General features: G+C 40.0%; 1 protein-coding gene across 3 annotated transcripts; it reads left to right on the top strand.

The window, feature by feature from the left end:
- Positions 1-28055: 28055 nt before the first annotated feature.
- ROCK1 (Rho associated coiled-coil containing protein kinase 1) lies at positions 28056-140570 on the top strand. 3 transcript variants are annotated; one of them, XM_089517151.1, is made up of 33 exons: positions 28056-28223; positions 55974-56055; positions 59377-59477; positions 60074-60211; positions 63105-63280; positions 64329-64413; positions 64642-64786; positions 81891-82029; positions 83042-83133; positions 85486-85645; positions 90075-90141; positions 92009-92097; positions 93260-93308; positions 95129-95264; positions 95868-95959; positions 96082-96328; positions 97937-98043; positions 101315-101465; positions 104441-104601; positions 105663-105847; positions 105993-106062; positions 107095-107189; positions 107979-108144; positions 108784-108877; positions 110684-110772; positions 112303-112491; positions 117314-117479; positions 119603-119673; positions 120594-120682; positions 122204-122282; positions 122389-122650; positions 125917-126121; positions 137573-140570. In XM_089517151.1, the coding sequence occupies exons 1-33, from the start codon at positions 28131-28133 to the stop codon at positions 137574-137576; spliced, it is 4074 nt and encodes a 1357-aa protein (XP_089373277.1). In that variant the 5' UTR covers positions 28056-28130; the 3' UTR covers positions 137577-140570. The 3 variants fall into 3 exon arrangements, 2 of the variants coding, with proteins under 2 accessions (XP_089373277.1, XP_089373278.1); XM_089517152.1 differs by lacking the exon at positions 137573-140570 and having other exon boundaries at positions 125917-126125; XR_016280614.1 differs by lacking the exons at positions 122389-122650; positions 125917-126121; positions 137573-140570 and adding an exon at positions 119060-119108 and having other exon boundaries at positions 28057-28223.
- Positions 140571-144179: the final 3609 nt, after the last annotated feature.

The raw sequence follows: 144179 nt of genomic DNA, 5'->3' as shown, positions 1-144179 counted from the left end.
AGCATCTCATAATATTATTGAGTAGCTTCTCATAGTATTATTTAGCTGGTGTATTCCTCAAGATGTCAGGGTTTTGTTTTTGTTTTTTACTTGATTCATTTACCAAATTGCATGAGGGAAGAACATGGATTTCAGAACATAACATTTTCATCCCAACCTCATTAACCGCATTTCTCAGATACTTTTAGATAGATCTCAATACTTTTCTTCTATAACAACATTTAGGTTCTTAGTCTTCTTCCATATGCAGTATTTCCTGTCATCATTTTGCTCATTGTTTCCTTATTAGTTTTCTCAATCCCTCTCCTTCCACACTTGCTATTATTTCCTCTTATTGTGGTACTTTCCATTTTCACTGTCTTTTTTGACTGATCCCTCAGGCTTATTGAGACCACATAAAACTGCCACAGCAACAATAAAGAAAGTACTGTAGGTAAATATTAATTAATGCATGTCACAACACTACGCCCATGTTTCCTGAAATACAGTGGGTTCTGATATGCCACAAATTAATCAGCATATGCGAAGCCAAAATTGTTGAAATTTTGTCCTTTTCCACTTTTGTTTTCTCTTTGGTTTCATCCTCTGTCAAGGGCATCAAGCTTTCAGGAGAAACCTTCCAACTAGTTAAGTTCCTCCCCAACTTTGCCCCTTCCAGTGATAACAACAACAGTTAATATAGTTGTTGTATTCTGTTGTACTCTGGAGCAGTCATAACTCAGAAGTCACTACAACTGCATATTTCCACTTGTGTTTCACAGTCCAGTGAGCAACTTCTACCAGCTGACCATTACAGCATTTACCATTTCTGAAAACTGGGAAACACGCTACTTTTCACATTTTCCTTCTCTGCTCTCATTCTCCCTGAACAGCTACAGTTTTTACTCTTTTCTTGTGACATGACTCCTTCACCAAAAATGAACACATAGCTCTGTGTTCTTTTTTCCATCCTTGAATGTCATTTCCTTTGTCTTCTAGAATTTTTTGCTCTTTCTCACTGGGCTTTCTCTATTCTGACTCACCTGATCTTTCCTCTTCAGCTTCCCTCCATCCCAGTCTTTCTCATTTTGCCTAGTTACTATTGATTTTCACCTCTTTCTTTCCACATTTCCATTTGTTCTCAGCTTATTTTTATCACTTGCTCTCTATTCCAAGATCTTGGTTTTCTGTTGGCCACTTTGTATTCTTACCTTTTTTCTGTGGTTCTTTACTAATCAAGAGATTTTCTTTCCTTGCAAAGTCTGACAGACTCATTACTCTAATGGATTACTTAACTCATTGACAATATCTTATAGGCAATGACAAAATATAAATGTTAGTTCACCATGACCACCACACCTTCTGCCATGTACCAGGACAGCAGACACTGACTTAAACCTAATTGTTTGTTCCAACCTTCTGCCATCTTTGACATTATGGGGCAATTGAATCAGACTTGGTAGCAGCATAATATTTGGGGCTAGTCCTCTTATCTCCAGTTTTAAACTTCTCTTTTCCCTTTCTGCCATCCAGTAAGAATCTGTCTTTTCCAGAAAGGGGCTGCCTTTCCTTCCTCATTCTTTCTTACAGCCTAGGCTAGATTGGTATGTGAAATACCACAATTCCTGCTAGGTCTGATCTAAGACATTTTGCTGCCTGACAAAGCAGCAAATGGCCCTTAAGCCCCACAGGATAAATAGCACCCAAGCCTAGGCAATTTATTTTGGCACCTTAGACAGAAAGCTCCTCCCTCCCCTGTCCTATCAGTTTTCTGCCTTGTGATAACATCCCAAATCAGTTGCCTGAAGTAGCTGCCTTGTCATGTTTAATGTAGGGTTAGCTCTGCTCTCCAGCTGCCACAGAACAATAGGTACATCAGAATAGAAAATCACTGCACCATCCACATCATACTTAGGTTATAGTGACATAGGTCACTATATCATTCTCAAATATTCCTGGTGAAGGGATAACATTTCTCCAGTTTGATAGGCAGTGTCCCATGAGTGCATATGTAATCAGAAACAATGTGAAGACTACCAACGAAGAGCAGAAACCCAGGACAGCAGACATTGGCTTAAACCTAATTGTTTGTTCCAACTACAGTAAACCCAAAAGGTTTGCTAAGTACAATAACATCCAAAATCTACAAAACAGTGATACCAAAATGCACAAAATACATGATGCAAGCTTTCGAAACTCCACCGGCGGCTTCATCAGGCAAATGTGTTAAAAACCATACAGGATATTTTTTTTAATGACAATGTTTCTCAAAGGCCTGCATTTTCTCAAGATGTTGTTGGTGTTGTTCTGAGTTGAGATGGTGTGGAGAGATATTTGTGCAGCCAGGCACCGCCTCCTTCTGGCCATGTGGCACTGGGAACACAGCATTCCAAAGTCCAGGAGATAAAATTTGAATTCCATTAGCAATACAAAAAGGTAGAACCCAACGGGTTTGCTAAGTGTAAGTTAATACTTAGAAGTGTTGCATAAATTTTGACTTACCATGAAGCAACTGAACCTATGGGTCTGCTTTGGTTTGCACTAAGAGTTGGATTAGGTTGTATTTATTAGGTTATAAAAAGGACAGGCCCAACACCATTGGACCCAGCCTCGATTAAGAAAAAGAGCCCTCCCTCCAGTCCATCTGCCTTGGTCCAGGCCTCAGAGGTAAAGAACTGCTGGACTTGATCCCCTCCTCCCCACCATCCCCCTCTCCTTTTGTGTCGTGTCTTTTTAGATTGTAAGCCTGAGGGCAGGGAACCATCTATTATCCCCTCTGTTGTAAGCCGCCCGGATTCTCAGTGATTGGGCAGCATATAAATAAATCCTATTATTATTATTGGTTGTTGCAATGGTGTTAAGTTTGTGGCTCCTTGGGCAATAGGAAATATTATAGTCTAGACATAGTATGTGAGGGGATAGATATTCAATACTTTACATTTTAAAGGCATTAATATGGTTGATGTAGGATTATTCCCAGAGTACGCTGGCCTGAATCCAATGGTTAGTACTAACTAGAGTAGGCCCATAGAACCAATTGTAAAATTGGGAGCTAATACTTCTGAAATTCCAACTGATTCAATGAGTTTACTCTAGTTGGGTCTGTCAATGTGATTCAGGCTTCCAATGTTGTTATTGTTATTAATTCAATTTATATCTCATCTTCCTCTTATCATGGAATCCAATGGGGATTACAATATGTAAAACAAAGTATGACTAAGGGCTATATCACATCAGCCCCTTTCTCACTACAATCATGGGGGGGTGGGTGGGAACGTACCACTTTTATTGCTGCCATCATCATGTCCAGTTGCGTTCCTGTGACCAGCATCTGCTGCCACCATGGTGCTCCATTCCCATCCTCTTCCTTAAATCCACCCTCCTTACCCAGCATGTTGTTTAATTATTATTTTTTAACGTTCCTAATGCAATTTCAGAGCTCTGCAGTCCTGATTTTACGTTTTAACTTTTTAAAAAAGTTGAGCCTGCAGAGTAATCTAAAGCACTGGAATTGCACAAAAAAAGGGGGAGGGGAATAAAAATAGCAAAGGGGGGAAGGGTGAGAGGAGGGGACAGTGACACCATGTGACTGCCAATAATGGGAGTGCTCCAGGAATGGCTTTTCACGCCTGGTAGACTGTATGATTGTCAGCTCATTCACAGGTTTCCCCCTTGAATGAAAAGTCTTGACCAGGGGACAGGGCAGCTATGGGAGGGAAATGGTGTTGTGCAATCAACATCGCCAGTGCCACTTCCCTCCCAGTGAAATCGCGGCTTAAAAGTCATGTGTGATAAAAACCCTAAAAAAACTAAAAGATTACCAAAGACTTTACATATTGTAATCCACATTGGATAAATAAGTTGTTTTTTTAATGCAGTTTCTCCAGCTAATTGTAAGGTAATTTTAATTTTCTAATTTGCATTCTTATCATTTAGAATAATAGCTACAGGAAAAAACCTGAGTAAGAATACACAATTGCTTTCTTAGAATTTCAGGCATTTGCTACATTTGAGGTCATTGTCTGCATGAGGAGAAATCAGATCTCCACTATTTTGCTGTGCAAGGGAGAATTCGGGTGAGCAAATAGTCCTTCCATGACCAACTCTGTATACAGCACTGGCCAAAGACAGAAGGTGGGTTGTTTTCTCTCTCTTACCTAGTTGGCTTCTAAATAAATAAACAGGGTCACATTTTTAGTCATACTTTATTAATTTATTTAGAAGGCAACTTATTTAAACAGACCACATCCAGGTGTAACAGCTGGAGATGATGGAGGAAGAGGTGGTTAGAAGTGGTATGTGTATATGTGTCAATTTATGGTGACCCCATGAATTTCATAGAGTTTTTTGGGCAAGAAATACTCAGAGGTGGTTTTGCCAGTTCCTTCTTCTGAAATATAGCCTACAGCACCTGGTATTCATTCATGGTCTCTTATCTAAGTACTAACCAGAGCTAACCCTGCTTAACTTTCAAGATCAGAGAGATCTGGTGCTTTTAGGACATTGTCTGATGTTTAAAAAAAACCACCACTAGAAACCTGTGTTTATTAAAAATGCAACGATAGTGACATCTAGTGCTGATCAACCTACATTGCATAAAGAATTTGTGTTGGATTTTGTCAGAAAAGCAGAATGGAGGAAAGTGTCAGGAGAAAAAATGTTTAGTAAAATGCAATTAAAAAAATGAGAAAATAGAATAACCAGTGCTCCATTGCCTTTCAAAAAGATACAATATTTCCAAAGTCATGATACAGTGGAAGTGTCTGGGGAAAAAACAGAGAAACAGATAGCCTATACTAGTTACAAATGTTTAAAAGATTTCATGGGACCTGATCTCTCAACCTTATCCCTGAGCCTAGGTGTCCAGGTATCAGTCTCTAAAGTCTGCATTTCGTATCTGTATTCAGCTGCAAGGCTTTTCTGTTCAGTTTCCACTTCAGTATGCAAATGTTTTTGTTTGTTTTACAACTACATAAAAATTATCATTCTTTTCTGAATGCAGTTTTCCATAATACAAACATTTTATAAATGATTTCCCAAATAGATTATTTTTGCATGCCATTTATTTTTATTTTATTTTTAAAAAAGGAGTTTTATACACACATCTTTAAAACAAGAACTGTGTAGCCAAATTCAGAGAACCATGCAATCCAAAAGATTACTATGTTTTTTGTCTCCACATCTCCCCTGGAAATGAAAATTAGGTTGCTTTGTAAGGATTGAGACCAAATAAAAATCCTATCTTTCCCATATATAAATATTTTAAGTTTCTTTATTTGCAGTATGAATAAGCTGTTTCAGAATTCATCCTATTAAAAGTTCATATTTCAAATGCAATTGAAATTATCTCTCATATTTGGGAGACATCAAAAAGATGCAAAACATACTTTGTGCTAAAATTGCTTTTTCTGGCTTTGATATTTGCAGAGCTTGAAGAAATTGGGTTTTGTTTTTGTTTTTGTTACTACACTTCCCAGAATCCTGAAGTCACTGATCCAATCCCTCCACAATCTTCTTGAGCTCTGATTTTGTTTATATTGTATTATATAAAAAAGTGAAGTGCAAAATAGCTATGATAGGCAGGTGAAGCTTAACTAGGCTTTCCTACCAGATTTCAATATTTCCCCTTGCAGTTCATCAACATCTGGAGGAGCTCACATTTTCCATTCTGTTGTAGACATTTGGCAAAGAAATAAGGAGGTGAGAAAAGGTGATAGGACTGCTCCTGTTGATCAAAACAAAAATAAACTCAGCTGAACAATATTCAGTATCAGTACCTGAGGCCATCATGAAAGGACATTGTGTAGCACAGAAACCTTCTCAATATCCCTATCACCTTCCCTCTGTCGATATTAAGGAGTATTTATAAGAAAGACTCACATCATTTTGTTAAAGGTAAGGCTTTAGTGATAGAATATTCCCTCCCATCTCCAGATGGGCTAAGAAACACCTCTACCTAAAACCACTGTGCCAATCAATATGTATTAATCTTGAGCTAAAGGACATGATTTGACATAATGTAGCTTCCTAGGTTGTGTGATCTTTTTCACATCGAATGTATGCTCTGAGTGCAGTTTGGATACTCCTGTAGGCTAGGTACCTATCACTTGATGAAGTTGACAGTTTGTGCAGAAGAAGGGAAAAGCTTATTTTTCATAATCTTAACTTCCTCAAATTTGTTACTTGAAGTTATGTTATAGTTGTGTTCACTCGCTTACCACAGCTATTAAAAACATGGACCCAATTCATGCATGTGTCACCTCCAAATTATTGTGGCTTAGGGTCTCTTTTGCTCTCATGAATTGTGTTTATTTCACTAGTGACATTTCTCAGAGTGCAATACCATGCACACTTTCATAGGAGTTAATCCTTTTGAACACAATAGGTCTTACTTTTGAGTACACTTGCATAGGATTGTCTCCCACAGTCACATCCAGTAAAGTCAAACAGAGGCTTGATCCCAGACTCTATCTCTTCCCTTTATAAACGGAACTTCTTGGATTCTGAGCAGATTCTGTTGTACATTTCCCATATCCACACTGAAAGGTAGCATGGATTTTCTAAGATCCAAGCAGCTGTGACAAGCAAGTTTCACTTGTTGGATTTCCTATGGTTTTTCTTCTGCTAATTAGCAACTCTCTGGATTGCTTTGAAATCAAGAAAGGAGTGCAGTGAAAGAGATTTTAATTAATACTTTCATCGCTGTAGCTGCAGTGTGAGAGATAGGCATCTGTACCTACCTTTTCCTGCCCTACCCCAGCTGACAACAGCTATGGCAGTTCAGAATCAGATGCAGTCAGCTCTCCATATCCACAAATTCTGCATCCATAGATTCCACCATCCATAACTTGAAAATATTCCCCCTCCAATTTTTTTTTCAAAAAGCAAATCATGATTTTGCCATTTTATACAAGTGATACCATTTTACTATGCCTCTGTATGTAATGGGACTTGAGCATTCATAGATTTTGGTATCCACAAGGGGTCCTTGAACTAAACCACAGCGGATATCAAGGGCCCACTGTATCTGGTCTCCACATTCAGCACTGAAGACACATGTTGTTATTGCATGCCTTCAAGTCGTTTCAATTTATGGCATATCTATCATGGTTTTTTTTTTTCTTGGCAACATTTGTTTAGAGGAGGTTTGCCATTGCGTTCCCTGTGGCTGCGAGCATGTGACTTGCCCAAGGTCACCCAGTGGGTTTCATGGCCGAGCCAGAAATCTAATCCTGATCTTTCATACAAAGTAGTACTTCAGTTTCTCTGTAGTGTACCTTATCACACCTTTAACTCCCTTATCATGCAATTATCTCACCGTATGCCCAACTAGTTTCTTGCTTCTGATAAGACAGTATTAAAGAAGTTTCAGTTTTAAATGGATTGGTCTTTGTGAAATCTAGTGACATTATTCTGCTAACAGAACTGTTTCCATCATCAGAACTGGAAGGTGGTGATGGTGAGGATTCCCCCTTCCCCTTTCTTCCTGCATGCCTTCATAAACTGCTTCAGAGGGTCAGGGTACATTTCAGAGCAGGTTTTTGGAGAGTTATGGTGGACTGCAGAGGAAGTAAAGACGGAGGAAGTCCCACAGCACAAGTGAAATCTGTTTGTGTTTCATCCAATGTTTTTAGTTATATGCTTGTTCAGGTTTTTTTTTCTTTCATTCATTTTCTTTAACCAATTACTATATATATTTATGTATAAGTCTAGAAATTCTAGTAAAAAATGACCCCCCCCCCAAAGCCTGAATCTACTTATCCATGGGTCAGTGTAAGTAATGTACTTTAACTCTTATTTTAAAAAGGAACCATCCACGGGTAAAAGGCAGGAGTATCATTTGTCCTGGAAGCACCAACAACACACATCCCTTCCATCCAGCCTTTAGTGTGAGCACAAACAGTTATGCCTGCTGGAGTTTTATAAGTTCTTTGACAGCATTTACCTTTCCATTATCCTTTATATCATTTGCTATATTCCCCTAAGTTTCACCCTCGAGTTATCCATGGGTCATATCAAAATCCATAATTTTGGCCCCCAAACCTGCCATTGACTTATATATGAGGTTGACTTTAGTCGTGTATATATGGTAGTTGTGCCAGTTTTCTGCCCTTGGGACCCTACAAGGGCCTCATTGATTGCCCCAAAATGGTACAGCAAAACATGTAGAGTTAGATGTCCACTTCTGGTTTTAAAAGTGGGGGCTTTGTCCTATTTAAAAGACTAATTGTTGCTCCCTGTTACTTCCATGGAGAGTAGTTCATAAGCTCCCCTTTTTGCTTGAAAAATTGAGGGAATCTGAGAATGGCTAAAAGGGCTCCAAAACCTGCCTTGGGGGCTGAATGTGGCTCAGGATCTGCATTTAGGCCACCTCAGGGTATCTAATTTGGTCCTCAGTGTCCAGTTTCTGAGGGACATCAACATGTATAATCCAGTCTGGAGCCAGTGTGGTATAGTGGTTTGAGTGCTGTAGAGCTGGAGAAAACAGGGTTCAACTCCTCACTTGACCATGGATTTGACCTGAATGACCTTGTGCAAGCCACACTCTATCAGCTTTAGAAGCTGGCAAAGGCAAACCCCCTCCGAACAAATCTTGCCAAGAAATTCTGTGACAGGTTCACCTTAGGGCTGCCATAAGCTGGAAATGACTTGAAGCCACACAACAGCAGCAAACCATCCAGTCCTCCAGAAGAAACTCTTCTAGAACATGGCCACATAGCCCAAAAACCCCTCTCTTCCCTTGTCTCTTAATTATTTCTGTTTGTACTAAGAAGAAACAAAGGTGAATATGCAACATTAAGAGGCAAAAACTCTCCACCCTGACCTGATGTGCTTTTGCATAATGCACAATGCTTTGCACACCTGAGCAATGTAGCTGCTCTGATTTTGCCTAGTTCTTTAATTAATCCATAATTAAATTGTTTAGCAACAATATAAATAGACAGTGGCTAGATTTTTAATTACAAAGAAAACTTTTTCTATTTTAAAAACTTAAAATATGACAATATTAAGAAGCTGATAGTACAGATGTAGAAATATGATCCAAATGATTGTAAATATGAAGATATGCAACCCAGCTGAATAGCAAGCAAAGACATGAGTCCTAATGAGGAACCCAAAAATGCCCCGCTAGATTTGCAAAGGAAGGACAGAATAACTGGAAAGTCATAATGAAATATTTTAGCCCATAGTTTTGAGAGGTATCAGTGGGAGAGTTAACCACTTGGTTTTCAATAATCTTTTTCACTGAAATTAATCAGTCATAAAAATGCAAAACTTTGGCTGTTTCATGACTTTAATTCTCTTCAGGTTGTCAGAATCAGTGGTTTCCAATTCTGTAAACAGAAAGGCTTGTATGGGGGGGAGGGGGGAATGAGCTAATCAAACCACGCTCCTACACTGATCTACAAGGTCTTATGTGAAGGATGGGAAACCTTTGACCCTTCAGATGTTTGGACTTCAGCTGCCATAATCCCTCTTATAGTGACCATGAAGAATTCTGGGAGCTGCAGTCCAATAATCCACAGTGTCAAAGGTTCTCCTCTGAGTTAAATAATATATACTGGTATCTAAATATCTATATCTGTGTCTCCAAGAAAAGCCACGCACCATTTTTAAAAATCTGGCTGACCTAACCTGACCTCTTGTTCTTTGTGCTACTTCTGAAATTGCTGCACCATGTTCAGCCTGGAAACAAAAAATCCAATCATAGAAAAACTTTGCTTCAAGGTTATTTTTTTAAAAAGCTAAGTTCTTATTTTAAAAATAGAAGCACCAGTTCCTCTGTATGTGTGACATCAAGTATGTTGATGCAGTTTCCAAAGCAATACGAAATGCCTCAGGTCACGTTTCAGTTAGGTCAGCCAAATCCATGATCAAGTGGTACAAAAAGGGGAAAATTATGTTCTGGGTTCTGGAATTAGATCTCTGTTCACATTCTTATTTATGAAAATACTTTTTTCCTTGGAACTATATTTAAGGTTTTACTTTGCTTTGTCTAACTTGCTTTGCTTTGCCTTTTTATACACAACTGCTTTATGCGATGAACAAGGCCGTCTTTAGATCATCTTGGTGGGTACAATCTGACAGGCAGTGGCTTTGGATAAAGATTTGCTACCTCAGCTAAAGCAAGGATAGGTAATGTTGGACTGCAATTCTCATACACCTTACTCAACAGAGCTAATGGTGAGGAATGCTGGGAGCTGTAGCCCAACAACATACGAAATAATAAATGTTTCAATATTTAGATTATTTTAGAAGGAAACCAGACCAGTGGGTCTATTTATCTAAACCTTATTTATCCAAGGACCACTCTGAAACAAGACTATAAGCAACTGCTCCAGGCTGGACAGAGCACCACCTATGTGGGAGTACATGCCTTCAAGTCATCTGCTGACTCATGGAGACCCCATGAATTTCAAAAGGTTTTCTTACAGGAGGAATACCCTGGTGGTTTTGCCAGATCCTTCCTCAAGTTAAATAATAATGCTACAATTAAGCCTTTCATCACATGCATCTAAAAAGCTCCCACACATAAAAATGTTCTTTATGTTGAGAATTACTTAATGGCAGTTCTGGCTATGCCTGCTGTCTGCAATCTCTGCAGCTCATAGTGTTTCTGTAAATCTCACTACCAGTGAGCAAAATATATAATCAAAAACCTAATATCCACAATAATAATATGTAATTATTAGATTAGCCACTCTGTTCTGGGTATTGTTCTATATTTTCCTTGTTAATGTTCCAATGTTAGTTAATAACATATTCTTTGAAAAATCATAATCTAACACACACAGCTTGTATAATAGAGGATTCCCCCATCTTGTTTTACAACTGTCCTGCAACTGCCCTGAAGTCCTTGATTTTGGTGAAGGGTCTGGAAGCCATGCCCTACGAGGAACGACTTAGGGAGCTGGGGATGTTTAGCCTGGAGAAAAGAAGGTTAAAAGGTGATATGATAGCCCTGTTTAAATATTTGAAGGGATGTCATTTTTAGCAGGGAGCAAGCTTGTTTTCTGCTGCTCCAGAGACTAGGACCCGGAACAATGGATGCAAACTACAGGAAAAGAGATTCCACCTTAGGAGGAACTTCCTGACAGTAAGGGCTGTCTGACAGTGGAACACACTCCCTCGGAGTGTAGTGGAATCTCCCTCCTTGGAGGTCTTTAAACAGAGGCTGGATGGCCATCTGTTGGGGATGCTTTGATCTGGATTTCCTGCATGGCAGGGGGTTGGACTGGACAGCCTTTGCAGTCTCTTCCAACTCTATGATTCTATGATTCTATTATTGTTGTTCTTGTGTGCCTTCAAGACATTTCCAGCTTATGGTGACCCTAATGCGAACCTGTCATGGGGTTTTCTTGGCAAGTTTCTTCAGAAAGGGTTTGCCATTGCCATCCTCTGAGGCTGAGAGAGTATGACTTGCCCAAGGTCACCCAATGGGTTTCCATGGCCAAGCTGGGATTCAAACACTGGTCCTCCAGTGTCTTACTCCAACGCTCAAACCACTACACTATATAATAATAATAAGGTAAAATCATTCTCCTTACCACAGCTTTTTTTTTTTTTAAGGAGCATGAGAGCAGAGCTATGAAACTGAAGATGTATTAGCACAATATTTCCCCCTGGGCAGCTGGTGAGGGGGGAAAAGCACTATTAAATTTAGAATTATTAAGCAGAACCAGCATGACTTCTTCAAAGCAAAATTATAGTTATATTGATTTTAGTAATAGTTTTTTAAAATGCTCATTTCATTAAGCAATGTTTACCTCACTTTCCAGCTGAGAAGCATCCCAGAGAGGTTTAGAGACCAATATACAAACAAAACAAAACACAACAACACAATCCCTGCTCTCAGGCTCAGAAACGAAAAGACTTCACACAAAATGAAGAAGGAATGGAGAAAGAAGAGAAAAACAAGCAGATTCAGTATCAGTTTTTAAAACGCTATCATTGTTAGCTGTAGCAGGAACAGCAACAACAAACCTTTCCAGTCCAAGATCAAATTGGCTAACAAAAGGTAAAATAGATATGGTTTTTTAAAAAATCACATCGTACAAAAGTTTAAAAACATAAACTATTAATAGAAGTAAAAGCAGTTCAAAGCACAGCCACTAAAAAGAAAAACAAGTATAAACAGCATAGCACATTATGAAAAGCACTTCTGCTCTGAACAATCACCCCTCAAAGGTTTCCCAGCACAAAAAAAGTCTTTATTTGCCTATGGAAGGATAGGAAGGAGAGCACCAGTTTAACCTCTCCAGGAAGAGTTCCTGAGCCTGGGAACAGCCACTGAGAAGGCCCTCTCCTGTGTTTCCTCCAGATCGGCCTATGAAGGTGGTGGGACAGAAAGATCTCAACACATGGGGAATTCATATGGGAGAATCTAGCATCTATCCTAGCTGGGATAAAAATTATTACAAGACAAGAAAAACCAGAAAGAAGTGATCTATTAGCAGGGCTGATGATATGGCCCATCTCCCTATCTCTCTGCTATTACAGCCTGATGAAGTGACTGCTTCTATGAGACAACTGAATGAGCCTTTTAGGAATCAGAGTTTCAACAAACAAGTAGAAGAAGATAATGTTTCAGGCATTAGATTTAATCATATTGATTAGTCCTGACTAAAGTGGACCCATTGAATCCATTGCTGGATGGTGAGTCACCAGAGAAGTAAATCCCATTGCTTCACTGGGCCTGCTGCAGTTGGAACCAGAGCTAGGATTTAAGCCTTAATATGTATATTTGAATTGCTAAAAACATTTGCTAAGTCCCTTACTAAAGGATCTTGAAAAAACATAGCAGACAAGTGGTAAGTGGGCAAATACTTTTATAAATTGGTAACTGGTAAAAGAAGAAAGGCAAAAAAATAAGAATAAGTGGATAGTTTTGACAGTCATGGAGTGTGTATGTGCATTTGAAATTATAGTCGCCCCTCCTTTCTCACGGACTTGAGGTTGGTGATCTTGAATATTCACGGAGTGGTGATGTCCGTTATTTTCAATGGGGCACGCCCTCACAACGCATGCCCAACATGCACTTGCGGGCACATGCCCCATTCAAGCCTATGAGGCTTGAATATAGGTGAGTCTCTGTTTTCACTGAGGGGGGGGGGAGTGTAGAACAGATCCCCCACGAAAATGGAGGGTTGACTGTATTTATTTAAGACTCATAAATATTCTGATGTTTTGGATAAGCCAAGTTTGGAGACAACATCAAATTATTGGGAATGGGGAATAATTGGAATGGTGTCCATTCAAACAGATTGCTTGAAGAGCACCAAAGGGATTTATCAGAACTGACCAAATTGATTATTAAACTTAATAAAGTAATGTACAAAAGAACACACAATTTCATCCTTACACAGGATGAAATCCTATATAACATTTGAAATTGACACAGCAGACATGTTGAATTAATGAATAATTTATTACGGCACATGGCCAGCACAAAATAATAAAATGTTTACAGAAATTACAACATGTTGAATTAGAATGCTTACATTGTTACTGAAGGAAAAGGAAAATATTAACTATTATATTAACTATTTGTATAATCAGACCTGTCGAACTGCACTGTATACAATCCTAACTCTTAAATGCAGACAGTGCAATCCTGTGTATATTTACATGAAACTAAGTCCTGCTGTGTTCCCAGTTAAGAGTGCAGCCTAAATCTTTTTTAAAAAATATTGATCGGGAGTTGTACCTCATCCTGGGTAAAATCTTGAGAGAGAAAAAAATCAGTGTTTCTAGCAAGCAAGGAAGTATATTTTAGATACATTTGTCAGAGCCCAAATGACATCTGTTTAGAGCTTGTATGCAAGTCAGGAATGCAGCAAGTAAGCCCTGTGGGAATGCTGCTCAAGCCAGAAGTTCTGATATCACACTCAATGGATGAGTGCAATTAATCACTGAGTTATCACCTCAAATACACCCCAAGATTATATTGGCAGACCACAATTCTCACACTATGCAATCATTTTGTGCAAAGAAATAAAAACATCTACAAACTCACACTGACATTTTGTGTATTTTTGCACTGTCATTAACTAGTAGCCTTTTGTGTTACTGAATATAATAGTCTACTCTGGCAAATTCTGTTTTCTATGAAAGGTTTAAGTAAATCCTTTGGACTTAACAGAATGTTGTGCTGAAAAGGCTGCTCCATGAGATGCGGCATTCAAATTGCAATTTTTCTGAATCTCATCACAGAGGGTATTTTATCTTTTTCTGTCAGAGGAAGCACCGAATAGACTAACAAAGAATATCAGTCTAGCATGTCATAACAACACTTACCCTGTGTGATTAATACTACTGTCCAAAGGACAGTATAATTACACTGCTGTGGGATGGGAAAGAACAAATTAGATTTTACATCTTTTTTTAACACAGTTGAAAGTAGTTTTTAAAAAGCTAGAACTGTAATTCCCAACAATACATTATTAAAGTGTACTTTATGTTATTTGAAAATGGTTATTTTCACTAGGGCATTTGGGAAAGATGGCATTGTATAACGATAGATTCATAACATGTGATAAGTATCCTAAATAGTCTTCTACAAAAAGCTTACATTCGTACTTGTTGCCTCAAATAGATTAGGAATTGTGGCTCTAGCTTCATGATCCCTCCTGTACAAAATCTAAACTTGCAGACTGTAGCATGGATCCAATCAAAATAAATATTTTAAGATGCAGTTCTCTGCATGAACAGTTTAAAGTAAGTTAATTACCAATTGGTGTCAATGCAGCTCACCTGTGAAGAGGTGGGAATAGGACTGCAGCTGTAAGAGATGTTAGCATTAAACAGACAGACTTCAGTGGAAATTTAAAGTTTAGGTCCTGTCTGTATTGGTGTGGAGCAGCCTAGAGTATCCTGGTTCCAGAGCTGCCTCAACCATCCCCTGTTGCAAAAGCCTTCTGTCCCAACATCAAGCAGCTGATCAGACATATGTCCTGCTCAGTCACTCAGTGTGTCCAACTCTGCCACTTCACTCTTAGGTCATAATGAGGTGCCCCACCTTGATCATATGGTTGGGTGCCTCATTCTGGCTTCAGAGCAAGCAACTGATGGCAACAGCAGACCACTGGACAGCAGAGTGGGATAAGTTTCAAACAGCCTCCAAGTGTTGGAGCAGAAGATCTAGAACAAATAGTAATTTTAATGCATGTTAAGGGTGCTATCCCCTCATGCTGAACAGCCTTGCCAACATCTGGTCTGCTTGCACCAGAACCAGGGCTTGGGCATGTGCTGTCCAGTCCACCCACTGAAAGGACGAGAGAGGCCATTTTATTTGGCCCGTGCAGAAAGGGCCCTAGATCCACTTACTTGAGCTCAGCTAAACAGAATGGGATTTGCTTTTCAGTACACCTTCAGTAAATTGTGCTGTAACTATCCCATTGCAATGAGAAGATTTAAACATTTATTAACATCCTTAACATTTCCTATATTTCACTTAATTTTTGCTATAGTCTGGTCTCTAACATTAAACTGGTTTTGCAGTGCAAATGATGGATTTACAATGCAAATGTCTGGCACTTGGCTAGTGCTATAATAAAACAGATGACACAACGTTTATTGGTGGGAGCATTTAGGATTGCAGTTCTATAAATGTAATGAACTCACTGGGTAAATATGCAATAGATTGGGTTGTACACACAGGCCTGGTGTTAACCTTTATAAAATACACATCCTGAATCTTTGAATTAAACTGTGCTAAATATTGTAAATTTTTAATTCTGATAATGTCCTGTTGAAAATATTTCACATTTAGGGTTGTGGATATACACACACTCATCATTGCTTTTCCTTAACTGCTAAATTGCTGGGAATTCAAGGATTATATATTCAAAGGACCAAGAAAGTACAAAAACAGCTGATGATGGAAGTAAATCAATGAATTTTTTTTACTTGGATGTAATTCTTATCTGAAAGGTTGTTCCTGCTAGTTGTCACATCCTGTGTTTGCTGTCTTCTTTTTCTTCTTCTTCTTTGTAGTCAGATGTTTGGTAAGAACTTCCTTCACCACTTGGCTTTCTTTATCCTTTAACTTCTCTGTGGTCACTTTATGGGCAGAGTCAGGAAACAATTTTGCAAGCATTTTATGGCTGTGAGCCATGCATGAGTCAACCATTTTATATATTAAGAAGGCTCATTTCTCTCCTTGGAGCAGTGTAAACCTTTTCTAGAGTTACAGCAACCTCCCCCAACCAAGTTCACTCTAGATATGTTGGAGTGTAACTTATAACAGGAAAAGGGATCCTGGAAATTGTAGACTAATATATCTGGAGGGCATCAGGTTGGAGGAGACTGTGTAACACATTGGGTGTTTATAAAGTGTTAACACAAATGTGTCATGAAACTTTTTAGATCCTACTACACGAGATTGGTAACAGGGCCAGATTAAGACATGCTGGGTCCCTAAACTGTGTCAAGTTTAAGAATCCCTGCATTATTACTCCAATATATATATTATCCTCACACATTTGGGGCAGATTTTTTCTGTTAGAGACATAGGCGGGTTACACACCGCCATTAAAGTACGGAGTCAGTCCGTACTAGGGTTAGGAAGGTGCGGTGCTTCCGCACCCCCCTAACCCTAGTATGGACTGAGTCCGTACCAAATGGCGGCCCCTCTTCCACATGGGGGCCGCCATGACGACGTCACGACCGCGCCACCTCTATAATGGGCAGAGCGGACGTGACGTTGCTGGTCCGCACCAGAGCGCTTAGTGTGCCCTTTCCGCGGACCAGGAAGGAGCTCCATTTTGGAGCTCCTTCCTGGTTTGTGGCGCCGCTTTGCTTCGCTGGGCGCAGCCTTCAGACGGCTGCGCCCAGCAAAGCAAGGGAGAAAGGGGCCAAGCGGCCCCTTTCTCCCCCTCCCCGCCACCGCGGGGTGTCCTTGGGGCTTGAAGCCCCAAGGACACCCCTTTTCAGGCTGCGGGGAAGCGGCGTTTTGCCGCTTCCCTGCAGCCTGAAAAACGGCGGATCGGGGCCTCAGCGGCTGCCGTTCTGGCAGCTGAGGCCCCGATACACCGGGGAAAGGGGCGGGTACAGCCCACCCCAAATAGGCGGTCTGTAACCTGCCATAGTGTAATCTGAGGTTGAAACTGTAATTTATTTAGGTTTATTTAGGAAGCTCTTTCCCTTATCAAGGAGGACAAGGAAGAGCCATATGGACAGACTTCAGGCACAGAGCAGGGAACCCTGGGAGTACCACCAGAGGGAACAGCTGTTGCTAAGCCTCGGAGGAGGCGTGTGGTCATGGTGGGAGACTCCTTGCTGAGGGGTACAGAAGCAGTGATTTGTAGGCCTGATAAGATGTCTTGAGAGGTGTGTTGTCTCCCTGGGACAAAGATCCATGATGTGACAGAGAGGCTGACAAGACTGGACAAGCCTACTGAACATTTTCCCTTCCTTTTAATCCATGTAGGAACCAATGACACTGCAAGACACAGCCTTCAGAATATCAGAAGGGATTACGAGGCTCTGGGTAGGAAGCCGAAAGAAATGGATGCACAGATTGTCATTTCGTTTCTTCCAGTTGAAGGGCATGGTCCAGGAAAGGAGAGGAAAAAAAGTAGAAGTAAATAACTGCCTCGAAAGGCCACATGGGGGCTGCGACGTGCAGTTGATGTGGCCCCAATCTAGCTAGGAAAGGGGCAGCATCCCACCACCCCTTAGGGGCTGTATGTACAGCTCCTAAGAATCTCTAGGCCTTCCAGCACAAGTCTATGGTCAACACCTACCAGAAGTTGATCACAGAATCATGCTGGAGGTAGCAGTGCCCTGCACCAGGGTGTCACCTGGTGCGGGGGGGGGCTTGGTGCAGGAGCCAAAAGGACCCATTCCCAACTCCCTGTCCCATGTGGCTCTACTATAAAATAAAGCTGTGCGGGGCAAAGACGGTGTGTGTGTGCCAGCCCTCTCCCTCCCTGCTGCAAACCATGGTGGGTGCTCACTGGGTGTCACCCCTTCTTCAGTGGGATCACCCCCTTCAGTGGTGTCACCCTGTGCAGTCCGCACCCCCACACCCCACAAGTGACACTACTGGCTGGAGGACCTACAAAAGCCTAGAGAAGTGTTTCTTCTAGCAATCTCTAGGTCCTGCAGTGCAACTCTTTGGTCACCTTCTGGTAGAGTTGTGCTGGAGGAGCTAGAGATTCCTAGAAAAACATATCAATCAAATCCACAAATAATCAGATCTGCAAAAGTCAAAGCTGCAAATGTGAAGAGCTGGCTGTAATCCTCCTTATCTGCAGGGAATACGTTTCAAGATCCCCAGTGAATGCAATTGAAACCATGGAGAGCAAAACCACCGGGAGGGGTGGGGGAGGGAGGTACTTGATATTTTTGGACCATGGCTGACCATGGGTAACTGAAACTGTGGAATGCAAAATCACATATAAGGGTGGATTACTGTATTACAATCCTGATTTGACAGCACAGCAATATCTGTCCTTTCTGCTTCCACACAGCCATTTCCCAACCAAGATTTTAGTGAGTGATATATCTAAGTTCTTCTGTGCCTCTGATCCCAGAAGCATCTTGAGAGAGAAATGGGCACCCTGTTTCATGTGGTTGGGGTCATGGCAATATGGGAATAAAGTAAATAAGAACATAAGAGTGAAATATTTCCAAACCTATATTTCTAAACCAGTTTTTCTCTTGGAAAACTTCTGTTTTGTTATGGATACACTTATATAAATAACAATGTCTATGAAGCAACTTTCAATTGTGCAGCATTACTCTTTTTCTCAAACATGGATATCAGTAGTTAAAAGCTTTGACTGTGCAGTTTTGTTCAGAGAGCCATTCAAAATCACATGGCAACACTTTGTACACTTCAAGTGTAGAAGCCTAAAATAATGTTACCTATAATCTTTACAGTTGTAGGAACCATTATAATACCACCGGTGCTGTAATTATATGCATGCTTTCTGGAGGCTTGGTAAATAGAGATAATTAATTCCTTGAAACTTCCAAGTACATCAAGTGTGATAAGCCATGGTGAACCAGAGCTCTACAACATTACAGATGTAGCTAATGACACCCCATTTTCCCAAGAGATAAATAAGCTGAATTGCCTAACCACATGAAGTGGAAAATGAGGAGCAGAGTACTTGTACTGGATATAGTGAGGTGTGGAGAGTTGTTGGAAGGAAAATGAGCAGAGAAAATGATGTCAAATTTCCAGTGGCTCTGCTTCCCAGTTGCAGACACTGGAGACTACAGTTCCCAGTGGCCATGCTTATATAACTTCCCGAAGTTCAGGAAAAGTGATATGCCGGATGGAAGCAATACATGATTTGGGTTTGTTCAAATATCTACCCATGCTACTCATCATTTTAGCATACATAACAGTCATGGGAAGCAGGGACAATGCTTGGTGACAGTAAGCATCTGAGGCCAAAGATGGATGTTTGAAGTTTATCGCATGGGGGAAAAAACGTTTCCCGATGCGTTCTAACGAGCACAAGCGCGGGCGCGCACAGAGCATGATGGGAACCCGATGGGTCCCAGAATGCTAGTTTACCGCACGGCGGAATGCCGCTGCCGCCGGGTGTTCCCATTGGGTTCCCAATGTGTTCCAGGGGGCGCCATTCTGGGAACGCTTTTGAAACTGTTCCCAGAAATGGCACCCTCTGGAACACATTGGGAACCCGATGGGAATGCCCGGCGGCAATGGCGGCATTCCACCGTGTGGTAAACTAGCATTCTGGGACCCATCGGGTTCCCATCACGCTCTGTGTGCGCCCGCGCTCGTGCTCGTTAGAACGCATCGGGGAATGTTTTTCCCCCTATGCGATAAACTTCTTTGTTTTTTTCGCTTTGCCCCCTCCATAGGCTGAGCTTCTTCTTTCCCTGCAGAAGGTGTACAAGAAGTCCCTGGACTTTCTGGGTATCTGCCACCATGGACAAATTCATTCTCTATTCAGTTAACATATCACTAAAAAAAAAAAAAAAGATGACCATAGAAAGGGAGGGAAGATTCTTCTGTCTTGATGGGGCAACATGTAGTGTTGAATCTGAAAATATCTATCCCTTGGAGAAGGTTCATCTGGTCACAATCAACCATCCCTTGATCAGCACAGTATTCCACTCCACACATCTTTGAAGAGATTTTGGAAACGTCATCTGCCAAATGCTGAAGCTAATGCACCAACTAGTAACTATTTATAAAGAACATGTGGCTCTGATTCTGTTCTGTCATTGGTCTGTCAGATGCTTATGTATAAAGCACAGGTTTCAAGCTTTACAGCTCCAAATGGTTTAGGACCTAACTACTTAAAATGCAGCATCCTTCTGTACGATTCTATGAATCCTGCCCTCCATTGTCAAATGTATAGCTGGTGGGAAGGTAAGACAATGCCTTTTCAGTTTTGGTGCTTCCTGCCGTGGGAGGCTCATTTGGCTCCTTCCTTCCTGATGAGGTACTTTCACTGTTGCCTAGAGAAGACTGTCTAGTTTCAGCATGCCTTTCTATGATTAGCTGTTGTCTACTTTGCTTGTCTTAACAATGATTTGTTTGTTGCTGACTCTGTTTTCACACTGCTCAGTTTTGAGTATTTAATTTTTTCACTTAATTTTTATTTAAATTGCTATGTTTGTTTGTAAACCTTTGACTTTTTACATAAGACAGAGTCATGGCAGTTGAAGTGGTATAAATCTGTTTCATTTCTGCAGTGTGTAAGATTTGCAAAGGCAGCCATGAAGGAACTAGATAAGATGCATACGTTTAAAGATATATAATTATGTCTTTGACATGTTTTTGATATCATTAAATATCAAAGTCATAATCCTTTAGGCCACAGAATTTCTAATTTCTATGTAGGGTTTGAAAGCTGGACAGTGAAGAAAGCTTCAGGAAGAAAATCAATATGAAATGTGGTGCTGGAAAAGAGTTCTAGATACCAAGACAAATATATGGGTCCAAGAGCAAAGCAAACTTGAACTCTCTCTAGACTATCAGAATGACCAGGCTGAGGACATTATACTTTGGGCCATATCATGAGACAAAATGATATGGTATAGTTGAAGGCAATAGGAGGACAAACGGACTCCACCAAGGAAGCCTAGTATTTGCAATAACTTGTTATCAAGTCCTTTTGCATTATATCTGATCCAATTTTACTGATGTGCATTTTGACTTTTATTGTAATTCTGGCCCAGTACAGATTAGAAGAAAGGGGCAGGCAGAGGCTACCCCTTTCTCCTCCAGATCGTTACGGCAGCAAACACACCGTTGTAACAACAATCTGCCTGAAAAAGGAGCTCCAAAATGGAGCTCCTTCCTGCAACACCACCAAGGTGCCATTTGTGCTCTGGGGTGTCGCGGTGACTTGTCTTGTGTGCTGTGCCATTAGGACGCACTGCACAAGACACATCACAGATGCGCACACCGTATGGACGGCGCTGCGTCAAGATGGTGCTGACCATACATATTAGGGTTTGGGAGCATGCGGTTGCTGTGTGCTCCTGAACCCTAAAATCGCTGCCGCCATGCCACAAAACTCCTGTTTGTACCGGACCTCTGTTTCAGACAATGCTGTGTGGCATCTTTGGGAACAAAACAATCAAAACACAAGCCAGACATTGTTCAGATAATAAAAACATAGGATGACCTACCTATGTTTGCATAGCTAATATCAGTGCTAATATCAATGGATATGAATTATTGTTCTGCATTGAAATAGGCGGCATTCCTCAACAGGGATGGCAAAACATCTGCCAAATACTCATAGTTAAGAGTGGCTGAGGACCTATCTTTGATCTCTTCTTTATTCACCTCTGTCCCTGAGTCTTCTCTAGAAGAATGGACAGATTGCTCTGGTCAAAGGGATGAATTGATCACTAGCAGAGAGCTTTTGAAATTAGGCTAAGAGTTACACTTTGGGATCACATGTTCTGTATGACCAAGGGTCACATGTTCTGTTCTTTGCTGTTTGTTTTCTCTTTATCTTACTACGTGCCGTCTTAACAATAAAACACTGTTCTATTGTTTGCATTTTACAATTCTTTATGTATTGTACATAGCCCAGAGAACTTTGATTATCGGACAGTCTGAAAGTACAATCAATCAATCAGCTGTTCATTGTCCTCTACAACATCATACCCCAAACATGCATATGGCCCTAGGCTAGAAAAATGCAAGGAAAGTGAGTAGGATTAGTTCTGCATTGTCAGTTATTCTGCGGTATGATGGGTGGGTTCTGCCATAGAAAATGCATGCATGTTTAATGGCCTCTAGACAGTCAGATTACATCGATAGAACAGGAATGATAGGGATGTAATCTTGAACTAACTGATACACTGACTGCACTGTTTCTGCAGAAATCAACAGTTTTATTTCCATCATGTAGAACAGGAGTTACAGAAGTAGTAAGTATGAAAGGACATTTCCAAACAGCATAATTATTTTGTGAACTATCAGCAGTTTCTAGGAGGAAGCAACATATAAGATGTTTAGTTACTGAAAGATATTTATTTATAAAATGTATGTACTGCCTTCCTCCCATTTTTGGCATCCTAATAAGATAAGACAATATCACTGTTTGTGTACCTTCAAGTCACCTATAGACGTATGGCAAACTCAGAAACTTCTTAGGCTCTTCTTAGGCAAAGAAGACTCAGACATGGTTTTTTCAGTTCCTTCCTCTAAAAACAGCTTAATTTATATACCACTTCATACTGAACTAACAGTGTCTAAGTGGTTTACAACTATAAGATAATTGCCCCCAACAATCTGGGTACTTATATTAGTGACCTCGGAAGGAATCAAGCCTGAGTCGAGCTTGAGCCCTTTCGCTGGTATATTGAACTCACAGCCTTATGGCTGTGAGTGAGTGGCTGCAGTACAGGCATTTAACCACTGCACCACTAAAACAGTGGTTCCCAAACTTTGGTCCTCCAGTTGTTTTGCACTTCAGCTCCCAGAATTTCTGACTGTTGGCCAAACTGGAGAGGGCTTCTGGGAGTTGAAGTCCAAAGCACCTGTAGAACCAAAGTTTGGGAAACACTGTTTTAAAATATATTCAACAGCACCTGATATTCATTGGCGGCCTCCCATCCATATACTAACCAGAGCTGACCCTCATTGGCTTCCAAGACCAGACAGACCTGATAATTTTATGATATTTGAGACCCAAAATATCAGTAACACAACAAAAATAGTAGTTAGGATTCAAAAACACCATTGTACACAGTTACATTTTAAAACTTTGTAGAGAAGGGCAATGGTTTAAAAGTGGCAGTTAAAAGCTGCTACTAGGCTATGCAAATTAAGCTATCCATTACAACAGTATATCTCAAGCTATTTCATTGGGCGGGGGGGGGGGGTGTTGGCAGTTTCTTTTCCAATATGCCAGGGATGTTGACGGTTAAAACAGAATTATAGCATTACACTCTGCAGAATGTGAAAGCCCCTTAGGTCCCTAGGCAGACTTCTATGCAGAGTAAGCGACACTTCAGTTTGCCTGGTCCAGGGCATTTAAGCATATATGGCCATTTGTGGTCCTCACATGGTCCTTGGTAAAGGTCTCTCATTTCCTGGGGCTTACTTAGAGGGGATGGTGTCACTAGGGCAATGCAGGGGGTGTGGACCACACCAGGTGACACCCTAAGGGTGAGTGACACCACTGCTCCTCAAACACCTGTTTTTTGACAGAAGGAGGCTGTGGCATTCACCTGTGTCCCAATAAACTACTGAATAGATGGTGTGAGTGGGGTGAGGCTCAGTGGGAGGAGAAAGGAGATACCCCATTTTTTTAAAAAAATAATTTTTTAAATTTTATTTTTCAAATTAAAAAAATACATTTTTCTTTAAAACATCCTATCTTACCAAATTTCCATTTTAACCACAAGAAAACTACATACATGAAAATACATTTAGGCTATGCGTATGCTATTGTAATTTAAAGGTATAATTTAAATTTTACTAGTCATTTCCATCACAACTATTGCCAATACATCCAGGGATTATATGGGAATTACAATTTACGAGTAACTTTAGTACAAAAAACATTACTAAGGATTCTATACGGTGTGGTATGGGAGGAGGTCAGTGAGGAGGTGGCACCATGAGTTACTGCACTGGGTGATACCAGCCCTAGTGATGCCACTGGCTCTACTCCACACATTCTGTGGCTGAGGCTATCAACTTCTCATCTTGGTGGCAGTGGCAGCCACCTATAAAAGTGGCAAAATTGGTCTGAGTGATGGATGGCAAAGGGTGTGCAGTCTTGCATGAGAAGACAATCAGTGAGTATATGTGTCTGTGGAGGGGGTACAAGGAAGAATGTGTGTGAGGACAAAAGATAATGGTTTTCAACTGTAAAAGTGAAGGAGTACATGTGAGGGGGAACAGGTGCACTTTTGTGGTCTTACCCTCTAAGATGGGCCCTAAAGATCCTCTAGCCATCAGTGTAACACTCCCTGGGGAAAAAAATTAAAACCAGAGCATTAAAGATTAAAAAGATTGAATCCCATTTTGAGAGAATGGAAGGATATAAAAAACAAGTAAATAAATAACCCCAAAACTTTTTTGAATTGTGTCCAGGAAAACTCTAAAAGCCAATGGAGATTTGTTACTATAGGTTTGAATCATCGTGTTATGTCAATAACCTGGCTATTGTATTCGCCACCAAATAAAGTATCTGAAGAGAATTGTTTGTCATTACATTATGAAAGCAATGTATTAAATGCAATAATTACATTGACATTGGGAATACTGAGTGTTTTGTCCTTATTAAAATGAACCACTTCAAAGAGAAGTCTTCTACAAACCATATTGTTTGTGTAGGGTGTTGGGTGTAAGGAGACTTAGTGCGTGGAAAGGAGATCTGGATTCATATTCACACTCAAAATAGAATATAGCTCACTGGGGAGTTTATCAGACAAGGGAAATTGGAAGGATAATCCAATGGCAATTGGAACGCAATCATGGGGTTTAACGTTATTGCGTGATAGCCTATTACATGCAAATTCGGGCAATGAGAAGTCAGTCCAAGCACAATCATGGGGTTTCACGTTATTGCATGATAGACTACCACACACAAATACGGGCAATGGCATGCTATTTTGGGGCAATGGGAAACCAGTTCGAATGCAATTTGCATTCACGTAATTTCACTGAACTAGCAAATTCACATGAACGCGTTCTGGCCCCACTTTCTTTTCATTCAAAATTGAAAGAAATTCCTCATGTGTGATAAAGTCCTGGGACTGTAAACCAGTCACTAACTCTTAGCCTCACCAGCTCAGAGGCTTATAATGAGAATAAAATGAAGGTGGGAAGAGGACTGCATACATTTACCTTGAGCCTTGGAAGAAGCAGGGTTAAAAAAGCAATAAAATAATTATGGAGTATTTATTTCAATGGCCTTATGCATTTCTCGGTGGTCTAAACATGTGTGTAGCAGGTTTTCTCTGAAAAGGCTCCAAACTGGAAAACTATAATTAAATCCTATTTTTAAAATATTTTAAAAATATTTTTTGAATATTTTAAAAATAGGGTTTAATTCAAGTTTTCCAGTTTGGAGCCTTTCAGCATGCAGACCCAATCCTGGCATTGAAGTTGTCTTTTCAGAGAAAGCCTTTTATAAATAATATTAATAAAAATAAAAAATAAATAATATTCATAAATATAATTAACATTTATAAAATATTTATTAAAGTATACCTATTTAAATGTGTATTTTTTATGGGAGTGAGAATGGTTTGAGTGGGACGATGACTCTGGAGGCCAAGGTTCAAATCCCCGCTCGGCCATGGAAACCCATTGGGTGACCTTGGGCAAATCACACTCTCTCACCAAGCCCCCTCTGAGCAAATCTTGCCAAAAAAAACCCATGATAGGTTTTATTTTAGGTTGCCACAAGTCAGAAACTACTTGAAAGCATGCAACAACACAAGCATTATTAAAGTAGAGAATGGTGACGGGAATGAAAGACAGTATTTATCATAGTTGCAATCTGCATATACAGTACTATCAGATACTGGCATAAGAGTAGGTTATCAGTTTGAAGGCCTTTATCATGTGGGTCATAGACTCATAGAATCATAGAGTTGTAAGAGACCACAAGGACCATCCAGTCCAACCCCTTGCCATGCAGGAAATCTCAATCAAAACATTGCTGGCAGATGTCCAACCAGCCTCTTTTTAAAGACCTCCAAAGAAGGAGACTCCATTATTCTCCATTGAGGGAGAAGTGTGTCCCACTGTCGAACAGTTCTCACCGTCAGGAGGTTCCTCCTAATGTTGAGGTGGGATCTCTTTTCTTGGAGCTTGCATCCATTGCTCTGGGTCCTAGTCTCTGGAGCAGCATAAAACAAGCTTGTTCCCTCCTCAATATGACATCCCTTCAAATATTTAAACAGGGCTATCATATCACCTCTTAATCTTCTTTTCTCCAGGCTAAACATCCCCAGCTCCCTAAGTCGATTCTCATAGGGCATGGCTTCCAGGCCCTTCACCATTTTAGTCGCTCTCCCTTGGACATGCTCCAGTTTCTCAACATCCATGGTCCCTGATATTGTCAGCCAGTGCCAACTTCCCCATTCTTGCCTTGTCCATCTGAGCATCTTCTGAAGGGCTTGTCTGCAGTCTGGATACATACAGTGGCCATGTGCGTACCTGTGGGTAAATGGTGGATCCATTGCTGGATGGCGAGTCCCAGTGCTTCACTGGGCCTCCTCTAGTTGGTCAAAAGCCAGGAGAGAAGGAAAACAAAGAGTGGATATGCTTTATATCTCTAAGTTCAGATATCAACAAATAATGAGATGCTGCACACATTCTTAAGCAATTTCAAGTGTAATTAAAGAACTGTCAATGGACACTGGAAGGTTTGCTCATCCTATTGGTAGAGAGCAACTCTATGGCCAACTTTAACCCAAAGTCACGCTGATGGATGTAGAGATTCCTAGAGAGAAGACTCTGCTAGGCCTTTGTGGCTCCTCCAGGGCAGTTCTATGGCCAGTGTCTGTCAGACGCTGACCACAGAGTTGCCCTGGAGGACCTAGAGATTCCTAGAGAGGCGTCCTCTCAGGTAAAAACATGTTTTTGTTATTTGCGTTTTTTCCATATCCAGGGGGGTCTTGTGCCCCTAACTCTAGTGAATGTGGAGGGACAAGTGAGTGTACAGTGATTCAGTTTGACTTCATGGCTTCGACGGCCATTTAATGATTCAGCGCTAGGGAATGCTGGGAAGTGTAGTTCGTTGTGGCCACCACCAGCCATTGAGCTAGCTATCATATAGTCTCTATTTCTCCCTCCTTTGGGGAGGGGGCGAGGAGGGGGCGGAGCTCCGCAACGCGCACGCGCCTCCTAGCTGCAACGTGCGCAGCCTGGCCGTTGAGGTCGCGCGCATGCGCGTCCTCCTCCCCTCCCCCGCCGAACAAACCGCTCCGTGTCGCCTGTCGCGCCTCCTCACCTTGACGCGCATGCGCGACCCCGTGCAAACAAACCGCTCCGAGTCGCCGCTCGCGCCCCACCCTGACGCGCATGCGCCCTGAGTCCTTTCCATCTCGGTCTGTTTGAACAGGAAGGCGGACATATTTGTCTCTCTCTCTCTCTCTTACTCTTAGAGGAGACGCGTTTGGAAGGAGATGCTGCTGCTTCGGCCCTTCCGCCCGTGAAGAAGCGAACGCGGGGCCGCGAGAGGAGGAGCGGCGGGAGAAGCAGGGCCTGACGGAGCAGAACGAGGAGGCTCCCTGTCTTTCCCGCGGGGCTTTTCCTTCCGCTAGGCCTCTGGACGGAGCGAGGGCATACATAGCTGGCGCCGAGGAGGACTGGCTTGGCCGGCTGGGAAAATGCGGCCTCGGACCGGGAGGCCGTGCTGGAGACGAGCGGAGGCTGGCGGCGGGGCTGTAACGGCGGCTGCCTAGACACAGGCTCCCTCTGGACGGAGGAGCAGGAGCAGGAGCAGGGAGGGGGAGCGGGGCCGCCCCGCTTCGGGCGCCGAGGGCCTTTCGCTCGAGGATGCGTGGCGGCGGCGGCGGCGGCGGAGAGATCAGGCGGCGGCAGCAGCAGCAGCCCTCGCCCTGAGGAGGAGGAGGAGGAGGAGGAGGAGGAGCGGCACACAGCCCCCTCCCCGGCCCTCCCTTTGGGGCGCCTCTGTGGATTGAAGGCAGCCCCTGCTTCCCTCACAAGCACCATGTCGGCCGGAGAGAGCTTCGAGTCTCGGTTTGACAAAATCGGGACCATGATCAAAGACCCCAAGTCCGAAGTCAACTCGGATTGCTTGCTGGTAAGTGAGAGGGTGGCCTCCCTCGCCCTGGACCCGAGTCTCCTCTGAGGCGGACTGGGAGGGAGAGGGTCGGCAGCACCAGCATCTCTGGGCTGCAGCCTATGCCTTCCTCAGGCGCACTTGGAACACGCGCCTTTGGAGGCCTTTGAGCAGAGGCTGGATGGCCACCTGTCAATGGGATACTTTGGCTGAGAGTTCCTGCATGGCAGGATGAAGGGTTGGGCTGGGGCCCCTGCGGCCTCTTCCAAGGCTGCCATTCTAGGATTCAAAGGCACAGCTGCCAACCGGGACCCTCTTACGTCTTTGAATCTGCAGCACTGTATTGCCCAGTTGTTGATGTTGAAACGCCAGTGTTGTTTTGACGTTGTTTTTAATAATGAACACTCATCCCTCCATATTTGTGGATTTCATTCTTCGCAGATTTGGTTAATATGTTCCCTCTAGGAATATCCAGGTCCTCTGGCAGAACTCTATGGTCAGCTTTAACTAAGAGCTGCACTGAAAGACCCAGAGATTCCCAGAGAGAAGACTCTGCTAGGCCTTTGCAGCTCCTCCAGGGCAGTTCTGTGGCCAGTGTCTGTCGGACGTTGACCACAGAGTTGCCCTGGAGGACCTAGAGATTCCTAGAGAGGCGTCCTCTCTGGTAAAAACGTGGTGTTTTTTGTTGTTTGCAGTTTTTCCATATTCACAGGGGTCTTGTGCCCCTAACTCTAGCACAGGGGTAGGCAATCCTTTTGAGCCGGGGGCCGGGTTGCCGTCCCTCAGACAACTGGGGGGCCGAAGCCAAACAATAAATAATTGAATAATTTTAAAAAATTAAATAAATAAATAAACCGGGACAAATGTAGGACAAAATTTTCAAATGGAGGACACTTTTTAAATAAAAAATGGAGGTCACGCAAAAAAATTTGCTGATTTTTAAAAAAAATGTTAAGATAAATGCATGTTTCTGAGGCTTCTATAGACAATTGCCCCACCATGCCCCTCGCGCAAGACGCCAAAGGCCCCGGCAGCAATCGGCAGCAGGACCAGGCTGGGGCCGGTCGCAAGGCCTTGCTGGGCCGCATCCAGGCCGCAGGTTGCCTACCCCTGCTCTAGCAAATATGGAGGGACAAGTGTATGGTTTTAAATTGCCACGGTTCAATTGAGGGTGGGATTGTGGATATGGGATTGTATGTACGTTTTTGACTCGTAAAGCAGAGGCAGGATATAAATAAAAGTTATTATTATTATTATTATTATTTATTTATTTAGCCTTGTTAGGTCCAAAACATACGCTATGGAAATAATACAGTTTTAACTGCCCTGGCTATAGGAGGAATCCTGGGGATTTTGTAGCTTATTTTGGCACTCTGACAAAGAAGGATGACAGTTCCCATGATTTCTCTAGCATTGAGTCAGGACAGTTAAAGCGGTCTCAAACTAGATTATTTCTACACTGTGTTTTGGGCCTTAGTTTGTAGAATCGGTGTTTTAGGGAGGTCTTGTGGCACCTTTGAGACTGACTGAAAGAAAAGTTGGCAGCAGGAGCTTTCGTAGGCTTCAGTCTGCTCCTTCCTCAGATGCATTTGGATATAATAATATTAATGTAGAGAGATCTTGTAGCACCTTTGAGACTGACTGAAAGAAAGAAGTTGGCAGCAGGAGCTTTGCTAGACTTCAGCCTACCTTCCTTGCATGGCTATATGTTTGAATTCTGCTTATTGGTAAGTGGTTTAAACATTTGGCTACTTCTCCCAGGAGTCTTTTTTTAAGCACCTCTACTGCTATTTGCCTTCCTGCCTAATGGGAGATAGATGTTGGTACGGTTTTTCCAGGGCAGTGGTCCATAAGCTGTGCCCTTTAAGAGATTTTGGACTTCACCTCTCAGAATCCCAGGCCAACATGGCTGAGAATTCTGGGAGCTGAAGTCCAAAATCTCTTAAAGGGCATAATTTGGGGACCACTGATCCAGGGCGATGCTTGAGATGCATTAAGGTCACTCAACTTACACTGTGTCGTGTTTTACATTGCGGAAATGATCCAGTTTGAGACCGCTTTAACTGCCCTGGCTCAGTGCTAGGGGATTCTAGGAACTGGAGTTTTGTGAGACATTTAGCCTGCTCTGGTGCCACAATAAACTACAATTCCCAGGATTCCCTAGCACAGAGCCAGGGCAGTTAAAGAGGTCTCAAACTGGATTTTTACTGCAATGTGTTTTGTACTTTTGTTTGCCTTATTTGATGGGCTGAGAATAAAGTCATTTGAGATATGGTGCTGGAGGAGAGTGCTGAGGATACTGTGGACAGCCAAAAAGAACAACTGGTTCCTAGAAAAAACCAACCAGAAACCTCCCTGGAGGAAAAGGTGACTCAACTGAAGGCTGTTGTACTTCGGACACATCGTGAGATGGAATTACTCACTGGAAAACAACAGTAATGCTAGGAAAGGTGGAGGGAAGTAGAGATGAAGACAACATGCTGGATGGATGGACTCTATTAGGTATGAATCTGCAAGAACTTAGGGGAATAGTGTCTTGGAAATGTCTCATCCACAGAGTTGCCATAAGTCAAGATTGACTCAAAGGTGGTTAACAACAAGGTGCTTGCAGTGGTATTTTGTGTTAATATTTGGAACAGTAACCCAGAAAATCCTGATGGGTAAACTTTTATTTGAGAGACTGATTTCCACCCTCTTATCTTCTTTCTCTCTCACTGAAGATTATGAAAAATATGGGTAACTCACCACTCACATTATGTATTCTCTCTGCAGGGCAGAGGGTGATCAAACAGACTTTATTGTTGTTTTTGTTGTGTGCCTTCAAGTTGTTTCCAGTTTATGGTGACCCTTAGGTGAATCCGTCAAGGGGTTTTCTGTGCAAGATTTGTCTAGAGGAGGCTTGCCATTGCCTTCCCCTGAGGCTGAGAGAGTGTGACCTTCCCAAGGTCACTCAGTGGATTTCATGGATGAGCTGGGAATCAAACCCTGGTCCCACACTCAAACCACTTTGCCCTGCTGGCTCTAAGCAGACTTACAGGGCTGAAATAAAATGAAAAACTCCACTTTCTTTCTATTGGGGTTAAACAAATGCCTTAAACATGGAAAACTGGCAGCAATGATGGTACCAGAATTGTAGACACCATTGGATCTATCAGTTTCAAGTTACTGTTGTTTTAGACTCCAGGTTTATGCATGTTGGGGTCTTATCTTGGAAGCTAAGCAGAGTCAGCCCAGGTTAGTACTTGGATGGGAGACTACCAACAAATACCAGGTACTGTAGGCTGTATTTTAGAGGAAGGAAGTGGCAAAACCACCTCTGAATATTTGTTGTCTAAGAAAACCCTATGAAATTCATGGAGTTGCCATAGATCGACAGGTGACTTGAAAGCATATACTGTACACACACAGAGCAGAAGTGTATGTAGTTGAACTGCACGCATGAGTACATTTAAGAGTTTAGATTCTCCATGTAAATAGACATGAGGGTCTTCAATTAAGCAGTTCCTTATAAAAAAAACTCAAAAGGATAGGACTTTTAAAGCATTCCAACAAAACCTTGTTATTTCAACATGACCCAGAAAGAGTTTTAATTTCACATTAATTTATATAAAGTTTAGTAACTTTAGTTACAAGTTTCTCAGCAGCCTGTAGTCTTGAAGGACTTGTCAGATTAACATCACAGTGGTTCATTTAAGTGTCACAGTGCTTCCAGTCGTGGATTAGAGTTTTAAAGTGTGCCATGGATGCCTTACGTTGGTGAGTTGCTTGGATGTCAGCGGTAGGTGTTTAGCTGTATAAATAAAACTAAGGGGATTAAAATGTGTGTCTCACTTGAGCCCTAAATAAAGATGGGATTTTACTGATGAGTCCTCTTGAGTGAAATGTTTTGCAACTCATCATTATGAAGGTAAGTAGAGTTGGTTTATCTTAAATTTTAAAAGTCAAAGATTGTTGGGGGTCACTGAATGTCTTAAACATAAACTGGAGCAGAAGTAGACACCTGTAAACTCAACGGATACTGAAATAATGGCCTAAAAATCAAGTGGCCCTGCATGTACTAAGCAAATAATTGGATTTTATGGTTTTACAAAAGAATATAGATTTGGTGGCTTAGTGGTTAAGACACTAATTCTGACGATCAGAAGATTGGAAAGTTGGGAGTTCGAGGCCCGAGTGCTGTATGATGGGGTGAGCTCCCATCACTAGTCCCAGCTTCTGCCAACCTAGCAGTTCGAAATGCAAATACAAGTAGATATATAGGTACCACTTCACATGTCCGCTGGGGTAGTCCTCAGACAACACTGGCTCTTTGGCTTAGTAACGGAGGTGAGCACCGTCCCCTACAGTCGGACACGGCTAAACAATCATGTCAAAGGACTACCTTTACCCTTAGGATCTTATTTGCATCTCACTCACATGACCCCTCTAGTCTGTGGCAGTTGCACTTCTGTATTAGTCTAGGCTGTCATTTAGTTGTATTGTCATGAACTGAACTTAATTGTCCTAAAGGCAGTGTGTGATGAACTTTGGATAGGCCTTGTTTAAGTGCCTGATCTTTATTTCAACCTTTCAAATTAGGCTTTATAAATAAATCCTTAGATCTTGTTCATCCCCTGTTTTGCTCCCATAATAAAACAAGTGACAGCTGCAAAATATGTAAATGTGGTGATCTCAAGGCTTTTATTGCAAGGAATATTGGAAGAAGGTGCAATAGGGAGTCTACAAATGCATATGTATAATAAAGTTGTGACTAAGGGGCATACAGTAATACAGATTAAGGGGTGAGCTGGACCTTACCTATATTTTTTTGGTTAGGTAATGAAAACTGGTGGCTGTAGACTTCAGATTTAATTGCTTTAGTTGTGAAGTGGAACCCATAATAACTGAAAATGTTAACTGAGGAGTTTTAGGAAGAAAAAAGCACACCTGATATTTTAATTCTGTCTTTCCTCTCATAAAGGCTCTAGTCCTTTTAAAAATAAGTTAAATCCCCAGCCTTGAGAAAGGTCTCTTCTTGTGAATGGGTGGGACAGGAAAAGGAAATGTGGGGTCTGTTACCTAATAATGACCTCAGTTTCACTGTTGTCTTTGGTCAGCTTCAGAACAACTACACAGCAGACGGTGGTTGTTATAAAAACTCAGTCTGGCATCAGATATTTTTATTTTACACAAACATAGTAGAGCTTTACATAGTTTCATACAGATTTAGTTCTCTCATTCGAAATGCTTGGGGCAAGAATTGTTTTGGATTTTGGGATTATTATTTTTTTAGGGCGGAATATTTGCATATGAATAATGAGTTACCTTGGAGATGGACCCAAGGGTAAACATTAAATTCATTTAGGTTTTGTATACAACTTATACACATAGCCTGAAGGTAATTCCATACACAATATTTTTAATAATTTTGTGAATGAATCACAGTGTGTGTACACTGAACCATCAAAAAGCAAGGGTGTCAATATCTCAGTCACCCATGTGGACAATTTTGGATTTTGGGTTGTCTATGTGGCATGATGTAGCAATTTGATGCACCTGCTATGTGCATCTTTGTGGCTTATACTACTGTCATCTATCTGTAGTAAATATTATTGGTCTGAATATAGAGGCATTTAAGTATTAATCTGCAGAGTGTGGATTCACTTCAGGGGGGAGCACTTCTTAGCATTAACCACAGATTTGTCAGTAATATGTAAGCCTCGCCTTTCTACTGAATATTATTCCACGATGGGCATTGTGTGAGCCATAGTCATTAGAAGAACATGCCTCATATTGAGGCTGTTGACTGGTCTATCTAGCTCAGTGTGGGCTACACTGACAGTAGTACTCAAGGTCACACTGGCTTCTTCATCAGGCAAACAGGAGAAAGAAATTGAAGATGTTAGTCCTATAGGCCTGCATTTTCTGTTTCTGGTCTTGTTTCAGATGGTCTATGGCCCACACAATACCCATCATGGAATAATATTCAGTAGTGACTTTGAAAGCTTGCAACACTTAATTGTGCATTTTGGTTGTCCCAATAAAGGTATTGTTTGGATGTTATTGGATTTGCTATATGGCCAACATAGCTACCCCTAGATGTTTAATAGTACTCAGGGGTTTCAGACAAAGTTTTCTCCCAGCCATACCCAGAGATGACTGGTGATTGAACTTGGAAGCTTTCACATTTGAAGCATCACTGAATTACAGTTGTAAATGGATGAATAAATAATACTTAATACCTTTTCTTCTCTGTTCTTTCCTCATGTTGTTCCACCTTGGTTTCTTTGCTGCTTTTCCTCCCCCTGACCTCCTCTTGTCACTTTGCTTCACCATCCTTTTTAGAACAAAATCAACAGTGCACAAATTTACAAAGCATTTTGTAAAACATATGCCTCTCGCTAAAATATTTTAGTTAAGTTGTCTGTCATGTAGCCATTAATTGAAAATAATACATCCAAGAGAATTCTAAAAACGGATGTTTTCTCTGCATCATAATTTGTAAAGAAATCAGAGTCTGAGTGTACAGTGGTACTGAATCTCCATTTAAACAAATGCTAGATCTGAACCCACCAGGGCAGTAATCTCATCCAATATTGTAGTTAAGCCTATTAGAGACATATCTTTTGATGTGAGATTTCTCTTCTCTGGCTAGGGTCAGACTTAACATTGATTTAAGTATGAAATCACATAATTCCACTGCATATTCCAGCTTCTTCCACATCTTCAAACACCATGCTTGAGTCTTTGTTCATTTGTATATGCCAGTACTGAGGCATCATGCTTGGTTTAGTGCAGACATTTTTCTGGGTCCTTGAGTGATTGTTTTCCTGTCTTGATGATCAGGATAGCCACAGGATTATTTGCTGGTAGTACCTTCTGCTTATGCATTGTAGCTACCAGGCTTGTCCACTTTGTGTGCTTCTACCATTTAGTGTATAAAAAATGGGGTGCTTCTGTGTCTGAAGGAGCCTTGTGTTTCCATCCTGGTTTGTTTCTTATCTTGCAGCTTTGTGTATTTCAAAATCTTCAGTTCCTTCTTGAAGATACCAGTTGTTTTTGCTTGAATAAGCACTTCTGAGGTGTCAGAGCTGAAGGCTGGTTCCCTTTTGGAGAATGTTCTCTCCTCCCACTCTGAACCCAGCTGGACTATGTCATGCAGAGAATATTTGAGATAAGTGGCTCCTGTATAAAAGATAGCCATCAGGTGGGTTAATGAGGTTTCAGGATGGGAGGGGGAAGGGTACCACCATCTCTGACTGACTTGCTCTTCTGATTGAATATCAGGGGCACAGGGTTAGGTTTGGCATGACCTTGTTTTCTTCAGAGGAGGGGGATTACAAAGAGGAATAAAAAGAGGAGGAGAGAAGAAGAAGCACTGCTAGAGAATGAAATGGGCTTCCTTTTCCTATGGCATTTGTGCTGTCCGTGTCTCTTGGGTTTGGCAGGGATGAATGAAGCTTGCCCATGAACTTCAAGAATTCATACTGAGTTGAAGGTTTACTGAAGGCCACTTATGGATTAAGCTGAGAGTGGGTTGTCCACAGAGTGCTTGGCAGAGGCAAAGGAACAAATACAAAGAGATCTTTTCTTGAAAAAATTATAGTGATTTTACCTAATGGAGGTCTAGTCTACTACTTTGTCACTCTGATGAATTGTGGACTCTTAGAGAACTTCTTGGGTTTCGGAGACCTTTGAGGAAGAGGTGGCCTCGGTGATGTGTTGCATGCTGCAAAGCATATGTGAATTCAGACGCCAAATAAGAAGGACTAGAAGGAATGCTGAGTGAGGCCAGAGCTGTTCTAGGTATCTTGGGGCCAGCGTTGCCAATTCCTGGGAATCCAGAGAATTTAATTAATTTCTTTTCGGGGATTTTTAATGAATATTCCGGTAAATATTGGAGAATTTCAGGGATTTTGGACTTTGGTAAAACCTTCCGGGGAATATCTTCGAGGCATGTTGACAACACTGCTTGGGGCCTTCTGATGGCTGAAGAAATGGGTGGGACATGTGAGTTTAGTGTAGCTTATTCAGTCACCCACCTTTTGGGGTTCTACCACGTCTTCCCTGCTTTGGGAAAGCAGTACCTGCCTAGAAATGGGTGTAGGGCACTAGAGGCTAATGCAATGGGGCTAGGAGTAGGCTGGCATTGCTTTCAGGTACAGCATTCCTGCATCTGGAGAGCAACTGTCTGGAGAAGCAGTTTACTGGGGCCAAGAACAGGCAGAGATGAGCTTAGTTCTTGCTGAGCAGCTGATTTTGAGTAACCCCTCCCTGCTTGTGCTGAAAGGTTCCTTTCCTGTCTTTGAAATAATGGTGGGGAAGTTGCAAAGGAGGGAGAGGAACAGCTGATTTTCAAAAGTTATCCATAAAGACTGCTTTGGTGGCTGCTTGGGAGTAGATCTACAGCTTGAAATAACACACATGCACACCCAACAACTGTTTCAAAAACCTTGATTTTGCCATTTTATATAAGGATCACCATTTTACTTCCCCCTTGCATATAATGGGGCTTGAGCACCCATAGATTTTGGTATCCCTTGGTGTCCTGGAACCAAACCCCAGTGGAAAATAAGGGCCTACTGTATATCACCACCTGCTGCTGCTGTATGCCTTCCTGTAATTTCTGATTTAAGGCCACTCTTAGGTGAACCTATCACCGGGCTTTCTTGGAGAGATTTGTTCATAGGCTTTGCCTTCCCTTACCCTGAGGCTGAAAGTATTTGACTTGCCCAAGGTCACCTAGGAGTTATTCTTGGCTGAATAAGAATTTGAACCCTGGTTTCTAGACTCATAGTGCTTAAACCACTACACCATGCTGGCTCTAAACAGACCTGTCTTCCTCATAAAAAGATTTGAGGGTTTTTCTTTTTCTCAGAACTGTAATTTTTTCCCCTAGGTTTTGCTTTAAGTTGGAGGCGTTAATTCTTTCCTTTCAGGACCATGTCCTAGCTGACTATGAAAGCTATTTACTGCTGTTTACATCTTTCTCTCCTTACTGTTTTACTCTGTTCCAAGGGTCCCCAGACATGACGATGGGGAGAGTTCCTAGTTTCCTCCTGGCCTCAAGCTTATCCTTTAAAATGTCTGCTGTGAGAAGCCAATATTTTTGTTTCTTTCAAAAAATAACAACTTAATTAGGAAAATCTAGAGAGATGTGGTGAAAATCAGTAGACAATATAGTCATCTTCTTTCATACAGAAGCCAGAAAACAATTTGTAAGCAGCTCTGGGACCCTTTTTGGCTGAAGAGTTGGGTACAAATGCTCTAAATAACAAACAGATAAACAAATAATCATCTCTAAAAGACTTTGGTATTATCACTCTATGAGTCTGCCAGATGTTACCAGGGATATTAATAATGCAGAAAATCCAATTCAGTAGCTGTATACTTATCAGCAGTGGCTAGGAAAGCTGATGGTGACATAATCTAGCAAACCAATAAAGGCCATTTGCAAACTTTACTGTTGCCAGGAAAACCACTTCTCTAAATTGTAATAATTACAGCAGTGAATTTGCACCATGGGGAAACAGCTGCATCAGGTGCAGGGACAGTATTTTATCCATAGGAAGGGTATCACACTGCACAAAAATCACCAGTGGCTGAAAGGCAGTCATTTTTTTTTTTTAAAAAAGAAGTTTTGAGATTGGATCCATTGAAATCAACAGTGGATATTATCCATCAAGGAGATTTATTGGCCTTCATTGACTTAATGGAGATTTATTTGCATACTGTATCAGCATTAGGGAGGTCCACAGGACAGTCCTTTGTTTATTCTAAGGGCTGAACAGTATCAGTATATAGGATATGTCCTTTGGTGTGTCACCAGTTCACAGCATGATTACAGAGTCCCTAGTAGCTATGCTGTCTGTCTGAGGTCATTGAGATGCCCATCTCCCCTTACCTGGATGTTCCTCCCCTTAGCATGCAGGGTGGGGCAGAGGTGTATATAGCCACCACAGTTTGTTGTCTGTCACATCACAGCTTCATCATGCTGAACCTTTGATCAACATGGACAAGAGAATTTTTCTCTCCTGAGAATATTACAAAAGGTTCCTTCTTTAACTCCAGCAATTTCTTCAGAAGAAAAACATGGGCTTCATGCACCACACTGAGCTCCTGGGTTCAATTATCTTTGTCATCATCTTGGTATACTGGACAGGAGATTCTTCCTGGCAGTAAGAACTGTTTGACTGTGGAACACACTCTCTTGAAGAGTGGTGGAGTCTTCTCTGGAGGTTTTTAAACAGGCTGGATGACTGTCTGTTGGGGATGCTTTGATTGTTTATTTCTACATGGCAGGAGGTTGGATTGGATGGCCCTTGAGGTCTCTTCCAACTCTATGATTCTGTGAAGAGAACTGTTGCAGCCTAAGGTCTAGTCTAGTCGGTTGAATTCGGGGCAGCCCTCCTGACAACAGTATCACTTTGAAAACCTGTTTGAACAGGCCAGGACAAAACAAATCAATAATTTATGTTTCAAGTTTTTCCTTCTCCCAAAAGAGTAATAAAAGACCAGGAATGGAAGCTATCTCTTGAAGAGTGGTCTCAGAAATAACAAACAGAACATTTAACTGTTTGGCTAACTTTATGACAATGTAACCACATATTGATGTACGTTGCCTTACAGTTACAATCTCCTCAACATTTTGCAGTTTACTGCTTAGAAAATAGCCAGTTGTACAGGGGTAAAGTTACCATTTGTAGAGTAGTTTTAAGGAGCACTTCTAAGCAAGGTATATCTAGATTTGGATGGGGAAGACACTCCAAATCTTATTCCTAGTGGCCTCTGAAATTGATATATTCAAATCTAATTCTCCTCCAGTTTTATACGCCAGCCTATTACCATATATTGCTTCTATAAGCCAAGTGTAGTTTCTCTACAATGCCTTTAGGAAGCTGGGTAGAAGCCATACAGTAATGCTTGAACATTGTGGGGGGAGGGACACAAAGTCTCCCCTTTTCTAACCAGGTTTGCTAATAGGGACGCAATTTTCTGTAACTGGAGTCATGTGGGTTGCATTCGTGCTATTAAAAAAAACTTTTATTTATATCCCACTTATTTGTAAGAATCAATCAAAACGGCTTCCAACAATTAAAATAATACAGATATACAGAAATAGTAATAATACAAATATATACAATTCCCCACCCCCTTTAAAAAAGAATTAAACCATTCTGGGATTAAAATTCAAGACATTAATATCAACATATTTATATTAAAATAGCACAATAGCATAGCGCAAAAGCAGTGAGCAAAAACTCATCATATCTAGGATTGTACAAATACACAAATGCTCCACATATGGGGAATCTATGAGTGGCTGGGGGCTATTCCGGGAAGGCCTGCCAGGAGAGATCCACCTTGACCAATTTTTTTAAGCTATCTAAGTTGGATATTTGACGGATCTCGTCCGACAGGCCCTTCCATAGAGAAAGTCCTCTGGGAGGTAGCCTTCAGTTTAGTCCTTACGGGTTGCAATAAATTCCTCCCAGAGGATCTAAGTGCATGGGGTGGATTATATGGAAGCAGGCAATTCCTTAGATTGGTTGGGCCCAAGCGATGTAGGGCTTTAAAGGTGATAACCAACACTAAGGCCTTGATAGGTCATATGCTGATTTGGGCTTACCCTGGGTGTGTGTGTGTGTGGAAATCTTGCAACGTATAGAACCCTTTATTTTTCCACAGTCCAAACTAGGAAATGTTGTCTGAACTTATAACCTAAGCTGTCAAAGCAAAGGTCAAACCAGGGAGTGGCTTAGTGCCATCAGGTGGTTCCATTTCCTCCATATTGCAAGAGAAGAGTGGAGAAAAGGATTTGTGATTTCGTGAATTGATCTTGTCAGGAGACAGAAAAATAATAAATCTCATTCTGGGGGAAAATCATTTCCAGTTGAGACCATTTATTAGAACCATCCTGTCCAATAAATTGAGTAAGGCGGCAAAATAAAATTCAACATGTGGTATAGACAGCCCCCCCCCCCCCCTTCCTGGAATTAATACATCTGAAATTTGGGAGTCGAGAATTCTGTTTATTGATTTTCTGTTTATTGACTTACTGATAGATACTTCCCAGAGGTTAAAGTAAATGGGAGAGGGGGTTAATGGTAATGTCTGGAAAAGAAAAAATAGTTTAGGGAGTGAGAAGGTTTTGATAAGGATAATTCTTCCTAAAAGGGATAGCTGGAAGCTTTTCTATGCTTCCAGTTTCATCTTCATCCATGTATTCATGAGCCCATAGTTATTAAAAATAGTTGGGAAAGATCATTCGTGATCATTATGCCAAGATACGTAATGCCTAAGGGCTGTACCTGGAAACCAGAAAGTCTGCCTTTTCTCTTGAGAGTCTACAGGGGTCCTGAGACATAGTAGTTTTCTGAAAATTAATCTGTATTCTGATAAATTTATCAAAAGCTTCTAAAATTCATATTAAGAGCAAAAATGAGGAATCTGGATCTGATAGAAAAACCAAAATATTATTCACATAAAGACTAATCTTGGGCTCAGCTTTATTGATTTTAATACCTTTTATCATGTGGTTATTTCTAATATAGCAAGCTAATAGCTCAGTTGCGATAGCAAACAGAAGTGGGGAGAGAGGAGCACTCTGTTTTATGCGAGTAGAGATTCCTAAGTAGGGAAACAAATTTCTCTCCGAAGTTCATGATATCAAGAAGTCTGAAATGATAGCCCCACTCCAACCTGTCAAAGGTGTTTAAGGCTTCTACAAGTGGTAAAATAACAGGAGTCTTCAGCAGGTTAGGATAATGGACTGAGTTCAGCACTCTTCTGATGCATTTGTTAATTTTCACTTAGCCGTGAAACGGACTTGATCAAAATTAATATACTCCACGATAAATGAATTGATTCTATTTGTTGATATTGATGTTAATATTTTAGAGTCTTGACCTTATTCCACTAAGGACAAAGATCCTTTACTTTTGGACTGGTGGATGACGTTTTAGGTAGGGGCACAAAACTAGAAATTTCTCAGCTATTAGGAGGTGAGGAACCTTGCAGTGAGTTATTAAAAAACGTTAACATATAGGGCATCAAATTGTCCTGCAGAACTTTATAAAAGCCACTCATTAACCCATCTGGGCTATTCTAAGGTTCCCAATCGCATGTTTAATCTCATCTAATGATATAGGACAATTCAAAAGGGAGTTGTGTGTTTCACTAATTTTCATAGGCTGAAATATGTTAATACATTTTTGTATGTCCAGATCTTTCAACAATACTGAGGCATGAAGAGTAGCATAAAAACATTCAAATTAATTTACAATATCCTCTAATTTAGATTTTAATTCTCCTTGAGAGTTGGAGATACACAGCTTTTTTGCTGCTCCTTTTTTTAAACTGATCTACCTAAAAGTCTCAGGTTCTTATTACTATTTTTATAGTTGTAAACTATGTAAGCAATAATGAGATTTCATTTTATGGAGATCAATCTCTTCTGATTCCACCCCTTTTTTGTTTAGTGCAAATAGGGAGTTTTAATCTTGGGAGACTTTATGAGAGTGAGTGAGTTTCACAATCTCTGTCAGAAATGATGCACACTTAGCCTGTCAGTTTTTTCTGCCTAGCACCTTCCTGAATAAAAAGACTCCTAAGTATTGTACTGCCTGGAGGATGTCCCAGAGTATCACATGTCAGGTCCTATTGAGGTCCTCTTTTCCTTACAGAAAGTATGAATGGCTTTCTGAATTTTTGAAAAAAGTTATCTGCCAACAGATTATTTGGATCTTCTGATTTTCAGAGGAAAAAATAAGAGGGTACGTGAACAGTAGATTTGATGCATTTCAGCTTGTATTGATCTTTAGCTCCTACATGCTGCTATTAGTCTCAGCTAAGTAGATCTATTAAATCAATTTTAGATTTATTGTATCAAGTTCATATTGATTCAGTGGGTCTACTCTAGTTGGGAATAACAATTAGATTTTAGGCTTTCAGCTGATACCTTCTACGTTTTGAACTTGAAAATGTTTTTCATGTTGATTTGAATATAGATACAAGCATATCAGGAACCATGGCACCTAGCCATCTTAGAACCCATCCTAAGAGAAGGATAAGACACAAATTCAATAAATAAAATGAAATAAACTTACTGGAACTTAGTTTTGAACTGTTAAAGTAATTAAACTGTGTAGTGTGGGGTAGAGTGTCTGAGTGTCAACTAAAAGGATGGCATTTATTGTATCACCTGGCAGCTGCTTGTATACAGAGGTACTGGATTCCTCTATACACAAGCTCAGAAAAAGTACAACTACTGGTATAAGAACTTCTAGTTCTGGTGGTATAACATCCCAAGAGGATTCTAGCTTATGTACTTCAGAGATAAAAAATAAAATGCAAACCATAAGGACTGGACTGGAACACTTGGAGTGTGCTCTGTTTCAAAAGTTGCTGATACTCATATTCAGTGATAAAGAAACCCAACCTGATGAAAATATGGAGGTAGAAATATTTACTTCAAGTGTTTTAACTCTGTGTTTGGTGGAAAGGGCTCTCAGGGTGACTTATGAAAGATCAATACAGATAATAAGCAGTCCTTGTGCACACGCTTAGTCTGAAAGGCACAACACAAATGAGGATAAAGAGAATGGGAAGGAGTTGCAAACTGAACATCAGTTATTACAGTTAAATAATTCCTATGACCAGCCTGGATTGAAGCATTTAATAAAAGACAGAATTCACATGGCAGACCTGTGAACCGATGGGAACTGGACAGTATTGATCTGAATTGCAATGAACACTAATAGAGCTTGATAGTCATGCTCTCCCACTGTGGGATCATGTGGGGTCAGTCTGTTTCTCGTAAGTGAGATGAGTTTGCAAACCCCTGCTGGCACTGGCAGTGAAGAAGGACAAGGGTGCCGGACACTTTTTTTTGTCCATTTAATTGTTTCACATGTATTGTGGAAGGTCACATGTGTTCATTCAGGGCAAGATCATAAATTTAGAACCACACATTTTTGATTTGCTGAAATATCAGTCTGATTTCCCATCAGTGAGATGAAATGGGTTCCAATAGATTAACAGTTGAGAAAGAAGCAGAGAGCAGCATGATGTGGTTCCTCAGATGCCACTGAGTGGATTGAGCTATACTTAGGTTTTGATTGGCAGGATGCTTGAATTTGAGCGCACAAAGAAAGGTTAAGGTGTGCAGAAATGAAGAAGGTATTCTCTTGCCTTGTCTCCATCCTGTCACTGCCCCTTATTGGATCCAGGAGACGCTGTAAAGTTGGATCACTATATAAAAGTGCTCCTTTTTAGGGAAAGGTTATACCCAATATTCTGAATCTCCATTTGCTCCTTGTAATGCAAAATTTGAGCTTGTGTTTAGTTGGTCAGCACTGAAGTGGGATCACTCATAATCAAAACTGGGGATTCTTCAGCCTTGAAGGACTCCTCAGATAAATTAATGTATGGGTTTTAAAAAGAATTAATTCAGACCAAAACGATGTGTGAATCTCTAATTTCCACAAGTAAAGAATGTTGCAAATGAATGTGGAGATGGCCTGGAGCTGAGACAATTAACTTAATAAAGTCCAGTACAGTCATCCTTCCAGATGCCAGGGGATCTGTTCTGGACCCCTTCTTCCCACAAATATGAAATTTCGCAAATACTCATGTCCCATTGTCCCCAATGGTGCACCACCATTGGGGACAGTGGGAACTTGAGTGAATACTCAAGTCCTCCCTCCCTCCTTACTGAGACAAGGCCTCGGCTGGGGTGACCTTGCCTCATTCAACACAGCCTTCTTCTGGCTGGCTCAGCCTTCCTTACCTTACAGAGTATTTGCGAATATCGTGGAAGAGAGAAAGCTAAAGAAAGATCCAATCCAACATTTCAGCACTGAGGTCCATGGCTAGATGCTGAACTACTCAAAATCTTAGTAGTGTAGCTATTATCTAGAGTTCTGGGATTCAGGGCTAGGGGATTAGGAAGCTACAGTTTAGCCATCTTGTGATATGGGGAGAGTTTTCCAGCGGCTTATCCTTCACCCTTCAAATTCCTTCTAGGCCCTCAACTCAAATATGTGTTGAAAGAACCTCGACATTCAGAGAAAGTATTCTTCTGTATGTCAAACATTGCAGACAAATTGGGAAGGCTGTTGCTTTCATAGCCTACTTGAAACTCTTTTGGATGCTTTTGGCTGGCCAGTGGCAAAACATAATATTGATGATGAATACTAGGTGAATTTGTGGTCTGATCTAACTGGACTTTACTTGTGCGCTTATCAAATTCTCATTCATTTTCAAATACCTGGCTTCTTCCAGTTAGTGAGCTGTATATTTACATAGGTTAGTCACGTCTTGATTTAATGAGGAAAGTATCTGGGACAAAGGACAATAAAAAGTTGCTTTCATAACCAGTTTTTCACAAATTGTAAATCCAAGTATTAATGAACATTAGAATTGTGGGCATATTTGATATTCGTATATGTTCTGTGTATGTTTGTAACATAAGCTTCCTCTTTTACCCCTAGTAGTACATACAATAACTGGTGATAGAAGTGGGATAGATAAACAATAAACATATTGCTATACCAGAAGGCCTAGAAGGAAAATTTGTGTTATGGTTGCTTGTTAACTGTGGAGATGTCTGCTGTTAATAGACTATTTCCTTCTGCCTTTCCCAAGAAAACCCTTATTGCTAGTGAGAAACTTTTATTTATTGGTAAATGGAATAGGGGGAATACTTTGGAAGACTGTCTAGAGTTGGCTTGTTACTTCTCCTTTAAAAATTATTACAGTGGATCAGACCTATTTTCACTTCTCTAATTTTACTGAAGTAAACATAGGAGGCATATAATATGTAAGCATGTTTTTAAAGATGTCTCCGTTTCTTGGGCCACTGAATCAATACTATAAACATCTAAAATACAAACAAAATAAATTAGCTTTTCTCCCCAGCCCCCTTTCTTCCTCTATTGTGCCCCAATGTGTTTATGCCTATTAGGGTAAGCAAAATAATTGAACTCTTTTTAGAAAACAATGTGTAACTTAAAATATATATTTGTTTTAAAATTGTTTGGGTTACTATGGAAACATTATTCCTGTCTTAGTCCTGGAATGTTGTTTGAAAATAAGTATTTATATAATATTATTGTGCTGTGGTTGGATACTCATTGATAGCTGAGTTTGACATGACAGTAATTCCTTTTGTGATTTTTGTCATATTGTTCAACTATATTTAGCAGCATTGTTTTTCATTCCATTATCTTTTCAAATCTGTCATACAGATATGCAGCAGTGTTTCCTGGTTGCTAGTAATAACTTTGTATAGAAGTGTATCTGTATAATTACATTTAGAATATTTATACCCCTCTGTTCAGCCAGACGGCTCTCAGAGCAGCTTTATTTCATAGTTTTTTTATCCTAATGTCATTTTAAGAATTCTATGTTAAATGTACAAATTAGAACGTTAACATTTTAAAGTCCTTGAAAGGACACGTGTATGTCATTAGAATTGCTGTCAACCTGTCCAGTTAGGAACATCATCATTACACATGTATAGTGGTTTCATTCACATACTGTAAGAACCTAGGATTCTCTTGGGTTCTGATGTATTTAAAGTTAGCTTGTGTACACAACCTGTTCACTGCTTCCTTGTTCTTCCCAGCTACAACAACCACTAAGATTTCTATTTAGCATGTTTTCTGAAATGAGGTTTGTCTTGGTGATCTCTGTGGTACACACATATGGATTGTTTTGTGGCTGCATATAATTAATCAGAACCTTTCAGAACTGAGCACAGATTTTTTGGAGGGTAGGTGTGGGTGGAATAGTGCCTCCTTAGTGCACAGAAGGTTCCTGCTTCTTCTTTCAGGTCCTTTTTGTCAGCAGCAGGAACAGCTGCTGCTCTTACTGCATGTGCTGCTGCTTTGTTGAGATTTTTTTTGTTACACTTTTGCCATCTCATTGTTCTTCCTCAACACACCAAGATTATAGATTTTATAATCTAGCAACATCTATAAAGTCTATTATGCTTTCTTGGTCAGGTCCTAGAGAATCATCTACCACATCTATGGCTCCAAAAAAAGTATTCAAATATAGTGTCAGAAACTGACACCAAATGTGGTGTCAGAAATAGAGTTGTATGAAGAATCTTTGGATAGATCAGACTCTGAAGATGCAGACTTATGTTTTAGATTCACTTTAGATTAGATTCAACATCTTCCTCAGGCATTCTGGTTGGGAACCAGAATAATAATAATAATAATAATAATAATAATAATAATAAATTTTATTTGTGTTTCCCCGCCTCTCCCATAGGATCGAAGCATGGTTACAGACTAATTAAAAACCATTACACAATCTCATAAAAACAGGATAAATAAACTCCAATATAAAATTCTACAAACGCTATGGACAACATACAACAGGGTAAGGCAGGGAATAAATCGCATCGAAAATACTATTCATTCTACAGAGGGGAAGGCTTGGCAAAAGAGAAAGATTTTAAGTCTCTTTTTAAATGATTCCAGGGGGGGTCATAAGACGGAGCTCCTTGGGAAGACTATTCCAGATCCGTGGGACAACTACAGAAAAAGCCTTCTGGGATGTGTAGACATATCTGGAAGATGGTATTTCCAACAGGTTCTTCCCAGATGTTCTAAGTGTGCGGGGTGAATTATATGGAGAGATGCGGTCCCTCAAGTAACTCGGGCCCAAGCCATGTAGGGCTTTATAGGTGATAACCAACACCTTGTATTGCGCTCGGAAGCGAATGGGCAGCCAGTGCAGATCTTTCAAGATAGATATTATATGGTCAGACCTGGACGCACCGGTGACCAATCTGGCTGCCATGTTTTGTACTAACTGAAGCTTCCGGGCTTGGTACAAGGGTAGCCCCATGTAGAGCGCATTACAGAAACCACCCACTATCATTTACAGATCTACAGTCATACTCTGATCAATTACTCTGAAGGGCCAAGGCATTGGTGAAGGGTCAAAGCTCATTTCTAATTGATAAAAGACTCAATTTCCATCAAATATAGCTAAAGAATATAATGCTGGCAGCTTTTCCTGTGTGCTATGATTACTTCATGTGATATGGTAATCCTGGGTAAACCATAATCTGTCCATCACAGGATTAATAGTGATCCTTTATCAGATCCATGATAAGGGTTGCAGCTTCTTATTTCTGCTAATTTAATAATTGTGAAAGCATTTCAGAATAAAAATAAGGTAGGATTTTGAGGTGTCCTATTTTCAACCGGTCATCCCATACTTGAGTGCTTGAAGTCTGATGTCCCAAATCCTATATATCTTGATTTGTTGAGCAGGTGCCAACTGCACTCCCAACTGACCAACTCCTGAGCTTTTGGTATGAGCAAAATGTCTTTGTGTACCTAATACTGAGGGTCTTCCTGCTGGCGTTGCGGCTGGCATGGTGCTGGAACTCTTCTTCCTCTTCTCTAGCCATTGAGGCAGAGTGGCTCCAAATCATGTTTCACATGTACCTCTCTCAGTTGCATGTAGAGCTGAGAGTAGGAAAAACATGGTAGCTGTACTCAACAGATGGATCCTGGTCTCAGGCCATTTTGCTGTGTACCAAATGCTCTGAGCTTGGGCTGGAGTAAGCAAGGTTTGTGCCCTCTTGTGGAAAGACACATGGCAGTGACACACAACAGAGCAGCTGCAGAACATTAAGCGCACAGCAAACCAGGGTTTGTCTGTTACAAATATAGCTTGAGCCAACACTTTATAGGGGCCTTTAAATCATGGTATCAGAGTTTGAGTCTTTCCTACTCTCAGTTCCTCAGGTGACTAAGAGAAGAGCATGTGAGACAAGCCTATGTAAATCCTATAATGTGAGAGAGATCTTATATAGAGATCTTGAAACTCACAGGAACCTAGAACTATTGCGAGAGTTCCTCTTGTGAGATGGTGAGGGAGCTTTATATAGCAGTTGACACAAGCAGAAGGAAAGTGGGAATGAATGTGTTGCGTGTAATAGTTTGCAATTCATAAGAAGTGAGAATTTTGGTTTATGTTATTTATGAACATACTGTTACAATAGTGGTGCAGTAAAAGTGAAACATACATAGCATCAATATTATTAAGATGTATCTAAATAAAAATGTCAGGAGTTGTGATAATCTCACCATTACTTTGATCACTGAGGACAACACAGCTGTATGAGTTGGTTTATTTCCAGGAAACTAAAGGGTTAATCCTTCGATTTAGGGAACAGTGGGGTGTAAGCTCTTGAGAGAATCACAAGAGACAGCTCTTGCCCAATGGGATCTCCTGATCAAGAGAAAATGCCATTTTTGTGGGCAGATGTTTGTAAAGTATATCTTCCAAGGCATGAGAAATTGCTCAGGAGAACTAAGGGAGAGGTAGCAAGGAATTTTCATTACCCTGTGTTATATCTGGGGAAACACAGTTGAGGCTCCTCCCAAGATGCCCAATCTTCCCCCACATTTCTCAGGGGGCAAATTCAATGTGAATACAATAGGGATCGTATGTAGATTTTATAGGGTCCTTTAAATCATGGCATCAGAATTTGAGCCTCTTCTTATCTTCCATCTGAGGCAACTTCTTATCACACAGTGACTAAGATCTAATCATGAAACAAGCCAAGTACATTGCTTTGTTAGGAAATTGTGCACTAGAGCAAAAATTGAGATTTTTTTTATACTGTGCCTACTTGATCTTTAAGTTTAAAGCAGTAATAAAATATGTTTCTTTATTTTTACCTCAGTTCTTAATAGAAGCATTATGAATGAAATAATAAATCATGAGTTATCATTTCATAAATCTACTGTGCTCTACCCAAAAAGGGAAAGATGCAAAGTTAGGCGTGTTACAGACAGGCGCAAGAGGCACCGTCATCGCGCCGCGATTACGCGCAAGGGGCGGTGCTTCCGGACGCACCTTGCCCCTCGCACGTAATCGATATGTCAAAATGGCGGCACCCTATACAGATGGGCGCCGCCATCTTGACGTAGCAGACGCTCTGCCTCCGCACGTCCCAACCCAGAAGAGACGTCGCAAGTGCGCACTTTGGCACTTGCGACGTCTCTTCTGGGTTGCCGGAAGGTGTGCAGTTTCCGTGCTCCTTTTTTGCAGCGCGGAAGAGTCGCGTGGTTTGGCTGCTGCAGCTCCTCCGCACTGTAACTGGCAGCGTCCCAAGACCGCCCCTTTTGGGCGGTCTGTAACGGGCCTTAGTCTTCTAAATAAATGAGATGTAACTTCTTGTTTTCATATGATCCCAGTTCTGGCTAACTTTACATTTAAAAACACATAGAAATAACACGAAATATTAAAGTTAAGCAAAAATGATTCCATATGAAATTAAAATATAGTTTTATTCTATGTATTACTGTGTTGGTTTGTATGGAATATAGTCTGCCCTTGACATTTGCAGGGGCTAGGGGCGCAAGACCCTCATGAAAGTGGGAAAAAAAACATGAATATGGGGGAAAGCCCAGGACAGAAGAAGATGACTGTGCACAACCTTCCAAACTGCTCCAGTGTTGGGCTCGGCTTTCCCTCCTTCCTGTCCTGGGCTTCTCCCCCTCCTGCCAGGAGTGTATATACACACACACACACACACACACTACCGGACTGTGCGGGGGGCGGGGCAGGGAGAGCATGATCAAACTTGGAATAATCAGATCGCAAATGTTTAACCCACAAATATGGAGGGCCGACTATGTAGTGTAATAAAACAGTTTGGCAGATAGTATGTGCCATATTGATGCTGTTCAACAAAACTGCTTATGCCTTGAATGCTATAATCCTTGTGTTAGATCAGTTCTCTAACAATTACCATAAATTGGTATGCAACAGAGTTAGATAAGAATCAAGACCATTTCCAGCAGAAGGGAAGCTGCAGCAGAGAGAACGGAGATTCTATTGCTGGCTCGTCTGTACATATATGGGCCTTGAGCGAATTTTAGAATTTGTATCTGAGAGTCTCTAGATTTTAAAATGTACTTGTTCTATTTATATGGAAGCCTTTCATGGATATCCTGTTGGAGGGAACTGTTCACACCCAAGATATGGTTAGTATCAGCAAAGCTATAACACCTTGTGCTTTCAGAAAATTCACTCTTTCAATGAGCCTAGAATGTATAAATCTTGCTGCAGGCTGCATGGTCACGCACATTGTCTATATGACAAGTCTTTCCCTGCTTCAGTTATATACTAGGATGAGAGTGCACATTGATGAAGGGTCAAGTGTGGTAAATGGTAAAGGCTTCACTGATCTTTATTGGTAATAGTCTAAAGAAAGTTGTTCCAGGAATTTGTTCTTCTGTAGACATGTGGTGAAAGTCTGTATGTGAAAAACATTGGATGGTATCCATTTAAATCTCCCAGACAACAGGTTGGAACTGCCTTGGGCAATAGAACGGGGAAAGAGATAATTCCTCTTCCAGCAACACACACACACACACACACGCTAAAAATCTGCTCTTAAGTATTGGAGGTTTCCGTGGAACTGATGGGAGGGCATGGAGCACTGCAGTGAGGAAAGGAGCATGAGCAACATCAGTTATACGTGTGCTGAGAAAGCATTGGATTTCACTTGCTCCTTAGTGTGCACAATGAAGTCCCAAATTGAAAAGGATTTCCCTCCAAAGAATTCCAATCACTGAGATAAAAGCTATTTGCGCCCTTGCACAACTTTCATTACTTATACTGGGAAAATAATGTAAAAATCATCAATGATATATTTTAACAAAATTATGAGACTTGCCCATAATTAATAATGAAGTGCAACATCCCAGATGGGCTTTGTTAATATTAACCATTTTGAGGGAGAAAAATGTAATGTTGTTGTTGTTAAAAGTCTACCTCGACAGTTATGGCAACCCTGTGAATGAGACATATCCAAGACCACCTGTCTTCCACAAACTAAAGTCTTGTAGATTTATGCCTGTGGCCTCCCTAATTGAGTCAAACTATCTAGCATGTGGGCTTTCTCTCTTTCTACTGCCCCCTATCTTTCCTAGCATTAATATCTTTTCTAATCATTTGTGCCTTCTCATGATGTGGCCAAAGTATGACAGCTTCAATTTGATCATTTTGGCTTCTAGGGATATTTCGGACTTGATCTGTTCAAGGAACCATTTGTTTAACTTTTTGGCTGTTCATGGTATTCTCAGCACTCTTTTGCATACCACATCTCAAATGGGTTGATTTTATCCTCTTTCTTCACTGTCTGGCTCTCACATAGTACATAATAATAATAATAATAATAATAATAATAATAATAATAAATAATTTATTTCTAACCCGCTTTTCCAATAGATCAAAGCGGGTGACAAGCAGAGTGCAATATACAATTGCAACAACAACAGCATCAATAAAAAACAGTTAAAAGCAGAATTTAAAACAATTATACACAATGTTAAAATACAGGATAAAAACGTACAAACTAGCTGATTCAGCTTACATGTGCAGTGTGTTAGAGGGGAGTACAGGTAATTACACTGTCTGGGGGAAGGCTTGTTTGAAAAGGAAGGTTTTTAACCCCTTCCTAAATTGGTCAAGGGAGGTGGCTGAGCGGAGCTCGCTGAGAAGAGAGTTCCAGAGCTGTGGGGCCGAGATGGAATAGGCCCTCTGAGCTGTTTACAGTATATTTTGTGTCTGGAACTCTCAACAGTTGCTTCCCGGCTGACCTGAGAGCGCGTGGCGGATTGTATGGGGAGAGGCGGTCCTCCAAGTACCCTGCGCCCAAGCCATTTAGGGCTTTATAGGTAATAACCAACACCTTGTATTGCGCCCGGAAGCAAATAGGCAGCCAGTGTAGATCTTTCAAGACAGGTGTTATATGGCTGGTCCTGGAAGATCCAGTGACCAGTCTAGCTGCCATGTTCTGAACCAATTGAAGCTTCCGAGTTTGGTACAAGGGTTGCCCCATGTAGAGCGCATTACAGAAATCCAACCGAGAGGTCACCAGAGCATGTACCACTGTTTCAAGGTCCCCCCGGCCCAGGTAGGGTCGCAGCTGGCGTATCAACCGAAGCTGATAACAGGTGCTCCTGACCGTCGCATCCACCTGAGGTGTAAGGTGGAGCAACGAGTCTAGAAGCACCCCCAGACTGAGAACAGAATCCTTCAAGGGGAGCGTGACCCCATTCAGGACAGGTGGACAAATATCCATCCCCGGACCCAGGGAACCTATCACAAGCACTTCCGTTTTCTCTGGATTCAAACTGAGTCTGTTTTCCCTCATCCAGCCCATTACCGACTCCAGACAGGCATTTAGAGGAGAGATGCCATCCTTGGTCACTGCTTCAGTCGGAGACACAGAGAAACATATTTGGGTGTCATCAGCGTACTGATAACACCGCGCCCCGTGTCTCCGGATGATCTCGCCCAGCAGTTTCATGTAACAGAATGGCTCCTTGAGGGACACCAGATGCAAGGGCCCTCTTATTGGAGCATACGTCCCCCCATCTGGAACCTGCCCGAGAGGTAGGAACGGAACCACTGGAGCGCAGTGCCCCCGATACCCAACTCTCCAAGGCGTTCCAGAAGGATACCATGGTCAATGGTATCGAAAGCCGCTGAGATGTCCAAAAGCACTAACAGGGACACGCTACCCCTGACCATGGCAGTCTCAACTCCATAGCCCGCCCGGAAGCCGGTTTGAAATGGGGAATACCATGGCTGGGATGATTCTAACTTTAGTATTCAATTGTATATCTTCGCTCGGATCTTAGCTAGTTCTTTCATGGCTACCCTTCCCGTTTTTAGTAGTCTTCTTATTGCTTGACTGCAGTCTCTGTTCTGAAAAATGTTTTTTCCAAGGTACAAGAACTTTTATAACAATTTCGATTTCCTCATTTTCTATGTAGGCCCTCCATGATCATTATTTGTGTTTTCTTTATGTTCATCAGCATGCCTTTGCACTTTCTTCCTTGACATTCCTTAGTAATTGTTCCAAGACTGTGATGCTTTCTGCTAGTAATACGGTGTCATCTGCATATCTTAGATTGCTGATGTTCTTTCCTCCTGTCTCCACTTCTTCTAGGGGGTTGTCTGCATGGGCCACATAGGTGATGCAGGCTGAAACCCCCTAGTGGTATTGGGCTTGATCCTGCCACTACTGACACAGGTCCAGAGGATCCAGTCTGACCCCAAGGTAAAGAGCCTTTACTGTGGGGTAAAATAGCCTTGGTTTTGCACAGAGTGAACACTCATCCATCCCAGCTCTGACCCAGGGACTAACCTAGGTGAGCACTGGTGACAGAGGAGCACCAGCCCAGACCATGGTATCATGGCCCATCTGCTCAGGCCCTAATTCTAAACCTGCTCATCGTATGATATATTCTGCATACAAGTTGAACAAATAGGGTGATAAAATGTGGCCTTGCCTGACCCCCCTTGCTAATTGGGAACCATTCTGTTGCTCAATATTCTGTTCTAACAGTTCAAAATGTATATTGCTGGGATCTATACAGTTAGACATTACAGCCTGTTACAGACGGGCACTTTAGTACGCGCTCCGCGCGTGCTAGGGTTAAAAAGGGGCATCCTTTCCGGACGCCCCCAATCCTAAGATGCGCGGCGCGCGCACAAAATGGCGGTGGCCATTCCACATGGCCGCCGCCATGAGGACGTCATGACTACGCCGCCTCTATACCCCGCAGCCTGAAAAGCAGCGGATCGGGGACTCAGTGGCTGCCGTTCTGGCCACTGAGGCCCCGATACACCGGGGAAAGGGGCGGTCTGTAACCCGCCTACGAAACCATGGAAAGATTTTTCATTTTGACACTAGTTAAATTACACATAGGCAGTTGATCTTGCATAGAAACTGACATGTTGAATCCAAATGACTAGAGTAGAATTTAAAAAAAATATGCCAAGGGAACTTGTAGCATTGAACTTTCATAGACTTGAGCCCGCATCTGAGAAAGTAGGCTCAAGTCTACAAAAGCTCAAGCCCCCATCTTTTTTCTTCCAATTAGTCTCAAAGGTGCTACAAGATTCCTTTGCACACTGATTTTCTAGAGTTAGACAGCTATGTTTTTGAATTCCTCAAAAAAAATGTTTGTCATAGTTTTGTCTCCTTCCATTTCATCAATAACTGCTAAATATCATTCTGTAGTACACCATCAGATCAAAAAACACTTTGGGTCTCATCTCTTTCAGACAAATATGCTAATAAAGGAAATCTGTGGTAATTTTTGTTTAGAAATGAATTTAAAAATAATTTTTGTGCTGGTTGACTGTGTTGTCTTTGTTTAGTTTTGTGTTTTTCCTTTTTGTTTATATTGATTTGTTATTATTTATTGTCATACTGTATTAATATATATTTTGGGAAACAATTTTTGTCCAAAGGACTTTTCAGAAAAAAACATCTCCAAGACCACCTATCCTCTACCTCTCTACCCAGGACCTGCAGGATCAGGCCCATGGTCTCCCTCCCTGTCTTGCCATCTGACTTGCAGTCTTCCTGTCTTTCTGCTGCCTTTCACTTTTCTTAGTATCATTGCCTTTTCTAATGAGTCTTCCCTTCTCATGAAATCTGTGCTCTGAGAATTCTGGGCTTCTCATTCAGCCAAGGGTTTCCTTTTTGTCCTTTTTTCCTTGCCATCCCATATTCCTGGAATCACTTCTCTCTAAAATTCTGGACTGTTCTTTCCCTCGCTGTTTTTAAATCCAAATTGTAAACTTTTTTGTTTTCTAAAACTTTTGGAATTTTGGATGAATGCTTTATATCTTTAGTATATAGTCCTCCTTCCATTTTTGCAGGCTATCCATTCTATCCCTCCCCCAAAATGGAAAACTGCACTTATTCAAGCCCTATTGGCTTGAATGGAGGCGCACCCCATTTTAACCCCCTCTTTTTGCCTCCGACAGATAGTCAAGGGATGTGGATCCCAAGTCCGAGAGAATGAAGGGAGGATTGTATTTGATTATCTGTACTGACTGTTCTGTTTTATTCTGCATTTTGTATGCTCGCGTGTGTGTGTGTGCTCATTGCATTTTAGTATTGTATTTTAGTATTTTATATTGTTGGAATAGTTATAAATATTTTATTCTGTAACTGTTTGTATAAAGTGCCATGTACATGAATGATTCATTTTTTCTCTCTCTATACACTCTCTCTCTCTCTCTCTCTCTCTCTCACACACACACACACACACACACACACACACACACTAGTAATGGAGTGTCCAAACTATGTCAACCTCAATTTAGTCATCCTATCTTCTAGGGAGAGTTCAGGCTTCTTCTGCACTAGGACCCACTTGCTTATCTTTTTGGCTGGCCATGGTATCCTCAGCACATAGTCACATAAATTGTTATTCCTTGGATTGGTTTTTCTTTGTTTGCTTGCTTGCTGGTTGCTAGAATAGTTGCCATAGAATAGCCATAGGGCAGGACTCTCTGTCACATAATTTGCTTTCTGACAATAAAGTTGACAGTTTTGTGACAGTGCCTCTGTTGAGTTTGTGTAAGAAAAATCACATGAATTTGATCATTGCTTATTAGGAGTGTACCAAAAAGGTGAAATGACTATTGTGTATGGATACTTTTCTACTTCAAAATGTGTAGACCTTCATGTGAATAATTGCTAATATTACATGCTTACAAGCTGGCTCAGAAACAATAAAACAAAGTTATCTAAAACATAGTAATAAAATTAAAGCAGTTAAAATGCCACAGTTTTTATAATCATACATTAAATTATATAAAACCATTAAAAATATAAAAGTGTACACAATCATACAAAACTTAAAACTTAAAAAAATTGTTTATATGTAGTACATATAATTTGTATTCTGAAACATCTTAATGCCTTTTGTTTTGCAGGATGGATTAGATGCCCTGGTATATGATTTGGATTTTCCTGCTTTAAGGAAGAATAAAAACATAGACACCTTTTTAAACAAATGTAAGTATGTCCTTATATATACATGTATGCTGGTCATTGGATTTCTGATGTTGCTGATAATGATCTTGTGTTCAGTATGTTACTTTCCTTCTAAAATACTTTTTTTTTCTTTTTTTTTTCTTTTTTTTGTTAAGGTTCTTAGAGTACTCTGGTAATTTTGTGTGTGGCAATTTGGTATTTGAAGCAGTTTGTACCTAAAGTAAAGAAAGCACTCTCACTAGCCTCAAACAGATGGGCCAGAAGTGCTGGCTTCAAGTTTATACACCACATGCCCCAAACGTGGCTGGACACTCCTCCACCTGCCCAAACCTGGAAGAGTCAGACTAAAAAGGAGCAGGAATAACCTGCCCCTTCCTCCAACTGGGTTTAAGGCCGTGATGGTGGCCCGGATCGGGGCCAGGTGTGTGCTGTTGCCGTGGGCCTGGTGCAGTTGGCCTGGCCATGGCCACGCACTGCACTTTCTGGCCCATCTGCATGACCCCACTATTACTGTCACTGTCTTTCAGCCTAACTTAAATTATAGGGTTGCGAGGATAACATGAGAGCAGCTAACTAGGTTGCCCTCAGCTTCTTAGATAAAGGATAAGATAACAGTATTAAAATTGTGAAGGAGGAGGTATATAATGGAAATTTATGCTGTGCACATGATGAAGAGCAGTATCTCAGTACAATCCCTGGGACTGGGCTGTATGGCTTACTGCTCCCTCTTTGGATCTTATTCCCACAGAGAGAGGAGACTTTTAAGTAGTGCTGGACAACTGCAGTTGAGAACATGATCACATTTCTCCCCATACACCCTGTTAGTGGGCTACAGTGTCTTCAGATTTTCCACAGATCTGATGGAGAAATGACCTGAAGTCACTTTCAATTTGTATTTATGTTTTCTCAGAGCTGTTGGACTGGGTTTGGGGTGTTGGGTTGTGAATAATGTTTACTAACCCCAAAGTTCTCGAGGCTTCTAGAAGGGGCAGTTGATGCTTTGAGGGCAATTTTACATCTACAGACTTTTGAGTAGTCATAGGTTCGGGAGAATTTGTTTAAATGGCTGGAGGGCCTTATATAAGCTGTGTCTTCTTCATCTGTGGTTTTGTGAGGGGGTAAAGTATCCTCTTCAACCTGTTGGAGTGCACACACCTGTTCTGCTTTTTCCTTATCTACACAAAAAACTCACTAGTTATGTGAGTCCTCGGACAACGCTGGCTCTTCAGCTTAGTAATGGAGATGAGCACCACCCCCTACAGTCATTTACAACTAGACATTCATGTCAAGGGACTACCTTTACCTTTTAAAATTATTTATTCATTTATTTATTTACTGTATTTATACCCCGCTCTTCAGCCCTAAAGGCTCTCAGAGTGGCTTACAAATAATTATTCAGATGGTTCCCTGCCCTCAGGCTTACAATCCAAAAAAATATGACACAAACGCAAAAGGGAATGATGGTGGGGAAGGGGATCAAGTCCAGCAATTCTTCTCTCCCTCTGAGGGCCTGGACCACGGCAGGTGGACTGGAGGGAGGGCCCTTCTTCTTGCTCTGACTAGGCCTGATGGAGTTGGGCCTGCCTTTTCACTGCCTCCCAGGCTGGATAATGACAGATGGACTGGAGGGAGGGCTCTTCTTCTTCAGGCTAGCCCTGATGGAGATGGGTCTGCCTTTTCATTCCCTGATGGTTTTGAAGAAGAGATTGTAGGTTCCAGTGCTCCGTCTTGTATACAGCAATACATGTGGAACTAGCAACCAGGTAGTGAAAAACAGAAAATCTGTTGCTGCTTCTTCATGATACATGTTTTCATCTGTTGCCTTTTCCGTTGGCCTCACCTCCTCCTCTATGAACAAACAGTAGAAATAATGCACTTGCCCAGCTTCAAATGAAGGAAGCAGGGTAGGTGTTCACTAACCCAGAGAACTAAGATAACTGTCTGTGAAGCTCTGAATGGTTTTCTTCGTGCCACTAATCTATATTCACTTACCATATATACTCGACTATAAGTCGACTTCATGTATAAGTCGAGGGTGAGTTTTGGGGCCAAAATTAAGGATTTTGCTATGACCCGTGGATACGTTGAGGGTAAAACCTAGGGGCATATAGCAAAGGATGTAAAGGATGAAGCAAAGCAAAACAATGTCAAAGAGCTTCCAAAATTCCAGCAGACATAACTCTTTGTGCATAATCTTAAGGCTGGATGGATGAGAGAGTAATGGGGGTCGGTGCTTCCAGGATAGATACTCTTGCTTTTCACGAGGGGATGGTTCCTTCTTTTAAATAAGAGTTAAGATAACAGTACTTACATTGACCCTTGGATAAGTCGACTCAGTTTTTTTGGGTCAATTTTTTGACCTAAATTTCTAGACTTATACATGAGTATATACAGTACATTAGTTAAATTTCCTGGCTTCATCTTTGCTAAACTTTTAGCTGCCATGCAGTGTCACTACCCTGTGTGAAATTACACCAAAAATTTGCAGCAGCTGGGAGCATTGTTTCTGTGATATCCCCCACTAATGAACCTTTTTTTTTCCACGTTTCACTAATGCAAATGTTATTCCTCTGAGCTTTTCATTATAGGAAGGGCTATTTCAGTAGTTGCATTTTGCAAGCAAAGAAATGAAATGTTAAGCTTTTTTTGTATAATCTCATGCCAGTGTTGACCCATGTAGATTAAAATAACATGTTACCAAATTTGGAGTTGAAGTATCTGACAACCAGGAATTTAAATTATTGTAGTTTATTGGCTGATCGTTTTATTTTTAAAATGCAGGCCTTTTTGCTTATATTTTCATAGTAAAGTGGTTTGAAAATATGTAAAAGAGCAAAAAGGCTGCCCTACTTGGAATCTCATTTTATTTATGTAATGTTTAACCCTATGTATGCTGTAGTTGCTTAAATTAGTCCTTAGGCTTTTGTACTGTGTCGTAACTGAGTATATTGTGGTGAGTGCAAATTGTTCTAATGACTCATTTCAAATATTTAAGCATCAATTAAAGCAAAATTAAACTTCATTCTTGACTTGTTCCTCCAGTGAAAATCTTGTATTGTGTGTTTGACATTTGTATGTTGCTATGGAAATGAAAGTAACCATTCAGATTGCTGAAGATAGTTGCAGCTCAGGGAAAAAAAGATCTTGGAAAGAAGCTATGGTCTTTAAACAGTTTGTGTATTTAACAAGCAACAGATGTTGCAAGAAATTTTCAACAAATGGAACACAAATAGAATGAACAACTTTATTCACTATGTTTTTATATGTTTTATTCTAAGCTATTTCATATGTAACTATCATGCCTTGTATTATAGTTTTTTTCTTTTTATATTTTCCTCAAAGATAAAGACACAATAAACAAAATAAGAGATCTCCGTATGAAAGCTGAAGATTATGAAGTTGTGAAAGTGATTGGAAGAGGGGCATTTGGGGAAGTCCAGTTGGTAGGTTACTATTTTGCACATTAATAAGATTACACTTTATTTTAAACATGGACTTTTAAAACAGAAGTTGTTATAATGAAAAAGGAGCATACTTTTATGCACCAGACCTTGTGATGATTTCCTTTCTGCCTATATGGAATGTGGAAACTTATGAAAATGGTGTACATAATGGGGCTGACAGAAGCATACTTCCTTACCCCTTATCCCTGCAGCAGTCTCTTAAATTCCATTACAGAGGGTTTGAGGGACTATCCAGATGAAATAGGTTGTGGCATGGTGGAGCTAAAGGAAATTGTGTTCTTGGAAATAGTGTAGAATCAAACCACAGTTCCCAGGCATCTCTGTAGCACCTTCAGGGGACTGTTGCTAGCTGCCATAGGAAGGACTGCAGGGAAGTCCAATTTCACTAACCCCATTAAGCATATGTAATTGCTGTGTATTTTTCTATGTGAGGTTCATAAAGCTTTCTGTTCAGGTCTGTTGTCTTGCTTGGTGCAAAATGTGTTTGGGACCTGTACCTACATGATATGATAGATTGAACTCTTAATTCTTATTTATATTGATTTTTTTCATTCTCTTGTGCGTTTTTTTTAAAGGTAAGGCACAAGTCATCACGAAAGGTCTATGCCATGAAGCTTCTGAGCAAATTTGAGATGATAAAAAGATCAGATTCTGCATTCTTCTGGGAAGAAAGAGATATCATGGCATTTGCAAATAGCCCTTGGGTAGTTCAGGTATAATGATAAAATTATTTGAATTTGCATCTAGTAAGCTGTTGAAATTTGTTCTTAAGAGTATATCAAGTAGTTTGGTTTAGTAAGAGTATAGCAAATTTATAAATAAATACTAAGTTAATTATAAAAATGAAAAGCTGCAAATAATTTTAAAATTTCAGTATACAGCAAGCAGTATATTAAAATTCTGCAAACAGCAGAATCAAAAATTGTAGGAAAATTTGGCCTAGGATCAAGAAATGATATAGGAGAGTGACTAATTTTGCGATGCCAACAGTTTGTTCATTGCAAACACATTTTCAGGCAGCCCAAGAGGTGACTGCATACATAGACATCATCCGATGGTCAATATAGAAATCAAATAGATATCATAATTGGAAGCAGAAGGTGGATAAGTTCTTTTCTCTGTGCAAATATCAATATCTAAAAAAATTCATTAAATAAATATGTTGAAGTTTGCATGCTTTTAAAGCACAAAAAGACATAAAACCAGTTTTAACTTTAACCAAAAGACATTAAGTGACAATTATGCTCAGTACCAGTGTTTTGATCATTGCTGAGTATTTTGTTTCTGAAGGCAATAGTATTGTCTATATATTGTTTTTAAATGCTAGCCACTCCTCCACTATGAGTACAGCATTTGTGAGTGAATAGCCTGCTTGAGCCAACTGCATTTCATCTTAATATGCAGTTGCCTTGAGCCTTTTTCATGACAGACAGTTCTTTTACCCAAGCTAGAATTTAAAAATGGAAATGTCTAATTAATCACTGTGTCATCTTTAATCCAATCTGAAAAGCAATACTTATCAGCTTTGGAACAAGTCATAAACTCAAACTCTCTTCAGACTCTAGTTTAAGAGCCTAGCTTGTTCTAAAGGTTATAATAACAACATCCTAGTTTGAATTAAATGGAAAACTATGATTAGTTAGAAACTTCTCAGTTTGTTTACAGCTTATTACCAAGTGGGTTATAAATATTGGTTGCTGGCAAGCAGAGTCCTGATTGCCTAAATTAGGAGAATAGGTGATTGGCTCTGGTTGTTTTGTTGAAGTCCTTATGTGATTGTGGCATGTTTGCAGAGCCTGCACCGCATTAATTTTTTGCTAAATGTATTTTTTGATAAATAAAGTGTATAAAATAAATGATAAACTGATATCTTTCTTCATTTGTGTTGATGTGCCTTTGAAAAAGTTGTAAGAAAGTGCTTCTGAAAGTCCAGTAACCATCTTGTTACTGTTTAAATATTAACAAATAATAATATTACTGTATTTATTCTTCTATAAGTCATCCTCATGTATAATTTGAGAGCTGGTTTTGGGGCCAAAATTATGGATTTTTATGATAAATCAAGATTACAAAGGGTCTAAAGCAGTGTTCCCCAAATTTTTTTCAGCTACCACTCCCATTCCTCTTTGGCGACAACCCTAGTGCACCCCAATACGTATTTCTTGATATTAGGTCTACCTTTCTGCTGAAAATTCAAAACAACCAATCTAAGTCACTGCACCCAGTCACCTTGGGAGTAGCAGCTGAGCCGTGACTGAGAAGACTCTCGCCTGAGCCAGCCTTGCAGCAAAGGCCAGCCTGGGCAAAAAGCTTCTCAGTTGCTGCTCTCTTTGCACCCTATCACCAGCAACCAAGGACCTTCTCATCCATTCTGCCCTTCCAGAAAAATCTAGTATGTGTGAGAGGTCCTCTCAGTCACTTCTCAGCCAGCTGCTCGGTTGCTGTTCCCAAGGTGTAAAAGTGTAAAAGGAGAAGTTTCGTGATGGTGAGGTAGGTGCTACTTGGTCTGGAGACTGGTGTGAATGGAGAAAGAGAGAGATTTTAACTACAGGAGCCACTCCAAGGTGAAGATATCTTTCCAACAATTGACCCCGAATATTCCTCCTCCTCCTTCCCCAGAGACATGTGTTCTCCACATAGCTTCAAGTGTGTGTCCCCCCCACCCCCAATACACCAACATTATTTCTTCTGCTACCTCTTCTCTCAGCCTGTCTGATGAAAGAAAACAGGATCAGCAGTGCAACCCAAACTTACCAGCCAAGTCTCAGCAAAGCTCACAAAGCTTAAGCAGGGTCCCAAATTTGAAACATCTTTTTTGCTGCCACTTCTTCCCCACCACCACTTGCTCTAACTCCTTGTTCCTGTCAATCAGTCTGTCCCAAAATGGTTCTGTTGAGCCACAAAAACAATACCCTGTGCCCAAGCCTCATAGGTTTCCCTACTACCACTGCCACTACTAGCAAAAGATGTGGCTAAGAGAGTGAGCTCACACAGGCAGGTGAAGAGTGGGAGACACCACCACACAAAGAGATCAGTGTGTCTCTGTGTTAGTTTTAAGGGACCCTGAAAAGAAGTTTTATGCTACTCTTACCCCAACATAGTCCTAAAGTCTGATGGTGCCCCTTGTCTTTGTTGTGCACCATTACTTTTCTGAAGGCCCCCCCTGCCACCCTCTTTTCCCTCACTGGCCCCCTGCTGTCCCCTTGCCCCTCCCCTAGATGTTTCCACTGCCCCCTTGGGAATCACTGGTGTAAAGGATGAAGCAAAGGAAAATGCCGCCAAAGAACTTACAGAATTCCAGCAGGCATAACAGGGCTCACACTAAAGGATGGATGGATGACAGAGTAGGGGGGGGGGGGGTAGGTTTTGCAGGACAGATTACACCCTTACTTTTCACCAGGGATGCTTCCTTTTTATATATATAAGCATTAAAGCATAGCACTTACTTTGGCTGTGGATAATCAACTCTAGTTTTTTGAGTCAGTACTTTATTTTGACTAAAATTTCTAGACTTACATGAGTACATGATAACTTATGCTTAATAAAAAGAAAACAATAATACAGTTAATGAAACTGTCAGTGATTTTAGTTTGTTTCCTCTTGTAGTTATTTTATGCATTCCAAGATGATCGTTATCTTTATATGGTGATGGAATACATGCCTGGTGGGGACCTGGTGAATTTAATGAGCAACTATGATGTTCCTGAGAAATGGGCAAGATTTTATACTGCAGAAGTTGTTCTTGCATTAGATGCAATTCATTCCATGGGCTTTATTCACAGGTATATTTTATATTTTTCTTAATAAATAAAGATCTAATCTTTTTCTTCTAGTTATTCCCAACCTGCTTAAAATTTGTATTTTGAAACAAAGAAAATAGGGGGTGAAAAACTGAAATAGAAACTAGTGTTATTGTGAGAACTATCCCTAGACTTTGAAATAAATTTTAGGGCAGAGTTAGATGTAATTAGTTCTTCCCCTTGTAACAAAGGTAGAATTAACTTACATTATGATTTTTGTATATTGAAGACAGCCTCGTGGCATTTGTATTGTAACTGTAAATATTACTTCTGTATTTATGAAGTCATTAATTTGTTTAAAACATTTTTGGTAGAATCCAGAATACAGATTCTGTTTATTCTTCTGATAAGAATATAGTTGTAGAACTGCATCAAAGCAGAATTTAGATCCCTGCTTAAACAGCAGCCCATACCATTTTACACAAAGTCATTTTTCCACCATTATATGTAAGGTGGTAATAAATATCCACCAGCTCAGTACTATTGAGCCAGAGAGAGCAGTAGAAAAAAATCTAGTTTGTGTACGCTTTAGTTCAATGTTAATGAGATACAGTGAGGTATAATGCTGATAGAAATGTTTAGAAAACAGTGAGCCAGCCCTGCAAATGCTTGCTTCTCCTCAAAAGCCTTTGTCTATCCTGTAATAAATACCTACCCTTTCTTGCCCTTAATTGTTATTGTGCCATACATTGATGCTCACATTAAGTGCAAACTATGCTGCTAGTGAAATACTAAAAAAAACCAAAAACATTAGGTAATAGATGATTGTGAAAGACTTCTGCCTGAGATCCTGGAAAACTAATGCCAGTTGTAGATGGGCAGATCCTCTGAACTGATCATGTAAGAGAAATGGTTTGTCTGCTTAAATCACAGATGAATAGTTGATTTCAGTGAGGGGAAGGAATATGAATACAGATGTGGTTCAGAGGTTGGCTATCAATTTAGTAATTTGTTACTTAATAACTATATGGCTGAAGTTATAATGGTTAATAATGATGTTATTTTATAAATAAAACTCTGTTTGTTTCAGAGATGTAAAGCCTGATAATATGCTGCTAGATAAATCTGGCCACTTAAAACTAGCAGATTTTGGTACCTGTATGAAGATGAATAAGGTTGGTATGCTTCTTTAAAAATCTTGTTTTTACAAAGAAATGCTTTTTGAATGCCAGTGTTTATTTAATTTACTAAGCCTTTAAATGGAGTTCAGCTTTCGTTTTGACACAAACATTGAAGCAGATTTATGAATGTATTTTGTTTTAAAATGTTTTTCATAATACTAGGAGAGTTCCACAGAGTGGTTTTTTAAATTTTTTTTAAAAAAACCCTTTCTCTCTTTATAGGAAGGTATGGTACGATGTGATACAGCTGTTGGAACACCTGATTATATATCTCCAGAAGTATTAAAATCTCAAGGTGGTGATGGTTACTATGGACGAGAATGTGACTGGTGGTCAGTTGGTGTCTTTTTGTATGAAATGCTTGTGGGTGAGCATCAGAATAATCACAGTTCTGCACATGGCATTTCCTTTTGATTGAAATTATTGCTTTGTTTTTGTAAAGGATTTTGTTGCTATATGATGGTAATTAAAAGCAATCATAGACTTTTGCAATTTAGGTTGCAAACATTCCTCAGGATTTCTGAATGCTTACTTTTGAGAGAGGATGCTTGGCCAGAGGGAAAATGGTAGCTGTGAATTCCTCCTTTGAAGATAGTTTTGCAACTAGCAGCCTGATTAATTTGTCACTCTTCAGTAAAGTGAGTAATAGCAGCTCAGATCCAGATTTTCTAGGATGATACTGATTATTTAGACCAGGTATCGGCAACCTACGGCCCACGGGCTGCATCCGGCCCGCCAAGGCAGCGGGACCGGCCCCAGCCTGGTCCTGCCACTGATTGCCGCCGCCGATTGCCGCCCTGCCGCAGCTTGGGCGCTGCTCTGGGCGCCCGCGGGTGCCTCGCTGCCATCCTCCTCCTCCACCACGCATGGCCATGCGGAGGAGGCGAAGGAAGAGGAGGGCAGCGAGGTCTGGGGCGGAGGAGGCGAAGGTGGAGGCGGCGCCTCCTGCGCGCGGCTGCGCCACCTTCCCCGCCGTTGGCTTCCCGCCCCCCGGCCTGCCGAGAGAGAAGCCAGCGGCCTCGCTGTCTTCTCCCCCTGGCCTGCCTGGGGCCTAGGCTCCACTCAGGCCGGGAAGGAGCAAGAGGAGGAGGATGAGAAAGCGGAGGAGGAGGAGGATGAGAAAGCGGAGGAGGAGGAGGATGAGAAAGAGGAGGAGGAGGAATTGGAAAGGTGAGTCATTTCAGGTCTGCCTTGGGTTTTTTTAAAATTAATTTTTAAAAATATACAATACTTATTTTTGTTTTTTTATTTCAGTATTTTATTATTGCTTTTTTATTTTATTTCAGTATTTTATTATTGCTTTTTATTTTATTTCATTATTTTGTTATTGCTTTTTAATTTTATTTCAGTATTTTATTATTGCTTTTTTATTTTATTTCAGTATTTTATTCTTGCTTTTTTATTTTATATCAGTATTTTCTTGCTTCTTATTTTATTTCAGTATTTTTATTATTGCTTTTTTATTTTATTTCAGTATTTTATTCTTGCTTTTTTATTTTATTTCAGTATTTTATTCTTGCTTTTTTATTTTATTTCATTATTTTTATTACTGCTTTTTTATTTTATTTCATTATTTTTATTACGGCTTCTTATTTTATTTCAGTATTTTTATTACTGCTTCTTATTTTATTTCAGTATTTTTATTCTTGCTTCTTATTTTATTTCAGTATTTTTATTATTGCTTTTTATTTTATTTCATTATTTTATTGCTTTTTATTTTATTTCAGTATTTTATTATTTCTTTTTTATTTTATTTCAGTATTTTATTCTTGCTTCTTATTTTATTTCAGTATTTTTATTATTGCTTTTTTATTTTATTTCATTATTTTTATTACTGCTTTTTTATTTTATTTCAGTATTTTTATTCTTGCTTCTTATTTTATTTCAGTATTTTTATTCTTGCTTTTTTATTTTATTTCAGTATTTTATTCTTGCTTTTTATTTTATTTCAGTATTTTATTCTTGCTTCTTATTTTATTTCAGTATTTTTATTACTGCTTTTTATTTTATTTCATCGTTTTTATGATTGCTTTTTATTTTATTTCAGTATTTTATTACTGATTTTTATTTTATTTCATTATGTTTATTATTGCTTTTTATTTTATTTCAGTATTTTATTTCAGTAGTTTTATTATTGCTTTTTATTTCATTTCATTATTTTTATTATTGCTTTTTTATTTTATTTCAGTATTTTTATTATTTCTGAAGGTGAGACAGTGTGACTTTCCAAAGTGCATTTCTGTGTATTTTCGATGCATTTATTGCTGAAAGGTCTGCTTTAACAATGATAGTGGTGATGATGATGATGATGATGATGATATCAGTCAGCACACCCCTCCTCCTCCTCCTCCTCCAGGGCTTTGGCGGAAGCTCCGCCCCTTGTGTGTGGCATGAGGCTCCACCCCCAGAGGGTGGAAGCTCCACCCCCGCTTCGGCCCCCCAGTTGTCTGAGGGACAGCAACCCGGCCCCCAGCTCAAAAAGGTTGCCTACCCCTGATTTAGACCCTCTCCAATCTGACGTCAAACTGAGTTTTGGATCTGAATCAGCTTTGGTAGCCTTGGGGGATGATATCTTCTAGTAACTAGACACGGGGAGCATATCCTGATTTTTCTGGACCTTTTATTAGATTTTTATTCTCAGTTATGGGAGAATGGTGGAATATAAATTAGGTAAGCAAGCCAATTCAATTCCTTCAGTTATGGTACCTTTTGGCTATCTCATGCAGATGGTACTTGGGGACCTCGTATTACGAGTAGGACCCAAAAGGTGGTGTTGGAGGATGCTGGTTAACCTTTTCATTTTGGAGATTCCCTTTTTTTTTTTTTTAATAAATTTTATTGCTTAAAATACAAAGATATACATCATTCAACATCATCAACACAAACTAAACAGAGGCTTCCAACATCTCAAATCAGAACTACTACATACGATGATCCTGTATCTTCAAAGATCTTGATAACAAATAAACTTCCTATAGTACAACATTTGCCTATGTGTTTGTTACTCTCCATATTAGAGTTCCCTTATAACACTTTACATTTTTTCTATTACTCCAGTCTAAACATTTGCTTACTTATTTTATAACACCCTATTTTCTATATTTTAACTACGATTGCTTAATAGTACTATTAGATTTACATTACTTTACACATCTTTCCATCTGTCTTCACAGAAATTTTTTAGTGACTCCCATTCCCTTTCCACTTCTTCCTCATCTATTCCCTGAATAATTCTAGTTAATCTGTCCATTTCCATCATGTCATATATCTTCAGTAGCCACTCATCTATTGATGGTGTTTCGTTGTTTTTCCAATATTGTGCCAGTAATAACCTTCCTGCTGAAACCATGTATAAGATTTTACGCCAGTGCCTTTTCTCTGTTTCCCAGGGTATTCTATTAGTCATGTTTAACAGATAAATTTCTGGGGTTAAATCAAAATCTATCCCAAGACTTTTAGTTATACATGCGTGAATTTGACTCCAATATTTCTTTACCTTGGGACATTCCCACCATACATGAAACCAGGAACCTTTTGTATTTGCACATTTCCAACATTGGCTACTACTGTCTTTGTGGATTCTTGCCAGTTTGGCTGGAGTCAAGTACCATCTTGCTTCCATTTTTTTATAGTTTTCTTGTAGGTTTTGACATGCAGTGAACTTTTGTGTTTTTTTCTCTGGCGTACTGCCAGCTTTTCAATTCAATTGTCTTTCCCAGATCCCTGGCCCACTGTATTATGGAATCTTTTATTACATTTTCTTCCACCTTCCTTTGTAATAGAACTTTGTAGAGTTTAGATGTTAATTTCTTTTGTTCTTTTCGTAGCACATTATCCAATTCAGTATTTTTGATTTCAAATTTTTCCGTTAATAAGTCTTTTTTAAATCTTTCTGTCAGTTGTTGGTAGAGAAACCAATGCTTTTGAATGTCCATATTCTTAATGTCCTCTAATTTTTTAAACTTATAATTATTCAAGTTGTCTTTTGAGAGTAGATCTTCATACCTCAGCCAACTGGAGATTTGGGTTCTATTATAAAAAGCCTCGTGGGGTGAAACCCATCCTGGTGTTTTCACATAAAAAAGATGTTTTACTTTGAGCCACACTGTTAGAATTGCTTTTCGCACAAAATGATGTTCAAACTCTCTGTTAACTTTGTGTTTGTCATACCATAAATAGGCATGCCAACCATAACGGTTATTGAAGCCTTCTATGGCGAGCAGTTTTTCATCTGTCAAGTTTACCCAGTCCCTTACCCAAGTGAGACAATTTGCTTCGAAATATAATTGTAAGTCTGGCAGGTCAAATCCTCCGTTCATATTGAGATCTATTAATGTTTTCCACTTGACACGGGGTTTTTTCCCTGCCCACACAAATTTCCTTATTTCCTTGTTCCATTCTTCTAGTTTTTTCAAATTGGCGATTATTGGAATATTAGTGAACAAATAGTTAAACTTGGGTAGGACAGTCATTTTGATGGCAGCGATTCTACCAGAGAAGGAGAGGTTTAATTTAGACCATTTCTGAAGATCTTGCCTTATTTTTTTCCAAATATGGTTGTAGTTATTTTCAAATAGATCAATGTTCCTATTTGATATCCAGATACCTAAGTACTTCGTTTTTTTTACCACCTTGCAGTTTGTAATGGTCTGTAATTCCTTCTCCTCTTTAGGTGATAGGTTTTTTGTTATTATTACAGATTTTTGCACATTTATTTTAAGTCCGGAAACTAATCCGAAGTTCTCAATAACCTCTATTACTTTATGTGCACACGAATTTGGGTTTTCTAAGAATACCACTAGGTCATCTGCGTACGCTTTTAGTTTGAACTCAAATTTCTTAATTTTCACACCTGAGATCTCCGGATCTTTCCTAATTCTATTATTTAAATCTTCCATTACAATAATAAACAATAGAGGCGATAGCGGACATCCCTGTCTTGTTCCTCTTTGAATGCTAAATTGTTGAGTTCTCTCACCATTTACTATTAGTCTTGCTGTTTGATTGGTATATACACTCGTCCCCCGGGTTACGAAATTAATTCGTTCCGGCGCCATTTTCGTAACCCGGGGGACTTTCGTTAGCCGAATCCCCATAGGCGCTAATGGGGAAAAGCCGCGGCTCCGCCGCGGCTCCATTTAAAACAGCGCCGGCTTTTTTTCGCAAGCCGGGGAAACCTTCGTAACCCGGAAATAATTAATTAATTTTTTTTTTTTCGTATCCCGGGATTTTCGTATCGCGGCGCGTTCGTATCCCGGGGTACCAGTGTATGCTTTTTATCCAACTGAAGTATCTCTCTCCCACTCCAAGATTTTGTAGAGTTCTTAACATATAATCCCAATTTAAGCTATCAAAAGCTTTGTATGCGTCAATGAAAAACAGTCCGAGTTTCCTTTGAATGTTCTTTTCAAAAAATTCGATTAAATTTAACACGGTTCTGATATTTTGCTTTAAATGTCTTGTGGGTCTATTTGGTTTACTAACTCTTTTTTCAGCTGCTCTGCCAGGATGTATGCATAGATTTTGTAGTCTATGTTAAGCAGAGAGATTGGTCTGTAATTCTCTACAGAAGTATTATCTTTGTCTTCTTTTGGAATAAGCGTTATGTCATTTACCGTCCAGGAGTCAGGGATGCCTTCCGTCTCAATCTTATTCAGCATATTCCTTAAAGGTGTTATTAATACATCTACTAATTTTTTATAATAAATTGCAGTAAACCCATCCGGACCTGGTGATTTATTTAATTTCAGATTTCTTATTGCTTTTCTTATCTCTTCTTCTGTGAATTCTTCATTTAATCTATCCTGTGCTTGTTTTGGTATTTCTTTCCATTTTTGTATGTTAATGTTTTCTCTTATAAGATTTTCCCTTCCTTCTGGAGTTGGAGTTTTCCCGTATAGATTTGCGTAAAAACGTACAAATTCTTGTTTTATATCTTCTTGTGTTGTTATAACTTCCTTATTCACACGTATCTTTTCTATATGGTTTCTTTTCCGATTTTGCTTCAACTTCTGCGCCAGCCATTTTCCGTTTTTGTTCGCGTTTTCAAACCTTTTTTTCTAGCTATTTTCATATTTTTCCCCACTTCTCTTGTTAGATCAGTTTTCAATTGTTTCCATAGAACTTCCAATTGTGTCAATATTTTCTTTGAGGTTGGGTTTTGCACTAGTTCTTGTTCCTTTTGCTGTATTTTCTCCTCTATTTTTAGTTGTTTTTCATTCCTTAATTTTTTCAAATATGCTCCACGTTTTATTAAGAGACCCCGTACAAAAGCTTTGGAAGTGTCCCATATAACTTTATTTTTTGTTTCCAAATTATAGTTATCTTGAAAAAACAGTTTTATTTGAGCCTTTAACTCCTCTAGGAAAATATCATCTGTTAAGATGTTATCATTTAATCTCCAGTTATATTCATTTCTTTTTGTTTTTAATTCTAGTAATATCGGTTTATGATCTGATTCTATTTTCGGGAGTATGCTCATGTTGTCCAACATTTTCTCTAAATTATTAGTGATTAGAAACATATCGATACGGGATGCAGAGTCATATTGTTCCGAGAAGAATGTATATCCTGGTGCTTGATCATATAGTTTAGTCCACACCTCTTCAAAATCAAATTGTTCATATAAACTGAAAAAAGAGCTCGGAAGTTTCCCTTGGTTTTTTTTTATTTTCCTGTGAGATTTGCTATCTCGAGTTGGTTTAATTACGCCGTTCCAGTCTCCTGCCATCAAGACATTGGTGGTTTGTTGTTCAACTATTTTCTTTTTTAGTTTTTTATAGAATGCCGTTTGATTAATTGTAGGAGAATATACACCAATTACCAAGATTTCCTTCTCTTGTATTTTGATTTTAACCCCAACATAATGACCTTCCGGATCTTTGAAACATTCTTTGGCCGGAATTTTATTTTGAACATAAAGGGAGACTCCACCTTTTTTCTTCTCATTATTTGAACTAAACAGTTGTCCTAATTTCCAATTTCTTAGGTATTTCGCGTCCTTCTGTTTTATTTTAGTTTCCTGCAAACATAATATATCAAAACGTTTTTTCTCTAAATAATGAAATATACGTCTTCTTTTATGAATGGCATTTAAGCCTTTAATGTTCCAAGAACAGATTTTAATAGACATTATTAGATGAATTCAACCGTTTACCCTGCAGTAGCAAAGATAAAATAAAATTTATTAGAGACAAATACCCCCGCTAAAAGAATGTATTAACTCAATCCTAATCCCGTATTGTCCCCTATATCTGAACTATTCTCCAATTCTATCTCTGTCTTTTTCAAAGCCTCTTCCCTTTGTCTATTTAACTTGTCCTCTTCTTCTTTGCTTAAGCCGGCTTCTTTTTGCCTCGCTTGGGATCTTGTTTCTATATTCATTTTGGAGATTCCTCAAGGCTTTGCCATCGCACCCAGGGTTGTTTGACTTCATCAGCATCCTCTCCTTGAGACTGTACAGAGATTTAATTGTTAACAGCATGCAGATGATGTGCAGAGTTTTCTCTCCTTTATCTTCCAATTCCAAGATAGAACTGCTTCTGTTCAGTAGCATTGCTGATCAGTTTGGGATTACTACCTGTGCTAGGTGGAATGGAACTCCTTATTAAGGACAATATCTTGTAGTTAAGGACTGCTTCTGGATGATGCTTTGCTCTTGGAGGCCTAGGCAGTGGCTGTGATTTGGCATGCATTTGCTCAGCTTCAGCTTGTGCTCTAGGCAAGCACATTTTTGGATTGCGCAATCTAATCATTTTTGTTCATGCCCTAGTCACACCCAAACTGGATTATTGAAATGCACTATACATGAATGTATTCTTCAAGAGTTCTTATAAACTCTTAGCAAGTGTGCTACCTCAGATTTTGGTCTTCAGTTCCCAGAGCAGATCACACCAGTTCAAAGTGATACCAGTTACTTGTAAAGTTGTCATTGGCTTGGAAGCACATTATCAGTAGAGCCACCTTTTGCTACATGAACTTGTATACCCAATGCATTCAGCATCTTGGGTATTACTGTTTTGCCATGTTTGGAGGTGGACTTGGTGGGGCCTTTATAGTCGTTTTTCTCAGATGCCTTAAACTGAGTCAGGCTGCTGGTCCATCAGACCAGTATGGATTCCATTTGGCAGTGGCTTTGCAGTGTTTCCCATCCCTGTTTGGAGATGTTGTGAGCCAAATCTGGGGCTTTTTGAACACAAGATAAGTTGTCCCTTCTCTCTTATGCAGGCAGCAAATTCTTTTTTCTTTCAGTTTTTCTTACTTTAAAGCTGTTTTAACCTTGTGCTATGGAGATTTTTATATGAACCAAATTTTATGCCTTTCTTATGCTGGTGTTTTAATTATTGCATTTGGTGCATTGTGTTTAATATTTTTGACATTTTTATTGGGTTGAGTCCAGACCTCCCTTCCACCAGCAAGAACATCCCTTGAGTCTTCTCGCAGTGGATGTTTTTGCAGTTATGAAGAAAGTAGCAGAAAAAGAGGAAGTGACTTTTGATAACTTCCCTATCCTGCTGTAGCCCATTGCTTACCAAGGCTCTGCTCTAAGGTGAATGGGAATCCTTTGGGATAGTGTGGGATGTGGTGCTGGTGGGGATGGGAAATTAATTCTCACCCTCTTCTGCCAATGGGATCCTACATCTTGTAGACTGCCTACAAGTCATGTCTACAAGATGTGGGATCCCACTAGTAGAAGAAGGTGAGAATTAATTTCCCATCCTACTTGCCTGTCTATAGAAGGAATCTTCCAGTTTGCTAAAGTGATTTTTTTTTTTTGACAAATCTTTGTGCTAGATCAGTGATAGCGAACCTTTTTAGGTTCGTGTGCCAGGGGGCGGGGCTTCTGCCCCCTGGGATGGGGCTATGTGCTGGGGCGGGGCTTCTGGCCCAAGGGTGTGGCTTCCACCCTCCATGGGCGGAGCTTCCACCCTCTGGGTGGGGCTCTTCCCCTGCCTTTTTCCCGGCCCCCAGCTGTCTCTCAGAGACAGCTGGAAGTCAGCAAAGCCCCGTGAGGGGGAGGAGCCATGGGCAGGGCCCCAGTCCTCCTCTTCCTGGACCTTTCTTCGCCCCAAAGGGCTCTCTAAAGCCCTTTGGGGGTGAGGAAAGGAGAAAGGGGAAGAATAGGAATGGCAGGGCCCCTGCCTCCCTCCCCACAGACCTTTCCCTGCCCTCTAGGTGCCCCGTTTGGGGCACTTGGAGGGCAGGGAAAGGTAAGTGGGGGAGGAAGGAGGGAGATGGCCCTCCCCATGGAGCTTTCCCTGCTTCCAGCTGTCTGGCAGGCAAAGCTCCCTGAGGAGGAGGCACTGGTGCGCGCCGGTCGCTCCTCCTCTCCCCGCCCTTTTCCCGGCCTCTAGCTTTCTTGAAGAGGCAGCTGGGGGCTGGGAAAAGGCTGTGAGGAGAAGCCAGAGGCGCGCTCCTCTGGCTCCTTCTCCGGAGTGCCCTTTTCTGGCTTCCAGCTGTCTCTGAGAGACAGCTGGGGCCAGGAAAAGGCAGGGAGGGGGAGGAACGGGCACGCGCATGCCTCTTCCGCCTTCTCCCTCGCCCCGTGCCCAAGGAAATGGCCCAAAGTGCCACTTCCGGTACGCGTGCAGTGGGTTCGCCATCACTGTGCTAGATACTTTTTATTGTTTGTATTTAATTTAAGAGCTAAAATTATCTTCCCCGTCACTTCCCAAGACCCATGGCAACCCTGCTGATGAGACATTTCCAAGACCCCCTGTCCCTTCTTTAACTATTTCAATTTCCTCATTGTCTAGATTGAATGTGTGTATTTCTTCTGTGGTCATTATTTTTGTTTTCTTTATGTTCAGCGTCAGACCTGCCTTTGCAATTTCATCTTTGACCTTCCTTATTAACTGTTCCAATTCCTCAGTGTCTTCTGCTAATATTATGGTATCATCTGCATATCTTAGATTGTTATTGTTTCTCCCTCCTATCTTCACTCCTCCTTTTTATGATTCTAATTCTGAATCAGTGAGAGCTACGTAAATGTTGAATTAGGCTGTATCTACACTGCAGAAGTAATCCAGTTTGACTCCACTTTAAGTGCCATGGCTCAGTGCTATGGAATTCTGGTAACTAGTTTTGGGAGACATGGTGCCACAACAAACTACAATTCTTCTTCGTGGTCTCTGCGAATCACACAAATGGGTTATTTCTGCGCATGCGCAGCAAACTCGGAAAGTTCTAGAATCTCTGGGCAGAAAGTCATGTAACTTTCTGCAGTCTCTTTGCAACTTTTTGGCGGTAGCCCGCCCATCCCGTATATAAGGCCCCTGGTGGCCCGCTCCTCTTCAGTTCCTTCATTCCGCCGCGTTAGCAGCTCGAGGAACTTTGCTATTATTGCTATTGGATTGAATCTCTGGCTATTGACTCGGACTTTGCTCTTGACCATCCTTTCGGACTCCCTTGATTCTTCCTACACCGCGGACTTGACCTTGGACTGGTAAACGACCTACGACTTGCTCCGGAGGACCACTTCATGGCCTCCTTTAAACGGTGCACTAATTGCGGGGTAAAAATCCCCATCTCGGACGGCCACGACAAGTGCGTCCTCTGCCTTGGTGAAGCCCATATTCCAGGCACCTGCACTTATTGCAGAGCCATGACTTCCCAAGCTTTGAAAAACCGGGACCAGAAACTCAAAGCGTCCCTCTATGACAAGGTTTTTCAAGCGGGAGCCTCTGGAGAGCCTGCCCAGTCGTCCTCCACCTCTGCTTTGGCCCATTTGGAGAAGCCGGACAAGGCCTCCAAAAGGAAGCATGGAGACAAGCAAAAGCCCTCTAAGTCCTCCAAGTCAGACCAGGACTCGAGGCGCACCAAATTGGCTTCCCCGCCACCTAAGACCCAACGGAAAGGGCCCCCGAGCACAATCTCGGTGCCTCCCCCCGTTTCAAGGCCCTCTGCGACACCTATCCCAGAGGTAGTCTCGGGCTCTATCCCTCCGCTGCTGGAACCAAGGATTCTGGTCTCGTCTCACCTGTCCGTCCCGGACAAGGATCTCCAGATCGTGGACTGAGACCAGAGCTCCGAGTCCGAGGGCGAAATCCCGGACTCTGATGCCCCGCTCTCGCCTCAGAGACGCAGATGCCCTTCTCCGTCTCCATCCCGACCTTCACCTCAGAGGCGCAGACAGGCTTCCCCGTCTCCAACCCGGTACAGACACCGCCAAGCGCCTCCTCAACCTAGGGATAGAGCCACCCTCGGCGCTGAAGCTGATGAAGCGCTATCTGGTGACTCCACTCAGCGCTACTATCCCGAAGAGCCCGTGCAGCGCTACCATCCTGATGAGCGCTACCATCCCGATGACTCTGCTCAGCGCTACCATCCCGACCGTGACCACATCCAACCCGATCGGGCCCTTTTTGACACCTATCCCAATCTCATTTACGACCACCACACAGGTCAATACTTGCTCCCGGTTGATCCGGGTCATCTACGGCTCAATCTACCAGGCCCAACAAGAGTGAGACCCCATTCTCCTCAACCAACTTCCTTCTCCAAGGTCGACGAAACGGGCAGGATGCATCACACCAGCAGAGATCCATCTCCCTTGAGTCGGGGTGCAAGCAGATCCCCCTCAGGGTCACGCTCCCGTTCTCGTTCTCTCTCTCCACCAGTTGACATTGAACAGCCGTTATCCTTTGGGCTTCCTGACGCACCATCGCCCTCTGACAACGTCATATCTTTTTCGGATAGGGTCATCCGTATGGCTGATGCCCTCAAATTGGAGGTCTCCCACTCTGAGGAGGATGCCCTCGACCCTGTAGAGCGTCGGATCCACGGCTCAGCCCCAGCTCCTCCTTCCCTGGCCTTCCTGCCTTCGCTCGAGAAGATTGCCAAGAGGTCGTGGGAGACCCCTGCCACCATCTCATCTACCTCCAGGAAGATCGAGAATTTTACAGGGTCACGCCATCGGGGCCGTCTTGGCTTTTCAACCATCCAAAGCCAAACTCTGCAATTGTGGAGGGATCACAGACCTCGTTTGCTGCCCGCCCGTCCTCCTCCCCTGTGGATAAGGAGAGTAGGAAGATTGACGGCCTAGCCAAGAAGTTTTACGCGTCAGCGGCGTTGGACATCAAGATTGCCAACTATGCTGCCTGCATGGGCGCTTACGTCCAACTCTTGATGGAGAAAATGGATCCTGTCATCAACAAGTTGCCAGACGACAAGAGGAGAATCATGGCGGCGCTTCGTAACGAAGTTCATCTTGTTGGGGGACAACAGATAATTTCCGCCAGGCACTCCACAGACTGTGCCTCCAAGATCCTGTCGGGCTCGGTGGCCCTCCGCCGTTATGCTTGGCTCCGCTCATCAGACTTGACTCCCCAAGCCAAGTCCGTGATTGAAGACATGCCCTTCGACAACTCGGGCCTCTTCAACAAGGAAACTGACAAACGGTTCAGTTTCCGTTACAGGATGAAAACGGCCGCCAGGAAGCACGGGATGTCGACCTCAACAACTAGAACACCCCGGCACAGATACGGTGGCCAACGCTCTTGGTACCAACAGAACCAACAACGTTTCCAACAAAAAGACCGCCAGTTCCAGCCCCAAGACAAGCCCTCTCACGGCAGACCTTCTCAATCCCCATCAGCCCACCAGGACCGGCGACTTCCATCCCAGCCGAGATTCCAGCAGGGATACAAGAAAAAAGATGCAAGAGGCAAAAAAAGGTTTTGAAGCTCCCTTGCGCACTTCGTCACTCCATCCTCAGATAAATTAGGGCCCTTCTTCGACACCTGGGCCTCTATCACCACAGACTCTTGGGTCTTAGACATCGTTCGACGGGGTTATGCCCTTGAGTTCACGGAGCTCCCAACTACCGGAGCTATTAATTCCACCATCCCCTCGGACACCCTTCTCGACGAAGTGCGCTCTCTCTTACAAAAGGGCGCTATCGAACCCGTAGACCCCTCTCGGGCCCGATACTGCTTCTTCTCCAGATACTTTACCGTCCCGAAAAAGACTGACGGGCTCAGACCAATTCTGGACTTACGTCAGTTGAACTCTTTCATTTCTTACAGACGTTTCAGGATGATAACCCTTGCTTCTATTTTACCACTCTTACAGAGAGATGCTTGGTTTGCCACACTGGACCTGAAGGACGCTTACTTCCACATCGCGATACGAGAACAGCATCGCAGATTCCTCACGTTTGCCATAGGCGCGGACATCTTTCAATACAAGGTCCTACCATTCGGCCTTTCGTCAGCGCCAAGAGTCTTCACAAAGTGTATGGCTCCAGTCGTTGCCTATCTCAGACAAAAAGGAATTACGGTCTTTCCTTACTTGGACGACTGGCTGTTCACCGAGTCATCCAAGGACACCCTATCGCAACAGATACAGTTTGCTCGGACACTTCTGGACTCTCTCAGCCTCCAAGTAAACTTGGAAAAGTCAAGCCTCACGCCTTCCAAACGGATCGACTTCATAGGAACGATCCTGGACTCACGAACCTCCAGGGCATACCTGCCCCAGCCCAGGTTCCTGGCTCTATGCACGGCCATCCGGGCCTGCCTCGGCAGACGCCGTCTCAAGGCTCGGATCGTTCAAGTGGCCATGGGTCACTTAGCTTCCACAACCTTTGTCACCCTATGGGCAAGACTCCGACTCAGACCTCTACAGTCCTGGTTCTTCTCCGTATTCGATCCCATCAGGGACCCTCCAAACAAGATGTTCACCATCCCAAGGAAGGTGCAGGGCTCGTTACATTGGTGGCTCCAGCCCGACAACGTTTGCAATGGCATGCCTTTTGTGTCCCCACAGCCAGACATCACGCTGACGACAGACGCATCGCTTCGAGGCTGGGGTGCCCATGTTTCAGGCCTAACCATCAAAGACAAGTGGACGCAATCAGAGATCAGCCTCCACATCAACGCATTAGAGATGCTGGCAGTCCAAAAAGCGCTCAGAGCATTCCAAACGCTCCTCTGCAACAAGGTTGTCCTCCTGCTCACCGACAACACCACCACGATGTACTACCTCAACAAGCAAGGTGGCACAAAGTCGACGACACTGCTAGACATTACTCTCTCCATCTGGGACTGGTGCATAACGCACGGCGTCCTGCTACAGTGCATCCACCTTCCCGGAGACCAGAACGACCTGGCAGACAGGCTAAACAGATCCCCATCCACATGTCACGAATGGATGCTCCACCCAGAGGTGGCCGCTTCCTTGTTTTGCCGTTGGGGCATACCCGCAGTGGATCTCTTCGCATCACCACGGAACACACAAGTTCCAGCGTTTTGCCCTCGGACCCGAGGCTCGGGTTCGTTGGGGGACGCCTTCCAGTTCAGATGGACTCACTGATTGGCCTACGCCTTTCCCCCCTTTCCTCTCATCACGAGGGTCGTGGCCAAGATGATGTCAGATGGGACCGACGCGATTCTGGTCACTCCGTGGTGGCCCAGGCAACCATGGTTCGCCCCGCTTTTGCAACTCTCCAACAGAGACTTTCTCCGACTCGATCCCCGGCCCGACCTCCTCTCGATGCACGACGGACGGATCCTCCATCCCGACGTGATGTCCCTTCCATTGGCAGCATGGAGGATTCGGTGCTGACGTCTTTACCGACGAATATACAAGAGGTCCTGCGGGCGGCTCGGAGGCCCTCCACGCAGAGGTCCTACCGTTATAAGTGGGACAAGTTCAGGACCTTCCTGGGGGAAAAAGATGTCCTTCCTACACAGGTATCCATTCCAATTGTTTTGGAATTCCTTATGTCTCTTGCAGACGCTGGGCTTTCTTTAAGTTCAATTAAAGGCTATTTGGCAGCCATTTCCTCCCATTATCTGTTTGATGATAAAACATCCCTGTTTAGCAACCCCCTTGTAAAAAGGTTTTTGAAAGGGTTTAACAATCTCCATCCCCCTTGCTCTAGCCCTGTTCTGGCCTGGAGCCTAGATCTTGTGTTATCTTGGCTATCAGTCAAACCCTTTGAGCCTATTGCGACTATTGACTTGAGACTACTAACTTGGAAAACTGCATTCCTAGTCGCCTTGACATCTGCCCGCCGGGCTGGTGAACTTTGTGCCTTGCGGGCGGATCAGCCTTATCTCCGATTCCACAGGGATAAGGTAGTTCTCCGTACCGACATCTCCTTTTTACCTAAAGTGGTGTCGGCCTTCCACATCAACCAGGACATTGTGCTGCCAACACTTGCACCGAACCCGTCCTCTGATGAAGAACATCGGATCCATGCCTTGGATGTTAGAAGGGCTCTTGCCTTTTACTTGGACAGGACCTCTGGCTCAAGAGCCTCTAACCGACTCTTTGTTTGTTACTCTGAGGCTAAAAAAGGGATGCCCGTTTCCCCTCAGAGGTTTTCTAAGTGGGTAGTGAGTGCCATTCACCTGTGCTATGAGCTGGCGGGTAGACCCTGTCCCGAACGGGTTCGGGCTCATGCGACTCGGGCGGTAGCGACATCCTCTGCCTTTTTGATGGGGATCCCTCTGGAGGATGTCTGCAGGGCTGCAGTCTGGTCCCAACCTCTGACATTTGTGAAACATTACAGGTTGGATGCCAGGGCCAGGCAGGACGCAGCCTTTGGGAGGGCAGTGTTACTTTCTGGTTTGCACTAACCTTGCTCAGGTTTTTTCACTGTTCACTCTATCTCATGTGTTAATAAAGTTGTATACTCTAATTCAGACACTCCCTCCTCCTTGACTTAAGCTTGCTAGTCTACCCATTTGTGTGATTCGCAGAGACCACGAAGAAGAAGGACAGGTTGCTCACCTGTAACTGTGTTTCTTCGAGTGGTCATCTGCGAATTCACACAAACCCGCCCATCCATCCCCTCAGTGTCTGCTCAATTGACTACACTTGTTGCCGCGCTGTTTAGCAGCTCATTAGGAACTGAAGAGGAGCGGGCCACCAGGGGCCTTATATACGGGATGGGCGGGGCTACCGCCAAAAAGTTGCAAAGAGACTGCAGAAAGTTACATGACTTTCTGCCCAGAGATTCTAGAAGTTTCCGAGTTTGCTGCGCATGCGCAGAAATAACCCATTTGTGTGAATTCGCAGATGACCACTCGAAGAAACACAGTTACAGGTGAGCAACCTGTCCTTCCCATGATTCCATAGCATTGAGCCACAGATTATTTCTGCAGTGCAGATGCAGCCTTAACCAGGTTCCCATTGATTCAGTGGGTCTACTCTAGTTGGGACCAGCAGTTGGATTTAGGCCAGTTTCAAGTTGAAGGCTTTCATGGCCAGCATCCATTGTTTTTCGTGCATTTTTTTGGGCTATGTGGCCCTGTTCTGGAAGAATTTATTCCTGATTTTTTTGCCTGCATCTGTGGCTGGCATCTTCAGAGAATGGTGGCATCGAGGTGTGTGGGGTGTATATATACTGTATGACCCTTGGTTGAGAGGAAGAGATTTACATGTTAATCTGTGTGTTGGTCTGTTAGTGAATGACAAGGCCTCGGGGTGGGAGGATATACGAGGAGGATTTGTGTCTATTTAATGGATCACTAATTAAATAGATACAAATCCTCCTCAAATACCCTCCCACTTTGGGGCCTGGCCATTCACCAACAGACCAACACATAGATTAACATGTAAATCTCTTCCTCTCAATGAAGGGTCTTACAGGATCTATACCCCACACACTTCCATGCCATCATTTTCTGAAGATGCCAGCCACAGATGCAGGTGAAATGTCAGGAATAAATTCTTCCAGAACATAGCTGTATAGCCTGAAAAACCCACAAAAACTATTAGGCCAATTTCTTTAAAATAAAATGAAAAATATACAATGCTAAAAGCAATAACAAAACTTGTTTCTCTTGGATCAGTGTTGAGGAATTCTAGTTGCCAGTCTCTTTTGTTCACTTAGCCCCTCCCCTTGTGTGCTAGTTTGCTTTTAGTGTCTCTGAATGCAAGTTTTCCTTTTTGAATTGTAACATGTAAAAAGGTTTCCACATTATTCCTGCCAGAAGAACATTAATTGCTCTTAGATTCTTAGAATACCTGTGATAAAAGGTTCCTTTCCAGTCTATGGTTTTGATATGCAAATGATAATAGGAGTGTCCTGATCACTTACAGTTAAAGCATGAAAAGCATTCTTCCTCACTTCCTGGGATGTTTACCCTAGTTCTGATACAAGATATAGTCCTTTTATAGTGCTTTTTACATTCTCCTTAAAATTCCTCCCTGGCCTTTTTATTAATCAACTATGTGTCTCTTGTGTGATGAGAGCCAGTGTGGTATAGTGGTTTGAGCATTAGATTATAACTCTGGAGACCAGAGTTCAAATCCTGGCTTGGCCATGTAAACCCACTGGGTGACATTGGGCAAGTCACACACTTTCATGCTCAGAGGATGGCAATGGCAAACCCATTTTGAAGAAACTTGCCAAGAAAACCCCATGATAGGTTTGCCTCAGGATCATCATGAGTCAGAAATTCATTGAAAGCACACAACAACAACAGTAGTATGACATCTCTTTCTTATTTTAATTTTAGGAGATACTCCTTTTTATGCAGATTCATTGGTTGGAACATATAGTAAAATTATGAACCATAAGAATTCTCTTAGCTTCCCTGACGATAATGATATTTCTAAAGATGCAAAAAATCTTATTTGTGGATTCTTAACTGACAGGTAAAATATTTTAATTTTGTTTTGTTGTGCTAAAGCCAATAGCTATATTGTGGCAACTGTTGGCTTCCATATAAATGGGGCAGCGAATCTGCAGTAGAAATATCCATGGTGCTGAACCTACTTTGTAAATAATGCCCAGCATCTTGGATAACTATTTCAAAGTTTGAATCAACATCTAGAGTGGATTCACTGTCCCCTTGATATGGCAGCCACTGCCTACTATGTGTATGATAATTTGTGTAATAGAAAATGGGAACATGGTATAAAAAGAACTTGCAAAGTAACTGAAAATATTGATAACATTCAGGGGCAGCTGTGCTGGCCATGTAGCAAAGTACAGTAACGTACAAAATTCACAAAACAGTAATACCTTTATTTTGACAACCAAAATGCACAAAAAGGTGTTAAAAATCATACAGGAGGGAAAAAATATTGGCGGAAGTATAATACAGTCTTTTGAATACCATAAATAGAAGGTTGATATGTTCATCTTTTAAAAATGGTGAAGTTATCCCATCTTTAAAAAAACTTCTGGAAAGGGTAGTGTTATTGAAACTTGGTTCCAAACATGCCTCTTCTGCTCACAGAATGGCTGTTTCTGACTTAGGAAAGGGTGTCACACAAGAAAAGTTAATTGGAATTGAGAACCATTCTTATGGTTGTGCAAAATCATTCACTATTTTTTCTCTCTGTTCCATACCTTGGAAAAATTTATTGTTTGAATTCCTTGTGTAAGTTGGATTTTACTTTCTGATACCTAGAGCTAATTGGTGTTCCCCATTTTTTTAATTTTTTAAAATGGCGTATTTCCCAATTTAATGATGGTTTGCACTAAAAATTCTCTTTCTTGCTATTTTTCCAACTCATGATTAGTCTTTCCTATTTTCCATTCTTTTTTTAAAGAAAGCAATTGAATTGCTGTTGAATACATTTATTGCCTGGATTTGCATTTTATGTATAATTTGGTTTCCAGAGTTCTCATATCTTTTTCAAAAATAATTCTTATCTACAGGGAGGTTAGATTGGGCCGAAATGGCATGGAAGAAATCAAGCGACACCCATTTTTCAAAAACGACCAGTGGTCTTGGGAAAATCTTAGAGACAGTAAGTATCTCTTTGTAGAGGCAGCACTGTGTAATCTTTTTCCTGTTTTGAATGTTAAATATTTACTTCCAAAGTGTTTTGTGCATCTGACAAGCTTTTTTTTTCTGTATGTCACAAGGAAATGGTTATCTTCACAGTGAAAACCAGAAAAATAAAAACAGTGCTGCATAGTGCACTGACTAAGATTCAAAGATCCTGTTCAATACTTACTTTCTCTCATTCATTATGAGCAGTGGTGGCCAACTGCAAGGGGGAAAGGGCCCAATTCCCCAGGCCCCTTCATGACCCCCACATCAAGCCCAAATACCTCTGTTTTCCTCCCTAGTCCCTCTCAAAATGGTGACTGAAAATAACGTTCTATGGCCTCAAAAACAGCTTTGGGAGCCACCCCTTTGCTTGATAGTTAACAACTGTGGAAAGATGGAATCGGACTACATGGATCCTGAGAGAGCTGCACTATTTGCCTATTTGGATCTCAGCCCAGTGCCAGGTGCAGTTTCATCTTTTAAATTTCTAACAGCCTGCAGCCAAATGCTTAATGGGTGTCTTTCCTGTGTGCCTGCCTCTTAACATATACAGGTGGGATTTGGTCTCTTTTATCCCTTATGTGATGATGAACTAGAATGTATTCACTGTTATGGAGATGTTTCTTTTGTGGAACATCCTAAAACATAGCTGGCGCCAACTTATTTATTTATTTCATTTGTATGCCACCTTTGTCTCAAAAGGGACCCAAGCTGGTTCACAGACAAAAACATTTTTTAAAAAAATTACAACAAAGTTTAAAACAGCTAAAATAATTTAAAACAGTATAAAATTACATTAAAATATACAAAAGTGAAAAGTGTGACTAAAAAAAAGTTACTGATACTGATACCAGTTACCCTGGCATGATTTTATATCAAACACCTACTTAAATAAAAACTTGGCTTGCTGACGAAAGGCAAGCAGGGAGGAGTCAGCCTAGCCTCCTGTGGAAGGGCAGTCTAGCTTGATAATATTTACAAGTTAAAACCACTCTGTTCAGCTAGGCATTTTAATCAGTCAGTTTGTCATTATATATAATTTTTCCAATCCACACTGCAGAAAGAATCCAGTTTGACACTGCATTAAACTGCCCTGGCTCAATGCAAGAGGATCCTGGGAATTATAGTTCATTGTGGCACTATAGCTCTCTAACAGAGAAGGCTAAATGTCTCACAAAATTATAATCCCTAGAATTCCCCAACATCGAGCCATCACAGTTAAAGCGGTGTCAAACTGGATTATTGCTGCAGTGTGAATTGGATCGATGTTTGGTTTTTGTTGTATTTTATTATCATACTAGCTATATCCGGCCACATGTTGCTGTGGCTCATTCTGGTTAAATGGAAAAGAAAGAAAAGAGAAAGTGCACGTTTCCGAAATATTTAAATTCACAATGCTTGAGGGTATACAATATTTTTTGTTGTTCCATTGTCTGTGTAGATATAGAGATTGTCTGGTTTGCCGAATCTACTACATGCAACATACAATTGTCCATGTGAGAAGTAATCCGTGTCTAGATCTAAATCGCACAATTCTAAAGATTAGCTCTGAGCTTTGTTGATGGTGTTTTCAAACGCCAATCGAATATTTAGTATAGCATGTGTTGCTGTTAGGTCCAACAAATGGTGCTGTTTTTTAAAAAACATATTTCTACCTGTCACAGGTGTGACATCTATATAGTAGGTATATGTATATAGAAATGTGCGTGTATTCGAATGGAATGTTGTGTCAAAATTTCAAAGCAACCGGTGAAGAACTTTCGGAGATTTTACATTTTTATTTATATAGAAAGAAAAGATAGATAGATTGCTATTCTTTTCTGAACCACTCTGGTATATTTTGATGAGTGGCGGTTTAGGAATCTTTCAATAATGTGGTTACATGTCAGGATGTATATTAAGTGCTGGAAAACTGGGAGTTTCTTCCAAGCATAGAAGTGAGTAGTTATGACACTGATGATGAGCAAGCACAAAAATTTTTGATTATTGTGAAAATACAGCAGGAGTTCGTTATACCTTTGTTAAACTGAGATCTTTTCAGTGACCAGCCTACATAATATTTTGATGGTCAGTTTTCTTTGGTAACTGAAGAGTATCTATGTTGCTTGAGCATCCAGAATAGTGTAGTAGTTTGAGCATTGAGTACCTGCTCAGCATGGAAATGCACTGGATTACGTGCAAGTCACACTCACTGTGTCTCACCTTGAATCTTCTTGTGTGTGATCTTTCAAGTATCTATTTGTTCTTCCATAGCCTTGCTTGTTACAAATACAGCATTTGTAATATACATATCTTAGTCAGTAACTTTTTTTCCTTTTATTGGTAGCCGTAGCACCTGTTGTGCCTGATTTAAGTAGCGATATTGACACTAGTAACTTTGATGATTTGGAAGAAGACAAAGGAGAAGAAGAAACATTTCCTATACCAAAAGCATTTGTTGGCAACCAACTACCTTTTGTAGGATTTACTTACTACAGTAACCATCAGTAAGTACTACATATGTACTGATAAAAATACTGGTTTGTTTGGAAGAGGGTAAGGATAAATCGAATAAGACTTAAATAGAATGTCTCAAATGTAGCTGTTCTGCTTTACTTTGAGTACTATTATTTCAAGGAACTGGAGTCCATTATCATGATGAAATTCAAAACATAACCATCTACAGTAGAGTCTCGACTATCTGACATAAACGGGCCGACTGATAGTCGGATAACAAAAAATGTTGGATAATCCGAGGCTCATTGTTCCCAATGACGGCGTGCACGCACCCGCACCACCATTGGGGACAAAAATCCCTCGCCTCCCCTCCCTTCCTCCCTCCCAGTTTACCTTAGTCCCGTCTGCGGAGAACATGCCTGTGCTGAGGATGCAGCCTCCACGAAGAGGCCTGGGCTGAGTACCCAGGCCTCCTTTCCCGGGCCTTTCCTCCCCTCAAACGGGCTCCTGAGAGTCCGTTCAGGGGGAGGAAAGCGAAGCCAGGAGGGAGAGGCCTCGGCATGGGCCCAGACCTCTCCTGCCCTGCCTCCCTTCCTTTCCCCTCAAAGGGCTCCGAAGAGACCTTTGTAGGAAAGGAAAGGGAGGCAGGGAAGAAGAGGCTTGGGCACCCGCCCGGTCCTCCCCTTTCCTCCAAAGGTCTCTTCGGAGCCCTTTGAGGGGAAAGGAAGGGAGGCAGGGCAGGAGAGGACTTGGTGACTGCGGAGGAAGGTAAGTAGGGAACAAGGGAGGGAAGGGAGGAAGAATGAGGGAGGGGGGAGGCGAGACAAGGCAAGGCGAGGGACTTTTGTCCCCAATCCGACGTCCCATGCTTCTTCTCACAAAGAAGCATGGGATGTCGGATAATCCGGAGTGTCAGATAACCGAAGGTCAGTTAACTGAGACTCTACTGTATAACTAAAACAGTTTTCATACATTATTTCATATTATAGAAACTCCTGTCCCATGGTGCCCCCCCTTTCAATGGCCTTCCCACAAAAAACAAAGACATGCAAGTAACTACCACTTCTCCTACATGAATTGGGGTATATTCCAGGCTTATGAATTATGCTTTCCCTCCAGTTAACAAGCACAGTTCCATCTAATTTGATTCTAATACAGTATGCCCTTATTATCAGCTGGTTTTTCCAGGACCACTCGTGGATAACAAAATCCATGGGTGCTCAAGTCTCGTTAAATTCAATGACATAGCAAAACGATGTCCTTTATATAAAATGACAAAATCAAGGTTTGATATTTGGAATTCATACTTTTTTTTAATATTTTCAAGCCGTGGATGCTTGAATCCATGAAAAATCCATAGATAAGGAGGCCCTTGGTATCAGTGGGGGATCTGTTCCTGACCCCTACGACACGGATACTAAAACAAACAGCTTCATTTATATACCGCTTCATACTCAACTAACAGTGTCTAAATGGTTTGCAACTGTAAGCTAATTGCCCCCAACAATCTGGGTACTCATTTTAGCGACCTCGGAAGGATGCATGCCTGAGTCAAGCTTGGTCCCTTTCACTGGTATTGAACTCGCAAACTTATGGTTTTGAGTGAGTGGCTGCAGTACAGGCATTTAACTACTGCGCCACCAGGGCTCCTTATCCGCGGATACTTAAGTTCTATTGACTTCAGTGGAGGTGCGTGCACATGGCCTGCAGCCATTAAGGACAGCCACCTGCTGCAGCTGACATACCGACTCCCTCAGGATCCTCTCCAGTCTGCTGGGTCCACAGCACACTCTCATTCCCAGAATGCCATTGTGTGGAGCCGCGGCCCTTAAAATGATGTCAAACCAAGTTATTTCTCCAGTGTGGATGCAGAAAACACAAATCCAGCAGGGAAGGCATGGGTCCTTCTTCCTCCCTTACTGTAGATGTGGAGCTACCCCTGCCGCTGGCACACCAAATCCCTCAGGATCCTCTCCAGGCAGTTGGCAGCACCAGCAAGCTTGGCAGATCCTGGCATGGAGTTCTTGAGCCACTCCAGGCAGCGCTCTCCCCCTTTCCCAGAGGGGGTGCCAGGATCCATCCATGGCAGCTGAGGTGGTTTCTGAGTCCCCTCATGCTCCCACCCCCTTCACCATCACTGGCCAGGAGCACATGCTGAAGGAGGGATGGAGGGGCAGAGACCCTCTTCCTCCTCCATCTCTGCTGTCCTCTGAGCCCGATGGTGATGGTGGCATCCCAGGAAGCTAGGCAGGAGCACTACGTGGCCAAGAAGCTGGCTGGCTGTTCTCCCCATCTTAGGCATGGACGGACATAAGCTAGGGGTTGTCTCTAATGGCGGCGTGGCAGTGTGCACGTGCCATATGTAGATCGGAAACAATTATTCTCCTTTCATTATACTTGAGCTTTGGGTTCTCCATCAAAATTGAGAGACATGAGATTTAAGATAAACAAAAGGAAGTATTTCTGTATATAACATACAGTTAGCATATAAAATTCATTGTCACAGGACATGATGATGACCACTAGTTAAATGATTTAAAAACAGATTCAATAGTTGATGGAAGTTATATTGATCAGTACTACCTAATGAACTATATTCATTAGGTATGCCACTAATTGCTAGAAAGCAACATTTGTTTTGGATGTTGCAATCACATATTTTTTTTGTGGGATGCACAGAAGTTTCTGATGGACTGTGGTGAAAAATATAATCCTGGACCAACTGTGCAGTCCTACATATACCTACTCAGAAATAAAATGTATGAAATCAGTAAGACTGACCAAGTAATACCGTATAGCACTATCGCCTAGATGTATTTTTGGTCCATTTTTCTTTTTTTACCTTATGTTGTAATATGCTGCGATTCCAGAGAAAGGGAAAGTGCAGCTGGTGAGCCTCATGCTGTCCCTGACTCACACTTTTGTGGGCTCTGAAGCCTACCCCAGTTTTAAAAAAAATTGGCATGAACTTTGCGAGTTTTCGCCCCTGATAATCATGGAGAAAGCCCTTCCCAATGCATCTCATTCCCCCAAATCTCCCAACACTCCCAAATATCTCATTTTTTCTTCAGAGTTCCTCTTAAGATGGTTAGTGGAAGTGACACAACACCACTTCTTGTTACCATTTTGAGAGGGACTGAAGAAAAAAGGGAGGTATTTTGGTGGTCTGGTGGGGATGTGGCATATGGGGGGGGGGTGTCACAAGGCAAATTGGCCTCTTGCCCCTGTGCATTTGCCCATCTGTATCAACACAATTGAAAATAGGTTAAAAAAAAACAGACAAACAAAAACAAAATAGAAAAGCCACAACTTTTAAGTGGAAGCTGCTGCTGCTACGTGCCATTAAATTGGCTTAGACTCACAGTAATCCTGTGAATGGGAGTCTTCCTAGAAATCATATAGCAGGAAATTCTTGGGCAAGAAGTGTTTCAGGGTTGGGATTTTTCAGATTTTGGAATGTACAGGTAGGGTAGTACAGTGCACCTGCATCATACATGGACATAATATACGTGGCTTTCAGTAAATGCTGTAAGCCGTGCCGGAAGAAGCCTCGACACACCCCAGAAAGGGTAACGAGCATATGCAGAATTCGCCTTATGTGGGGGGAGGGGGTTTCCAGAACGGATCCCCTCATAAGGGAAGGGTCCACTGTATGTATATATAGAGAGGCAATGATCTGTGAAATGACAGGATTTCCTGCCATTTCACAGATCCTCAGTCTCTCTCCAGCCTCAAGTCTGTTGGCTGCTAGCTGCCCACTTCTGCCCTCGAAGCAGCAGTTGCAACACTCCTGCTCAGTTGTTTGTCTCCAGTCTTGTGTCTTATTTGTTTGGTACCTCTATTGTTTCTGAGATGTGTGCCTGGAAAGAGACTGAGACCTGAGAAATGAAGAAGCAGGAGCACTGTAGCTGCTGCCTAGAAGGTGGAAGCAGGCAGCTGGTGGCAAAAAGTTTTGGAAAGTTTGGGAATTTCAGATTAGGGCTGCTCAGCCTGTATTAACGTCTCTGATTTGGTCTGGTATGCCCAGGGCTGTGGCATAGAGTCACTCAACCAGTGATATGATCTCCCTTCCATAATACTTTCAACTTTTCTCAGATTTATTGTCTCTTCCAAGGGACCATGTCTTCTAATGATGTGGCCAAAGTATGATAGCCTCAATTTAGTTATTGGTGTCTAGTGAGACTGGAAAAGTGTTACTGATGGCTAAAAATCAGCTATCATCCATATACCAAAAATATGTTTGGTAGTCACTTGTGATTTGCTAAATCATACTACAAGAGAATGATTTTCTGATGTAGCTGAAAGTCATATATTATGTTTTGTCTGTATTTGTGTAGTACTGTACAGTCTTTTCTACATGCAATACTGAACCCAGTGTTCTATATGTTACTTACTGCTTTGACAGTGAGTAGTCCTTCTTATAATGGAATGTATTTATGTTCTTTTATATCTTTTAAAGAAGTTATTATTGTTTTCCAGGTATTTGTCCAGCTGCACAGCAAATTCTAATGACAATAGAGCAAGCACCAATGTAGATAAGAGTTTGGTATGGCTTTTTTTCATAATTTTTTTTTAATAAAGTAATTTTATTGTAGAAGATCAATCGAGACAATATGCATGAATTAAATAAAAACAAAAACTTGGCAATTTCACCAAAAAACAATACAACAAAACAAAATATAGAAGCTGTGTTTCAAATGCCAAAATAAAAGTTAGAAGGAGAAAAGGTCTTCTGTTACATTCTCGGAGTATGATTCCTTTATGAAACCTCTTGTATACATTCTTCCAGAAACCCAAGTGATGAGCTGGTGGGTTCTGACATTTGGTGTGGTCGTTAGCATAGTCCAGGAAAGGGAACCAGTTCTCTTCAAAAAGTTTACCAAGGCCCAAAACAGATGGGTAAAAAACACTGGCTTCCATGTGGCTTGGCAGCATAGCATTTAGATGACACATGCCCCCAACCCACGCCAAAGCTGTGCCCAGGCCGCCTAAGGCAGTTCAAACCAGAAAGGAGCAGATCTTTTCCACTCCTTGTTCTGGTCCAGGGCCAGATTGGGGCCACTCGCGTGTGGTTGCCATGGCCCCAGTGCAAATGGCGCTGGTGCAGCCCCAATCCACCCTTTTTGGGCAGTCTGTTCCGACCCAAATGCCTTGTTTTTTTAGAGCTTTTGATCTTGTAACCAGCTTTTCCATTAACAGTACATCGCACACATGATGCCATCAGTTTATTATGGAGAAATTACCAGCTTTCCAATTTTTAGCAATTTTATCCCTGGTTGCTGCCATAAAAAACTGATTAGTGTTTTATGTTTCAAATTTCTGTTTACATTCAAAAAGAATGAAAGCAATAAAAGACTTGGACAAGGTGTGATGTCCTGTTTCGCAATTTCTGAGATTATTGAAACAACCTCCAACCAGAATTGTCCAACTCTGGCACATTACATCCACATGTGCAAGTACATGCCCTTGTCTCTACCTCTTCTCGAGCACCTAGTAGACATGTTGTTAGTGATTCTTGCAATTGGACAGGGGGAATGACACACCAATTCTCAAACATTCTAAGAGACCTTAGGGGTCTCACCATCCTTAATTATCTCTTGTAGGAAGGAATTTGAAGTCAGTTGGGATGTAAAGGTGCTAGTTTGATAAGGAGTTCCTCCATGCTTCCCGGTTAACCCTAGAAGAAGTGGTCTTGCATTGAATAAAGAGTCCTTTACTTTCCAAATTTTAAACGGAGAGAACTTTTCCTTGCTTTCAAAGTGTGGATGAAATAGAAAGGGTCTGATAGGAGAAGATTCTGTGGACAGCAAATATTTCCATTTCTTCCACCCCAACAGAGACGTTAAAAGAAGAGAATTTTTGCGTTCTTTGATAATTTTAAGTTACAGGGGAAAAACAGGCTCATTTCCATCGTTGATGGTTGCCACGCCCTCTTCTGTAATTTGTTTCCCCCCCGCAAGCAAGCATCAATAAAATAGTGCTATTAAACCTTTCAATACTTTTGATGGATTTGTATTTTAATTCTTACCTTAATTCAAAATAAATTTAAATCAAAATATTCATATTGATCTATTTTCAACATATTGAAGGAAATGTGACATAAAAGTAATAAAATTGGCAAAGATTTTAAAGACTAACCCCCCCCCCCCCCCCCCTTGTCACTAACTGGTATATTTGTGAAGCAGAATGAAATTTGCCTCAACAAACAGGCAAGAGTGTCTTTAACCTGTGGTATTGATTAAAATTTGTCTGCACTGATTTATTAGTTAAAACATTAGAAAATGTGCTGCCCAATTTTGTAATATAAGACATTTCATAGAGGTACTTATGTTAGTTTTTTAAATCTTATATGATACATCATTTGACTAGTTTTTGTAAAACATGACTTTTATATTTCTCTTTTATATTTAAAGTTAGAACCTTTGCAAAAAACTATCTATCAGCTTGAAGAACAGCTACATACTGAAATGCAGCTAAAAGATGAAATGGAAGAAAAATTCAGGTGATTTACTTATTTAGTTTTTAGAACTTCAGATGCATAAATCTGATACTGGGGGATGATGGTGGTGGTGGTGTTAATGTATACACCAAGGGACTCACAGTCTGTCATACAAGGGCTTTAAGTCCAATTGAGCATAGATGAATGGTTGAATATAGGTAGATCCAGTTGATTCATTGGGTTTAACTAGAGTAAACCCAATGAATCAATTGTATCTACCTATATTCAAACATTCATCTATGCTCAGTTGGTCACTGAAATACTGTTGTGCTGCTGCTGTCTCCTCTGAATCATTGAACAATTTCTTTCCTTTCAAACTCTTTTTTTATGATTTGGAAAAAGGAAATAGTCAGGTGGAGCAAGATCTGGTGAACAAGGTGGATGGTCTATGCACTCAAACCTCGAATTTTTAAAAAATCCATTGTCCTGCTGGCCCTGTGCGCTGTCCTGCAAAAAGAGAACATATTTCCGCAGCTTCCCTCACCATTTTGCCTGCAGTACCTCCTTTAAGCAACACAGCAAGTTAGAGTACTATTGTGCATTAACTATTTGGCCCTTCTGAAGATAGTCAGTCATCAAAATACCTTTCTTATCCCGAAAATTGTGGCTATGACATTTCCTGCTATCTTTTGAGTCAAGAACCTGTGTGCTGACATTGCAAGTACTGTTACTTAGCCTCTGGATCATAGTGATGTGACTATGGCCCGGTACAGACTGGTGCAAAGTGCCAGCCTGGGGCTGATTTTAGGTCTCGGGAGAGTAGAGTGTCCACATGCTCCCGAACCCTAGCACGTCATAATGGCTTGTCCCCATCGACATGGGGGCCGCCATGATGATGTATGTGCGGTGCAGTGTCCAAACCGGTTTCAGGAATCGGTGCAGGAAGCGAATCAAGAGGTAAGTGGGAATTAGGCCTAGGCAGAGTAGCAGCATGGGTTAGCAGTTCTATGCCACTACTGCTGTAGGGTTTTAATCATTGGACCAGGATCTACCTTGCATTCAGTGAGGCATTTTGAGAACAGAGTGCTCGGTTGTGCTTTTTTGTTCTTGGCCATGTCCTTAAGCTTTGGCTGTAATGTCTGCACACTGATGGAAAACGTTAACCCAAAACCAAACTAAGCAAATAAAAAACTCTTCTGAAAAAAAATATTTTATTTTATTTTAGAACATCAAACATTAAACTAGACAAGATAATGAAGGAATTGGATGAAGAGGTAAGTAAGTTCATTTTGGTTAGAATTAGCTTTTTCTTTTTCTTTTTAACAATTACATTAGTAATATACAGTTGTCCTCCCTTTTTCACAGATTTGTAGTTCATGGTTTTGCTTTTTGCGGGAGGGACAAGTGGGGAGGGATAAAATGGTGGTGTGCAGCCCCATACACATGCCTCGAGTGCTCACACTATTATTTTCAATGGGACTCAAATATTTGTGAGTCGCCATTTTGCAGGGGGGTCCGGTACAGATCTCCCGCAAATTGGGAGGGGCTGCTGTATTTGAATGTACACTTTTTATATATTGAACTGAGTAAGACTGTATGGAAGCCATTCCTATTTGCTGGTATATGGTTTGGTATTTTCATATTGTAATCAATTATTATTATTATTATTATTATTTTATTTCTAAAGCGCTGTAAATGTACACAGCGCTGTACATACAAATGATCAAATCAATAAAAATAAAACCTGCCAATGGTGTACAATCTACAAAATACGAAATAATCAATGTATTTGCAAAAGGGTTAAAAGGAGGTTGATCTACCCTACGCAGCAAAACCACATAGGTTGCAATCAGTTGTATTGTTGAATTGTGGTGTAACATTATGCATGTGATCGTGGGTTTGTACAATCTAGATTCTCCGACATAGCCAGAAATATTTGCTTCCATTTTAACTATAGTTTATTGAAACAAGCCAGCTTCATAGGTTAGGTTTTGAAGCTGGCTTTTTAAAAACGAAGCATGATTAACTACATCTTGCTGTGTATGGACAATAGAAGAAATGTTGATTAATTTTAAAAAGTGAAAGCTTCCAGTCTTCTCATTGACTGGCTTGTTATGATGATACCATCTTTTACTGTTGCATCAGAGCACATCATAAGAGTTCAGGGATTATTCCCTTTCAAAATGTACTTAGTGGAGGAATCAGATTTTTGAATAGTTGCATTTTAAAGTGCATACGTGCATACACACACCGCTTTAAGAAGGGGGTTTGACTGGAAACTACTTTTCTGATTTTCTACTTTGCTACATACAGAGAAGTTCTTACTTTTCTTCAAAAAGTTGATTTAAAAAACCCAAACCAGTCTAGAATAATTATTACAATATTATCTTGCTGATGATGCCAGTCTGTTCTCAGTTAAGGAAAACTGAATGCTAAGGGATGAACATAGGGAGTTCTGTGAAAGCCAAGGAAATGTATGAGTTTGTTGGACTGAGGTATGGGAATCATTCTTGTACAGTATAATATTTTGTTGCCAACAGTAGCTATGAAGAATGGTTCTGAGCATGGTAAGTTTGCAACAGTCCTCCGTCCCTCAGAATTTGTAATTAAGACCCCCATGGATCATCATTTGGTTATCATGGCTATTTAAACTCTTGATGCACTCATTTTATTGTGGTGGAGATGCAAAGTGTATAATCCATGTAGATTGTATGCTTCTGTGACTGGTGTTTTTTTGTGTACTAATTCTTTAGTTAAATCACTTGTTTTTTCCTAAGGGTTGATAGAATGTCATGGCATAGGACAGACACTGTAGCTTTTTCCAGGCTGTTGACAAAATGATTATATGTCTAACTAGTTAGATTTTCTCTTTGACTGCCTGTTTATGCGAGTTAACTAAAGTGTATTTCCTAATTCATCTTAAAGACTATTTATTACTTCGAGATGGATTGTAAATTTTCTAAATGAGTCAAAATCATTTTAAATAATTTACAGCTTTCAATGGTCAATTATTATCTGTAGGTTTTCTGGGTTTTTTAAAAAATACTTACAGTCTTCATTTCCTAAAAATTAAATGGCAGTTTACAACTTGCAGGCCAATCAGAGAAAAAATTTGGAATTGACAGTTACACAGGTTGAAAAGGAAAATATGCTTCTGCAGCACCGAATAAGCGAGTATCAACGAAAAGTTGAACAAGAGAATGAGAAACGTCGTAATGTAGAAAATGAAGGTAAGCTTTTCCCCCTCCTTCATAGGTTACTTTTTTAATGTATGAAAATCACAAGAGTATTTTCAAATGTTGACTTAGGCCTGTTACAGACTGCCAAAATAAAGCTGCTTTGGGTCTCTTTGGAGGTATGCTATTTAAATAATGCAGAGTCCGGAGGTCGCACCAAAGCCACACTCCATTCCTAAGCACTGGAGTGCAGCTTTGGTGCAGCTTCCAGATTCTTAGGATGCATGCATCATTTAAACAGCATACCTCCAAAGAGACCCAAAGCAGCTTTATTTTGGCAGTCTGTAACAGGCGTCTGCATCTACATTGCAGAAATAATCCAGGTTGATGCCACTTTAACTGCCATGATTCTATGGTATGAAATGCTGAGATTTGTAGTTTGTTGTTGCACCAGAGCTCTCTCACAGAGAAGGCTAAATGCCTCACAAAACTACAAACGACTGCTGGATCATTTCTACAGTGTGGACGCAGCCTTAGACATGCTTATGTCTGAATAGGTCACAATACAAAGGCTTAATTTTTTTAGCTGTATAAGAATGATATAAAATATATATTCAAGAGAGATGCATATTCATATCTGTTTTCCTTTGTTTCAAGTGTCAACATTAAAAGATCAGTTGGAGGACTTAAGAAAAATCAGTCAGCATTCACACATTACAAATGAAAAAATAACACAGCTGCAAAAGCAGGTAATTTTCTATTCTCAGATTTGTTTTCCTCCCCAAGTCTATCACTTTAAATGAATAGATCAGAACTGTATGTATTAATAGTATACTGTTCCCTGTTATTTTTTCCTTACTACTCATTCTAGCTTGAAGAGGCCAATGATTTACTACGGACAGAGTCAGATACTGCAGCAAGGTTGAGAAAAAGTCACACAGAAATGAGCAAATCAGCAAGTCAGTTCGAATCCATAAATAGGGAGCTGCAAGAGAGATGCAGAATCCTAGAGAGCTCAAAATTACAGTTGGAAAAGGATTATTACCAGCTGCAAGCCGCACTGGAAGTAGAACGAAGGGATAGGACCCATGGATCAGAAATTATTGGAGAGCTGCAAGGTAATCGTTCACTACCAGTGTAATGTATTAAACATATAAAATTACAGTCATTCTGCCAACTTGATTTGAAGGTGTCACAATGGAGCCCTTAGGAATATATTTAATGGCATTTAATTTAGGGATCATTTTAACCTGTGATTCTTAAGACTGTCATAAGTTATCTGACCTCTAGCTGAGGTTTTGAGTACATAATCTGAATTTGCGGTAGACGTTCAGTGCATGCTGTTTTCTATTTTTCTGCAATTAGAAGAAGTATACTGTGGTAGTTGGTAATGTTCACTCATATTTTCCCCCCTTCAGGCTAAGAAACTCTTTTCCTAGAAAGAGACTTGGCATTTACAGTGAGCTCTGCCACATATCGTTCAGGTTTATGGGACTGGAAAGAAGGTTCATAGATCTTTGTAGAGCCAGACATGACAGGGACATAGTCTTAGAGAAAAGGAAGGGAGGAAGGTAGAAAATGAGTTATTGATACTGATGTTTTTCAATACAGAATGATGAGAACCAGATGGATAAAAGGAGTTGATCATAACACATTTTTGAGAGCTCTTTCTTCTCTCAACATACACAGAATTCATGATATGTTTCCTAGGACACATCCAAAAGATCTACTGTGCATTCTGAGGGGTGGGAAGTATGCTGCAGAGTAGGGAGAAAAAGCCATTTCTCTTCCCTCCAGGTAGCAGGAAGAGAAAAATGAATGTATTTCACCTTACTAATCATTCTGTCCCCTACCTGGGAAGTGGGGTGTAGAAGGTGTGGGGTAGCGTATGCATAACATCAGAAAGCACCTGACTGGGCTTGCACTCTTATCTTTGCTGAAGAGCTCAGATGAAAAAGTTAAAACATGCTTGCCTTTTGGGGGTGGAAAAGGTTTAAAATGGAAGCCCAACAGATGACAGATTGTTCCTTCCACTGAAATAGAAATTATTAAATCCACAGGGAGATAGAAACAATTTTATCATTGCTTCAAGAAAGCTCACATTTAAGTTTGGAATCCTTAAATATTTTAGTGCAAGTAAGTAGTATAGGATTTTTTTTTCCTTTGTAGCTTACTTTATAAAAAGTTCCTTCATTGGAAGCATTAAGCAGTTTGGTGGTATATAATATAATTGTAATGTTATTTGAATGTATTGTGTAATGTACACAGTGTAGCAGAAGATGTAGCTGTGAAATTTCTGTGTTAAAAGTAGTTGAGTATTTTTGTACTGGTCTAAAGCTCTGACCTAGTTGTGAATAGGTACTGCAAGCCAAGGTAGCTTGAACAGAAACAAAAAAAGTAACAAAATGAATATTCTCTGTTCACTGAGAGGTGGGAGTGGGACTAAATTTGACATTCCTAGTATTCATTTTGAATAATTGACTTACTGCTTTTTAAAGAGGTTTTGCATGGGCAGTCTTTGTGTGGATCACAAAGAGGAAATGTATAAATAGCACCCATTTGCACTTATAGTTCTTTATCCAGCTAATAATACACATGAAAGCTTGCTTCTGTGCATATATGCTTATATTATTATGTCTGCTGGATTTTTTTGTTGCGGGTTTTATTTTTGTTCTATTGTTGGTTTTGTGTCTGTGGCGGATAAAATTATTTATTTGTTAACATAGCTCGGATTACATCGTTACAAGAAGAAATCAGAAGTATAAAAAACAATCTGGAAAGAGTAGAAGAAGAAAGAAAACAGGCCCAGGACTTGCTTAATCATTCTGAAAAGGTAAGATAACTAAAGTAAATCTTTGATTCCTGCAACAAAATTTTGAATATGAACAATGAGCATAATTTTAAAAAAATCCATACATAGCATGTGGAACTGATAAGGTGATTTTATCACATTTATATATAATGTAAAAGATTCTAATTGAGCGGTAATCTCTGGGTGGTTTGCAATAGTTTAGCAAGGCTTTCTGATTCTCAAGTGCCTAATAAGAGCAGCAACCAACTCCTCCCCACTCCCCATCATCACCAGTTGTTTGCTGAAACAAAGAAAACTTGAGAGGAATGAACTTCAGGGTTCTAATAAAATACAGAAGAAATGTTGCAGTCCTAAAGTCTTTTCATTCCTAATCCATAGAATTAAATCACCATTAATTTGTAGTTTAACACACTCAGCCTGCTCCAACAGAGAGATAGTAGGAAAGTGGCTCAGGTTTAAGCTGTGAAGAGCTCTATCTATTATTAACAAAAAAAATGGAAACCATACATTCTCAATCCGTAGAGAAGGAGCCATCCATGGATATGTTATCTTCTGCCATCCTGAGTAGGTTAAGTTCTGTGTTGGTCCTTGAAATTTTGGATAGGGATGTTACTTAGTCTAGAAGCTGTTCTTTTTTCTAAACAACCACATACCTTCCCCTCCCCTCCTTTCATTGCTACAATTGAATCACCACCTAATTCTCCAGCTCTTTAATTAAGAAACTGAAAGAAAGATCCACCTCTGAGGCATTCCTTCCTCTCAGTGGAAAAAAAAATCACAACCTGATGGAAGGCATTCCCCTAAAAGATCCTCCCATGGTTCTGCTCATGACAGATGCCAGCCTCTTGTACTGGGGATCTCATCATCAGGGCCTTTCAGCCCAAGGAATATAGTCAGTTACAGAAATGACTCCCAATATAAATTAGCTGGAGTTACATATTATTCACCTTCATTTCAGTCATTTCCCTAATTCCCACATATTATTGAGAACACACAGCAACATAGCAAAAAAGCTATATCAGCAGTCAAGGGGAAGCCCATTTCCAGTACCTTTCCTCATCCTGGCAAAAGATTACATTCTGTGCCTCTTATGCCCAGCACATTCAGAGGATCCTGAAAAGAAAAAAAACAGACTTTCTCAGTTATCAGACTCTGGACCCAGCAGATTGAAGACTGGATCCCAAAGTTATTTTATTGCTGCAACTCTGCTTTGTCGGTCTATAAATAGATCTATTTCTTTGCCACGAGAACACTAAAGCCAAAGAGTTTCTTTTCACAATTTTATTCTCAAAAGGCAGAGAGGCTCAGGACACCATCTCTGGAGTCTGGAATATACTCTGCCTTTCTTCCATTCCTTTCATTGGTCCTAGAAGGCAAGGTTTCCCATCATTCTTTTTCTAGTCATAGAATTACCTTTGTTGTTAGCTGTGCTCGAGTCGGCTATGACTCGTGGTGACCCTGTGAATAAGACATCTCCATGCCCGCTTATTCTCAACCTTTCTGCTTAGGTCCTACACATTCAGGCCCATGACCTCCCTGATTGAATCCATCCATCTGGCCTGGATCTTCCTCTCTTTCTACTTTCTTCTACCTTTCCTAGCATCATTGTCTTCTAATGAATTGTGCCTATTCATGATGCGGCCAAAGTATGACAGCCTCAGTTTAATCATCTTGGCTTCCAGGGAGAGTTTAGGCTTGATCAAGGGCCCATTTGTTTATCTTTTTGGCTCTCTATGGTATCCTCAGCACTGTTCTCCAGGACCACATCTCAGATGAGTTGATTTTTTCCCCTGTCTTCTTTCTTCACTGTCCAGCTCTCACATCAGTAATGGTGATGGGAAATACAGTGACTCTGACAGTTCTGACTTTAGCTGTATAACTCTGCATTTTAGGATTTTGTCTAGATCTTTCATAGGCACCTTTTCCGTTCCTAGTCTTCTTCTGATTTCTTGACTGCGGTCTCCTTTTTGATTAATGTTTGATCCAAGGTATGAGAAATCTTTAACTGCTTTGACATTTCAGAAGGACCATTCTGAAACAGTTTGATATTTCAGAAAGACCATGATGGTTCCCATTAGTTCCTCACCTAGTTTTTGCACCTCATCCAGGCATGGGTTGGGCTGTTTGCACTGGGGATATGAGTGAGAAGCTTACCTAGCATTGATCTATGCAGATCAAGTAGTGAATACCTTCCTGTCTTCTGGTGAATCATCTATGATTAGTATCTATGAGATCACGTGGCACGTTTTTCTACCCTGGTTTAAGAGGAAGCATATTGACTAAACAAGCAGGGGTGGATGTGGGACTTAAACCCTAACACTCCATAGGCATACCTCTGTCCTAGCCTCAGTTGCACCAGTTACAAGGAAGTGCTCCCTTTTTTCACGTTTTACTCACTTCTCAGGATCTAAGGATTCCCTTTCCACCCTGACTAGGTGCTTGAAGGCATGCATTTTTATTGCCTACAAAAGTCTGAACAAACCTAAATTCCATGGGATTGTTGCCATTTTGCACTCCATAAGATCCGTCTGAACCATAACCTTCTCTGCTAATATCTCTGGATGAGATTTGTAGGCAGCAGCTTGGCCCAGCCCCTTGAACTTTAACAGGCATTATAGTCTTGATAAATATACTTTGGCTTGAGCAGCCCTTGGCAAGGTTTTATAGGTGGTTGTGTTTTTACAGTCATCATCCTTCCATAGGTACTGCCATAGGTACTGCCAACCGCTGACAGAGAATGGCACATTGGGGCCCACCATGAACATTCATTTTTTGTCTGTGGAGGAAGCATCTTTACTCCCCATTGCAGTCACTCGCTTTCATTTTATTTTCTCTTGGAACTGTATCCTTTACTTCTTTCTGTGTGTCACTTTGGGAAATGAACTGATGGAAGGAGATAGGGATATGCTCCTACCGCTTTCAACAAGGAATTCACATGATCCCTTGCCTAGCCTGGACACCAGGAACACTTGACTCAACCATAGATGTCTCCTTCTCTACATCTATAATGGTCTTTCACAGCATGTCCCAAAATGCCATTTTTAATATTTATTTAACCCAAAGTGTCATTTTAAATATTTATTTAACCACGAATATTATAGATTATGTATACTGGATATAATAGTTCATTGCTGTGGTAAATTGTATACTATGAACCAGCTGATGTGCAGTGCATAATGACTTAGAGGAAAAACAAAGAGCCATTGAGGAATGTCATGAAATCTGAACATTTGTCAGATTCAGTATGTTATATTGTTCCTAATCTGTCTTCTGTTTATAAAATACTTTGCAGGAAAAGAATAACTTAGAAATAGATCTAAACTACAAACTTAAAATATTACAACAGCGTTTAGAACAAGAAATAAATGAGCATAACATAAATAAAGCCCGGTTGACTGACAAGCATCAGTCAATAGAAGAAGCCAAATCAGTTGCAATGTGTGGTAAGTTCTTACTACTTCGGATATACGTGATTAAAATAATGCCAGCATTTGGATAACAGTGGGATAAATGTGCAGTTAAAATGGTATTATAAGTCCTTGGGAAATAGGCACAAATTAAATATGCCTTTACATATCTCTCTGCTATATCCAATCTTTGAAGCAAAACAAATGTACTTCTGATGGAAGCAATTATAGTGCAATGTTTAATACACAGTACCAAAAATGAGAAAAAACTGTCCAATATTATTATTCAATACAGTCTTTGAATAGAAAAATATTGCTAGGAACAAAATGTTAGTGAAAGTTCTGACACTGTGCAGATTAAACTGTGTAATATACTGTAAGAAGAAGTTATGAAGTCCACCAGCTTAGGTGGCTTTTGTTTGCCATCAGTATTTTCTCAGAAGAATAGAAGGGAAAGGCTGTTGCTCTCATTTTCTGCATGTGGACCCCCTATAGGCCTCTGATTGGCTACTGGAGGTGGGGAGGATCATGCAGTAAATAGATCTAGAAGGATTTCTCTTTGTTCCTAATCAAGTTGCAAATTTCTATAGAGTACAGTGCGCCCGGGTCATATGCGGGCACGCTATACCCAGCTTTCAACCTATGCTGAAATCCATGGGATGGAACCAACAATGGCGCATGCACCTGTGGCTCATGCACCACGCTACAGGCACGAGCCCCAAGGCAAGGGAGCACTGTATTAACTTTTGAATATATGTAATAATTTGTCATAATTTCCATAGGAGATTGTGGCTAGAATTGTTGGGTGGTTATGTCAGCATAATTACTGGTTTCAGCATTGTCCAGCAACAACTCCTCATGTCTATTCCTTGGCCTCTTTTCACTTTTGATCTCTGGTTCCTATCATAAGTACACTAGTGAAATTTTACATTTTGCAGTCTTTAAATAGGATCTGACCCACTGTTTCCTAAATTTTTGGAATGAAATTATTCCTTTTTATCATTTATGGCAAAGAATTTTGGGTGTCAGGCTTTATTTTCCCTGACACAGGTGAAAATTAACATCAAGGGCAGAAACTAATAGGACATGGTCTAGCTCAGGGGTTGGCAACCTCCAGCCCATGGGCCGGATCCGGCCCACGGGCGCCTTTCCGCTGCCCCCCTGTCCCTCCTGCCGCCGAAATCGCCGCCGATTTTGGCGGCTTCGGCCGCCATTTTGTCCTTCAAAATGGCGGCGCCCATTAAGAGGTCCGCTGCGGCCTCCGGAGCCCTGAAACGGGGCTCCAGGAGCCGCACCGGAGCTCTGGGAGGCCTGCTGCGACCTCCAGAGCCCTGAAACGGGGCTCCAGGAGCCGCACCGGAGCTCTGGGAGGCCCGTTGCCATCGCTGGGGCCCTCCAGGAGGGCTCCGACGGCGGCAGCGGGCCCCTGGGAGGCCAGTTGCCGTCGCTGGGCCCTCCAGGAGGGCTCCAACGGCGGCAGCGGGCCCCTAGGAGGCCAGTTGCCGTCACTGGGGCCCTCCAGGAGGGCTCACGTGACAGCAGCGGGCCTCCCAGAGGCCCGTTGCCTTCACTGGGGCCTTCCAGGAGGGCTCATGTGACAGCAGCGGGCCTCCCAGAGGCCCGTTGCCTTCGCTGGGGTCCTCCAGGAGGGCTCCGACGGCAGCAGGCCCCTGGTGCCAGGGGCCAGCAAAGACGGGGAGGCCTCCAGCGCTGGCGGTCCCCGCCGGCTCTTTCTCGGCCTCTGACAGGGCCTGGGGCCCCGTCAGGGGCCGGCAAAGAGGAGGTGGCCTGGCCCCTGGGGGTGGAAGCTCTGCCCCCGGCATGCGGCCCCGCCCCCGGGGGGTGGAAGCTCCGCCCCCGGGGGGTGGAAGCTCCGCCCCCGGCTTTGGGCCCCCCCCCCCCCCCAGTTGTCTGAGGGACACCAACCCGGCCCCCGGCTCAAAAAGGTTGCCTACCCCTGGTCTAGCCAATATTTGGCCATTATCCTAGCCTAAATTATAATTTTCATTTAAATCTGTCAGTGCTGCATAAAACATTATATAGTACATATATCTGAATTCAGGCAGTTTTTGCTGGCTGCTCATAATCCATACGGTCTTCTCTCACTGGCTTGTTCTACCTATTTGGCCAGAGTCTGTAGAGTGGAATATCTGGTGAAATTCTGCTGGAATTTCAGATCTCAAGTTAGAGATATCAGATGCAGCTTGGTCCCGCATATGGTATTTAACACCAGTCTAGCTTTCCAGGATGATTAAAAATATCCCACTGTCCTGCTGGAGGAGCTATGGAGCTAGGGGATCATATCAACACATGTGGCTTGATAGCCCCAATGTGAAAAAGTTCTGGACTATGGTCCTAGACCAAATATCTTGCATTACAGATCAAATTATTCATTTCTGCCCTGCTTTTTTTATTATCTCTTTATGTTAATGCTAATAATAACTTGAAACAGAAATTTAATTGTTTTTTCCTCAAAGCAGCACATCTAGAAATAGCTAGATGTTAGAAATCAGGTGATCTAACAATAGACAGTTGGTGGAAAAAAGTGTGGGACTCTTGACTAATGGAGAAACTCTCCTATAGAATAAGAAACTGTAATAGACAGAAGAGAAAAGACACATCCTATGATGAATGGTCAAAATTGATTGAATATATTAACAGTCATTCGCCACGACTGCAACTTCCAACTGCTCAAGTGGAACTGTGGAAAGATACATTGTGTCTTATTTCCCCTTCCAATGATGACACTTCAGCATTTATTTAGAATATTCTCTAGTATTCATTTGGCAAAACTATGTCTTGTACCATTGTTAATTGTTCTTTGTTGAAGTTCCTTCTGTGTATGGTTGATGTCATGCTAATCTACTAAATTGTCTGTTTTTCCCCACATAACACAAATTGAATAAAAAATTAATTAAAATACTGCTGGAATCTATGGTGCTCACATTCAAAGAAACATAATATATATTTTTTAAAAACGGGTATTTACTAAGATGTAGTATCTTCTTCAGAAATTGAAAAAAAAGTGAAAGAAGAGCGAGCAGCAAGAGAAAAAGCAGAAAATCGAATAGTACAGATTGAAAAACAATGTTCCATGCTAGATTTTGACTTGAAACAATCTCATCAGAAGTTGGAACATCTTAATGAACAGAAAGAGAGACTGGAAGATGAGGTAATAAAAAATGCACTTTAGTCACTTTCTGTGCCAGAATGAACATAATTTTTAGGTGCTTTACAAATAATTTTCTTTATTTGTATATGTTGTTAACTGCAATCAAGTTGACTTTGACTCATGGTGACCCCATGAATGAGAAACCTCCAAGCTATCCTATCGTCAACTGCCCTGCTTGGGTCTTGCAGACTCAGGGTCCTACAGCAAATCAAGGACCCTAAGTCTGCTTGAGTCTATACATCTGTTAATACAGTCTTACGCTTTTCCTACTGCCCCTATTACCTTACCAAGCATTATTGTCTTTTCTAGTGAGTCAGTTCCTCTTGTGATATGTCCAAAGTAAACAATTTCAGTTTAGTCATCCTGGCTTCTAGGACGAGTTCAGGCATTTATTTGTCTTTTTAGCAGTACATGGTATACAAAGAACTCTTCCCCAGCACCACATGTCAAATCAGTTGATTAGATTCTGAGGAGGTAAAATTCCTCTCCTTTTGCGTGTCAGCTACAAAGTCAAATAACATGATTTTGAATTCATTGTTCAAAAAATTAATGTAGCAATCCAAATACTTTTCCAAACAATGCAATTTGTATCGGAAAGTTTTGTTGCAAAACTGAAATCCATTGACAAGTGTGCAAGGATCACTACAAACTTCTCAAATCTTTCAGCTGTAGAACAGAAAAATTAGTTGCTTAATAAGGAGGGTTTGTATGTGGCTAATCACATGAACATTCTATTCTCTGTGGAGATGTTGGTCAGAGCTAAAAGAACCACACAACGAGTTATACAGACATAAAACAATTTACAGGTGGGGTTTGAATTGTATGTCCCTAATTCCTGCTTTTGAAATGGAAAGGATTTTTCAGAAACACCTTTTAATATGAGAAAAGGTTAAAAATCTCCCTTGACATTAGTAGAACTTTAGATATCAACTATAATTTTATGCTGCATATTTTCCTAAGTTTTATGTTTAAAGAGGTATTTTACATATATGAAATATTGATATGTTATTTAGGCATTTAAAAGCCTGTTTCTTTGCTAAAGTAGTTTATTGTGTGATTAGGTTAAGAATTTGACACTTCAGCTGGAGCATGAGATAAATAAGAGAGTGATGACACAGAATGAACTGAAAATGCATGCTATAGAGGCCGATAGCTTAAAGGGGTCGGAGAAACAGCTTAAACAGGAGATCAACACATTGTTGGAAGCAAAAAGATTAGCAGAATTTGATTTGGCTCAATTGGCTAAGTAAGTATTGAGATTAAAATAAGTTAATCATCCTATATTCTTCAAAGACTTGTGAATGTTCTTCTCTGTGAAAATTACGTCAGTACACGATAAACATATTTTTGGTAAAATACAGAGTGTTGTTACCTGTCTTCTTCTTTCAAAGGCAGTACAGAGGGAATGAAGGCCAGATGCGTGAATTACAAGATCAACTTGAAGCTGAACAGTATTTTTCTGTAAGCTTTCCCTTACATATTTATTATAAAAATATCTTTAAAATGATAATTCTATCTTACAAACCTGCACAAAAGATGAGTCCTTAACAATATGCCTGCTCAAAGACTACATTTTCCCTTCACGATTACATTTCATCTTTTCTTGGCTTCTGCTGTTGCTATTCCCTGCAGCAGTGCTCATCAGAGCTCTGATTGAGAAGACAGTGCCCACATTGTCCTTCTTCCCAAACAGGGTCCATTTTATATCACCCAGGTATAGACCTCAGTGATGCCAGCACAGTGTAGTCATTTGAGCATTGGACTACGAGACTGGAGAACAATGTTTGAATCCCTGCTCGGCAGTGGAAACCCCCTGGAAGAGGAGACAAGTTATATTCTCTCAGCCTCAGAGAAAGGCAAAGGCAAACCAATTTGAACAAATCTTGCAAACAAAAAACAAAAAAGCCCATGTGATTGGGTCACTTTAGGATTGCCATAAATTAAAAATAACTTGAAGACACATAACAACAAACAGACCTCAGTTGTATAGTGACTATCTTGACCCACAGCTAGTCACATACCCCCAGCCAGCTGGCCAGGTTCCCCTCAACAAGTGGCATCAATCAGAAGAAAAGCCCAGCCTTTTAACCACTACAGATCACCTTGCTGCTATGCTGTCCCTCTCTTCCCCTCTCGGTCCCCTGCCTGCACTTGGACAAATAAAGACATCCATGAAATAATACGGGGAACTCACTTCATAAAAACATTATTATTTTATTTGGCTTTTGTCGAGCAATTTTTTTATGTCTGCTGCTACCTTTATTTTACACTGTTTTTATTGACATTTTGATGTAATTGCATTGTCAGCATTTTTGAAATTTTAAACATATTTGAAAAAGTGCCTGTAACTGGAATGCTTTGTGCAGAATGTAGACATTCCATGCCATTATTTTTATTATATATGCACACATATATGTATACTATAGTTACAAAGGAATTCAAAATTATTCGATATTTTCAAGCACAGTATTTGGGATTTTTTTTCATTTGCAGACGCTTTACAAAACTCAAGTTAAAGAACTTAAAGAAGAAATTGAGGAAAAAAATAAAGAAACTCAAAAGAAAATACAAGAATTACAAAATGAAAAGTAAGTCATTCTTGTGGTCACAGTCCCTTTAATGTTGAGCCCTTCTGTACTCCATTGATTTCAGTGAAAACATAGAGTTTCTTCCTTTGAGAGAAAACTGATTTACAAATACAGTATGTAATTTTGAAACTAACTTTGCCTTAAATTTGCAACAGAAAAAACAAGCCCTTTTGAATAAGAAATGAATGTTTGACCTCATGTTAAAAATACATACTTGCAAGATACTAGGAAGAATAAAATAGTGTTTCTAAAAATGTAGTGACACCCTATAGCATGGAATAGCTGACTTGTTTTTAAAAGATGTCTCCTAGAACACACATAAGAAAATACATATCCAATGAGATGGTAAATGTAGAGGCTACAGAAACAAATAATAGAATAAATGATATTCTAGTCATATTGTACCACAGAAGTAACAAATTTATTCCATCCCACAGTATACAAAAAGTAACAGATTTCCTTATCCTTTTCATACTTTGTGAGCCCTTTTCTAATTAAAGAGGGATTTCTATTTCATATTTCTCACAAACATAGTAGAAGGTATGGAAATGGCAGCACACATGGTGCATGTGGCCCCCAACTCCAGGACTTCCTGAGAACCCTCCACATTGTTTGGATTGGAGTGGCTCAAACCTCACAAAACCATTGAAATAGCTTTCAAGTGTAGATTTTGGTTGCTTTTCACTCCCCCAAGCCACAGTTGGCCATTGATCTTCATAGCTGAGCAAGTAATTGAATTCAAGCCTGATCTAGCGCTCTAACCACTAAAATATTATCTTTGTGTTATAGGGAAACTCTTGCTGCACAGCTAGATCTGGCTGAAACAAAAGCTGAATCTGAGCAGTTGGCTCGAGCTCTCCTTGAAGAGCAGTATTTTGAATTAACTCAGGAGAGCAAGAAGGCGGCATCTCGAAATAGACAAGAAATTGCAGATAAGGACAATATTGTAGGCCGGGTAAATTATTTTGTGATAGAAGTGTTAAAAGCTACTTCATTGTAGGAAAAGCAGCACATGATTTGATTTGGTTTATTTTATTTTTCACTGCTTTATAATATTAAGCCAGAGATGCTTGTTGTGCAGTATACACACTCAGGAATCTCTGCTTATTTCTGTGATGTATGTACACAAGGAATATATGTTCAGATTTGTTCCTTCAGTGAAGTGATAGGAGAAGCCATTCACCTTAGGGGGCTTGTACATAAGTGTCAGTGTTCCCTTGCCTTTGATATCACTGGATGAATGTGATGATGCAAAGACAAAATGTCTTAGCTTAATTAAACATTGTCTTGAGTGTAGTTGGTAACAAAGCACTTTTAGATGCTAATCTAACCATTAGAAGATAGCAAATTTTGGGACAATAAATTGCTGTTGGTTGGATGGTTACATTTGCCTATTCTGCACCTCAGAGCAATACCTCCGTATTGTATTCTGTACCTCAGAGCAGAGGAGATTGATCTTTTATGAAAAATGACTCTAACAGATAGCATCAGAAACATATTTCAGGTTCTATTTTATACACATTACTGAAATACATTTTAAAATTACTTCCTAATGTCAGTGATTTAAGAAAGACTTTCTTTCTCTCTTTTTTAGCTTGAAGAAACAAATAATACTTTAACCAAAGATGTGGCATTTCTAACAAAAGAAAATTCTGAGCTAAATGAAAAGATTAAGAAACTGGAGGAAGGTATGCCATGTTTCAGCACTAATCTTTTTAAGAAAGATGATTACCTTGCTTAATTTTTTTTCTTTTTACACATTAAGTGTTATATTTTTTTTCAGTGTGCTTGGATATACAGTTTAAAACAGTTTGACGTTTTGGAGATTTTGAGGAGTTGTTTTGTTAATAGGCTTTGTTTCGTGAATGGAAAAGCACTATAAATTAATTCATCAATATTTAATATTAGAAATTGGATGATTAATTAATTGCCATTAAGTATATTTCATACTTAAAATTGCTTAATTATTCAAGTCATTCATAATTTGGTCCTTAAAATGTTAGTGTCCAGGACCAATCATGGGATTTACAGAAGATGGCATGAAGATATTCTTTGTTGAAACTAGGGATACATTTTGTTATTGGTATATTCAAAAGTGCTCTTTATGTCATTTTAAATTTTCTTTTCCCCTAGCATAGACTTCTCTCCCCTCACATGGACTTCAAAGATGATAATACAATTATTGCCTTGGGTTGGTGGGAATTCCACACATTTGGATATTACCAGGTTGGGACAGGCTGTCCTATGGGATCTTATTTTACAACCTGTTTAATTAGGATTGGTATCTAATCTGTCTCTCCTGTCTTCTTTCTACCTCTCTCATACATGTAAACATGTATACTACATACTGTTCATTTTAAAGTAGAGGATTCAGTTCAGCATTAATCAGGAAATCTACAGTAGGAAAAAACTCAACAAGTTAATAACTGAATTAGTTGATTCATAAACTCTGCATTGGCTTTTATCCACCATCTAAAAACAAGAGTGGTTTCTTCTAGCTTCTTTTACACATGGAACAGTCAGTGCTTGACATCTGATTTCACTTTGGTAGAAAGGAATTGGTTTAAACTGACTACCTTGCCTCCTACATCCCTAGCTGACTTCAAAAATCCCCAAAATGTTACTGGTCAGAATGGGAATAGGCTTGTTGGGAGGGGATCTAAGAGGACAAAAGTCCCCAAAATCAGGTAGAGATACTACCTGTAGAATTTCTACATGTTGGGTATTACCCCATGTTTTGCATGAAATGTAGAAGACAGGATTCAACAGAATACATTATCTCTTTGAGCAAAAGCTTCTTTCCCCAGTGGAATCAAAGGGGAATCATTTCCTTTCACTCTGCAGTTCCCATATGCCCTGAAATCTGTTCTAGAGGGCAGGGAAAACAAAGCAGAACTTCAGAATACTGCAGATGAGAAGGGAAGAAAGTGCCACCACTAGTGCTAGTACAGCGTTGGAATTAGCTGACTTTATTTTCCACCATATCTTTATGGGCCAACTAGAATGCATAAAATACATCATGCAAGCTTATGGTTTTTTCCCCCCTAGCACTTTTATTTTAATCTCTGGTGTGTTGTTAAATTCATTGAACTTGTTTTCTGTGAAACACCTTAGTGGACAATGGAGATATAAACTTTTTCAAACTGAAGAAGAAATACAAGTTTGCAAACCTGCTTCAAACCCTCATTATGGATGCTTATTGTAGACAGTTGTTTTAAAACATGGGCAACATGCCAAACTATACTCACACTTCTTTAGCCTAAATTTAATGTGATACATTAATTGAGCCACTGCTGTTATTTGCAAAGCATTAAGAGAAGAGTTAGACCTCTAATTTACTCTAGATTAAATCTGCAGTGGCATAGCCTTGTGATAGTGTTATTTTAATTATTTTATGTATACTTGACTAGGAAATGCAACTATACAGTTGGCAGCTGATTTTGTTTTCTTAAAATGCTTCATGGCTTTAATTCTTCTTCTTCTTCTTTTTACAGATTATAAAGTGAAGAAAGAAGAAGAAATCAACATCCTTAAAATGCAGTATGAAAAGAACCTGAGCAATGAAAGAACTCTTAAAACACAGGTATTTAACTTTTCTTTTGATGCTTTGTTGAAGTCCTACATCAGTCTTCCTTTGTAACTGTCATTTTCTTGTTGCTGTTGAAGCTCCATTGTTTTTACTAGTGTTGTTAAAGTAGTAGAAAAAGCCATTGCTGATGTAAAACAACTGATATGCAGCTTTTTCTCCATTATTCTCCACCACAGTTCCATAACATGCTTTATTTATTTGTGATTAATTATTTAAATACATGCATACATACATTTTGACCAAACAAAATGTTAAGGTTTGACATTTAACAATTTATATTCTGCTTTTTAAGAAGGTTGAAATTGATTCTAAAATAATAAAAATCATAATTATATGACATAATTCAGAATAAAACAATACAAACATAAAATATCAAATACTGTATATACTCACGTAAAAGCCTAGAAATTTAGGTCAAAAAAATTGACACCCCCCCCCCCCCAAAAAAAAAACTGTCAAATTATCTATGGGTCAATGCTGGTACTGTACTTTAACTCTCGTTTAAAAAAAAGAACCATCTCCTGGTGAAAGGCAAGAGTGTCATCTGCCCTGGAATCACTGAGCCCCCTCTATTTTCTCATCCATCCAGCCTTTAGTATAAGCACAAACAGTTATGCCTGCTGGAATTTTGTAAATTCTTTGGCATTCTTTTCCTTTGCTTTGTCCTTTACATCCTTTGTTAGATGCTCCTAAGTTTTACCCTCGACTTATCCATGGGTCATATCAAAATCCATAATTTTGGTCCCAGAACCTGCCCTCAACTTATTTAAGTTCCTGTATGAAAACTGGCAATCAGAATACTCTTATAGATCATAAGTGCCCCTTTTACAGATCTTTGCCCAGAAAAAAATGTGAAAATAAGAGTTTAGATAAAACGTTCTGGATAGCATTTTGCTGGCTGCTTCATGACAAAGTAAAAATAAGGCTTTTTGAGTATAAGGGCAGTGCAAAACAGTACTTTCTTACATAGCTCCAGATGATTCTTTTGGGTTAAAATGGCTTATGTACATAAAATAATATTTCATGTTGACTTAACATATCCCATTTTCTTTTTTTCTTTTTTAAATTCTTTATTTGAAATATATATTAAAACATGCACAAACAAACACTGTTACAGACATACACAGAAACACACATGTACAAAAAAATAAAATTGTGACTTCCAAATCTGTGGCAAAGAATATATTGTTTTGTATCAACCTTCCCCTTGTAAATAATTCTAATTATAATGGTCTGCATTTCTCTTATCCCATTATCTTATCCCATTTTCACTCATTGATTATGTTTTGTGAAATTTTTACTTTGCAAAGAAGAATAAAATGGTGTTGATATTTAAAATTGTTTCCAAGGGGAGAGCTGTAGATAATCTCAAAAGCAGCATGTATCTGGTGCATTCTACAAGTTGTAAATTATTATCTGCTTGTTATCTGGAATTATGAAAAATTGAATTCTTCAATGCTACACAATTGCGTGAATAAGCCACTGAATATTCAAGTTTGTTTGTATTTGTTTGATGTTCAATAGGCTGTCAACAAATTGGCTGAGATAATGAATCGAAAAGATTTTAAACTAGATAGAAAGAAAGTGAACATGCAAGATTTCAAGAAAAAGGAGAAGGAAAACCGAAAGTTACAGTTGGAGCTTAACCAAGAGAAGGAGAAATTTAATCAGATGGTAATAAAATATCAGAAAGAAGTTAATGAAATGCAAGCGGTAAGAATTTGTTCACTTTGTTTTAATGTTCAGTATATTTTCAATATTCAGTAGTAGCATTTGTAAAAGCTAACATACACTCGAGAATTAAAATATGTTAAAGATTCCATTCTTCTGTCATTGTAAGCTATATGATTTAGCTAAAGAGATGTTCAGCAACATAGTGTGCGATCAGATAATAGGACCGTGATCTTCCTACACACAAAGTAGCCTGGTGGCAGGTGATCTGATACTCTCCTGGTATTTTAGGCTACATTTATATAATATGTATTACCTATTCTGCTTAGACCTTACAGAATTAGTAATCTAATAATTACTAGATTAATAAATTAGTAATTGGGATGATATCAGGTTTCCACTGTGCTAAGTAGAGTGTTTAGGAGGAGTAGGTTCATGATGACACTGGAATATAGCTTATTTATTCAGTGCAATGAATAATTGTAGATTCTTGTCACATAAATTCACTAACCTAGCCTCACAGGCAAGCTGGATGTGCAACAAGGTTTTAGAGAGTCTTCTCTGCTCTTCTATCACTTGTTTTTTGGATTTTCATGTGTATCTACAGGCAAAATGTAGTCATAATTGGACAGAGAACCATTGAATCCCCTTCCTGCATCCAATGGCCTACTATTCTGATCCCAGTTGATGTAGAGTTCCTTTTTTACATTCCGTCTGTATTGACCAGTGTATTCTCTAATTCATGTTAGCATTCTAAACTTTTCCATTTACATTCTGAAAGTAAAAACCCCTATTAGCTAGCTAAGGCACGAGTCTTGTACCTTTTGGAGTCTCTTATGAACATTTAAGAAGCCAATACATAATGACTGCCATGTGATCCTTGGCTAATTACAGAAGGCAAATAACTGCTGAAGAAACTAAGTATGAGGTCACATTAGCTTTACTTTCTGCTCTTCAGTGCTTTGACTTGTCCCTCTTCCTTCATGGTCCCATTTGTACTCCCCCAACAGCCCTAACGGACCCATTTTTCTATCTTTCCCTCTAACTCTCTTCTTTCAGACCACTGATAATTTGGTTTGGGCAGGTAGAGCTAACCCACCCTCAAATCAATTTAAAGGTCTTTTGCCATATTATCAAAGAGGTAGATGCTGGCCTAGCAGTTAACTGATTGTAGAAACAGTGCAAATAAGATACAGTAGGCCCTAGGTATACATGGAGGATCCGTTCCAGACCTCCCCTGCGCATACCAAAATCTGCATATGCTCAAGTCCCATTGTCCTTAATGGTGGTGCGACGACGCAGCTACACCACTGTAAGGGACAATGGGACTGAAGTCCCTCGCCTACCCTCCTTCCCTCCATTCATTCATTCATTCTTTCCTTCCTTCCTTCCCTCCCCTCTCCTTCCTTTCCTCCCTTCTTCTCTCCCCCTTTCCCCATCTCTTTCCTTGCCTGCTTACCTCCTTCCTCAGAGGCTTCTGCCGTGGCTTGGCTGTGGGGACGGAGTCTGCCGGGGCTGGGAACAAGGCCGAAGCTTGAGTCTCGGAGCCCCACACCTCTGGACTTCAAAACCCAAGCCCTGGCTCCCTTGGAACCTCGTTGGCCAGAGGGAACCAGAGGCAGGGCTTGGATTTCGTAGCACAGAGGCTCTGTCCTGGCTGCTGGGCCTGGAGTCCAGAGGCCTGGGACTCTGAGGCTCAAGCCTTGGCCTTGCTCCCAGCCCCGGCAGACTCCGCCCCCAGAGCCAAGCCAGGGAAGGAGGGGGGAACTTTTGTTCCCAATGGTGGTGTGGGTGCATGCATACCGTCATTGGGGACAATATGGTCTTGCCATCTGCAGATGCTCAAATCCACCGATGGCAAATCCACATATAAGGAAAGCATTGTCAAGTATTTGCATTGTGAAGGAGATAGCTTGTTAGTTACCATAGGTAGTATTTGGAAGCTCTCTAGTGTCTGTGGGCACTGTGTTGGGAACCACATGTCTAAGGTGATCATGAATGTATGCTTCCAACACTGGCATTTCACTCTTAGAGTCTTATCTGTGCGTACTATGTTATGGACGAAGATCTTAATTTCCAGCTAGTACAAGGTCAATTATTCTTAGCATTTAAATTATTTAGTACAGCATAGTAGTAATAAATGTATGTCTTTCACCAGCAAGCAAAAACCTTTTTATTTAGACAGACTTTTTAAAGTAACAATTGTGACAGGGTGGTTTTATATGAGGTGTGTGTTTTAGTTATGTTTTTAATATTTAGTATGTTTTTAATGTTAATTTTATATTGTCTTAATTAGATAATTTTAACTTTTTAATTTTTTACTGTAAAGTTTTTTTAAAAATTTTTCCTGTGAGTCGCCTTGGGTCCCTCTTTTGGGAGAAAGGCAGCATAAAAATGAAATAAATAAATCTGTCCAAGCTTCATAAAATGGATCTACAAGTAATTAACATTTTGTTTTCAGATACCAAGAATGTGAATCTTACTACCATTCATTATTACCAAATTCATATAAATATTGGAAGATGCTTACTCTGGCAGTTTCAGAAACATAATCTGCAACATTGTGGATTAAACCCTTCTGCTGCCTAACCAGAGACAGAAGTCATATGTCTTTCTAGATCTTTTCCTGTTGGCTTCAGTCCTCCTTCCTTCAATTTTTCAACTCTTGTATTAGCTACAGTCAAAACATTCTGGGTTCCTTGGGTCTATACTTTGACATACTGTATTTTCTTCCTATTATTATTATTATTATTATTATTATTATTATTTATATAGCGCTGTAGATTTGCACAGCGCTGTACATAAAAACAATAAATATAAAAGAGTAAACCTGACTATGGCGTACAATCTAAGAAATAATAGGATAATACATGTAATATACATAGCAATATAGGAAATGGTTCAATAAAACAAGCAACAAAAAAGGACATCAAATAGCAAATGATAATCACGCAATACCATTTCTTCTCTACATTAGCTCTTGTGGGTTTTTTAAAAATTCTGTTTTTCAGTTTCATTTCTCTTTTTCTTCACTTCCAACTTCTGAGTTATCATATCTGAGCCAGTATAAGATTTAACTAAAGAAGAAGAGGAGGAGGAGGAGGAGGAGGAGGAGGAGGAAAAGGAAATTAGGAGAATGCATGGGGGGAAATGGTATTATGACTACAGCTAATCAGCTGATGGGAACCTGCAAAGTTGTTGTTAACTCTATAATCAGTTTCAACTCATGGTGACACTGTGGATGTGACATCTCCAAGACCCTCTATCCTCCACTGCTCTGCTCAGGTCCTGCAAATTAATGCCCGTGATCTCTCTGATTGAGACCATCCATCTTCCTTTCTTCTTACTACCCTCCACTACTACCTTTCATCATTGTCTTTTCTAATGAGTCATGCTGTCTCATGATGTAACCAAAGTACAACAATCTTGGTTTAGTCATCTTAGCTTACAAGGAGTATTCAGGCTTGATCTGTTCCATAACCCATTTGTTTATCTTTTTGGCTGTCCATGGTATCCTCAGCACTCTTCTCCAGATCCACATCTCAGATGAGTTGATTTTCTCTCTGTCAGCATTTTTAACTGTCTACCTCTCACATCTGTACATGGTGATAGGGAATACAATATCTTGAACTATTCTAACTTTAGTGCTTGGTTGAATATCTTTACTCTTTAGGATTTTGCCTAGTTCTTTCACACCTGCCTTTCCCAATCCTAATCTTCTTCTGATTTCTTGACTGCAGTTTCCAGCTTTATCAATGTTTGATTCAAAGTAGGGGAACTTGTTGACTATTCAGTTTCCACATTGTCTAGATTAAATTTTTGTAATTCCTCTGAATCTATAAGCAGCTCAGATGACTGTTGGAGGGCAGCTGGTTTGATAACTGATCAGTATATAATAGGTGTCATGTTTTAACTGAGTAGGTATTTGGGATATATTCAGAGCTAGCATGATGTAGTGGTTTGAGCATAAGATTATGATTCTGGAGACCAGAGTTCACAGCCTCATTCAGCCATGGAAAGCCACTTGGGTGACCATAGGCAAGCCACATTCTCTCAGCATCAGAGGAAGGCAAAGGCATACCCTCTCTGAAAAAATCTTGCTAAGAAGAACCCATAATACCCTAGGGTAACTATACTGGTACATCTCACATTGTTGTGGCTTGCTCCTCTGGATCAATCAGAGAATAGAGTGTTGGTACTTACTATCAAAAGTCATTCAGCAAAGGTATAGAAGAGTAATCCATCTCCTCCTTAATTATGTTACTGAAAAACATAGGCAGTAATAGGCACATCTTTCCTAATGGGTGAGATTTTGCTGTAATCTATTACTGTCTAAATTCTATTCTGAAGCTAATACACGTGTCCCTCCATATTTGCTAGGGTTAGGGGCACAAGACCTCCGTGAATATGGAAAAACCACAAATAACAAAAACACCATGTTTTTACCTGAGAGGACACCTCTAGGAATCTCTGTGTCTCCCAGTGCAACTCTATGGTCAACGTCTGATAGACACTGACCATAGAACTGCACTAGAGGAGCTACAAATGCCTAGTAGAGTATTCCCTCTAGGAATCTCTGGATCTTTCAGTGCAACTTTTAGTTAAAGTTGACCATAGAGTTGCACTGGAAGACCTAGATATTCCTAGAGAGAACATATTAATCAAATCTGTGAATAATCAAATCAGCAAATATCAAAGCCACAAATATGGAGGAATGAAAATGAAGTCTCCTGACTTCTACCTCTGATATGTTGGCATAAGGGTTAACCTACAATGTAGTGAATTGTTATTCTGGAGTTTTGCAGAAAGATCCTTCACATTATATATCACTGATTTCATGCTCTATATTTTCTACCCACTTTAGCAACTTGTGGAAGAATCTACATACAGGAATGAACTTCAGATGCAGCTGGATAGTAAGGAGAGTGATATAGAGCAACTGCGTAGTAAAATTTTAGACCTACAGCAAGGCATGGATTCTACTAGTGTTGCTAGCCTTCAGCCAGATGAGACTGATGGAAATGTTGTAGGTAAGAGGTTCCCTGTATTATTATTATTATTGTTGTTGTTATTATTATTATTATTATTATTATTATTATCCTGCCCCTTTCCCAGATTGGGACTCAAGGCTTACAATGATTATCAAACAATTTTATATCTTACTCTCAGGGCTTTATTTCTGTTTCAGATATAGTAATAGCTACAGGAAAAACATTTTCTCTCTTTTCTTATAGTAAATTCAAGCAGTTTAAGATTTGTATCCGAAACAGGCTGTGGAATTCTATGCATTCATATAGAGTAAATTTAAAAGCTTTTTTTAAAATAATTTAATCTTAGAGTAAAGCTTTTTATTGACTTTTTATGTAATAAACAAAAAAATTGCCCTCCACAGTCTCATCACTGTTTTATTATTATTATTATTTGTAGATGATGACTGCATCCACACTACAGAAAGAATCCACTTTGACATCACCTTAACTGCCCTGGCTCAATGCTATGGAATTGTGAGAATTGTAGTTTTTTTGAGACATTTAGCCTTCTCAGGTGCTACAGCAAACTACAATTCCCAGAATTCCATGACATTGAGCTATGGCAGTTAAAGTGGTGTCAACCTGGATTATTTCTGCAGTGCAGATGCATCCTATATATTGTTGTATAGATCACTGCAAACTTAAATTCCATAAATATTTGAAGGTATAAAATGGCAAAGCTAGGCCATTAATATTGTGCTTTGCTCTATGAGATCTATCTTTCTTAACATCTAGCAATGCTACACTAACAAAAAAATAAAATCTCTGTTTCTTAGCCTTGGCTGGTCACTTCCAGTTTCTAAAAACTGCCTTAGGACTTCCAGTTCATTTTCTCCTTGTCACCTCATTTTTACCCCCATGGCAAACCATGCTCCCAGAAGTATGATTTGCCATGGGGAGGTCTGTACCTGGTTTCCTGGAAGTACAGTTTGCTTTCCTCTGGTGTAACCATATTAAAACCAAAATAGTTTTTATGGAAGAAAAAATGAGAACGATTACCTAATAATTTCTTAATTCTAACAATAGTTTTAAGATTGAATACAATCTCACATTTCCTCAGAAGTAAGTCCCATTAAGTTCCATGATGCTTGCTCCTAGGAAAATGTGCTTAGTGTTGCTACCTTAGAGGTTAAGCCCCTCTTCTTCCTCCACCAGCCTTGTTATCTTCATAATAGGTTTTACATTGGATTATAGACTTTAAAGAAGCAACTTTTAAGTCTTACCTGCTGCTTCCCCTCCCCTTCAGGAGATCATAGTGGGCAACTTTTATTAAATCCAAAATGTATGGAAATTGGTGCATATAATGGTTTTAGCTATTCATTCTTCATTCCGCTTTGAGCCAGTTATTTTTTTTTAGTCAGCAATTCATACCAGGCACATGTGACAAATTGTCCCCAGATAAAAGAATCTGAGCATTTTGGAGTTAAGCATGATGTAGTTTGGCATTGTAAGCATCAATTTTTATGAAGTATGCAGGTAATTTTTGTCTTTGTAGTGATTATATATAATTGTTTTCATAAACCCCAAAACTGTAATTTGAAAACTGAATAAACTACTTCTCTCTTATTCTTTATATTTAGCTGATTCTTCTAGCATTCCTTATTTATTTCTCTTCTGTTCTTATCTTATGTGAGTAATGGGACAAGTGGGTACTTTTTCCTTTTTCTCCTGCTTCCTTCATTTCTTGTGAACTGTGGCTTTCAATGACTATATATTTATGCAAAGTACTTCATCTGCCCCTCATCCAGTGCTTAATAAGATTTTGATTATTTAAAAAAAATCTTAGTAGTAGTACCTTTTATGTTGCAACACAGTTTTCAGACTGAAGTCCTGTCTGACTGTTTCAAAACATACTAGTTGAAACAGTATTAGATATTACGCTTACAAAATTATTTGCTGTTCAACCTGTAGTCGTTGTTTTGACATAGTAAATGAATTTGTGACAAAGCATGAAAATGCTTCAGTCCTTTTTTTGTTTAGTTGTGCTTCTTACTCCTGGCTTGTCGTACTGTTTGGTAATCACTGATGGCTGCATGATATTCTTTTTTTTCCTCTGTTAATTTTATGTAAGTAAAATGACAGCTAATATATACTTATTTTTTGTTTTGGTTTTTAAAAAATAGAATCAAGAATGGAGGGCTGGCTTTCAATACCAAACAAGGGAAATATAAAGCGTCATGGGTGGAAGAAGCAGGTATTTAAGAATCCTATTTTCTTTTTACACAACCCATATATTAATTATTAATAGTATGAACCAAATATTGTCCACCACTATTGTAAATATATTTATTTACAATAGTGGTGGACAATATTTGGTTCACACTATGCAGAATACATACATTTATACATTTAAAATTAAAATGCTACCACATCAGTAAAACAAATTTCAAACAAGAAATTAATATATTCAAGAAAAGTATTATAGTCTCATCTTACTTTATTAAACTAAGAAGGAAATCAATTTGTATTACATAGGCTGCATCCATATTGCAGAAATAATCCGTTTTGACACCATTTTAACTATGGCTCAGTGCTGTGTAATTCTGGGAATTGTAGTTTTGTGAGACATTTAGCCTTCTCTGTCAAAAACCTCTGGTGCAACAACAAACTGCAATTCCCAAAATTCCATAGCACTGAGACATAACTTTTAAAGTGGTATAAAACTGGATTATTTCTGCAGTGCAGATGCAGACATTTTTTCCTGATTTACAGTAATTAACACTTAGGCCTTTGAAGCTACTCATATCCACATATGAGTAGCTTCAAAAGCTTTATGGAGTTAATTACCTGTAAATCATGCAAAAACCATCCAGTCCTTAGGCTTATGTAGTCCCCTCTCCATTTTTTTCCTTATTTATTTTCTCACTCACAAACTGTAGTTTGCTAGGCCTGGATGAAATGTGATCAAAGCTACCAGTACTGTATGTAATGGGGAGGAGTGAGAGATGATAACAAGATCTGTAACTTCTTATAATGTTGAGCCACACTCAACATTTGTGTTCTGTTTCTGAATAATTGATTTTGTACCCTGAGAAATAGGAAGTGGGTAGAATTGCCTTTCATCATATGCAAATATGTGCATTAACAATTTCTTTCCTTTTTCTTTTTTTACAGTATGTTGTGGTAAGCAGCAGAAAGATATTGTTCTATAATGATGAACAGGATAAAGAACAATCAAACCCATCTATGGTATTAGATATAGAGTACGTAATTCTAATATTAATTTGAAATAGCAAACCACCAAGATAATTTCCTAGAAAAAAAATGAAATATTGACTGTAAATGATGGATTTGAAAACTTGAGACAAACTATGAAGCGATCTAAGATTTGTGGCACTTACTTTCCACATCATGTAAATATCTTGTCTGGACTCTCTTAGATTTCCAATTGTCATTTCCCAATTTTATATGGGAGCGAAGACAGTAAACAGTGGATTAGATCCAGATCAGCAGTTTCATTAATCTTTTTCCTCAGTTCCCTTTTCATGATTCAGTGGAGGGTCATCCAGTCCTACAGAGCAGGGTTTTGTTTTGTTTTGCTTTGTTGTTTTGGAAAGCAAAGGGGCTGCAGTGGAAAAGAGGGTTCAGGATGATTACATGGTTGCCTGATTTTTGTAGTGAAAGCTACTCTGGATCCAATCCCTTCCAAGCACAAATAAAAACTATGGTCATAATTCAGGTTGGGACAACTGCACATGAAAGTGTCCTTTACATGTGCAGATATATTCTTTTTGGTGCTGTGGTGTACCCACCCTCTTCACACAATGCCTACCCTCCCCCCCTTTTAAAGCCCCAAAGCCACCTCATACAGGAAAGATTGGACAGATGTCTGGCAATTCCTCCCTCCTTCTGAGTGCAGTATAGCAAGAGAAGATGATTCTGCGAGTATATCATGTCTTAGCATCTTAACAGTTCAATGTTTTAACTTATTACAAAGTCAGTTTGCATCTTCATTAATAAAAGGTATAGCATAATATCATAATATCATATAAGTCTTCAAATAATAAAATGCATTATAGTGCCCTGGTGGTGCAGTGGTTAAATGCCTCTACAGCAGTTACTCACTCACAACCCATAATATTAGAATAATGTAACCATAAGGTTGTGAGTTCAATACCAGCCAGGGACTCAAGGTCTACTCAGCCTGGCATCCTTCCGAGGTCACTAAAATGAGTACCCAGCTTGTTGGGGGCAATTAGCTTACCCGTTGTAAGCCGCTTAGGGATCACTTAAATGCACTAAGTGGTATAGAAATGTACTTGCTATTGCTACTTTAGGGTTTTTCAAATAGATAACTTGAAATATTCTTATAGCCATTTTACTTGAGCATGTCAAATTCATTTGGTGGACATAGTTTTTTCCATACTATCTGCAGTATTTTTATGTTCACATGTCATACCATTTTTTTTCTGCAGCAAACATGTAAAGTAGAAAATAAGTACAATAAAGAGGTGAGCATCTGATCTGGTATTCCTGATTGAGGTGCATCCTTCTGATGTGTGTTTGTAGACTGGAGTCTAAGAAAGTCTTGTTTGCTGCATCAATCACCAAAGTAGCATAATGTGGCTGTGGTAAATGCAAGTGACACATACAGTAAGGAGCCACCCTAATGAATAAGAGATAATACAGTGAAATAATTGGTAAATTAATCTAGAACAATACCATGTCTGTTCTAACTACAATTATTAAAATGATTAATATATAAAATATTTATTACATTTCAGGAAATTGTTCCATGTTAGACCTGTGACACAGGGAGATGTATATAGAGCTGAAACAGAAGAAATTCCTAAAATATTTCAGGTAACACCTTTCATATAGAGATTTTAAAATATATTTTTCTTAAACAGTTTGTTCACTGTAATTAAAACGATAAAAATAATGCCATATGCTTTTTTATTTGTCTCAGATTCTGTATGCCAATGAGGGTGAATGCAGAAAAGATTTGGAAGTAGAACAAGTACAGTCAGCAGACAAGGCAAATTTTCTGAATCATAAAGGTCATGAATTTATTCCAACGTTATATCACTTTCCAGCCAACTGTGAGGCCTGTGCCAAGCCCCTCTGGCATGTATTTAAGCCACCCCCTGCAGTGGAATGTCGGCGGTGCCATGTTAAGTGCCATAAAGATCACTTGGATAAAAAAGAGGAATTAATTGCACCATGTAAAGGTAAAGCACAGCCTCACATTGTATTTTGAACTGATTATTCCATGTATTTCTAACAATAAATTGGCTCCAGACAGTGGCCTAAATCTAATTGCTTGTTCTAGTTAGAACACTTATAAACACAAGAGGAGAGGTTTTCAAAGTCAAGAACTCATACCAAATAAGACCATAATAAATAATTAAGCAATCCTGAAGAAGTATAAAACACATAAATACCAACAGCCTCTGCAGATAGCAAGTGAACAAAAATAAATAGCAGAATAGCAGGCCTGAATAAACTGCAACAATTCCTAACACAAACTATAACCATTCGTGGAAAATATCTATCTTCAATCATAATATAATGAAAAGAGACACAGAAAGCTGTCAGATCCATACGTGTACAATATAGGCATGATGCCAGACGACGAATCAATCACTCCTGGAAATTGGTGGAGTTATTTTGCTGTTCTTCCTCTGTGAAGTATTTTCAGTATTCAACATGTCAGTCCCCAGTGTTGCTTAAATTCACTGCATTGCTGTATCAGTTGAAACAGTCCCATTGAATTGGTTCCTGAATGGCAAGTCAGGACTTATATAAATTGCATAGATTTAGTGGATCTGCTTGTTTAAATTAACAATTGGATTTAGAACCTTAGTTCTTATTTAAATCAGTTTGATTTAAATCATGACTGACTTTTCCCATTGATTTTGATTGAATTTAGCTTAGACTGCAACCCCAAACACACATTTACCTGGGGGCAGGTTCTGTTGAAATTACTTCTGACTAGACATTTGTAGCAGTGCGTTAGTAGGGATGGATCTGTAATGTGTTATTTTTAATGTTGATCCATTTATTTAGTCTTAACTAACTTAATTCCCATTTATTTTAACAGGCCTGCTGTAAGAGTAATTAAACTTCAGTCAAACCCAGTGTTGTTTAAATTTTTAGTGTGAACAGTAGTGTACTAAAAAACTAGACTTTTAAATCATTTCATTATTAACACTTCATTTAATGTATGCAACTTGGGTGTGTGTGTGGAACATGAATTTAAAATTCAGTTGTTGTTGTTGTTGTTGTTGTTGTGGCTTTACTTCGCGAACGAAGATTCAGGAAGGATCCATCCGTGCTTTCTACAAGCGCGTTGATGACATTGGATGTATCCTTCCAGCCTGTGCAATGGATTTTTCTGGTGGAGCGCAGCATGAACTGGCCTCACCCTTTAAACCTGAGGTTCGACTGCTGAGGCCTTGACAAGCATGGATGGTGGCAGCGAGGTCCTCGGGTCGTAGGTTTGGTTAGAGTTTCCTTCTCTTAGATGGTTGACCTTACAGGGTTAGACGAGCACCATCTGCCCGGGTTTGGGATTAGAGTTTTCCTTCTAGGATGGTTGCCATAAGGCTAGAGAGCCCATCCTGCCCTTTGGCGCTCTTGGTCAGACCCTTCGGTTGTGACCTGTCTGGCATGGGAGGCCCTGCCGGTGACTATTATACCACCGCCAGCATAGCTCACAACTTCATTAGGGTACGCAAGCCTCTCCCCGACACAGTCAGAGCATAGCTGGAGTTCAGTACTGTATTTGTAACTAATGGGTCCCACACATAAATTCATGTTTAGTTGATATAATTTGAAAATGTAAGGATTTTAACTTTGGGCAGGTAGAGAAGGAAGAAGGACTCACATAGGGGTAATGTGCTTAAGTGGAATAGAAGCTTTGGGAAATAATAAAGAGATTTGTCAGCTGCAGAAAGCCGCCTCAGTTAAACATGTTAAATATTGCAAAGCAGTCATCTTTTTCTAAGGTCTTTTTCTTATTTAGTTATTTAGAGGACAGTACATTTTCAAGCATCATAAAAGCCATGTTCCTAAATGAATAAAGCTGAAGCTATCTATTTTACCTGAGGCTATAGAAGTGTTTGAATAATTTTAGAAGAAAGTTAGTATTCCTTCAAAGACACCATTGCCTACCTCTATTATAGGAAATTTGCAACAACAACAACAAAAAATACTTGCTTTCCTTGCCACAAAAAAACTGTTAGTCCTTTGTTTCAACAGTGACGGTCTGACATACATGTGTCATTTATTTATTTTAATTGGACAGTTGCCTGTGTAAAAAAAAATCTTAATTCAGTAACCATATGAATTTTAGTTGACTGAATAGTCAATTTAAATCTCCATAAATTTCTGTATGACCAAAATGGTTCCTAAACATGGTTCAGGAAGGTGAATGCATGTGTCATAGTGGGCATCATCTTGGAAAATACATCCTGCTTCATGCAGGAAAAGTGGGTCTCTTGCTAATGTTTCCAGGAGTGGCATCATTGGGGGTGCACAGGCTGCGGCCTGCACCGGGTGACACCCCAGAAGAAGAGTGATATCTGCTTGGGACCTCCTCCCACTGTGGTATAAGAAGGGCCAAGGACACCTCTTCTGACCTGCTGTGGTGACACTAGTCCCCTCATGAGAAGGCTGGTGCAGTCCCTTCCTGGCTTCATCATGGTGGGGCCAGTCTCTGATAATGCACCAACGAAGAAAAGGGCTGAGCAGTCTCCTCCTGATTTCATCGCTGTAGCACTCATCCCTGGTGACACAGCAGTGAAGGAGAGGGCCAAGCGCTCCTCTCCTGACGTGGTTGTAACACCACCAGTCTCCTGAGGATGCTAGTGATAAAGCAGTGAAATAGAGAGCTAAGCAGTCTCCTCTTCATTGTTGTGTTGGCACCAGTCTCCTCATGAAGAAGTCGGTGATGCAGCAGCAAAGGAGAGGGCCAAGCTGTCCCCTTCTGACTTTGCCATGGCAGTGCTGGTTTCCTCATGAGGAGGTAGGTGACGCAGCAGCAAAGGAGAGAGGGCCATGTACATTCCTCCTGAGTTCGCCTTTATGGCAATGGCCTTTGGCCACCCTCCAGCAGTTCCCCCACCCCATGCTGGGTGACACCAAGGGTGGGAATGCCATTGGCTTCCAATCTTAAAAGTCCTTACATTCATACATATTTGTAATAAAGAGTAAATTTGAAAGCCAGTTTAACATCTATGAACTGATTTTTTTGTCCAAAGTTTGTAATCCTGATTGAATGTTAGAAATTAAGCTATTTTCCAGATATTTAGCTATCCAGAGAAATGAAAGAAAACACAAATCTGATATATAAGATATTATTTTTTAAATGCTGTGTGCTTATTTATTATCTTTTCACAATATAATCAGTAATAATCATGGTTGTATGATGCCCTTGTTTTAATTACAGTATGCTTTTTCTTTTTTTCTCTTTCTCTTTCTTTTGATTTAATAGTGAGTTATGACATAACTTCAGCAAGAGATATGTTGTTATTGGCATCCTGTCAAGAAGATCAAAAGAAATGGGTTACTCATTTAGTAAAGAAGATCCCCAAAACACCACCGTCTAGTTTTGTCCGTGCGTCACCCAGAACTCTTTCTACAAGGTCCACAGCAAATCAGTCATTCAGAAAAGTTAAGAATGCTTCTGGAAAAGCTAGGTGAGACACGACTGGAGTAGGTTTTACTTATTTTTCAGTAGGAGAGTATCTGTATGTAAAATAATTGACATATGCAAATAGGATTACATTAATTAGGTAAACCTCATATAAAGTGATATGTTTAAATGTGGTTTCTAGTTAAGGACAATTTGTAACTGCAGTGTAGCAAATCATCTTTTACTGTAGCTCAGGAGCCGTCAAATGCCAGGATTTGGCATGAGTGGGTTGGCACCAGTAAGACAGTGAAGGGGCCATACATCTCATTGTCACACCCTATCTTTGATCCAGGCCCAAGGGGACTTTCTGCAAAATGGTCAATAGTACCTGTTCTAAGCTCTGGGACTACTGTTGGCTGTTTCACTATAGTTTCAGGTATGTTCAGCTCCTCCTAAACATTTTTAGGTCTATGAAGGTTTGCTTTTTTCTTCAGACTAGCAAGTGATTAGATTTCCTGTCACTTCCTTGTTTGAAAAATGATCTGTGCAGACTGAAGAAAAGCTGGAGAGAACAAAATGTTTTCGTATGTGGTGAAATGGCTAATAAAGATCCCTGGAACTAGGGGTGTTGTCTGTTTAGGTGTTGTGGTGTGTCAATCACTAGCGAGCATGCAAAAATGGCTGGGGGTGACTATACAGTCAGCCCTCCTTATCCATGGATTTTGCATCCAGGGATTCCTCCATCTATAGTTTGAACTTTTTTTTTTAAATCCAGAATGCAAACCTTGATTTTGCAATTTTTTAATAAGGGGCACTATTTTACTATATCATTGTATATTAATAGGATTCACGGAGATCTTGGAACTAAACCTCAGCTTATACCAAGGGCCCGCTGTACTTTGTCCACCCATGTTATACCACATGTGAATGTAATTATATGTTATACCCTATGTGAATGTAAAATGATTAATTGGAGAGATTTTAAAATCTTAATGCCTTTTGAGCAAATGATTCTTCACAGTAGTATATAAGCTTAAAGAGAAGTATATATAGTTTCATGTTTATGTATCATAATCTGATAACCATAAAGAAAGTATGAAATGAAACTAAGCCTTTAGTATTCCTTCCAAGAGAGAGAGGTAGCTTGTTTTCACTACAATCAGCTGTATTTTCAGTACTTATTTTCAAATGTTTATATTTTAATAAGAAAATAAGAGATATGAGCTTAAAATATATTGGGCTAAATTCAGCTATTAGTCTCAAGTAAGTAGATCCACTGAATGATTGGGACTTGTGAAATCAGCACTTAAGTAAATGCTATGATTATGTGTATGTGTGTGTGCTCTGGGATTAACGGATTTAGCTTCAGTGTTGTTAGTGTTTTCCTAAAAAAATATTGTTCTTTGTATCATCAGAGTTTTGCCTCATCATTGCTGATTTTGTTTAGACTGACAGTATGTAAACACTACAGGAATTTGGTTCTTCATATAACTCTGTGCCTGTTTTACTGTCCTCTTCCATATTTGATCTAACTTTTTAACAAGATATTTCTCATACTAAATCTCTATCATGGTCATTGGTAGCTATTACTTTATGTAAAGCACAATAATGGTGTATATTATTTGGAACATAAAGCATGTATTTTGAGCATTTATACAAAAATGCTTCCAGATGCTTAACTAGCCTGCTTTAAGAAGTTTCCTTGTACACCTGGAAGTGGCACAAGATACTTCACAATTTACTAGTAGAAGAATTACTCTTCTTTGCAAAGAAAGGTCATCCACCTCTTGTGGGTGATAGAAATAACTATAAACTTGAGATTTTGTTGGGAAATTGAAATGAAATGGGCATCAACCATAAGAGTGTACTTAAATCACAATTTAACCAGTGATAAATAGCTCCTTAAACTGATACCCCATGGATTATCTTGAAAGCCATATAAAACAATACAAATTTATCCTATAGTAATGCTTTAAGATCCCTAGGTATATCTTTGCAACTGGTCTCTTAATAATAATGAATCTTTTTTTACTAAAGTGGGCATCATCATTTATTTTAAAGCATTATTGTGTGCTGGGGGAGTTGAGTCTCATTTAGATGTCCCTGTTGACTACCATCCCTTACTCTGTTTTTCATACCCTTTCTTCATTCTGTTGAATTAATTTGTTCTGTATGTGATTTTACTTTTCTTTTAGCTCAGTTTTGCCAGAAGTCTTAGTTATTGCTCATTCTTAATTCCATATGTTAATAGAGTCTTATAAAATTCAAATCATATTTTCTTAGAAGGCAGGAAATTTCCTTCATTATATCATATACCTCAATTCTTCTGATGTATTTTTGTATACGTAAACTATTTCTCAAAGTTCTGCAGCATAGACTCCATCCATACATGGAGAGAGAAATTCCAGAGGTGCAAGCAGGATTCAGAAAAGGAAGGGGCATTACAGACCCCATTGCAAACATACGATGGCTAATGGAGCCCGTCAAAGAATTCCAAAAAAAAAAAAAGAATCAGCATGCGTTTCATAGACTACAGCAAAGCATTTGATTGTATAGATCACGAAAAGCTATGGAACCAAAGACATGGGGGTGCCGCTACATATGATAGTTCTGATGAGGAATCTGTGTCAAGGACAGGAGACCACCATCAAAACAGAATTTGAGGAAACAGAGTGGTTCTCAGTTGGCAAAAGGGTCAGGCAAGGCTGCATCCTGTCACCCTACTGGTTTAATTTATATGCTGAAAACTACATAAGAAAAGCAGAATTAGAATTGGAAAAAGGAGGAGTTAAGATAGGAGGAAGCAACATTAACAACCTAAGATATACGGACAGCACGATAATATTAGCAAGACATTCAGGAATTGGAACAGCTAATAAGGACAGTCAAAGATGAAAGTGTAAAGGCAGGTCTGATGCTGAACATAAAGAAAACAAAAATAACAGCTACAGAAGAAATACACAAATTCAGTCTAGACAATGAGGAAATTGAAATAGTCAAATAATTCCCATATCTAGGATCAAACATTGACCAGAATGGAGACTGCAGTCAATAAATAAATGAAAAGAGCAGCTATGAAAGAATTGGAAAAGATACTGAAGTTGCACCTAGACTCTGGGATGACCTGCCGGATGAGATCTGTCAGATTACCACCTTGGAAACCTTTAAGAAGGCTATTAAGACGGATCTCTTCCAGCAGGCCTTTCCAGACTAGGTCCACCTCTATTTTCCTGCCCCCCCCCACTTCTCTCCCCTTTTCTCCATCCCTTTTTCCATCCTATCTGGTCCCCGCTATACATTTTTTATTTTAACAAATCTTCCATTGATTTTAACTGTGATTTTATACTACTGTTTTAATATCTGTCTGGTTTAATCTCTTTTTAGTATTACTATGTTTTTATACTGGAGCGGGGGAGGGATAGGAGTTTTAGAATTTTAACTGTATTCTCTTTTATTGTTGTAATCTGCTTGGATTCCAAGAGATTAAGCATTATTATTATTATTATTATTATTATTATTATTACTGAAGAGCAAAGACATACAACTGAGCACTAAAGTCAGAATCTTTCAGGCCATTGTATTCCCAATTACCATGTATGGATGGATGCAAGAGCTGGACAGTGAAGAAAACAGACAGAAAGAAAATCGACTCACTTGAGATGTAGTGCTGAAGAAACGTACTTAGGATATACCACGGACAGACAAAAGACAAACAAATGGGTTCTTGAACAGATCAGACCAGGGCTCTTCTTGAAAGCTAAGGCCCTATACAGACAGCCAAAATAAAGCTGCTTCGAGTCACTTTGGAGATATGGTGTTTCAATGATGCATGTGTCCTAAGAGTCTGGAAGCTGCACCAAAGCTGCATTCCAGTCCTTAGGATTGGAGCGTGGCTTTGGTGCAGCTTCTGGACTCTTAGGATGCATGTATCATTGAAACAGCATACCTCCAAAGTGACTCAAAGCAGCTTTATTTTGGCTGTCTGTATCAGGCCTATGATAATCAAGTTGAGACTATCATACTTTGTCCACATCATTAGTTGGCATGGATCACTAGAAAAAACAATAATGCTAGGAAAGGTAGAGGGTAGAAGAAAGAGAGTAAGACCACAAACCAGATGGATAGACTCGATCAGGTTATGGGCAAGGGCTTGCAGGATCTGGGCAAGGCAGTGGAAGATCTCATCCCCAGGGTCACCATGAGTTGGGACCAATTCAAGAGCAACTAATAACAACAACAAACCATTTCTTCACTATTTTCCTATCTAATCCTTGACATTTTGGTATTCTTTAATCTCCCTCTGGCTTTTTGTGTTTTCTGTATTCAGTTTTTTAGGGAGAAGGAATGATTCATAGATAGCTGTTCCATAACTGAAAAAAAGGCAAACCTTTATTACATAAACACTTTGCTGGGTTACCTGTTGCTTTAAAACATAGAAGTGAAGTTTGAGGTTTTGCCTGAACATTTTGGCATTTTGTTTGCATTTTATATCATGTACTGGAGTGACAAGCACCAGAAAGATGAGATTCAGAAATTTCTATTTTGTGGACCTAAGGGCTGGTATCTAACTCACTAGTGCTAGCCTCTGTGGATCTTTCAGGAGTTCTCCTTCCTCTGTTGCCAAACAGCTACCTTCTTTGCACAAAGCCTGTTCTTTGCATTCTTCTTTGTCATCTTGTTTTCAAGCCCACTCAAGCAAGTCTTCAAGAGGTCTGAATCTGGAGTTATACAGCAACAAGTGTCAAGTGGTTTTATGCCTTGAGAACAGGACAGACTAGAGAAGAAACTTGCTGCTCCAGATCTGCTCCCTAAATGCCCACACCCATTACCCTATTGGCACTGCCACTTAGTTCTCAGCTTCTGGCCCAACCTGCCACATAGCCACATCTTCTGGACCTGCTGGCTGCACTATGGGGAAACAGCTACATATTGCCTCTCCTCTCCCCCATGCAGAATGCAAATAGGGCACTTCACAAAGGTGTGACAGTTCATTGTGTAATTGCTGTCTACTAATTATTTACCATAATTAGCACTTGCTGTAGAGCACTCTGTTTACTGTTACTGCCTTCCTACCTATGAACAGAGTCCTCTTTGGTGTATAGGATGCTACATCATCTGGTAGTAACACTAGTGATAGGCAAGTTTGCTTACTTTATTTTTTAATCTAGAATTAAGCTCTCACTGAAAAAGATTGTCAAAAAGGGTTAGAATTATATTTTAAATTTTGAAGAGATTACATCTCATTTCAGTCTGAAGTGCTTGTACTTGTACACTGACATCCTTGAAATCAATTAGACTTTAAATAATATTTTATTTTATTTATATGCTGCTTTTCTCCCAAGCCACTTTGAGAGAAAGGTGGCATATAAAATAAACAAATACATAAATGCTATAAAAACTGACCAAATATCACTGTATGGAAAAGGCTTGTAGAATGGGCCTATTGGTGATTGTTGCTGTTGAATATCCCAAAACATACTATAAGCTGTAGAAAAAGTTAATGTTGATAGCATTGAATTTTGATGTTTTCTAGTTTTTTCTAGTTTATTGTGGTTTTATGAAGCTTTAGGTTGCCTTCAACATTTGGAGAGCTGAGTAAAAATAAAATACTGTATATACAGTTTATAATTAATCCATAAGTATTACCTTGCATTAGATTTCATGTCATTTTTTTCCTGTGGCTGTCTTTATTTCCATTTCTCTCTGGATGGTTTTTCTACTATTTTCTGGCCACTAAAACATCATGTAAAACTTCATATTACATATTTTCATTCTCTCTATATATAAATGATAAAATATTTATGAAAGGGAAACAAAAGTATTTATGCTACCTATGTTCTTTCTCAGAAATGCAGGTGCTCACAGTATACAGATAGATATACAGCACATCAGGGGATCGGATAGAACATGATCTACATTTTTCTAAGAGCAAATCTTACTACCATAATCTACAGCATTTAAAACTGCCAGTTCCTTTTAGGCTTTTCTTTTGTTAACGTTCAGTTACATTCTTAGATGCTGCATGTACAAATCTCATTGCTTGGGTCCTGGATGTTTTAAAATTATGCTGTCAACACAGCCTGCTTAAACATTGTTTAGGAGACAAAAAAAAAGCCCTTAAATTTAAGAATGGGAAAATAAATTTTCTTCTTGACAGAACAGCTCATTTACTTCTCTCTCTCTCTCTCTCTCTTTTTTGCACTGACCATACGTTTAAACCTTTGGAATAGCTTCTCTCTTTTATTCAGCATTAGCAAACAGATCACTTCTCCTAAACCATATTTTTTTTCATATGGAGTATACAATCACTCTTCATAATTAAATCGCCGTGAAATGATAATTTCTAAATTTCAATAGGTCAAAGGAGTATGGCTCTGTGGGGGACATTACCCATTCAGAAAACTCAAGTTACTGGTGAGTAGCTTTTGTTTTTAAACCCTGGCATGTGATTCATGTGACAGTAGTAAGAAAGCAGAATTGCTTTCTTCTGCTAATGAGGAAGAGTTTTCTTATAACTGATACTATTTTTCAAATTGCCTTTTGAGAGGTCTGTTGCTTTCATTTTCTTTGCATCCTTGCAGATCACTTGCTAGGAATCTTGGTTAATGCTATGTGTTCTTCTTGAAACTGTTGGTAGAAAACAGTATGCATATTTTCTCAACAGTCTTAATTCTGCTGTGAAGAATATGCCATGGTGATGGAATCGATTCTTGGAACAATTACATTTCACTAGTATGCTTTCTATTTCTTCTGTAATCTTGTGGTGAAGGTGCCCTTTATTATTCTCAACATAGTGTCATCTGAAAAAGATCTATGGTAATTTTTAACCCAACCTTATAATATTGAGGATATTGTTTAAAACTGAGTGTACTAGGGTAAGTAAGATGTCTAGGACGAAACTAGTAGATGTTTCACATTAATTGTATTGTTTTAACATTTCCTAGAGAGAGAAGTAAAGTAGCTCATATTTTTTACCTCTCAGTTTGTCTTGACTATCATAGTCTTTCTACAAGAAAGCCAGTTTAACCTACCCGGAGCTTCTAACTTTCTTCCATCCAAGTACTATGCTTGCTCTGAAAACTTTCCATTCTGTAGTTATTCTACAACAGGATTGCAAGTTCACTAACATTTCTTCTATGTAGCTTACTCAAAATGCTACTGTCTCCTATGCCCTGTGTACCGGCACATTTACATCTACTTCAGAGGTCCTATTCTAAATCCAGAGGCAAATCTCACTAAATTAGGTGAGATGGGTGCTTATTAGGAAGCAGGCTTTTTCACTGGTGGCCTAACATTTACAGAACACTCTTCCTAGAGAAATGTTCATGGTAGCATATTTTTGGTCTTTTGATCACTGAGTAAAGGCATTTGAATTGATCCAGTCCTTTAAAATATCTTCAAATAATAATTTTATGTCTTTTTTTAAAAAAAAGAATATTCAGTCAGCCTGCTATATCCATAGACTCTTTTTTAGACTATTCCACTTTTGCATGCTGTCAGTAGGATATTCTTCATTGGCTAGCTGTTTTGTAGCTTTCTCAGTTTTCTCCATTAGGTGGGAGCGGTAACTTGCTATAAAACATTTCTGTGGGAAATAGGGAGAAGGAACCAACAGTTTCTCCCACCCTTGCCTCCCTACAAAGCTCCTCAGAGGAACTGCTGGCTAATTAGGGACACAAACAAACGTGTGGACGACAGTTTGGTCAGAGTGTAGGTTGTATGGAATATTAGAAGAGATACAAATCTGCACTAATATTGAAGACTTCTTTAACATGAATGGGGTAACTTTGTGCATTTGGCCTTGTGGTAGACTAGCTCTATGAACCTACTTTTTTTATTTCTCCTTTCTGCAAGGCTCTTATCTTTCATTGAGCTTGTCTGTTTCTGTGTTTTAGTAACCAGTTGATATGCCCCAGAGAAGAAGACAGGATTAAAGCAGAAGAAACTCAGCATTAATGCAAAGACCATATTGCAAGGGGGGGGGGGGGACTGATTCACTGTGATTTCCCACCATTATTTGTATTTTAAGCAGTAGTCGATTAAGTCTAATATCTTGAAAGGCTATACAGAATACTTGGTTTTTTTATCTAAAAATCACTACCACTACTCATTAAGACAACAACTGTGATATTTCACTATAATGTCAGGCTGTTCTAGAAATAGCAATAAATATTACTCTGTAGGCACTTCCTAAAATAGTAGTAGAAAGCTTAAAATCTAAGCATGCTCTATAACAGTGATGGTGAACCTTTTGGAGGCCAAGTGCCCAAACTACAACCAAAAACACATTTATTACAAAGTGTCATGTCCCTCTGGGTTTCTAGTAAGAAACTCTGATAAACTCTGTGCTGGGGCGACGGCACGTGCCCACAGAGAGGGCTCTGAGTGCCACCTCTGGGACGCGTGCCATAGGTTCGCCATCACTGCTCTATAGGGAATTAATTGCTCTGACTCGCAAAATACATGATTGTCTGTTAAGTTTGCAATCAAGATTTTCTTCTCTTTGGACTGTTTCCTCAGTATTCAGACCTTCCTGCCTCAAGATACAAAGCTCTTCTGAGTCCCCCCCCCCCCCCCCCGCCTCGAATAAAACTTGAAAGAGCTTTGTCCTTATCTGTTCTCCCATGAACTATTCATTAATGTAAGGTTAAAACAGACAAACAAAAATTAACCAGCAATTCACAATTAAGTTTATGAACAGATGACAAGTATCATTATTTTGAAAATATTTAATAGTTTAATAATGCGTGGACTCGTTACAAAGTGAGTTCTTCTACTTGTGTATTTGAACTAAAATAAACTTGTCATCTGCAGAGTTTTATAGTAGATATTTTATGTTATAGTGTTACCATAAACGGAGATCTGTGAAAATATAATGGCCTGAATAACTGTATGTATTCATTAACTAATGTTTTTGAATAGTATTCTTAAATCAAAATTTAGTTTGTGTTTTAAATTTGGTGCTAAGAGGTTTGAAAATTAAATTGTGTTTTTAAAGTGTTGAACACTGGCTTGAATCCTGTGCTAGGAAAAAGGAGGTATACTAAATAAATAAACAAATGAGAATAACTGTATGTATGATAGTTGTTAAAAAAATTAAAATGTAATAAATAACACATATAGAAAATTTTGCTTTATTATGGCAAAGTACCAGTAGGAAGGTGGGTGGGGGGGGGGGGGGCGATAGTTCAGTCCATGAAGATCTGGCTGCTTTGAACTCCAGGAAGAAAAAGGCAGGTGCACTTCATTTGAGAGAGTACCTTCATTTGCCCCCCTACCCTGACAGCTGTCAGCTGATTCTCCATTGTTTGAATTATCATGGTCTGAATTGCTTATTAATTTTACTCTATGTCCAAAATCTTTAATATGGCAAGACTGTATTATTCTGGAACATTAAAAAATTCATAACAATGTTTAAATCACCTCAGTCACTTGCTCTAATAGTACATTAGTTTGTCTTTATCCACTGATTTTTTTATCCATGGATTCAAGCATCCATGGCATGAAAATGTTTTTTAAAAAGTATACACTCCAAATAGCAAACATTGATTTTTCATTTTATATAAGGAACACCATTTTGCTATGCCATTATATTTAATGGGACTTGATCATCCACAGATTTTGTTATCCACAGGGGATCCTGGAATCCCAGCAGATACCAAGGACCCACTGTATTAGTTTGTTGTTGTGGATCTATGTGGAAATAAAATTTCAATTTAATTTATTTTATTTTTTATTTTTTTAAAAAACTTTTATTTATTTTAGTTCCACTTAGGGGCAAAACAGACAGGCCAAAAGGAGCAGCCAGAGGCTGCTCTGGCCCCAATTGCTCTGGGACCACGGGAACCAGACAGCCCACTCCCAAAGTGGCCCACCACCGTGGTCTCAAACAGGCAGCTGGCAGGAGAGGCTTTTTGACCCTCCTTTTTCCAGCTGCTTTAGGCCACCTTAATCAGTCTCAGAGTGGCTTCCAGCTGCTTTGGGAGCATGTCATCTAAACGCCACGCCCCCGAAGTGGCCAGAAGCCACCGTATTTGGCCTGTCTGTTTCGTGCCAAAGAACACTAAATCAGCAACAGGATATGTGTTAACAGAAAAACACTTAACAGACAGTTCCATTAGGGTAGTTATCCAGGTGGCGTTGTACAATTAGGATGAAAACAAAAGTTCACTGAGGGAGCCTTTCATCTTGTGGCTGGGTTCAAGCAGAAAGTGCCTCTCCATACGTAAGCACTTCCTGACAGTGGTCTGAGCAAATGTGAAGTAGTGGTAACATAAGAGTTGACCAGTGCTCATAAAAGAATTGTGATTTCTTTTGTCCATTACAAGAATTGGTGGTGTAGGGAGGTTTTTCAAGTAACTATGTATTTCACTCTTGAGTCCACCATTTTTCCAGAGTTTAAATCTCCTGTCTTCCAGTGGGCAGCTATTTCAGTTCTTGCAGCAACCAGAAGGAAGGCGATAATGCCCTGTGTTTCAAAGCATTGTTTTATTTGGTATACAAATGGAGTAACAAAAGTGCAGGACAGAAATGGATGGTTTGTTGGGTGATAAGTGTGATCTGGTTTATGACCATTGTCCAAAAAGCTCTAACTTATAGGCATTCTCTTCTCTTATAGAGATAGGAGCCAGTCTGCAACCCCTCCAGCATGATGGTGGAACATTTTTAGTTATTCTTGATAATTGGATGGGAGTTAAAAAACATCTGTGAATTGTTTTAAGTATTCCATTTGTTGTGCTAGTTGATCTGGACTTATAAGGGAGAGAAGACCAAATATAGAACCAGTTTTAGTCTGTGATTTTCACCCCAAGGACCTATTCCCAAGTTAGTCTGGGGAAAAGGCTCAGTTTAATTTCTAAAAGATTCTTGTTTAAAATAAACCCTAGATGTTTCTGGAAAGTGAAATTAATAATCTCTAACAAAAGGACTATGCAGCAGTTGTGTTCATTGGATCCTTACAATGTTAATTTATTTGCTTCTTTTTAAATATAAAGAGACCAATGAGTGGTAGATATAGGAATGTGCAGGAAGTTGTTATTTTATTTTACAATACCTTTAAAAATATTCCTGTATTGTAGACATGGCAGAATGCAAATTTGTCGGTGTCTTGGCTGGGGTTGAATTTTGATGTTCCTGAACCCTTGAGAAACTTGAAGGACTTTTTTGTTTTGTTGTGTTCTTGGCACAACATACATTGCACAGTTTTTGCTTCTTTTTCCATTATTCATTTCATTATGCAACCCTTCTTAGTTTAATGTTAATTGTGAGTTTAAATAAAATGGAGGAGGTAAGTGAAAGATATATGAAACAGCACTGTGAACTGACTCCAAAATTGTTCAATCATACAGGGCTTATGAAAGGGTAGAGTTCTGCTAAGAAAAAAAAGTTTTGTATATGTTTCAAATGGTTGCTTTGAAGAGCAGCTCCACTGGTTTAAGTAATATATGTTAAATATAAATGCTGATTTGTTGGGGCAATTCTAATAGTGTCTTTTATCTCTTTCATTCTGTTGCAGTTAACAACATGTGCAGTGCTCCATGGAATCTGGCATGGTGCAGTCTGAGAAAGCTGGCCTTTTTTCACCATGCAGAACAATACGGATCGTTTTTTTCCTTCCAATGCAACATGTACAGGCTTCAGGGCTAAGACTATTACTCTCTCCTCCTTGCTTTGGCATAAAAAGCATGCTGAGGGTGTCTTATTGCGGGTTTGCCTTAAAATAGATTAGATTAATTATTACTGTGTAATGCAAGTAAAAGCAAATAAAGCTTAGCTAGAAATAAGGTTAAATTGCTGCCTTTCTTGGATTTCAGAAAATAAGGAAAAAAATAAATGCCTGTTGATCTTGATGGAATGCAGTGAGCTTTTCTCCTGTCAGTGAGAATAAGAGGACTATTTACCCTGTGGGAGGGGTATTTATTTTGGAATAAGCACACAGACTTGAGTATAGAAAGAAGGTATCTCAAACTGAGAAGAACTGAATTTTCTTTGGAGACTCAAAGCTGTGCTGATGAAAACAGAAAAATTTGCTTGAAAAGAAAGCCGTACATAATCACTTGAACTTCAGTGCCTTTTCTGCATTGTTCTTAATGCTAATAATTGATTGTGAGACAGCTCAAAGTGTTACATATTTTTGCTTTACAAAATACTAATTCTGCATATTTGTAAAGGGGGAGAAAATGAGTAATTACATATAATCTATGCATTGTTGCCAAGCCATACAGAATTGTACTACTAGAGGCATTAGAACTAACAGTTAAAATACTGAGTTTGAAAGCATATTTTGGTACATAATTTTTCTATAATTTGTATAACATATCGCATTAACAATCTGAAGTGCAAATTACAGCACGCACACACACACACATATACACAAAATGTATGCACTGTTTGAAATGTAAATTATTGTTAGAACACTTTTAATGGATGTTGCCCATTTAGTGCCTTATTCTGAGAATTGTTTTACTGCCATGTCAAATGTGTAGAAATCTCAAATATCTATTATTGTGTGTTGGTGGTTTTATTGGATCAAAGTATTGTAGGTTCTAGTTCTATTTGCCAGTGTACAATTTTGAATGAAACCCACATGTTACCGAGAGATTATTTTAATCATTATATGAACAGTAGTAAAATTTTACATCATTAAAACAAATAAAACACCTACAAGACTTTAAAATTCCAGATAGTAAAGAAATTGAATAATTTGAATTCTTGCTTTGTAGCAATGATATTATTGTGGTATGAACAGTATGGTTTATTTTATTTTTTAACCAAATACCTCTTCAATAATTTATAATGGCTTTGCAGTTGTGTATTAAATATGAAGCACTGGAAAACTGATTCGTCTTCAGGACGATTTGCATGTTTCAAGTGGTGTTGAAAGCCACACTAATGGATATGTAATAAACATATCTTATATAATACGATAATGACCAATGCTCATTTAATACAGAATAAAAGTAATTTATGGAAGAGCTATTTTGAAAATGACTGTGGTATTTTTCTCCAGAATACACTTCCTAGGAAGTTTTGGAAATTATTGTGCTTTACAAACAGATAAACTATCAGCATATTTAAATCTGATACAAACTTGATAATTTTTTTAAGTTACATTTTTATAATGTCATACTGCATTTTAATACAGGGTAAAATAGAAAAATTCTCATAGGATTGTGAAGACTTTATTTTGATATGTGAATTGTTAGATCCCATTTACTTAATTAACATGCAGTGATTTTCATCAAAATTCAGGTACACAGCTCTTTAAAAGAATAGTTGCATATGCTTTTAATTTATAATTAAGTCATGGTTAATAGTAAATATATGTCAAGCTTATTCTGCACTCTGGAAGTCAGAGATACTGTTCTTTTGTGATACAAAACTAACAGTAAGATTGGATGGTGGTGGCCAGATAAGATAGTGCATGGTGGAAAGAAGGTTTAAGAGGAGTTAGGCTGAAGCAGAGGAAATGGTGAAGAAGGCCAGAATTGTTCAGATATTTTTGAAGGCTTTGAAGAAGGAAAGGGAAGTGATTTGAGATAGCAAGACTGCTGTAGGTATGGAGAGCAACATGGCATAAAGCACAGTGGGCAGAAAGTGAGAAGAAGGGAAAGAGAGGGATGTAGTAGTTGCAATTGTGGTAGCCAGGAAGTGAGAAGTGGTATAAAAATAATTAAGAAGTGAAGGAGAGAGTTGAGTATCTTAAATGTGTTATAGGGGGTCAATAGTAGGAAGGCCATTTTGGCAATGGTAAAGGGATGGAGGCGAGATCTGAAGGGAGATGGTAAGAGGCCAGCAAGCTAATGGTTAGTGATGTTTACTTCTCCTGATTCAAAAGGTGAGGTATTTAACATTGTGTTTTCTTGAATGATTAATTAATTGTACATGTTTCCATGAAGACAAAGTAAATGTTTATTTACAAATGGGTATAAGCAGTACTCATGAATGTGCAATTTACAACCCTGTTGCCAGAGATTTACTTTTTTTTCTCTTGAGGAAATGAGGGGCACCTAGGAGAAGGATGAAAATAAATTCAAAACCAGAAATCCGTTTAGTAATTTTAATAGAGCACCATAACTGAATATGGAGAAGGAATTGATGTATAACAGTAGTGGCCATTTCATGAGGACTTAATGTGGCTTTCAGTGCAGTCATCTACTACATTCTGGAGAATTATGCCTAAGCCCTAAATTTAGAGTGCCCGATTGGTTTGGTCAGTGTATTTACATGTAAAAATCAGATTCCTGACTAGTTCTGGATTTGGTATCAGGCCTCTACTCCATGTAATGTGAGTATGTTGGTGTTTTAATTCTCCATTTTGAACTAAGTATTATAACAATCTGTTCTGTATTTCCAATATTGTTCTCACTTTATTGGTTTGTTTTCTGGTGTTCCTCAATCCATATGTATATATCTATCATGTTATCAGTCCACTTCATGAATCATTTGGAGTAGCTGTTGCCTGTAAAACATTATGCTGCAATAAACCAATGAGTCTTTAAAGTGCCACAGAAGTTGCTGCTTCTTCCTCGTCTTCTTTAAAATACTTTGACTATTTCTGAAGTGTTCTCAGTATCATTACAATTAAACATCTGCCACATATATTTCATAACATCTAACCTAGAATTATAAAATGTTGCTTAGGAAAGGCGTCTATTCAGTGGGCATGAAGTTCTGAAAAAAGCAGGGAGAATATCACAGTGTATGGGCTTCATTAAGCATCTGATGACAGAAAGAAGAGAGATTTCAGAATATCTTGCTCTCTAAAGAAAAATAGAAGGAGAGTTAAGTGTGGCTATGAAGAAAATAGCTGGAATGAAATATTGTATTCAAGAATATTGGCTACCTATACTTGGTACACAGTATTCCTCTCAAAGTAGTGTTTGGTAAGAGCATCAGCTATATGAAAATGTATTTTCTCTCAGTCTGTTCTTGGGCTTCTCTGTTCATATCTTTATTTTCCTTTAATGTTCAAAAAGATACTAAATTGGGAAGGGAGACATTTTGGAATGGGGTGTCTAGCCATATAACAACTAACATGCAGGGGTAGCTGTGTTGGCCATTTAACAAATCCATCAGTGATACTTTTATTGGCCAACCAAAGTGCACAATATACTTGTTGCAAACTTTCAAAGCTCCATGGGCTTCTTCATCTGGCAAGATGTTACAAACCAAACAGGTCAAAAAAACAATTGGAGATGTTAGATGCCTGCATGTTGTTTCAGTCCTTAGTAAAGATGGTATGCTGTGGAGGATATCTTTTTGCAGGCAGGCTCCTCTTCCTTCTGGCCATGTGGCAATAAGGGGGTTTTCAAAGTCCAGGAAATTTAAAGTCTATTTGCATCTCAACATGGATCCCTCTTTTGCAATCCAATATTTCTGCATTCCAGTGAGGTCACAGGCCTCTTTGTAAGTAGAGAACAATGGATTCCTAAAGAAGTGGCCATGTTTTTGCATCAGGAATATTTGGGTGGTGTAAAGATAAAACATGCGAATTCAGTCCAAAGAAGAAAAAAATTGTTTTACCTTGGTTGGAGGTCCCAGTCCACAGGCCACTCTTCATCGTTCCCGTTTCAGCTACAGTACAGTATCTCACAACACAGAAAACATGCAGGGGTAGTTGTATTGGCTATTTAACAAAGCCAAACTGATGCCAACTGATGTTTCAGTTTAATAAAAAAAAACATGCAGGCATCTGACTAACATCTCCAGTTGTTTTTTTTCTCCTGTTTGGTTTGTAATATCTTGCCCTGTCATGCCTCCAGAGCATCTTTGATGCTCTTGAGACATATATTTAGTTGAGATTTATATTAGACTTTCTATGTATTAGTTTAGAAGGGGAAATAGAGATCTACACCTTTAAGAAAGGCAAGGATTGTGGGAAATCCCAGGGTCTCTTACTGTCTCTCTCCAGCTAGTTTCAGTGTGTAGTAAGATTTCAGCCAAGTCAGACCTGGAGAGAGTATTTTCCTTTAAAAAAGATAAGTCCACAAAAGAAAAAGGATAAGTCCACAAAAGAAGAAAGATAGTCCTCAGAAGAAGAAAGATAGAATCCACCAAGAAGAGAGAGCCAGGTATTTAGGAAGGACTATTGAAAAAGAAGAAATCGGTTTCATGTTATTTGTGTTTATAACCAGTAAAACCTTTAAAACTTAAGAAATTTGTGGATAAGTCTTTTGTTCAGGCTGTGTTCCTAAGAGCCAGAGGCCTTACTACACCCAAAGTCCATAGTATTGCTCTTGGGACAAAACATGCCCGATGAAGATTATGGAGCTTTGAATGCTTGCAATAAGCATATTGTGCATTCCGGTTGGCCAGTAATGGTATCATTGATGGATTTTGCCTGTATTTGTTAAATGGCATCTGAGATAATAATAATAATTTGTTTTATTTATATACTGCTATTCCAAAGATCATAGCGGTGAACAGCAAGTAAGCTAATTAGCAAGTAAGCTAATTTGCCCCCAACAGTCTGGGTACTCATTTTAGCAACCTCGGAAGGATGCAAGCCTGAGTCGAGCTTGGGCCCTTTTGCTGGTCTTGAACTCGCAACCTTGTGGTTTTGAGTGAATGGCTGCAGTACAGGCATTTAACCACTGTGCCACCAAGGCTCCATCCAGCCTCTGTTTAAAAACCTCCAAAGAAGGAGACTCCACCTCTCTCTAAGGGAGTTTGTTCCACTGTTGAACAGCTCTTACTGTCAGGAAGTTCTTCCCAGTATTGAGCTGGAATCTCTTTTCCTGTAGCTTGCATCCATTGTTCTGGGTCCTATTCTCTGGAGCAGCAAAAACAAGTTTATTCCATCCTCAATATGATAGGTAAAGGTATTCCCCGTTGACAAGGTTGTCAAGTTGTGTCTGACGTTACTAAGCCGAAGAGCCAGCTGTTGACAGAGACTACTCTGTGATCATGTGGCCAGTAATGATTGCACAGAACACTGTTTACCTTCCCACCAGAGTGGTACCTATTTATCTGTTAATGCATATTGAAGATAAAAATGTTCAGATGTGACAATGGCTGCAGAAGTCTAAATTGGCTACAGCTAGAAGCCAAAGTCCAGAGCCGCAGCCAGATGTTCAAGGTCAACTGAACAAGACTAAATGTAAATATGATATGTCTTCAGTCTGAGCAGGGATTGGTTTCTATGTTGCATAGCAACTTGTACAGAAGGAGACTGGACTTAGTAGCCACATCGTGGGAGACTTGAAGTTCAGAGTTTTGAGAGTTTGGTGATAGTGTGGTGTGACAGAGTTTTTGTATAGTAGTAACTAGCTCGTGTTTATTAGAAACAAAGTAATAAAGCCCTCTAAGGAGTGAACTTGCTGGAGTGTGATTCTTTAATTAAGCAGCTGTTTCTCCAGGCATTGTTCCAGCAAGCTGAAAGCCTGTTTGGAGTTTTCGCTCTGATCCTGAGTAGGAGAGAAACCGGCATCTTCATCCAGTTGGCACCAGATCGGGACCATGGGCAAGGTTCATCACCTAAAATATCAACATTATCTGCATGCTTTTGAACTGCTAGGATGGCAGAAGCTGGGACTAGTGATGGGAACAAACCCCATCATGCGCCACCCAGGCCTCAGACTGCCAACCTGCCGATCTTGTAATCAACAATCAGTGCCTTAGCCACTTGAGCCACTGCATCCCATCAATATGATACCCCTTCAGATGTTTAAACAGGGCTATCCTATATCACCTCTTAATCTTATCTTCTCCAGGCTAAGCATGCCCAGCTCCCTACGTCTCTCCTCATAAGGCATGGTTTCCAGACTCTTCAATATTTTAGTCGCTCTCCTTTGGACATGCTCCAGCTAATTAACATCCTTTTTGAATTGTGGTGCCCAGAACTGGACACAGTATTCCAGGTGAAGGCTGACTAAAGCAGAATAGAGTGGCACTATTACTTCCCTTGATCTAAACACTATACTTCTATTGATGCAATGTATTGGCCTTTTTAACTGCCACATCACACTGTTGACTCAGGTTCAACTTGTGGTCTACTAGATCCTTTTCACATGTCTTCTTGTTAAGCCAGGTGTTCCTCATCCTATATATGTGCATTTCGTTTTTCCGCCATAAATGCAGTACCTTACATTTCTCCGTGTTGAACTTCATTTTGTTAGCTT

Source organism: Sceloporus occidentalis, unplaced genomic scaffold, assembly GCF_023333645.1.
Source record: "Sceloporus occidentalis isolate IW3139 unplaced genomic scaffold, rSceOcc1.0.p SCAF_3, whole genome shotgun sequence".
In the NCBI taxonomy this organism is placed as follows: domain Eukaryota; kingdom Metazoa; phylum Chordata; class Lepidosauria; order Squamata; family Phrynosomatidae; genus Sceloporus; species Sceloporus occidentalis.
Note: the sequence above shows the minus strand (reverse complement) of the source record. Positions and strands in the feature narration are given on the sequence as shown.

What these genes read in the sequence shown, in the direction of transcription:
- ROCK1 (XM_089517151.1), top strand. Translation starts at nt 28,131, where the DNA reads ATGTCGGCCGGAGAGAGCTTCGAGTCTCGGTTTGACAAAATCGGGACC. An exon ending in CAAATCAGTTGCAATGTGTG is followed by an intron (nt 101,466 to 104,440) that starts GTAAGTTCTTAC and finishes TATCTTCTTCAG; the next exon opens with AAATTGAAAAAAAAGTGAAA. An exon ending in AAGAGAGACTGGAAGATGAG is followed by an intron (nt 104,602 to 105,662) that starts GTAATAAAAAAT and finishes TTGTGTGATTAG; the next exon opens with GTTAAGAATTTGACACTTCA.